We start from the raw sequence: 142438 nt of genomic DNA, 5'->3' as shown, positions 1-142438 counted from the left end.
CACAAAACATACAGAATAAAGCAAGAATATCGAGAGCTGCAAAGGAAAAAGGTCAAGTAACATATAAAGGTAAACCTATCAGAATTACACCTGACTTCTCAATGGAATCCATGAAAGCCAGAAGGTCTTGGATAGATGTGCTGCAGACACTAAGAGACCATGGATGCAAGCCCAGACTACTATTCCCAGCAAAGCTTTCTTTCACCATCAATGCAGAAAACAAGATATTCCACGATAAAAACAGATTTAAACAATACCACAAACCCAGTGTTATTCCTTTGCGGACCCTTTAAGGACTAACCACGCCCACTCCCAGCCACTTCTGACCTCCTGGTCGCCATCTTAACTCTCTCTCTTCTGTCCATCTCTTGGCGTGTGTACACGTGTCTCTGTCTCTCTCTCTATGTCTGTCTCCATGTCTCTCTGTCTCCCTCTTTTTAAGTAATAAATGTCTCCCTCTTCTTTAAGCAATAAATGTTTAGTTTTATGTATAGCCTTATGTCCATTTACTCTTCCGTCCACCGCCTCCAGCCACCTGACTCTGCCGCTTGCCCGGGGAACCTGCACTGCTCTGGCAGCCTCTGCCTGGCTCGCAGGTTGCTCGGGGCATCCCAACCTATTATCTTTTCAAAGAACAGTATTGGTGCTATGACTCCGATATCCTGAACCGGGTTCTGAAGGACCCCAACTCATTTTAGCCACAGTTATGTCATTTTGCAAAGGAGCTCAGTTCAGGGAAGGGCCCCCGGAATGCTGAGCAAAGCAGGATACCTGAGGTCAGAACAAGGACAGCCTTATCAGGCTGCAGGACAGGGGATTTATGGTCAAGACATTCTGGCCTGAGTGGAAACAAAGACTTTAAAAGACGACCATATGTGCTTGAGATAGCGTCTGGTCAGTTATTTGGTTTCTTTGATCCAGACCAAGGCCCACGAGACCTGCCCTCAAATTCACCCCTCGCCTCATTCAAACTGACCAATAAGATCCCTGTAGCCATGCATCTGCTTTTGTAACTTGCTTCTGCTTGTCCAAATCCTATATAAAGATGCCCCAAGACGCAGCTCGGGGTGCTCAGTTCTCCATGTGACTGCAGCACCCACAGGCCTGTGAACAATAAAGTTTGCCTCTTGTTCTTGCATCCAGTGGCTCTCGGACCTGGTTCTTGGGCACGGGTCTCCATGCGTATGAGACACACTCCGGGTGCTCTTTCAGGTTCTTTTTCCACTCCCACCACTGGCTTCCCGGACGGTTTCAATTGGTGAGTCGCTCCTCGTTCTGCTATAGACGGTTGTTTGCCTTTACCGGAATCGTGCTTGGACGACCCCGGGGGTTGGTCCGCCTGCGTTATCACGGCATACTTCCCTGCTGTGCATTCAACATTCGTCGGGGGACCGGGTCCTCAGTTTCTTTATCTTTTTTCATTTTCACTTCTTTTTTTTTCCCTCTTCTCTCCTCTCGTCGTACCGCCGCTATGGAGCGGCCACAGCCTTTGGTTTCTGAGTAACCTGCCCAGATCCAGTTAGGCCCATAACACCCCACCCGTGGATGGAGGACGCTTGTCCACGTGATCCTGAGCGTTAGTTTTGTTTGTGTGGGTTTTCACGATTCAGACTCTGGATAGCAACCGCCCATGGCAGGCAGCCCTAGGCTTTTAAAATTCCTGCAGCTTTTCCATTTCAACCGTGACATGGTACAGTTTTATCAGTTCCAGGCTTTTGACCCCCTCTGCGGCTTATGGTTCGGCATGGCGGCTCAACAACAGGGCAGATAACGCCTTCAAGTCCCTCTCTTTAAGCTTAAAATACTTACAGCTCAGAAATTGTAACTCCCCCCCCCCGCAACATGTGGCTGCCGCCATGTTCATTGGGGTCAGGTGACTTTATCGCTAGATTCACTGAGAGCCAGATCACGCGACCAAGCTCTCTCATTCTTATGTATGTCCTGCTTTCCCCTCCCCCTCCTCGGTGTTCAATGAAATCCTCTCGTTAACTCTGATTACAGGTGTTTTAAATACTGACATGCTTTTTGATAGGGCCCATCAGAAACATGCACTTTGCCTAATTCCTGTTCAATCTTTCTATGTATAATGATTGTTCATTACATCTCGTTTCAGACTACAAAATCATAAGTCTCATATTTTAAACTGGTATGTACTTTAACTCTCTTATATTTAATATTAAGTTATTCTCTACCATTGTCAATTCTGCCACTAATCTTAATGTTACAAACAGGTTTTTTTCTTTTCTTCTGTCTTTTTACAAATGTGGATCTTACCTGTTAAGAGTCAGTACAGTCAAACTCAAACCCAACCTTCCAGACAGATTCTATACTGCAGCTATACCTAATAATCAGCCCTCAACTGCTCAGAGATCTGGGGAATGTGATATTTAAGTATTTAATTACTAAATAACTTTTCATAACAAAAAGAGAAAGGTTGGCTCCTAGCAGCAAGCACTCTGTTTCCTCCAGGAAGAAGAAGACAAACGATCAAAGACCAGCGTCCATCTGCAGTTTGCTTCGACTGCCAAATTCTGACCATTGGGCAAAAAACTGCCTTTCACCTAAACTGGAGACCTCCAAACGTGGACAGAATCACTGGAATCGACAGTCTAGCTGCCCAGGTCAAGGTAGGCCTGTCTTCCTACAGATTTCTTAGCCCACAGGGTCTTCAAAAGCCTGACAGGCTCTGCACTAAACAGCAAAGGTCAAATACAACCTTCAGCGACCAGGTAGGACCCAAAAGAGTAGCTCTAGGTGCTGACCAAGTAAGTTCTCTGTCATTTTTTAATCAGTAACTCAAGTAAAATCTTATCCTTCTCAAAGATCTCTGACAGGTTGATAGCTAAGAGGTCTTGCCAGGTTGCTTCACCAAATAAAAAATACTTTTCATTATATGTCTAAAATTTCTGTTTTTAAAAACCCAAGGAGTTCTTGTGAGTTCCAGGGAGCCAAAATAAAAAACCCACCGTGAACAGGTCAGATACATAACCCCTCAATTCCCAGGTCCTAAAATTTTTTTCTTAATTTAACTTTGTCCTCTATTCTGCTAATACCCTAACCAGGTACAAGAGACACCAGACATTTCCATGCCACAGACACCTGTCGGGAGCAGAGACCAACTATGCCAGGATGTAAACAGCACCCAGCCTTCTCTCGGATCTCCCTCCACCCCCCAAAGATGACGGCCACATATCAGCCGGAAGCAGTCTTGAGAATTCGCCACCCCAATTCCTTCAAACTGTAATGTCTAACCTTCTACTTTTTATTATAAAAAGGATCCAGGAATGTTATTCCTTTGCGGTCCCTTTAAGGACTAACCATGCCCACTCCCAGCCACTTCTGACCTCCTTGTCGCCATCTTAACTCTCTCTTCTGTCCGTCTCCTGGCGTGTGTACACATGTCTCTGTCTCTCTCTCTCTATGTCTGTTTCCATGTCTCTCTGTCTCCCTCTTTTTAAGTAATAAATGTCTCCCTCTTCTTTAAGTAATAAATGTTTAGCTTTATGTATAGCCTTATGTCCATTTACTCTGCCGTCCACCGCATCCAGCCGCCTGACTCTGCCCCTTGCCTGGGGAACCTGCACTGCTCTGGCGCAAGCCTCTGCCTGGCTCGCAGGCCGCTCGGGGCATCCCAACCTATTATCTTTTCAAAGAACAATACCCAGCCTTACAGAATGTACTAGAAGAAAAACCTCAGCCCAAGGAAGCCAACAACACCCACAAAAGCACAGACATCTGACAACCCTCCATCAACACAACTCAAAGAAGGGAAACACACAACCACTGGTCATTAATATCGATTAAGATCAATGGACTCAATTTGTCTATAAAAAGACACAGGTTAAGAGAATGGATACAAAAACTGGATCCAACATTCTGCTGTTTACAAGAAACACACCTCAAACTCAAAGACAGACACTACCTCAGAGTAAAGGGTTGGGAAAAGGTTTTCCAAGCAAATGGACCTAAGAACAAACACGTGTGGCTTTCCTAATATCAACCAAAATTGATTTCAAACTAAAACCAGTCAGAAGAGATGGAGAAGGACAATTTATACTTATAACAGGAACAATTAATCAAGAAGAAGTCTCAATCCTGAATATCTATGACCCTAATATAAGAGTACCCACATATGTAAAAGAAACTGTACTAGAACTCAAATCACACATCAAACCCCACACACTAATAGTAGGAGATTTCAACACTCCTCTTTCACCAAAGAACAGGTCAACCCGACAGATATTTTCTTTATCCATTCATCTGTTGATGGCCATCTACACTGATTTGATTTCCTCAATAGTATGGATGTGCAACTGTCTGATAGGAGATGTGGCGACACACCCAGAAGTGATACAGGTGGGGTATACTAACTTCTTTTTTAGCTTTTGGAGAAATCTCCACACTGATTCCCATAGTGACTGCACCAGTTTTATACTTCCACTGACAGAAAGGATTCTTCTTTACCCACAACCTCACGAGAATTTGTCGATGGAGTTTCTTCATTATGGCCATTCTCGCTGTGATGAAAAGGAACTTCAAAGTAGTTTTAATTTGCCTTTCTCTGATGGTTATGTATGTTGAACACTTATAAGGTATTTATTCACCACAGTTTTTTTAGAACTGTTTGTGCAGTTTATTGGCCCATTATATTGATTGTCAATGTTGAAAATTAGATGTTTTGAAAATGGGAACAACATATTTGTGCACCACATCGCCCTACCCTAGGTCGGGAGAGATGGCTCAGAGGATGGAGAGCTTGCTGTGAGTTCAGATTCTCAGTACAGATGGAAAATCCAAAAACCATGGCATAAGTCTGTAACACCAGAGCTGCTGGGGGTACAGGTGAATACTGGGGGCTTACTGGCCAACTAACTTGGCCTAGCTAACAGGCTTCAGGTTTAGTGAGAGTCTGTCTCCAAAAAGGGGAGGAGCTGGAGAGATGGCTCAGCAGTGAAGAGCACTGCCTGCTTTTGCAGAAGCTGCAGGTTGTGGTTCCAGCACTCTCACAGTAGCTCGCAACCGTCGAAAACTCCAGTTCCAGAGATCCTACCCCGTCTTCTGACTTCCATGGGACCAGTCACCCATGTGGTGTATACATACATGTAGGCAAATGTTTATACATGTAAAATAAACAATTTGTTTCAAGACAGGGTTTCTCTATGTAGCCATGGCTGTCCTGGAACTCACTCTGTAGACCACGCTGGCCTCGAACTCACAGAGATCCACCTGCCTCTGCTCCCAGTGCTGGGACTAAAGGTGTGCCCCAACAATGCCCAGCAGAATATTTTTTAAAGCTGGAGAATGATAGAAGAAAACATTCAGCATTGCTCTCTGGACTCCATATGCACATACAAGCACACTCATGCAAACATAGACAGGTGAGAACACACACACACATGCATACAACACATAAAGGGGTAATAAACTCACACACATGCATGTACCATACAAACAGACCCACACAAACACCAAATACACACACAACACACACACAAACATACACACTTAAATACACACACAAACACACACACAAGCTGATGTAGAGCTGAAAAGAGTATGAAGTCTTACATCATTGAAAGAACAGGATTTGGAAACATCAGGTGTTCCAGGCTTTTGTGGAATTTCATTTTAAGGCGTTCGTGTGAACCAGACATTTAACATCTTGAATATTCTCTGCATCATAGAAGTACTCCACACCATCACCTGCAGAATTACTGGAAAAGTAAGTGAAGAAAACGAGATCAGGTCCAACGTCATCCCGACCTTAGACAAAGCCTCACATTTACTGTGTGTGTTGACCTTATGAGTATCAACCATGGGATTCCAGCCCTCTGGTGAGTGGAAGATGCTGACAAACAGTGTTCAAGTCAATGAGAAAGATCAGTGAGACAGGATATACATCAGGGTTCCAGACCATGACTGGACAATCACAAAGAGTCTGGAGATGACAATAATGGAGAGGAAAAGGAAACTGAAGAAATTCTGGGTTAGCATCTCCACCTTCGTGTAGTTAGGTAATTCACCTAGACATGACTATGAAAGGTCAGTAGCAGGAAATGAGCTACAGAACAGACATGAAGAACTGATGGACTTGCTTTTTACCAATTTAGCAGATACTTTGAACTATGTGCATCATCTATTCATCATGAGCATCTCATGTTTTTGACCTAAAGGCATATCTTTTAGGTAATAAAAACACAGCTGTTATTAATTCTAGGTTTTCTCCACACATCTTTATGTTTTCAAGACTGTTTCAGACCTGGGTAAGTTGAAATTTTTACTCACCATATTTTTAATTTGCAGAGAGAATTTATTTTATAGATTTTTATTTTTTTCTTTATATTTTTCTTTATTTTTTCTTTATTAATTAAAAACATCCACCTCCTTCCTGCCTCCCTTTCCCCTCCGCCTCCCCACCTCCCCTTCTCTTTCTAGTCCTAAGAGCAGTCAGGGTTCCCTGCCCCGTGGGAAGTCCAAGGTCCTCCCCCCTCCATCCAGGTCTATAAAGGTGAGCATCCAAACAAGCCAGGCTCCCACAAAGTCAGTCCATGCAGTAGAATCAAAACCCAGTGCCATTGTCCTTGGCTTCTCAGTCAGCCTTCATTGCCAGCCACTGAGTGTCCAGTTTGATCACATGCTCCATCACTCCCAGTCCAGCTGGCCTTGGTGAGCTCCCATTAGATCAGTCCCACCGTCTCAGTGGGTGGATGCACCCCTCGTGGTCCTGACTTCCTTGCTCATGTTCTCCCTCCTTCTGCTACTCATTTGGACCTTGGGAGCTAAGTCCGGTGAAAAGTGTCAAATGCATAAGTTCCTGAATGAGTAGTAGCAGAAGAAATTAGAACTCATTTATAACAGGTATTAAAGTTTCTGTTGGCTTTTTCAGTCCTCCCAGAAGAGCTGTTCAGATGCCACCTATTGCGGGTTTAGGGAAGCTTCCCTCCCCCACAATCATCTTAATGTCTCAGAGGGTAAATCTTTAAGATCCACTGGGATCCCAGTGCTGCCCCAGTGACTGGGCCATGCTCCTCCCTGCTGTGCAGTACACCATAGGCTATCATTCTCGGCAAGCTTGGGAACATTTCTTTGTTTTGTTTCCTCAAAAGAGCGCGAGAAGCTCTACCAGACATTCAGCTTTATGTTTGCTACTAGGAAAACATCCAATACCTAAATGACATTGATATCTGACTTTGCCCATGCAAGATCTTAGACTTGGGGTTCTCACCATCTGTCTGGCAATTCAAGGAGTGTCAGTGTCTTCTTTTATGGGTTACTTCATTGGGAAAGATGATCTGAATTACACGATCTACTGATTCTGAATGAAGAAGTCCAATTCAGAATTTTACTGTTGCCTTTTTTCTTAGATCCCATGGCTTGAGAATTGAACTAAAGCCAATACTTGATTTGCTGCAGGGGTTTGTGCATCTCCGCAAGGGTTCTCCCTCTAGCTACTCATTGATCTCCTTTTGTTCACATTGTCATTCTCCACTCAGGGCTGTGCAAGTCTCTCGGGGATTTCATGTCTGAGATACCATTTATGTTTTGTGACCTGTGCGTTGTTGTGTACCATGTAGTTTTAATCCACATAATTTGTTGCTACATATCTTGGTCTGTTTTATGCTCCTCGCTTTCACTAAATACACACTTTTAAGTCTTCGTCTATTTAGAAACCATGTGAAATTGATTTTGTCAGTTGGATGACAGGCAGGAATTATTAGCAGATTTACAGAAACTACAAAATATATCAGTATCACTGTGTGACACAAGAACAGTAGCATCTCGTCTCGCAAAGATAGTAGGGAGGTTTGGGGAGTTACTGTGCTCCTTATCCTTCAATCCTGATCTAGTTCTAAACTAGTCTAAAATAAGGATGTTTACTTTGATTGTAACTAATCACATAGCAATATTTGGCTCTGTACACTAATGTGCATTTCAACATACATGATTTTGACTTTACACTCTGCTAAACATTTCCAAAACCCTTTTGTTATTAAAATACTACTTTCCAAAGGCTCTGATCTGTCCTTCACCTTTACGGAAATACAGTGTTAACTGGATCTACTTTGAATAGTCTTCCTGGAAAAGGTGGGAAGCAGTGGGCTGCTGGGGCAGGCTCTCCTCATCATAACACTGAACTGCTAAATTTTCAGGCACTTGAGACCCATTCCTAAATACTGGCAATTGCTAGAAGCTCACCACATTCATTGTACTGTAAGTGGAGAAATACCATGTGCATCCAAATTCACTAATCTCTAATTATTGTTAATATCTCACTACTGACCATGTTCAAATGGTAATTTAAAGTACTAGTCTGAAAAAAATATCTCCACCTTGGGAGTTCACTGACATATTGGCACTGTGTATTCAGCAAAAGAGACAACATAGAGAATTCCCCTTAAACACCCCTCCCCCTAGAAAGCCTTGCTTGGCTTGTGTGAGAGTATATATTATTTTACATTAACACTTCTTGTTCAAATTGACCCACTCTAGAGATGCTCTGCAATGATGGATATGTGGAGACCTAAACAATAATGCCATATAACATATGAGAGTCAAAATATAGCAGAGGTGAGGCTTTTAGACTCTGAACTGTGACAGTACATGACAAAGGGCGACATACCAAAAAGCTTAACACTGAACATTTGCACAGATATCCAAGGAGAACTAAAATATGCCAGATAGAGACCCTTTAATTATAAAACACTGGTTGGGAGAGTGTCAGGTCTGAAAATCCTGAAAGAAAGGCAATAGGCCTCACAAAAATGAAAGGACCCAAACAATGAGTTTCTTTCCTTCCTCAAATGTGTATTGTATTTTTTCTGTTGTCTTCCCTCTCCTTGTGCCACATCCTTCAACAAAAACATATTTCCCCCTTTCCAAACTCAACTGTGGAACCAAGACAAGGCTTGGACCAAACCCCACTGCAGGACCATGGGGACACCGTCATCTGTCACTGGAGGATAATGAACTGGGGGATCATGGGAAGCAAGGGTTATGAGATGGGCTTCAGTGCAGATTAGTTCTCTGAATCCTCCTTGGTTTTACGTGTTTGTTCCTCCACCATCAGATGGAGACTATAAGAATCCTGACTCTTCAGAGCCTCCGAAGACAAAGGAATTGTGGAGATTAGATAGCATCATCATCACAAACGTGCCAATGAAAACAGAAGCAGGAAGCCAGGCATGGAGAAGGGTACTAGAATATTAACACTTGAGCGGCTGAGGCAGGAAAATCACCACGAGGTCTTTATAGGCAAATCTCAGGTATGCAGTGAATTCAAGGCCAGTCTGCACGGCACACTGAGACCCTGATTTTTTAAATGAGGCAGGGAAGGAAGGAAGGAAGGAAGGAAGGGAAGAATAAAGAGTCCAGCTCAAGTTACGTTCACTTAGCTAGTTGTCTGCCTGGTGAGGCCTGCAGTGCATGTGTTTGGAACATCAATCAAAGATTCAGAATATTCAGGCTTTAAACATGTTCCTATAATTCCCATCAATTGCCCAATGTGTTACCCTGGGTAACCAATTACTGTGGCCATTTTTGGGAAAGCCCATGTGACTGATGTCTGCTGCATCAAGTTTTGAACTTTTCACCCAATCATTAATTTAAAAAACTAAAGTATTTGTTCACTTTGTGCTTGGTGAAGGTAAACAATCCTCTGTGATATTGGTCTGATACTGCTTAAAAAGAGCTTGCATTTTCAGTGCCTACAATGTGTTTATTATGATTTGTTCACATACACATATGCTTAGGCACAGTGACAAACCTTTAGGATCCCACATGGATGATTACACACAGGAGCGTGCCAGTGCATATACAATCACAGCACAAATGAAAACACTGACATGCAAACCCACTCAGAATCCCATTGATCGATCACATTAGATCACAAAATACTGCTTTTCTAAGAATCATAAAAAACAATTATTCCAAAGAAATAATGGATACAGTGCAACATTGATCTTCAGTCAAGTAGACTCCCCACATCGTAAAAAGGGCCTGAAAGTTTATAAAACTCTATAATACTTAAAATGATATCTTTTAAAAGGCAGACATGGTGATACATGCCTGTAATCCCAGCACTTGGGAGGTGGAGGCAGAAGGACTGGGAGTTCAAAGTCATTGTCAACTATATACTGAATCCAAGGCCAGGCTGACTACATGAGAACCTGTTTCAAAAATAAAAAATTTACAAACATTGGTCATTTTAGACATGAAACAGGATACCACACAGGCAGTGCTCTAGAGAGGCCTCCTACTCCAGCCTTCAGGTCAAGTAGGACATGCACTCCGGATGTCCAGAAAGTGAGACAGAGCTGGCAGGCTTTGGTGGCAGGTGCGAACTAAGAGGCTGCGGTCCTCTCTCTCCATCATGGCCTGAAAAGAAAAGGAAAAGCCAGAGTCAGATTACATACATGTCTCCACTCAGCAAGCCCTCACACTTTGATGCCCCACCCAATCTATGATTGGTCACTGAAACCAGAAACAAGCACACAACCCCCTTAACTGTGGTCTTGGCTCTACCGTTTCTCAGTCAGGGTCACCAATATTGTTGTCAATCCTGAGGTCTACAGATATGATTCTCCCCATATCAGAGAAGTGTTGTCTCCTCACACCCCTCCCCCATGTTTTCTGGCCAAGCCTGCTTCACAGACTCTGTCAGACCTCTGTGAGAAGCTAGGTGTCCAGCTTCCTTCACTGTGCTTTGTTCTTGGATGTCCACCACCCAAAGTGGCTTCCCACTAACACACTTCATCAAGGTTTCTGTTTAGGTTTCTCATCGGGGCTCAGCCTTCCCGTCCAGCCTCCCCAACAATGCCGTTTTCCTCTGAGCAGTGACTGCATGGAGCAGTGAGCATGATGGGACACATCCCGACTGGAAAGCATCCATGCTCTGAATCTACAAGGGAAATGCCTTGAAGTCGTCAGCACGGTCTCATTCCTTTGCAGACCCTTATCCTCCGTGCATGTCCTCCCAGTCTTCCTCGGTCTCCAGTGGACTGAAGATATTGCCATGGGCTGCGAGTTATTACACCTAGTTCTAATCCTTCCCTTGACATGCCCTTGAACTCCATCCAATAAGACTTGGCCACCTTGGAAGGGGGCTCAGTCTACAGGGTTCTTTTGTTGTCCCCACAGTGGTGGTGGTTCTGTTTTTACTCCAGGTTCTGACCATTTACTGTTGAGCGAAAACACTTCAAAACTGGAGATTCACCTAGAAGCCCCCGATTACCATCTCTCACGTCGGAAATGTCTGACCCAAGAGGTCCAAAATCCAGGTTTCCACAGATTACCACAACCTGATCACCACAACCCTTCCAATTTCCCAGGTCCCCCTACATCATGCTCCATCTTGAAGACAGAAAGCTACCTGGCATGCTGCCACGATGTTGCAGAGGGGCAGAATCGCGAGGGTCCTGAGAAGAGTTTTTCAGGGCCAGCAGGGCCTCGGCAGCCTCCAGCTTCCTCTGCCACTCTGAGACAGCAACAACAGAAGCCTGCTTGGTGGCATTAGGGACCTGCAAAGGAAATGGAATCAGATAATGGCATCTGGGAAACCACACCTCCTCCCACTAACACAGGTACCCCCTTAAGTGCCCAGTTCCCTCCAGCACCCACCCCCACCCTAGGCTTTTAGCTCTTCCCATTCACTAAGCTCATTCCCTCCCAGGGACCTGGACCCCACTACTTTGCCAGGACCTGTGGCTGCAGAAGAAGAGGGCCAGGGGTAGCACTGGGTTGCAGGGTCACACTTGAAAATCTAGAAACAAGGAGAGAAGAGGCCAGGGGATGAAACCCTCTGGTGGAAACCTACTGCTGGAACACTTGGCAGACCAGGGGTTTTCAAACCAGGCTGGGGAAATCTGAACGACTCCAAAGTGTTTGTCCCTCTCAACTAGCCACCTTCTCGGCCTGCTTCCTTTTAAAACTTTGAGATTTTTCTTGACATGCTAATATCTGTCAGATCTTTCTTCCCTGTGCTGCAATGAACAGGAGAAAGAACCCAAAGAGACTATGCTCTAATCTGCTAAGCAGCAGGAAAGATGTGAGCCCCTCCTTTTTCCGGTACTGGCTCTTGCTTCCATTTTGCCCAGTCCCCTGTGGTTATGAAGTGCTGGGTCAGTCTCAGTTCAGATGGTGTCACTAAAAGACAGGGACCATGAAAAATGCTAGCACCTCCTGTGACTGTATGAGCATACCTGAGTCTCTGGAACGCTAGATGACTCATAATGGAGTCCCAGCTAACTGGAGACCCTCTAATTTGGCATCAAAGCCCAGGGCGATGCCTGCTTCCTGCCCTTTGTCTGCAGACACATTGCCTGGACATACTGTCCCTGTATACCCTCACATGATGTGGGTTGCATGCCATTTGGACTCATTGGACAGTAACTCAATATGACCTTAGCTGCTTGGGTAATGTATGCATATTTGCCAGTGAACATACACATCGAACCAGATCTGCACCTCCATGCTGGTCTCTGGAGGGAGTCTGTTTCCCAGGAAACTCTGTGACTCTGTCTCCCTCCCCTCTCCCCCACCGAGATGCAAATGAGAGGGGGAAATTCACAATGAAGGCCAAGACAGGCCCTTCTCTAGAAAGTCTCCTCTATAGCCTTTAGCATTCCTTTAGGCCTCTATGGCACTCCCCATCATGACCCCAAACTCCAACGGAACCTTCTCTCACAGAGAGAATCTGTTGTGATATGGAGCAACAGCCCAGGCTTATTGGGGGCTTACTATGTGGTAGACCTTCTTCTACTTCTCTCGTCAATGTCATAAACATAACCCGTTTTCCCAGAGTGGCTATCGAAAAACATAGACTTGGAAAGATGAAATCACTTATCGAAACCCTCAAGATTAGAAATTCTCAAGGCCAAGTGCCATCTCTTCACTCCTCCTTCTGAGGTGATGTTTCCTCCTCCTCCACACCTCCTCTTCTCCTATTACATTTCTTCTTCCTTCTCCTCTTTCTCCTTTGCCTACCTCCCATGGCACCCACCACAGTGCTTAGCATGGAGTAATATAGATACAGCTGGCTTTAGGACCATGTTCAACTCACCTTTTGGGCCTGACAGATGGACCACGAGGTTCCCGGGAAAAAGAAATCATTGGTTGCTGCTCCAAGGTCACTGGAACATTGGGCAGAATTGCCCATTCTCTCTGCCGGCTAGGCATATGAGTTCCCTGAGAACTTCCCTGCTGGAATAGAGACAATAATAGGAATTTGGGTACCCGTCCTACCATGAAAAGAGGAGAGATGAACATGTTGTTGGATGACAACGGAAACTCAGAATGTCACAACTTGAAGCCCTTGAAGATCATCGAAGCTTACCTTTAATTTTAATTTTCAGTTCACACTAAAATCCAGGAAGATGCAGTTAAACCCGAGCTCACATGGTAAATCACGGCAGATGTGTGGATGAAACACATGACATTAGGACACAGTACAAGGGACAGGGAGGGAGATTCTGGAAGCACTTCTCACAAGCAACAGAGTCTCCTTACCTCCTGTGGAACTTTGTGGTACCTGGCCTCACTCTTGTGCACAGCGCTCTTCTGCCCATCTGTAAAACACCAGGCACAGCTTACTTAAGCCTCGCCGACACCACCCTTCCAAATATTCTGGCCCCGTTTGGAGGCTTTGACATACTATGCATCTTTCCCAACTCTGGGGTTCCTTTCTTCTTCTGGTGAATGGTCACTGTGGAGCCTGATGCAGGAGGGGCAGGTGAACACTTTGGGCTAAGTAGCAAGACAGTGTCTCAAAGTAACAAACTGAGCACTCAGCAACAAATGTCTACCTACATAAAATATCAGCAATGGATGTGGACATTTCTCCAAAGCATTTAATTCCTAACATTGGTTTGATGAGTGCATACCAACAGTCTCACTGCAATTTTAAGACAGGGATGCTGACAGAATTACTCATGTTCCCTCCACCTAAATTCAGGTTCCTTCACTAACCAAAGACACTCACTGCGGCTTTCTGCCATACCAGCCAGCTTCTTGCCATGCTTGTAGAATTTAGGGGCAACAGCCATATTCTTTATCAGCCCTTGATCCAGGTGCCTCTTCAACCCGGTCCTCTGCTCTTTCTTTGAGGCGCTCACAGCAGGCAAGGGCCCATGCTGGTCCCTAAAGTGAAGGATTGAAGGACCAAGGTCAGCAATGCGGAAAAGGCCCGATCCTTACCTTGCCAGACATGACACTCACAAGAAGGCAGTGCCCTGTGACATTTGCGGGCCTGGAAGAGGCAGAAATGCTTTTTATCCCTGATTTGGGTAGTGATGCAGTGGTTGTAGAAGTTGTACGAGTGGCCTATAGGCCTTCTAAAGCCAAACTCGTTCCCCCGGAGAGCTCCAGTCTCTTGCCCACTGTTACATGTGGGGTCAGAAAAGCAGGGGTACAGCAGGTATGAATTTGTGTTCCATGGCTTTAGGGTCAGGAGTGGAGGTCAGAGTAGCTCCTGGATCCCCCATCCCCAGGTTACTTACTCTGTCCTTAGAACAACGAACCTTCAGTAACTGGGACTTTTCTCTCTATTGTTCTCACTGTTGAAGTAAACTTTCACTTCCTCATTTCCCTATGGCTTTCTCGATTTTCACCTAGGCCTTCTTTTATAGTCCCCTTCCCAAAGTCCCACATGTACGAAGCTCTTCACAGTCCCACAGCCGTTCAACCTGATAATGAGTTTTTCTGTTTATCTTCTCTCCCCACAACCCATTTTCAGCACAGACAGTCCTGCATCTTCAACAATCACTACACTCCATTCTGTTGCATCATTAATTGTCTTCCTCATGGCCTTCATTCATTCACTTCCAGCCTGGGATTTTATGTCCCATGCTCTTAGACAGTAGTCTCAAGAATGCCTTACTTCCCTTAACTTTTCATTAAGGTTATTTGCACACTTAACCTTAATCTTGATTACCACCTGGATTCCCCCTTTACACTGACTGTCCTCTTGCTTCTCATCCGGAATCACATTATGCTTCTGAATTAGAGGTGATGACGAAAACCTCTGATTCCAGTACTCAAGAGGAAGGAGGAAGTAGGAAGGAGGATCAGGAGTTTCAGACCATTCTGGGCTACCTAGGGAGACAGTATCTCAAAACAAAGAAAAAGGTATAATTCAACAGTACAAAACCTACATGAAATGTAAGCAAAGAACAGAAATAGACATTTCTTTAAAGCATACAAATGGCAAAGTGAAATAAGAGCAAAGAGGTCAAGACCATGATGGGGACACCCACTGAAACGGTTTACCTGAGATAATGGGAGCTCACCAACTTCAGACAGACAGGGAAGGAACCAGCATAGGACCAAACTAGACCCTCTGAATGTGGTTGACAGCTGTATGGCTGGGGATGACAGAGGGCCACTGGCAGTGGCACCAGGATTTATCCTACTGCTTGTACTGGCTTTTGGGGAACCCATTCTCTTTGGATGGATACCTTGCTCAGCCTAGTTGGAATGTTCTCGGACCTTCCCTCCGAGAAGTGGGGGGAGGTACAGTAAGTGGTAAGGTGGATGGAATGGAAGGGAGGGAGGGATGGGAACTGGGATTGGTATCTAAATGAAAAAGGATAGTTTGTTTCTGCAAAACAATACTACTAAAAAGACTAAGTGGTCATAAATATGAGCGAGAATAAAGTGGACATGAGAGGAGTTGGGGGTGAAGAGGGAGGGGTGAAAATGATGTAGCTAAACTACTTCATGTGTAATTCCCCTCTGTATACTGTGAATACTTTTGGTTAATAATGGAAATTGGCTTGGCCTGATGGGGCAGAGTAGAGTTAGGCTGGGAAAACTGAACTGAATGCTGGGAGAAAGAAGGCAGAGTCAGAGAGAAGCCAAGTAGCCCCGCCAGAGACAGATGCCAGACAGGACCTTGCCAGTAAGCCACAGGCACTTGGTGATACACAGATTAATAGAAATGTGTTAAATTAATATGTAAGAGCTAGCCAATAAGAAGCTAGAGTTAAGAGGCCAAACAGTATTGCAAATAATATGGTTTCTGTGTGATTATTTCAGGGCTGTGCAGCCAGGAACAAACAAGGAGCCTCCTGCAACAAGTAGGAAATTCTGCAGCAGAGGAGAGGGTGCCTGAACTGGCCCTGTCCCATAGCCACACTGATAAATATCTTGCATATCACCATGGAACCTTCATCTGCCAATGGATGGAGCTTGAGACAGAGACCCACATTGGAGCACTAGATTGAGCTCCCAAGGTCCAAATGAGGAGCAGAAGGAGGGAGAACATGAACAAGGAAGTCAGGACCATGAGGAGACAGTGGGACTGATCTAGTGGGAGCTCACCAAGGACAGCTGGACTGGGAGTGATGGAGCATGTGATCAAACCGGACTCTCTGAGTGTGGCTGGCAATGAAGGGTGACTGAGAGGCCAGGGACAATGGCACTGGGTTTTGGTTCTACTGCATGGATTGACTTTGACAGCCTGGTTTGTTTGGATGCTCATCTTTATGGACCTGGATTGAGGGAGGAAGACCTTGGACTTCCCACGGGGCAGGGAACCCTGAGTGCTCTTGGGACTGGAAAGGGAGGGGGAGGGGGAGGTAAAATGGAGGCGGGGAGGAGGTGGACAAAATTCTCAGAAATATAGAAAATTTAAATTTAAAAGAAAAGAAAAGCTGCTCAGAAGCAATCATTCCTGGGGAAAGGAATACCAAAAGCACAATGAAGAAACAATTCATTAACTAGGGTAGCAGCACTCTAAAAAAATGCTCACAATCCAGAGGAAAATAAGGGAAATCTGATCCTTTTGAGGACTGCTGTAGAGACTACAAACTGGTGCAACTGTGAGACTGTCTCAAACACAGTTTATTCACAGATTATAGATGGGCTGAGAAGGAAATCAGGGAAACATCACCCTTTACAATAGCCACAAAAACATGAAATATCTTGAAGTAACTCTAACCAAACAAGTGAAAGACATGTATGACAAGAAATTTACATCACTGAAGAAAGAAATTGAAGAAGACAGCAGAAAGTAGAAAGACCTCCCATGCTCTTGGGTAGATAGAATTAACATAGTAAGAATGGGAATATTTCCAAACGCAATCTATAGATTCAATGCAATGCCCAGCAAATTTTTGACAGACCTCAAAAGAATGATATTCAACTTATACATAAAAGCAAAAAAACCCAGGATAGCCAAACAATCCTATGCAATATAGGAACTTCTGGAAGAATCACAATTGCTGCCTTCAGACTCTATGACAGAACTACAGTATGTAAAAAGAAATCTTGTATTGGCATAAAAACAGAGAGGGGGATCAATGGAATCAAATCAAAGACCCACATATCAATCCACACACTTAAAAATACCTGATTTTTGACAAAGAAGGAAAAAATATAAAGTGGAAAAAAGAAAGCATACTCAACAAATGGTGCTTCCATAACTGGATATCTGTAACATGAGCGGCCAGCTTGTTGGGGTTTCTGTCCCACCCGGTACCCCACAGCCGGCAAGTCCCAAAGAAAGTTACAGAGTCTACAGTAGGTTATAAACTTATTGGCCCATTAGGTCAGGCTACTTATTAGCTCTTATAACTTATGCTACCCTATCTAGGTTAGGCATATAGCTTGGTACCCTTTTCAGCTGTCAGCTCACGTGTTGCTTCTTCGGTGATCTGGGCAGGAATGGTGGAATGTGCTTCCTCCTTCCTAGCCTTCTCCTGTTCTCATCGTCCTGCCTCTACTTCCTGTCTGTTTGATCTGCCTATACTTCCTGCCTGGCCAATCAGCGTTTTATTAAAATACATGATTGACAGATTACAGACAATTCTCCCACACCAGGTATCAACATGTAGAAGAATGAAAATAGATCATATCTATTACCATGGCACATAACTCAAGTCCAAATGGATCAAAGACCTCAACATAAAACCAACCACACTGATCCTCATAAAAGGGAAAGTGGGAAGTACACTTCAATGCATTGGCACAGGGAACCACTTCCTAAATATAAACCCAGTACCACAGACACTGAAAGGAACAATTAATAAATGGGACCTCCTTAAGCTGAGAAGTTTCTGTGATGCAAAGGAAATGGTCAACAAGACAAAACAGCAGCCTGCAGACTGGGAAAAGATCTTCATCAACCCCACATGGGACAGAGGTCTGATCTCCAAAATATACAAAGAACTCAAGAAATTGGTCAGCAAAGGAACAGATAATCCAATAAAAAAAAATAACAGGGTCCAGACCTAAACAGAGAACTCTCAACAGAGGAATCTAAAATGACTGAAAGACAATTAAGGAAATGTTCAGCATCCTTAGTCATCAGAGAAATGCAAACCAAAACAACTCTGAGATTCCATCTTACACCTGTAAGAATGACCAAGATCAAAAACACTGATGACAACTTATGCTGGAGAGGTTGTGGGGTAAAGGGAACACTTCTCCATTGCTGGTGGAAGTGCAAATTGATACAGCCACTTTGGATATTTGTATATTGGAAATTTCTCAGGAAAATAGGAAACAATGTACCTCAAGTCCCAGCAATAACACTTTTCAGTATATACCCAAAGGATGCTCAATCATACCAAAAGGACATGTGCTCAACTGTGTTTAGCAGCATTATTTGTCATAGCCAGAACCTGGAAACAACCTAAATGCCGCTCAACCAAAGAATGGATAAGGAAAATGTGATACATTTACACAATGGAGTACTACACAGAGGGGAAAATTAATGACATCTTGAAATTTTTGGGCAAATGGATGCATCTAGAAAACATCATATTAACTGAGGTAACCCAGACCAAGAAATACAAATACAATATGTAGTCACTCATAAGTGACTTTTACACATAAAGCAAAGAAAAGCCAGCCTACAATTCATAACCCCAGAGAACTTAGACAACAAAGAGGACCCTAAGAGAGACATGCATAGATCTAATCTACATGGGAAGTAGAAAAATATAAGATCCCCTGAGCAAATTGGCAGCATGGGGGTCATGTGAGAGGGTTGAAGGGGAAGAGTGAGTCAGGGAGGGGAGCAGAGAAAAATATAAAGCTCAATAAAAGGAAAGTGTTTTTCTCCCAACTCTCTACAAACCATTCAGTTATTATTGTCCCCACAAGCCTTCTTTCATTCCAAACAGTCTTCAGATGTTCAACACATTTTTTTTGTTGAATCCCTATGAAATAGTATTAGGCCTTGATAGACATAATAAACACCACTTAGTGGACTAACTTTTCTCTCCCTGACTAGCACACCCTCTTGACTGTCATTCAAATTTCCCACCCTTCCTCCCACTGATCCTTCAGACCGTTTCTCCATCCTTCAACAATTACACCCAGGCACAGCTGCTCCTGTACTGATCCCGCCTTGCTCTCCTCCCCAAACACCAGCAAAGATCTCCTCCTCCAGAAACGCGCTAATTTTGCTCTTCCCCAATTTAGCTCTGCCATGGGGATCCAGAGATGGGGCTCTCCAAAAAGGGATTCCCGAGTGGCAGAGACAGGAAGGGTCTCCAAAGTCAGTGGGATTTTCTTCCCTGGCACTTAAGTAGCAGAAACAGGGAAGGAACTGGCCATCTGGAAAGGACAGAGGGAAGGAAGAAAGAAGAGGCACAGAATATGAAGGTCATAGTCCTGATGTCAGCCTGTGGCTACCCCAAAAACCAAGTGTGAAGAGTTTTACATTGTGTATTTATTTTACCAAATAAGTGAAGGGTATCTATTCTGCTAAGGTAACACAGTCTCATTTTACTTCACTCTGCTTCCCTGGGAACCCGATATATGCACAGATTCAACATATCACTGAAGAACAGTTTATAGTTATTTGTCCTAGTCTATGGGTGACAACACAAAAGTAAACTTATATTTTCATATAACCAATAAAGGCTCTTAGCCAAACGTTTCAAAAGACTGACATTGTACAATGTGTTGTATGACCATGACAAAATTAACTGGCAACCTGGCAACAAACCTTATCCAGAATTCCAAAAATATTTGGAAGTTACCAGGAAATTTTAATAACCCATACGTCAAAGAAGAAATCAGATGGAAGGTAAACTATTTTCAACCGAATAAACATGAAATGATATTATTTATGAGATACCACTGAAATGGCTATTTACATTAAAATTTAGAATTAGTTAATTAAAAAGTAATTGAGAGTTGAAGAAATAGCTCAGCAATTTAGAGCACTAACTGCTCCTGCACAGGACCTGGGTTTAATTCCCAGCACCTACTTTTGGTTCACACCCATCCATAACTCCAGTTCCAAGGGATCTGATAGCTTTTTCTGGCCACCTACGGCACCAGCCACACACATGGTATAGATATAAAATTGCAGGTAAAATGTGCATACACATAACTGAAAATTTAAAAATTAATTAATTTATAAATTTCAAAATCACTGTATTATAAAACTTTTGACTCAATGGTCTGACAATCCATTTGAATAAACAGCCAAGTAGTAAATCAATAAAGGAGATGGTATATTCTAGGTGAATAGAAGGAAAAGACTAACAAAGAACAAAAATCATTCCAATAGAAAATGAAAAAACTATAATGAATACAGCTGAAAAAATGTTTCTCTAAAATAATTTAAATGATTTATTACAATCTATATAGATTAATAATATTTTAAAGTATGGATCTCAAAATAGTTTCTACAGACTTTAGCAGGAATGTAATAAAAATCAGGGTGACCTGTAGTTCCAGAAAATGAAGAAGCCGAGTCATGAAGTTGTCTTGAGCACAGGAGCTGGAGGACAGCCTAGGTAGGCAGTATAACAAGACCTCAAGGCTTACACACTTAGAGAGAATGTTAGCAATAAGAATAATTCAGTAGTTCCAGTATAGAAAAGTATGCGGAGAATCATCAGGAAAGGACACATTTTAAAACTGTCGTATGATTCATATTACTAGCTTGCCAGCAGGCTGCCCTGCTTGTCTCTCAGAGTTCAGACAGAAAATAGAAGCATTGTCTGGGTCCCACACTGGAAGTCATACAAAGCAGTAAAGAGTACCCAAGGCCAAGAAAATGCCATGTGACTGCTGACTGCCCTACACCTGAAAACAAGAGACCGAGGGCAGAATATCTGTCACCCAAGAAAACTCAGAGACTGTCAACAAACATCATTAAAAACTGGATAATTTTTAAATAACAAGACATTTGGTTAGCTGAATAATTCAGTGATAATTGTTTCTATACACCTCTTTAAAGTAAAAGGGGTCATACAATTTTTAAAAGGGCAGGAGAGATGGGCCTGGCTGTTAAGAATACTTGCTGCTCTTTCAGAGGTCACAGGTTCAATTCCAGCACCCACATGGTGGCTCACAACCCTGTGTTAACTCGTGTTCCAGGGGACCCAATGTCCTCTTCTGGCCTCCATGAGGACCACATGCACATGTTGCACAGATATACAAGCAGACAAAACATCTAGACACATAAATACAAGACAAATCATTTAAATGATTTAAGTTTTTAAAAATTCAGTTCAGAATTGAGAATGCAGTCACAATGCAAACCTCTCTCCTAATGCTTTTACTTGGGAATAATATCTGCTATTTCAAGAAAAATTTGAGCAATATCATGAGAACGTTCTCAGAAAATAAAACAGGGGTGCTTCTGCACAAAAGGAAGTCAACATTCGACTATGAAACAGGAAGGGGTTCATGAGCATCCACCGGTAACTGAGGTGTAATGGACAGTTGATGGCTTTTGGGGAAGGAAGAGTCAGGATTTCTTTTAAGGGTGTGGCTACTGGTAAGGTGACCAAGTTCAGGTAGAAGGCCCTATCCCCAGAAGTATGGGGAGGAAAGCACAAATTGGAGCCAATGGGGTACGAAAACAAACAAACAAAAAGATAGTACTAGAGAGATGGCTCAGCAGTTACGAGTGTGTACTGCTTTTGTAGAAGACTCAAGTTCAAATCCCAGCATTCACAACAGGAAAGTGCCCATAACTACTGAGCCATCACTCCAGTCCCTAGTTTACATTAATACACCACAAATAGTGCTAGCCTGTGGTGCATTCCTGTAATATTATTAGCACAAAGGAAGCTGTAAGAAGTGGAACATCATAGGTTGGAGGCCAGACTGGGCTACACTGCGAATTCGAGAACTCCGTCTTCTACAGAGTAAGACCGTATATCAAAAGAAAGGACAGGAAAAGAAATCCATGAATGAATTTCACTGTATTAGTCGGATAAGAGTAGTCACTAAGATGTGTGCCAGAAAGGGCATGTGATAATGTGAAAACTCCAGGGATAACAAAATCAAATGAGGAGGTATGTTAATTTAGGAACATAGCCGAATATTCTCAATCCGATAATATCTATCTGTAAAGAAACAAGAAGCAAAAAACAAAGTCTACAGGAAATGCTTCATGGTAAAATGCTAAATACTCTTCTATTAATTTTTATGATTTCACACGAAATAATGGACCTTATGACATTTTCACAATGGTTTACTCTACTTTGCTCACATTGACCCCCATTACCCTCTGCTGTTCCCTGTCCATTGGGTCCCCTTCATCCACATAAAAAGGATCCCTTGTACTTTCAGGTCCTACACACAGACTGTTGTAAACACCTACAGTGGAAGGTTGATTCCTCACAGGCAAAACATATGACACCTATCTTTATTTTTCCCTATTACCCTCTTTTCACAACCTTGGCATTCCCTTCTTCCCTCAAATGCTCTCAACTTCTACTTTGATATATGGTCTAGGCTATACTGTGACAGAAAACACATGATAACGGAAAGACAGAAATTTCCTGTCAATATTTTAGAAATGTGGCAGCATGTTGCTCCAGATCCTCAGCACATGCACACATTCTTTAAGCCATACCTGGTTCAGTCAGGCACAAAATGGAAACAGAGGCACATACATTGAAAACGAAAAAGGCAGAATCTTGAGGGAGGGGCAATCCGGGTGGAGAGAAGGATGGGAAAGAATGTGATAACTGTGTGAAATTTTCAAAGAATATTTTTAAAAAATATTTCCATACCCCAGGAAAAGTCATCACCTGGTTGTTAGAAATGGTTTTGCAAAGCTAGAAGATAAATTAGTACGAAAACACCAATAAACTACAAACAAATACACCAAAAAAGAATTTTAAGTATGACAATAACATTAAAATAAATAAAATATCTGTTAAGAATATTGGCACAAGTACTGGAACATTTGTTTGGAGAAAACTATTAAAATATTGCTAAGAGAAATTAAAATAAATATGCTGTGCTCACTGTTCAAAGCACTCAGAAGGTTTCCACTTTCTGTAATCATCAAGAAAAGTAAAGTTATGGCTCGGAGTTCTACAGTAGTGCTGACGACACAAAAGGACCAACGACATTCAGAAGAGGACAAAGATGGAGAATGTCTGAAGCCCGGAATTTCACTATCATGCTCCAACACGGAGGAAAGCACCACAGCACGGAGTAACCTAAGGACACACACACCAGTGAGATCAGAGGCAGGCCACAGACAGCACTACAAAGGCTCCACGATAATTCTTTTAGGAAATGGACAGGAAAAGTGGATGCCCAGAGGGGGGAAAAGGCAAACAAGAATCGATGGCTCCAACAGATTGCAAGACATAACCCAAAGTGAATCACGATTCTAAGAGTAAACTGCTAAACTTTAAAACCTACGACCTGACCACTGTCCTACACATTGGACACACTCTCCAGGCCCCCAAATACTTTCCATCATTCAGCAGACGCAGACACTCAGATATGTGGGTAACCTATGCAGAGCAAACGCGTCTGAAAGAAGTAGAATCCAGACCTTCTGGCCTCAGAGCGCCATGCCCAGACCTTGTTCTGGGATTTTTATATCGGTTTGGACAGTGAACTTAGACAGCGCCATGAGAAACCTCACAGACCTAACTAAACGGGGCTACCACAGACAGGCCTCGTGAGCACTTTTATCTGTGGAGACCCCACACACAGGGAACTCACTGTGTACCCGAAGACCTCTGCATTTTCAGTCCAGCCTGCAGAACTTGCATTCGGGCTGCTGAGTGGGCCAGAGTGAAGGGGAAATGCAGAGAAAGAAACAGAAAGTTCCGGGGGCGGGAGATAGGACACAGTCCATGCACCAGAAATGTATCTACTGGTTGAGCACAATGTACTGAACTGAAGCAGGGAGGAACCATGGGCAGGAGAAATGGGGCTTAGGGCCATGGAGGGGCAGAGATTAGGGCTATGCAGGGGGCAGGTCTCAGTTCCACAGCCAGCACAGTGGAGACCTCAGCACATCTGTGGAAAAATAGTCCTGAGTGGGTCGTCACTCTCTAGGAAGATGATATCCTTTCCCTTCTTTCCACCTCCTGGGCAGGTGAGGTTCACATTCATGTGCTCTGGGACATCCTCTAGGGGTACTGGGGTTTGGTCAGGCCAGGGCTCCCACTTCTCCATCCTCAACCAGTAGAGCAGATACACATCTCAGTACCCACATCGGGTAATGGACAGCAGTCATGAGGGACCGCAAACATGAGGTCTCTACTCCCTTTTTAAGACTGTGAGAAACCCACAACAATACTTCCAGGAAGGTGTTGTCTTTGTTCACACAATGGGGAACTCATCCAGTGGCCCAAGAGGAACCAGGAAGGATGCTCCTCCAAGAAGGCCCTGGAAGGGTCGGTTCCAGAGAGCCTTGGCACGTGTGTCCAAGTTCTTCAGGTGAGGGCTCTGAGCCAGCCTGCCTCCCACCACTCACAGCAAGCTGCAATGACTCCCATCCCTCTCTACCAGAGAGCACCCCAGCCCTCCCGTAAATTCCCACAGGGCTTCTGAGGGTCCACTTGTCTCTCTGATTTCTTCTCAGGATAGGCCGCAGGACAGAAAAAGGCTGAGTCTACCGGGGTCCGATAATGGAGCCACGGCATTCTGCTGCCCAGGCCCTTGCCCTCCTGAGAATCTTGTTCAGTGTGGTTGAAATAAATGCCTGCATGCTTTACAATGTTTTGCCTCCATTATATTTTATTCATATTCTGTGCTGACATCAACTTAAGATGTGCTGGGGATGATGTCTTGGTGATGGGGTGGGAGATCTTGGAGAGGAGAGCAAGTGTCTTTCTGAGTTCTCCAAGGACATCGAGTTCCCCTCTGAGGCAAAGATACTTGCTCCCGTCTTTGTTGCAAAGCAGTCTCACTCAAAACTACTGTTTCTTTCTCACAGCTGGCAGCTCTGACCCCCATACTTCCATACATCCAGGAGGAGCGGCTTGCAGGCCTCTCCCATTGTAGTCCACACAAACTTCTTAGCTGTGAAGTCTTGAGCAGAGATTATGGGAGAGGGACGCATACACGAAGAATCTGTGGAGCCTTTAAAAGGACTCTAGACTGTGCTCACAAACACCACCCAAGCACCCACAGCTCCTCAGGACAAGACAGGGGCCAAAAACAGACTTGCTTGTCTCTACTGCACAAGGACAACCTTTATGTGATGAGGGTTTCTTGTCTTCCTAGGGGGACCCTGAAAGGTACTGAAACATTTATGCCAGGGCAAGGCTGCAAGTGAGGATGAAATGCAACTCATCTTTTATCCTTAGGCAGTTTTTCTGACCTATAAAATGTATTTTCTCTACAGGAAAACATAAATAGGACACAGAAAAACACAAATAACCTTCCCCTTTCAAATGACAGTCTCCTGTATGCTTTAAACTAATGGAGCGAAAAAAAGTGCTTGACCAGGACCAGCTGTGAGAAAGCATTGTCCTTCCTTGCTGAGAAGGGGTGAGTCCTTCCTTGCTGAAAGAATGGGGGGGTCTTCTCTGAGGCCAGAAAGTGTACAGGAAGACAACAGAATTTCAAGCCTAAAGCCCTTCTTCTCTACTTCTGTAGGACAGCCAGGTCGGACCCACAGATAGAGAACAGTTGGAGTTTGTATTGGTTATGGTTTTTATTGCTTTCAAAAACAGCTCACAGATTAAAAGGGTCTAATCCAGGCTGTAAGTGGGGTGGGATGTGACAGAGTTCACAGTGGCAGGAGCAGGCAGGCGAGACTCCACAACTGGGAAAATACAGAATGCATGGAGAAGGGGACACTGGCAATTTCTTTTTCATTTTTATTCAGCCCTGGAACCCAGTCCATGTAACGATGCAGTCCAGACGGAACTGATTCTAAAAGATGTTTTGGGACTGACCATTCAGCCCAGTTCAAAATGTGCTATGATGGTGCAGGCCAATAAAAAAATGATGTTTTGAGGTTGGCTAATTCAGCCCAATATCTAGGCCGGTTGCAATGGCACAGGCCAATAGAATTTGCTCCTTGGAGACAGAGACCTACAGATCTCTATATGTCCAAGCCTGCTTGGTTGTAGTTTAGATCCTAAACTGCTAAGCACATCGCTCCCAGAGACCCACGAGGGGAGAAAATTTCAATGGCGCATGCAGGCAGGATTTGCCTCAGCTAGCGTCTGGCATGGTCCAGGTCATGCACTAATGTACATGGTCCAGACCGGGTTTTGATTTGGGGAAGAGGAGCGGTTTGTGTGTTTCCACAGGATGCAAAGCACCCCGTCCCTGAGCGATTGGTATGGACCGTGGATTCCTCTACTCAGAGACCTGAGGACGAGGCGAGATCAAGAGATCCCAAGGACATGGTGGCAGAGGCTGCAGCGGAGTTGGCAGATTCCTGAGAGATGATCCAGCGCCTGATTTTACCCCTTTCCCAGCTTTCTGTCTTGCTCTGTCTTGATCTGTCCATTTCAGCCAAGGCTGCTTGACCCCCTGAGGGGAAAGCAGCTACCTCCCCTGCCCTGTTTGCAGTGTTGGGTGCTCAAGGCTAAAACCTTGCCAGATAGACAGAATTACCATAACTATCAAGTAATTTAAATTCACAATTGGACGCTGTAGTTAATCTTTACAACTGGGTGTGGATTTTGACCTCTGCTGGTCGCAGGTTAAGATTTTGCTGCTTTTTCTCGGACCCCGGAATACAAAATTGCTAATTGACTCTAATTTAGTTTGACTAGTCATACCAGGGGTCCCATTTGCTGGTGCTGTAGCCCTACTCAAGGGGCTCTATTCTGAGCCAATGTTTCAGATATTGTGCAAGCACTGTCTCTTCCAGGAATGCTTATGTGTACGTACGCTGGAGCGTCTTCACCTGGCCAATGGCTTCAGGTCCGCCACCGCTTGGCCCTAGTTGGCGTTCGCCTTGGAGTATCTTACAACATAAATGTGGCTGGATTCAATGTATGACTAGTGAAGCAATGACCGGTTTATTGCACGGGGGGGGGGGCGGTCTCGCCTAAGACAAGGGGTGTGTTTGGACCTGAACACATTCCCGTAGACAGGTTTAGAGAACTGACCCAACGACCGACATGCCTAAGACAGCTGCTAGTCATCATATTTTATATATATTTAAAGGGAGACTTGTAGGTACCAAGGTCTTTTTCCCTTCTTCCTGGCGATTCGCAGGGCTGTGTGACCTCCGGCTCCCTGGAGATTCTGCACTAGCACTGGCTTGAGGGGATAGCTTAGGAAGAATTTGGCTCTCTTTGTTATGGTGATTCCACCTGTAATCAAGGTTCTAGCAGTGGGCCCATAGCCTGCCTCTCCCAGCTGATTCTGCCTGAGGCGCCAGGGCCTTTAATCTCCTTCTTCTGCTCCTGATGGGAGGAGGCCTTGCCCTTTTGATCCCCCTTGCCCACTGGTATAAATACCCGACATGAGTTTAATAAAGTGGCCATTTACTCTTGGTAAGTGAGCAAGGTCTCTTTTGTGTGTGTCTCTTTAAACCCCCAGGACAGTCGTCCATTCTCGTGGGCCCGAGTTCGGGAAAAGCGCTCGCCTGAATTGGGTGTGGGTATCCACAGAAGAGGTGGGGTCCTACACTCTAGGACGAGTACTTTTTACAGAGCCCGTAGGTTGAATGTCAGTCTTTGCACTTGGCAAGTAAACACTCTCTCAATAGGCTAAATTCCCAGTCCATTTTAAAACTGAAGGAAATGCAACTGTATCTCACTAATTTGCACAGCATTTATACTTAAGCTCATTCTGTAGCCCAGGCAAGTCATCAACTTATTATCCTTCTGGCACAGCCTTCCAAGTGCCTGTAATTGCAGGTTTTGCCCCCAGATCCAGCTATATTCTTGATGTATTTACCCACTAACAGACATTTAGATTATGTCCCTAGGACAGGTACTGTAGGTGATGCCTCAGTCAGTGTGGGAATTCAGATATTTTTGGAGAACAGACTTTAGGGCTTTTGGGATATAACCCCAGTACAGGTACAGTTAAAATGCATAGAAGTTCTAACGTTAATGTCTGGAGACACATGCACAGTGTTTTCAATAGCTGCTTTAACAATTCCCACTTTAACAGTCTTGTACAAGGGGTAACTCTGCTCGTTGTTGGCACTAATTCCCAACTCTGATGGTAAGCCCAGCACAAAAGGTGAGATGATCTCTCACTGAAAATTTGATTCCCATTCTCCAGATGATTATTGTCAAGGACCTTTGTCCCTATCTGTTGGCCATTTGTACATGTCCTTTTAACAATGTCTGCACAGGTCTTCAGTCAATTTTCACACAGGGACAGCTGTAGGTTTCCTTTGCTGTTGAGTTTCGTGCCTTTCTTATATTTTAGGATATTTATTGCTCCTTTATGCCTACATAAAGTCCTGATGTAATTCACAGTACCTAGAGGACAGAGAGGAGGAATGTGTGCTGGCTAAATGGTTTTTTGGGGATAGCACAGACTTTTCACCTCAGCTGAAATCACATTATTCTGCAGCCATCAACACTTGCTGCTGCACGGAAAACTTTAGTGAATCAGGCCTGTAGAGGCAGCTAAGTAACGGTCTAAGTAACAGTCACAGTCAGTGGCGAATCTGGCCCTGGCTCCCATATCTCTCAAGGATCATATAGCATTCTGTCCATCACACCTATTCTGGGGCCCCTTCTGTGATGCTCTCTCTCATGGGGTTTGCTGAGAGTCACTTGTGAGGATGTGGGGACAGTAGATTAGGCTGTTCCTAAGAGTGAGTTGGGAGTGGTAGTAATGCTTGGGGAGCTTCAGTTGCTTAGGTTTCCCTTGGTTGTCATGAGAATTGGGGGTGTTTTTTAAATACACTCTCACTATACCCAGCGCTGTGGCTATGACGTTGTGAATGACTATGACCTACATAGGATCATGTGTTTGAATACTTGGTTTCAGTTGGTGGGACCGTGTGGGAAGGATTAAGAGGTATGGCCTTGGTGAAGTAGCTGTTTACCTAGGAGTGGGCTGAGAGGTTCCAAAAGTCCACACCACACCATGGGGCCAGCTCTGGCTCTCTCACCATCCTGGTTGTTGTCTCAACATGTAAGTTTACATGTTGCTACTGCTCCAGCAGCATGGCCGCCTGTGTGCTATCTGCTCAGAACCATGTCTACCTGCCTGTGACCAGGATCCCTGCCATGATGCTGAGGACTTTACCTATGAAACTGAAAACAAACACCCAACAAAATGCTTCTTTCTCTCAAAAGTTGCTTTGGTCATGATGTCTCCTCAAACAATACAGAAGTGACTAAGATCTGAAACTCAGTATGTATCCCATGCTGTCTTCAAACTCACAACACTCCAGATCCAGTCTCCTGTAACAGGGTGGCAGGTATGTGCCCAAACACCAGTTTGTGTCAACCTATAATTCTGTGTGATTTCTTATGTCTACACCAGAGAGGAAGTAGGTGTGGAGCGGAGTTACGGATGGGGAACAGTCTGTCATGGCCCAAGGTACTGATATAGCATTAGGGCCAGCATACACACATTGAGATGCCTGTTAGAATCTGGAGGGGAAACCCCTGAAGTCTCATTGATGCTTTATTTCCAGCAGAACATCCAGGTAAATCTTGCCACACTCGTATGGTTATTATGAGTATGAAAGAAACAGCCACTATGCAAGTGAATGGAAATCATCTAAAGAATCAGAAGAAATAGATAGCAAACAGAAGAATGAGCCTGAGAGCAAGACAGTCTTCATTTCAACCATGCAGAAGAAACACATTGGAGCACACTGAGAACTCTGACGGCAAAAGTGGAAAAATGAACAAACAAATGAACAAAAAGGAATAAGCTACAATAAAAGAGAACACCAACAATTGGAGAATGGCAGATATAAACATGAAATGGCCATCTCAAAAGGAATAAGAGTACCATGTCATGAGTCAGAAGGAAACAGAATAGAAATCAGCTGCCTGTATCCTGTTGTAAACTGAGAAACGCTACAAACTGTAAGAATTCCAGCTGGTGACATACACTGCAGGTAGGTACAAGTTCAGACACTCTTGGAAACAGCAGCCAGCAAGGATACCTCTAACTTGAAATGTTTGCACATGGTACACCTTCAAATTCTTTCTCCTCCTACTGCAGATCAGAACCATACATTACATTGGTTGTGTTGGTGTATGCCTCTATCCCCAGCATAGGAAGGCTGAGACAGAAGGATTCTGAGTTCAAGGCCAGCCTGGGTTAGATAGGGTGGCACTCTTCACAAGAGTTACAGTAAAACTAAGAGTTGCTTCTGACAGACATCATTGTTCTGGATCTGAGATATCATGGTCTCAAGGCCAATCATGTTCTAGCACGCTTTTCTCCAGCTCTGCTACATACTAGGCTAGAGAATCCTCAAGATCAGGACCATGGAGAGATCCTCAGATATGCTGCCCTTTTTCAAGACTCAACAGCTAGGTAGTTCTCTTCTACCAGATGTGATTAGTGAAGATTATCCCCCATTCTGAACGCTATCTCTTCAGTGGATTAACTGCTCCCTTTGCTGCTGGCCTCATTTGCTAAACAAGCACAGGCCTTTTCAGGAAGTCCTTGGCTGTGATGCTATCTGCCTCTTTCATTATCAGGGTTTCAGGTCTTACAGTAAACCTAGTCGTTCACTTGCCATGGATTTCTCCACAGAGAAGTGGGGATATAGTCTTATTCTTCTGCATTTGGAGTGTAGCATTTTAAGTTAAGTAAGTCAGACAGATAAATCTTGCATGTTTTCTTACACTTGAGAATCCTAAACTTTATATATTCATAAAATCACGAATGTCTAAATGACATCAAAGAAGAAGTGAAATAGTCTAGAAGACATTGAGGCACTTGCCATAAGCAGGAGGAGAACAGAAGGGAGAGTAGGGGTTGTGGAGGCAAGCTTCCTCCTATACTTGAATGACACTGTCGGCACAAAACTCAGTTCTATGTACTACCAATAAACACCAGTTATGAAACAAAAGGTGTGGCAGCATGTTGAGTACATCAAAGAGAAAAAGATTTTCTGCTCCCGGCTTCAGGGTCTCGTGAGACGTTTTCTGCCTCTTTGCTTCCCTCTGGAGTCTCTTGGCTGCCACCAATTCATGGAAGAGAAACCTGGAGTCTGATCACAGATCCTTGGTGGACCTTGGGCTTTAGTCATGGAGAGCTTATGGGCCATTTAAGATACAGGAAGAGTCTCCCTGTCTGTTTGCAGAAATTGTCAACATGTGGATGGAGCTGGAATCTAGAAAGATGTGACTGACAAGTGACTGTGTTTTCCTTTTGGTAAATGTGATGTTAACAATCTGAAACTCCCCCTTATGCCAAGTCTTAAGCCTTATAATATCATTGCTAGAGGATTCTAAATGGTAGGGAAAACCTCTTTCAATAAGTCATTTCACCATTGGCCTTGGTGTAGTATGCTTGATTAGAATGGACTTGGGGGAGAAAGGAGGACAGGACAAGAAAAAGATATACAAGTGACTGAGGCATCCCAAGGTTCAAAGGAGGGAGGGAAGTGTATCAAGTGCTTGGCCAGCATGTACTCATCTGCAGAAGGGGCGGTGGGAAACTGGGACAGGGACACAGGGATGGAATTCATAGAAGGGACCGGATCTCAGCGTTCACAGACACAACAGGATTAAGGGGTTTGCACACCTCTGACACTAACTCCTTTCCTACACCAAATGCACAGCACACTTCTGGAAGAATCTGAATGTCTCTACCTGCTGTGGCTGAGACAGGACCTTCCTGTATGAGGAAAACTGTGGCTGGCTGGAGACCTTCTCCTACAGGGGAAAGCGTGGGGTCCTAGCTTGACAGTGAAGGTGGCTGGATCGCCCTTTCTTCCCCATGATAAGCAAACTCAAAAGCATGTGGAGTCTGTTTTCCCTTCAATGTGATTGATCACTGCCCACAAAAGGCTAGTGACCCAGGTCTCTGGATGTCACTGCTCTATGAAATGAATATAGATATGGGCTGGCTGGGATGGCCCATATCAGTAGGATATGTTGAAGTCACCGAGTCCTGGGGATCATGAATACAGCCCTGGACCCACTGTATCCACATAATCCTCCCAATCAGCACTTGGTAAAAGGCAGCAAATGTCAGAGCAGGCTTTGATAGCTTTCCTGAAGAGGACTGACTCTGCTTAAAACGTGGGATTTTCTATGATCCATTATAGTCTGCCTTTTCAGAGGAATCCCTTTCCTTTCCTTATCTTTGTTTCAAGACAAGGCCTTGAGCCCATGCTGGCATAGACATCACTATCATGTCCTTGAGTTTCTGAACCTCCACCACCACCTTCTGATTACAGATATTTGTGACCACAGTCTCTGCCTTTCTCATAGCAGCAAGTCTATCTGTCCCCATTTATGTCCCAAGAGAACCATAGCCCATGTGTCAATTCCTCAAGGTGTTCAAGGACCAACTTGTCCCTCTTTTCTCCTTCCCAACAGACACACTCAGAATCTCAAAGATCAGCGGTGACACAGACATGACTCTCTGATGATGACCAAGTTCTGTCTGCTGTTCCCAGTCCTTACTTTCCAAGTTGCCCAACTGCTAAGCACAGTTCTGTGATTTGGTTTATAATGTTTTTTTTTGTCCTCTTATCATCTCCTTGGTATACGGTTTATGTGTTTTACTGAAGGTGACAGTAAGTGACTCTGAGACATAAAGGATACCAAATATCAAATATTTTATAGAGAGTGATTGTCTCCATCAGTGACTGAGTGACTTCTCTAGTGCTGAACAAGAGGGCAGTGGGCTGAAGGCTGTGGAGCTGGGTCAGAAGGAACCATAATGTCCCAGAAATCAGAAACCACATTTAGGGCTTAGAGGAAAGTGATAACTTATATTCTGACAATAATGACCTTACCCAACAGACTTCCATCATTTATCACCTCGGGCTGTTTATGTCAAAATGTGTCACCCCATCTATTTCTTCTTTGGGGGAGAATTCAGTAAAATTACAACACAGCGTGATCTACCTCTGTGTCCGGATGATGAGAAAATTCACAGCATCAACACTACTGGCACAAAAACTGGTTGGATCTTGGCGAAGGCGCTGATTAGGGAATCTGGATCACTGGGTACTGGGAATCATGCCAAATGAATCTGTTGGGCTGAAGGGACTGCCATTAGTTCACCAAGGTCCTCACCATGATGCACCAGGCTCTATAATGAAACATGCAGTGGTCATGGAACCTCCACTTGGTCTTAGGGAACCACCTCAACTCCTCAAAAAGAAACACAGAAAATAACATGGGAACCCCACTGGTTACTTAAATCTGTGTTGCTATAAATGCTGTTGCTTTCCCTGGAATTGTCCCTTAAGTATTAGGAATGCATTCAGTGTTCTCAAATCTACATTTAATCCCTTCCTTCCTTGAACAAGTCCCCCTACAACCTTTCATTACTGCATACTCCAAATAGTGCAGAAACGTGTGGTAAGCACACTTCTAACACAGCCCGCAGTGACAACCTCCTTCCAGGCACTTGTGTCCTGATGAAATGGCCCAACCCAACGCCATGCTTGTAGCCAACAGCAGTTGGAAACTATAGTAGTAAGTCCTTGCTTCCCAAGGGCAGGCCGTCACAAGACTAAGCCTTCCCACTAGCAGGCAAACTTCCTCCCTCCAGTACGAACTGCACATGTCCCTGTGCAGATGAACAGCTTACAATGAGTTGGTGGCAGAAACACATCTAACAGACAGAAACAGACTGAGGCCCTCATGCTGCAGCCCATTAGGAACTGGATTCTGTCTCACCTTCAGTCAACCTATGAGATCACAGTCCTTGGGCATCTGACACTTTGATTACAAATAGGTGTCAGCAAGGGTGAAAAGTGGAAGACCTAGACAAGTCATGCAGAATCCCTGATCCAAGAAACTCTGGGAGAATAACGATTCTGTAATGCTGGTATATTTGGTGTGATTTACTAGATGTCAGTCACTAATACTGAAGATAACAGGACTACCTGAGAGCTGGCACTGTGGACAAGTGGCAGTGGGCCTGAGTCAGACTGGGAGAGTTTCATGTGGCTCAGAGGACACAGGATGTGCACACCTCTCAGTCAGACTTAGGGTCAAGTCCCAGGTTTGGTATGAGTCATCTTTATGACTTTGAACAGATCATGTGATGCCCCTGCACTGGGTCAGTTACTCCATGAACTTGACTGACACCACCTGGCAAGACTGGTTGTAATCCACACAATCTATCTATCTAAGGATGTATGTGGGATCCTCTTGGCACTTAGGAAATAGTAGGTTCCAATGTGAAGGCTGATGATCTGGTACCCACTGTCCACTCTCAGGTGATCTCCTACTGATTCAGGAGGCCTCTGGTGCATAATAAGTAACTGTAGGTAAATATATCTCCAGGAGGTAGCCCAAAAACCTTTGTTCTCCTGAAAGGGAAGCAGATCAAACAGGATACATCTCTCAACAATTCTGCTCTGAGGAAGAGACAGGGAGCCTTATCAGAACACAGAATGAGGCCCTGTGATTAGACAGAGGGCCAGACATGTTCCTTCGTTGTCCTCTAAGCCCCCTGCCTTTCCTGTATCATCCCTTTCATTCCCATTGAAATCTCCCTGCTCTCCTTGACTTCCTGTGTCAGGGACCTGACCCCATAATTCTGCTTCTTGCCGTGGTTTCCATATGAGGTGGGGACTCCATCCTTTTCTGTGGCCAGGCTGGTGATTGGATTAAATACTATCAATGTCATAATTATATGGCTCCTTCAGGCTCCCCCAGGCCACAGAGGACATGATCTGTGCTTTGCCACTTGGGCAGCCACTCGGGTATGCATTGCTTTAGCCTTTCTGTCATGACCTAGAGATGGTTCATTAGAAAGCCCAACATCTACATGGCTGGATATATTTCTAATCAGTCCGTGGAGGCTTCTCTATCCATCAGGCATTTCCAAATGAAGGGATTCTATAAGAGACTTTCCCTCTCAGTCCACACACCATCAATCCTTCCTTGAGATTCTACACAAGGATTTACTGCACATGCCCACTTACAATGTACTCTTTGTACAGCCATATCTGTTGCACACTAATGTGTGGCTTCTGTTAGGGACACTGCCATAATTGCCATACATAGACTCCAATGGGCAGAACTTTGTCTTGCTGATTTGGGAATGAGCAGTCCCTGTCTTAGGGCACCATGTACTGACCAACTGAGGTGGTAATTATGCATCCACTAAATTGTGTGGCTCCTAGATTCTGCTCTGGAACATTAATGCATATTCTCCCATTTACTGCCCCCAATTCAAAGCCCAGACACCCACAGAGTAGATGTTGGACACTGAGTTTGCAGGTGGAGAGCCAATTTCTATACGGATTTCGGGCATTCGAGGAATGTATCTGGGATAACCAAATGAACAAGGCTGAAGACAGTGAACACCACCCTGGGCTTACAGATTCACAACTCTTTCTTAGAGATACACTCACTAGAGGTTCTTTAAATGTATGCTTAGTGTGGCCTTCAAATTCCGTGTCCCTGTTTCTCCTCTAGAGAAACAGACTCTGGAATGAGGGTACTTAAGAATCATGTGAAAAGTTGAAAACTGTAAAGAGCCAGGTCAAGGTCCTTACATCTGGACACAAATAAGGCAGTACATTACATGTTACAAACACCATGTGATGGTGTTCCATGAGATGACATGGAAAATTACCTAGTCCTCAAGGAAAATGATAAAAACCAAATGTTTTGACACTCTGAAGTATGGGCCTATTTTTATGCCAAGAAAACAGAACCGTGTATATGCATGGGGACACATGGATGTATGTAAATGCATGTTTGCAGAATTCTTGAAGATACATACCTGCTCATAGTAAGAGGGCTGGTGACATGGCGGGACTATTCTTTGGTCTGACACTGCTCTTAGTCCTGGTGTTCGTAAGCAAGCAAGATTTAAAGCATTGCAATGTGTCCCAGGAACTGAATGTGTTACCCTGGCGATAAGCAAAGGGCATCCAACCTGTAAGAGGCTCAGGGAAGTTACTTGTGAGGCACAAGGCTGTAGTGGGATCCACCAGTGCACGTAGTACTTCCCACAAATAATTACCTATAATTTATCCAGGTGTGATTCAGGGCTGACAGGGTCCTACTGACCTCTCTTCTGTGTAACAGCACTCCAACTGAAAAGTTCAACATTCTCTCTGGTCCCTATTCCCTTGTTAATCTCTGCACCTGATAAAGCCAAGGCTGCCATGAAACCACCCTCTTCTCTTATGTAATGTTTCAATTAAGTGAAATTTCAGACAGACTGTAATCACTCACTGATATAAATCAATCCCCCAATGGGAGACTTCTTTTAACAGGAGAACCTCTTAAATCTTATACATTGTATCAAAATCTAAAAATCTTTAACATACGCATTAAACCCCATCATTTACATGGTATGACAAACTTTTCTCAGCGGTTACAAAAACCATTAGGTCAATATCATATTTCTCAGCATTATTGGTCAATATCAAATTTTACTAGTATCATCAGATCAGTACCATGCTTCGTCACATTATTGGTTAATCCAACTTTTCTCAACATCTTATAGGCATTTACAAACACTCTTCGGTATTCTGTATCCTTCAGAATGTCTCGCAGATACTTTCATGAAGCAGGAATCCTGAAAAATCATCTCACGATTAGGCGAGTTTTATCAGTCATTTCTCTGTGGATCCTGCATGTCCGGTTCATCTCACAAACTCCATAGGGAGCCTCTTTAATGCCCATCTTCCTCTTGAAGTAGACTGGTGCTGCTAGGAGCAGAAGTGTGTCGTTGTCATGAAAAGTCCTAAGTTCTTAACACACTTTAAATGCCATATTCTGAAAGATTTGAAGATTACCTATCTAATTGAAATATATCTCTATACATCTAAAAATTCTAACTAATGTGACTACAAGCTTGACTATTATAGATGGCTATCTAATAACCTATTTTTCTTAATTACACATTATATTTTTAAATGAAATACCCAATCACAAAACCTTAATCAAGAGCAGAAATGTTCCACCCAATTCTGAGAGCCCCTATTCCCCGATACGGGTGCACGCTTCCCGTATCGAACCACGAGCTTGGAACAATGTCCTAGGAGTTAAAAACAGACACACACACACACACACACAGAGACCTGGATCATTTGCCCAAAACATAAATGTCAACTTTATTCTGCGAAATTCCAGGTTTAAATACTTGGGGGCCGAAGCACGAGAACCCCCTTCCATCTGGAGTGAGATCAAGGTGTTGGGCGCCTGGTGCTGAGTGACAGGAGGAACCGGGGAGGGGTACTGAGCAAGCTGCAGTGACAGACGTGGCAGGCGCCGCTGCAAGAACCTTTCTTTGCAGGTGGAATTACCATGCCAATATAGGCTAAAGCTCTCTATGCTAATTCCCCTAGCCAGTGGAGCAAGCAGAGGAGATGGCAGGAAGCTTAGACTGGTTGGGTAAACAGTCCTGCATAGCACCTCGAGGAGCTAGGAAAGGCCTGGGATCCAACACAGAAATATACATATAACAAAATTGACCTTAAATTTCTATCAGTAAACCAAAATGCATGCTAATGCAATGTATCCAACTCTATAGCATATCTCCCTTTAAATGTAAATAAACATTTATACACAATATTTGGGAATATGGGCTTAGTATCTTCCATCCTGCCTCCAGCTGATTGGAGGCACTGTTAATCAGGTCTTCGATGGTGTATCCTGTGTGCTAGGTTCATCGCAGTCAGCAGCTGGGCGAAGTACTTATTGAGGGTGTTCACTACAACCTATCATGGGGGCGTGATCTATCAAACCATATTGATCTGGAAGCCATCCATAAATTCTCATTTTCTTAAAAACAAAAGAAGAACCTCATTTCTAAAACAACATATTCTTAGACTCAAGTTTGTAAGTCATGATACCTTTAAAATACACATGCTGGTTTAGCTTAGCAGCCCACACTATGAAATGTCTCTCTGTACTTAGTTCATAAATGGTCAACAAAATATAAAGATTGCACAATTATATACATAATCCAGACCCTCTGTTAATTTTCCATTTTTAAATGGCTTATTTTTCTTTACTCCTTATAACGTAAGACTGACTATCTGTCAGTCCAAGAACAAACAACTAGAGAAGCAAGGATGGAGGTTAGAGAGGGGGAACAGGAGAAGAAGCATAGCATCCAGAAATCATGGGCCTTTGGGGGCTTGTTTGTTTTGTGCCAGGAAAACATATTTTAGGTATAAGATACATAAGGTGTCAGATATTCCCAACTGAAAAAGATTTTATACAAAGAGGCCCAAGGGCATTTGGAGATCAGGAATCGAATTGTCAGCATTCCTTTTCTAAGTCCATCCCTAGACTTGGGACTCTATGTTTAGCACAGTGAATCCACAGTGATATACTTTGGGGCACAAAAACCAGATGGGTGTAAGAAATTCCTTAACAGGATGTATTTTGACAAAGGATCCCAGAAAGACAAGGGAGACCCTAATCCCTGGAAAAAGGCAGGTCCTTATTCTGGTCAGATTGGGACCCTGGAAAGAATGCATATTTCTAGGACAGCCTGAATTGTATGACTCGCTGGGCCTCTAAAGGCAAGAACTTGGAAATCGGAAGTTACCCAGACAAAGCCGATATTAGCCTGGCATGAGCGGGGGGGGTGGGGAGGTGTTTACCCAGGATGTGACCCTTGGCATGTGAGAAAAGCAAACCTGTCGGTGGGACCTCCAGATGTAAAATTTTTGCAGCCCAATAAAACTCACCACCAACACAATAATCCAAATCAAACCGAAAAACAAAGCAAAATAAAAAAAAAAAGAATTAGAAAAAGCTCAGGTTTAGTGGATACAAAAGCTCCCAGGGAGGCAGGGGAAGGAAGACCAGAGAAACATATATTTGTTCTCAGGGTTGCTGTTTCAATACAATGTGGGAGTGGTTTTGAGCATCTCTGAGGGATGTTCACTATTTGGTGGGCTTTTTCAGAGGTGGAGTCTGGACTGAGGCAATGTCCAAGGGAGGGGACATGGAAGCAAAATTTCACCTAAACATCAGATTTTTGGAATATAAGGATGCCAGGGGCTGGGGTGAAGCCTTAACCCAAAAAATCCAGAGGGTGCCAAGGCAAAATTACATGCTACAGCCACGCTCGGTAAGGTGTAAGAGTCTCTATTTGGGGTGGTACATGTTTTGAAGACATTAACAGGTGTGCAGAGTGACTAAGGCTTGGAACAAGTGGTAGGGTCAGAGTCCCAGAAGAGGGACCATTGGGGAAAGTGTAGCCAGTTACAGTGAAGACCTGAGTAGTGCTTCTCACCAATGTTTTATTGTTTATTTATTCACATACACAGGCCTAGACACAAACTGAAACATCTCATGTGTCCACAATGCAGGTATTAAGTACAGGAGTGCCCAGGCACATACACCATCACAAAACAAATGCAAACACTGGCAATACCAACCCATGCAGAATCCCACCAATGGGCAGGCCATATTATCATGTTACCTACACAACATACATTAAAATGTGCTAGCTTCCAAAGGAACAAGGGATGGAGGTACAAAACATAGTATGTAAGCCAAGGAACTGATGTACATTATGAAAAGAGTCTGAAAGCTTATGAAATGCCTGAAGGCTTATAAAGCACATGTAAGCATTCCAGACAGGAATTGTACAACTTATAAACTACTCAGTGCTCGAACAAACCTGCACCCCCTTCTCTGGGCCCTTAAGCTCAAGAGGCAGGTGCAGGCCGGATTCCCAGTAGGAAGCGAGAGGGAGCCAGCCAGTGGATCCCAGTCACAAGGAGGGGCTGGGAGGCTTCACTGCTCCAACTCATGCAAGACCTGAAGGGAGAAAGGATGAGATGAGGACCACCTAAGGATCACAAATCCCCGAATCCCTTTCCTGACTCGCTCCCCTTTCTTCTTTGTCTCCTGTAATTGAAGATTTGTCACTGACACATGTGGATTGACAGACATATTCCTGCCTGGATTCCCCACCTCCAGCCTCACATTCCCTCCTCATTCCTCCATCACCGACCACCAACCTATTCCAGTCAAGCTCATGGTCTCTAATATAGCCTTCCTGATGTCAGGAAAGCTCTTTGGATTTCCATGACCCAGGTCCCTGGCCTAGATGTGCATGCACAGACGTGTGTGTGTGTGAGTGTGTGTGTGTGTGTGTGTGTGTGTGTGTGTGTGTGTGTAAGAAAGAGAGAGAGAAGGAGACAGAGACCGAGAGAAGAGGGGGAACACACACTGGTGTTGTTTCAGAATAAGTGCTGGTATGGGAAAGTCAGAGTATGGCCTGGGGTATCAGTCTTTCCCTTCCTGTTTAAAGGTTGCTTTGAGACCTGTTTGAGGGCTCTAACAGAAACATGGTGGTTTAAATGAGGCAAACAAAAACCTCTAAATATTTTCCTTCTGTGGTTCCTCGCCATGTTTTAGGATGCTTGACTTTAAAACTGCTGTTTGAGGTGCTGACTTGAAGCTTGTGAAAAACTGTCAGATGAGTTTTGGCTTGGGATTTAGGCGGTACTCCTGACACTTGAGACGTGGCCCTAAACATACTTCTGCCATTTTTCACTCCATATCTCTGTGATGCAGCATCCTCGACACTGACGATAGATAATAAATTAAAAGTACCAATCCACTCGGAAAAATGTGGAAGATACTTTGTGCCCCACAGTGTCCAATTTTGGGTTAAGATTTAACTCTTTGGGCAAAATTAAACAAGCACGTCCATTTCCTTGGCATTCACATTTATCTTTAATAAATGGGAAATTACATGTACACCAAGGACTAGTATTGAATTAAATTTCTTTATAGTTTATTGTCTGTAAATGTTTTGCTTGTGTATGGGTCCTATAAACATTTCTTCAGTTGGAAAGGGGTTTCAAGGCAGGAAGCTTCGAGAAGCCCTGGCCTAGGATTCCTCTCCCACCCTTGCCAGAGCCCTGTGATCAGTCAGCCACCTCTCCAGCTTCATCGTGACCCTTCCATTCCAGCAGGTCTGTCCGGGGTGGCTGCCTCCTACACTCCCTAGGCCCCATTTGCCTCTGTGCTCGACAGTGTCCAGCCTTGCTTTCCAGACACCCTAGACGTTTAATTGGCTTCTCAGCTCATGAGGCCCTTGCCCTCTGGGTGGGCCATTAGAGATTTGGTGGCAAAATACACCTTGAGGAGGAACCCAGGCTGCGCATCTGGACTGAGATTCGCCCTGAGACCAGAGACTATATATATCTCCTTCCATGTATGTCTTCTACAGACCACTACGGTATGCAGTAGAATGGGGCCACGGGGCCTGGGTGAGGAAGCAGGATCCTGGCTTATTCTATTTCTTCCATGTAACATGCGGCCCGCCCTGGGGCAAGTGCCTGCAACCCCCAAGAGCCTCGGTCTCCTTCTCTCTCTGGACATCAGGACACCAGCCGGTTGCTGGTGAGCACAAAACTAGAGGAGCTGGGCATTCTCTGAGCAATCCTCAAGTGCCCTCTCTGAAGTCTGCTCCAGACGTCTGGGGTACCCTGCCCCAAGTCATTCAAGCTACCAACTTACCCCCTTGTGCCCAGCTATGACCAACTTGCCACAGAGCCTCCCATCTCCCACCCATCTCCACCCCATGGTCCTGTTGAAGAAGCCAGCTACCTGGTTAGCTGTGGGTCTGGCGCCAGGTCCAAGAAGAGTTCTTCAGAGTCATCAGGGCCGCGGCAGCCTCCAGTATCTCCTCACACTCGAAGGTGGCAGAAACCGAGGCCTGGTCAGGGGCAACGGGGCCCTGTAGAGAAACAGGTGTGAGGAGAACAGGAGCTGGGCACCCACCACCTCTTCTCAGAAGTACAAATGCCCTTTCAGTGCCCAGCTGCTCCCAAACCCCTGGGCGGTCTGCTCGACACATCCACTTAGCTCCTCCTGCCCAACATTCTGGAGCCCAAACTTCTCTGCAGGGACCTGTGGCTCTGGTGGATGATACTCCATGGAGGAACATGGCAGGGGGGTCAGATCCGTGCATCTGGAAACAAGAGGTGAGGGGATTAAACACTTGGATGGGTGGGCAGCACCGATACTTTGAGACTGACAAGGTTTCTGCAGTACCAGAAGGTAGGCGTCTGAAGGACTGTGGGAGACCTTAGACACCATGGCTTGGGCATGCCCTTTGTCCTGCACAGCCTGTTTTCCTTTCCACACCCCGTCTGACACGTTTTTTCCTGAGACATTAATTGTTACAAGCCCTTTTTAATTCTCTCCCAGATACACATTGAGGAAGACATCAGGGAACCACCAGTTTTTGCATTTTGATCTGCAAAGTCCCTGCAGAGATATGGTGGCCTTCTCTTTTCGGGGACTGGCTCTTGCCAGCATGACCCTAGGTTTCACCAGGACCTTCTGTCTCACCCATCTGTAGCCATGTAGAGAAGCAGTGCCCACGTGTTGAAGGCCCACTGTGTGGCAGGCCTTGCGCCGGTGCTTTCTTCAGTGGGAGAGGTATAGGAAGCTTTTGACAAAATGCCCACTAGGAAATGCATGCTTGGAAAATAAAGCCACATGTACCAAGTCTCTGGAGTGGGAACTGTCAAATCCGGAGAGGATCCTGTCCTTGCCCCCACGGCCTGACAAGTAGCCTTCTCCTTCCCACAATCATCCCCTTCCTGCTTCTCCTACTGCAGCAATCCCGGGGCTGGACACACACTGACAGGAGACACAGCCGGCTCCATGGTCCCTCTCTACTCACGGGTCGGACACGGCAAAAGCCTCATGGACCACCATGGAAGGCAAAGCAATCAACCGCTGGCCCAATGTCGTTGTCATGTAGGGCGCAGGTGAAAATGCTGGGGGCCAGCAGAGGAACGGAGGCCCTTGGGAGCTCTCCTGCAGAGACATGGACCACGGGGATTGGGTTCCGGGCCAGCCAGGAAGAGAAGGGCTGGGCAAATTTTAGGCTGAGGGCAGGTACCCAGGATGTCAGGGCTCTGAGGAGCCTGCAGAACCCCACTCCAATCTCAGCATGGTCTACCGGCACTGAGGAGACCGAGGCCCAAGGGGAAGTGACCTTTCCCAGGGCCACACACAAGGCTGTGTGCTGACCAAGTGTTAGAGGTGGAAGCCCTGACTTTAAGACACAGCTGAAAGGGACTTGACAGTGAAAGGCAGGAGCCGCCCACTCTAGCAACAGATTCTCCTTACCTCCTGGGGGCTTGTGAGGGGCAGGACTTCAGGCTGGCTTACAGTGTTCTCATTCTCAGCTGTAAAAAGACCACCAATTCCTTCCCGCTGGCTGCCTGCCAGCCTCTCCCGCAGATACTCACCACCATTCTGAGAACTCCTCACAATGGACCTGCGCAAAGAGCCCACCCCAAATCTCTGCTTCCTGAAAACTAGTGCTGCTATCATTGATACCATGTCTTCTACCTGGGGCACTGAGGTCCAGGGTGTACTCGCTCAGGGTCACACTGCAGTTCTCAGACAGACAGGGCTGGCTACATAGTTACTCACGCTGCACTTCCCTCCAATCAAACCCAGCCTCCCTCCCCAGCCAAGGACACTCACTGTGACCTCTTGCTTTGGCAGAGGACTTCTTGCCCTGACAGAGGGGTTTGCCGGCTACAGCCCTAGTCGTCCTTAGTAGTCGAACCTGTCTTCTCTTTAGCAGTGCACCATGCACCTTCCTCTCAGAACCCAGAGCAGGCAGGGCCTCGCTGTGCTCCCTACAGTAGGGGTATGGAGGACTCCTGTTAATTTTGTGCAAAGGGGGCCCGACCGCCTCCCCAACTCACACAGGATACCCAAAAGGAGGCAGCACACCTGAGACACTCAAAGACCTGAGAGTGTGAGGAATGCAATTCTCACCTGGCTTGGGTCCTGGTGGCACAACAGTGGCCTCTGCCGGGGTGGTTGGCATGTCCTCTGAGGCCAGATTCGATTCCCAGTGGGGCTCCAGTCTCGTTCCCCATGTTACATTCCAAGTTGGGGGGCGAGAAGCAGACATTCACTTGGTTGCTTTGATCCACGGTTCTGGGGTGAAGAGCAGAAATGCCACTGTACTCCCACGGCCACTGCACCTCCATGAGCATCCCGCATGCTGCTGTATCCCCATGTGCAGAGGGAGCCTGACCCTCTGAGCCCCAGTCTAGACACCATACTCACGAGGCGGCGGGTTACTCACCTGGTCTGGGCCCTGGTACCACAGGTGGCACCTCTGCCTCGGCGGCTTGCACGTCCTCTGAGGCCAGGACCAATGACCAGTGGGGCTCCAGTCTCGTTCCCCATGTTACATTCCAAGTTGGAGGGCCAGAAGTGGACACCCACTTTGCTTTTTGGTTCCATGGTTCTGGGGTGGAGAGCAGAAACCCCACTATACCTCCATGGCCCCTGTATCCCCATGAGTATCCCCCATGCCATGTATCCCCAAGTGCAGAGGGAACCTGACCCTCTCCCCAGCCTAGACACCACACTCACGAGGAGGCGGCTCACTCACCTGGCCTGGGTCCTGGTGGCACATCTGTGGCCTCTGCCACGGTGGCTTGCAGGCCCTCTGAGGCCAGGACCGACGACCAGTGGGGCTCCAGTCTCGTTCTCCATGCTGCATTCCGTGTTGTGGGGCCAGAAGCACACATCCACTTTGTCTTTTTGTTCCATAGGTCTGGGGTGGAGAGCCGAAATGCCACTGTACCGCCAACGCCACTGCATTGGCCCGTGTATTCCCCAGACCAGTGTATCTCCACTTGCAAAGCAAGCCGTACCCCCTCCCCTACCTAGACACCATAGGCACAAGAAGGCGGGTTTCTCACCTGGCCTGGGTTCTGGTGGTAGAACTGCGGCCTCTGCCACAGCGGCTTGCACGTCCTCTGAGGCCAGGACAAAAGACCAGTGGGGCTCCAGTCTCGTTCCCCATGTTACATTCCGAGTCGGAGGGCACACTGACAACATCCACTTCGTCTTGCTGTTCCATGGTTCTGGGGTGGAGAGCAGAAATACCACTGGATCCCCATGGCCTAGGAGTAGCTGCTTTTTCCAATGAAAATGGGAACATTATGATGTTAGGGAGAAACCTGGTGCCAGGAAAACTTCCAGGAATCCACAAGGATCACCCTAGCTAAGACTCCTAGCAATAGTGGAGAGGGTGCCTGATCTGGCCTCCCCTCAGAACCAGATTGATAGCCGTCCTAATTGTCATCATAGAAACTTCATCCAGTAACTGATGGAAGCAGATGCAGAGATCCACAGCCAAGCCCTGGGCTGAGCTCTGGGAGTCCAGAGGAGGAGGGGATTATATGAGCAAGGTGTGTGTGAGGGGTCAAGATCATGATGGGAAAACCCATAGAGACTGTGATCCTAGCTTGTGGGAGTCCGCAGTCACCAGACCAACAGCTAGGGGGCCGGCACGGGGCCGACCTAGTCCCTCTGCATGTGGGGGACAGTTGTGTAGCTTGGTCTGCACGTAGGACCCCTAGCCGTGGGACCAGGATCTGTCACTAGCACATAAGCTGGCTCTTTGGAAACTATTCGCTATAATGGGCTACCTCACTCAGCCTTGATGCAAGGCAGAGGGACTTGTTCCTGCCTCAACTTGTTGGGCCACGTTTTGTTGACTCCCATGGGAGGATTTACACTTTCTGAGGAGTGAATTGGGGTGGGTAGAAAGAGGTGATGGTAGGGAGTGGGAGGAGAGGAGGAAGGGGAGACTATGGTTGGTATGCAAAATAAATTTTAAAATGTAGTAAAAATTTTGGAAAGAAAAAGAGTAACTGCTCTTATCTCAGCAAAAAGAAAATAAGACAAAGCAAAGCAAACGAATAAACAAACAAAAATAACCCCTCTCCGGTGGCTAGAATCTTCTCCAACAGGCTCCCCAATAGTACTACTACTACTACCAATTTGTCCTGCCATGGTTTCCCTTGGCCTTTGTCTCCCTTTTGTGCTTACAGAGTCTCCACCCTCACCAGGATGTCCTCTCACCCACCACCTCCCCTCACCATCACCCCCAAGAATGTCTTGGCATTGGCTCCTTTACAGGGTAGATCGCCTCAGACTCACAATGCACTCACACAGGAAGAATGCACAGGAAGCCTCAGGACTCCCTCGGCGATCACACCAAAGCCCAGAAGCTGACAGCTGTCTTCCCAGGTGCCCTCCATCCCTTCACTCCCCACATGGGAAAACATTCACCAGGCACTCAGTAGTCTCATGGACGCCCTGCGTTCAATTTCCTTTCATTCTCCCTTCAAGTTTCCCTCACAGCACACTTTAATCTTTATTACCACCTTGCTCTCCCTTTCAACCGATTATCCTTTTGTCCCGCAGACCACTCCCACACCTGCCCATGAAATCAAACTGTCTTTCTGAAGGCAGCAGACACGGGAGTCATACCTACCCATCAACCTGGGGTAGCGGGGCTATCACGACTGAGGGCAACTCGAGCTAACTAGTGAGATGCTGGGTTTCACACAAACAGTAGTCTCGCGAATTCCATCCAGATCTCTCTCAGTTACATTCTTTTACCCTTTCTTTTTTTCCGAGCATTCTACACGGGACAGACGTTTTCTGAAGCCCATGCAGAGAACCGGTCCCTGACCTAGCCCAAAGACAAACTATGCGGCAGACTCAGCCTTCTGTCGGCTCCACACAGGCCCTCTTCTTTCGCCAAACCCACATTCTCTCCCCAGTTGTACACCAGTCTTGCAGACGCGCCTCAACACTTCGAAGGTTGGGACCCAGTTATGGCTCCTTCTCTTCCCTCACACCCTCTCCCTGCCTCAACGGTTCTGCGGCGATTGCCAGACTGCCAGGCGACCTGGAGATAGGTGCTCTCTGACGGTGTCGGGCCAAGGCCCGTGGGGCCTGGGCACAGCCTGTGTGGGTAGAGGGGCCTGGTTGAGGTGAGGAGCCGTCGTCCAGGATGTCGCCATCTCCAGCAGGCTTCGCGCCTAAAGAGGCCTAGAGCTGAGGGAAATAGGCACCTTAGCGTGAGGGAGAGAAAAAGAAAAAGGCACAGAAGAATAGGAAGGTCATACTTAGAGAAACTCGCCAGCCCTTCAGAAAAAGGGGCTTGAGCCCCCGAGAGAAACGGCAGCTCTGTTCTTCGATCCTCTCTCCTCAGTCCTCGGTGGCGACTGGGCGGTATTTGGCTCCACCCACCGCCTTGCCACAGAGGCCAATGAGCTTCCAGCACGTCCCTTGAAACCCGCCCCCTGGTTGCTGCTCTGTGAACCACTTCCGCCAACAGGGCAGGTGGGGCCTGTAGGCTCTAGTGGTTAGGAGTGCTCACTTAGCTGGCCCTGCCTTTAGCCCGGGAGGAACAAATTAAGGTTTGCACTCTCTAGTGGTGGTTCTAAACAAATCGCTTCCATTTGGTGATGGGTGTCTCTGCATGTGCCTGCCTGAGGTGTGCATGCAGTTTCAGTAGTAGGTCTCCTCGCTAAACTGTAATTTGCCCTTTCAAAGTCCAGCGTGCAAGCTTGTCGTGGACGGCCATCCGTCCTCACATCTTGTTTTCTCTTTCAGCAGTAGCCATCGTAAAACCCTCAGAGAACACTTGCACGTCTGGGAACGCTCTTCCCTCTGCCTTGTTTGAGACTGTCTCTGAGCTCTCTTTCCTGTTCCAGGGATAAATCCCACGGTTTCTCTGCTAGTTCTACACTGACAAAGGTTTTTGCTTCTTTGTTTGCTTGCTCCTTTGTTTGCTTGTCAGTCCATTGCAGGACACGATGTCTGCTAGGAAACATTCCTAATTCTTGTTCCACAGACCCAAATGTAACTTGCCTCTTCCTTTTCTTTTGTTCTCCCATGTGTATGTGAGTTCTCGAACGTCAGTTCCCCAGTACACTCTCGGCAGTGAAGACTTCAGACTGCATTTCCTTTGATTCTGGGGACGAATTAAGAGGGAGCAGGTTATCCACAGACTACCTGGCCTTCCTATTCATCGGGTCAGGACGCCTCTCCCTGTGGCTCTGTCATATTTTGAATGCCCCACTTTATGTTTTTAGTTTTCTCTTTTGTACATTCTATCTGGTACACCTTGTGTCGTTCTTATCCCAGAACACATTAGAGTAGCGTCCCTCTCCTGTCTGATATCTGCTTGGCAGGAAAAACTTCACTTGATTTTAACTGACAGTCATACACTGGATCTTTCCAACTGGTGCACCGTTCCAAAAGTCAGCCACCACATTGAATCCATTATATTACAGCACACACACACACACACACACACACACACACACACACACTCACTCACTCACTCAAGTTCTGAGTCTTTTCTGTGCCTCTCACTCAATTAAAAGCAGATACGTTTTGTGGCTTTTGTTGTTGCTGTTTTCAGGGTTATCGTGGCTCCACAGAAGGCAGTCTAATAAGGTTTAAGGATGGGGATAGAGGGCCTTGTTTGAGTTGTTGCCGCTGTTAGTAAGATGTTACCAACATTCTCAGATGAAAAAACTTTTTTTCCAGCTCTCCCTTTCTGTAGTCACTTTCAAAGCCTCTCCTTCATCCGTGCACCTCCGAGTAGCCCTACTTCCTTTCCTGTCCATCTCCCTCTCTTCTTTGCTTACTACACTCGTTCATTCCTTCCTTTCTTGCTTTTTCCTTGCCCGTTTCTTTAAAAGATTGATGAACATCCCTCGAGCAGGTCACAAAGATCTGTTAAAAAATCCATTAATGCACTGTGCCCGCCTGGAATCACTTGTGACTCTACTTGCTCTTTTGTGAACACAGCATATGAATCTACAAATAAGAATTTGTAGATTCTTCCCAATATTGCCAGCTAAGCTTACTTTTAATTGAAAAGAAGTGTGTACCACCGGGGTTAGCATATGCTTTGGTATATTCTAAAATTACGCACACACTGCTATTTACACTCTAGAACAAGCAACTGCATGAGTTAGCAGCACACACCTCCTTTTCAAGTCCCCTTCCATCCCCAGAAGTCTCATCTGAACTGAGCTTTGTTCTCCTGGCCAAGAACTTTTAAGAATGCAATAGAATCGAACAGCTATGGGAGATTACCTTCTATATACCAGGAATTTTTGTCTGATCCACGCTTGCCTAGCATGTCAGTTTATTTCCTTCCTGGGGGACACTGCCATGATGTTTCTTTCCCCTACACTTACTTCCACAGACTTAAAGGACTGAACTCAAAAGTCTCTGCTACTCATGGACAGCTTCAACTTTTGGAAACTGTGCTTCAGTTCATCAGTCACTTTGAGGTCCTCTATTGTGTGTGGCAGGAGGCTAAGGCAGTGAGGACAGCAATACTGACCAGATGCCTTCATAGACCCCGCGGTCTAGGCACAAGTTACCCTTGAGGGATGAGCCAACAATGCTTAAGTCCCCATGAGTTTCCTAACACTGTGTCATTGTGCCTGACATCATGCAGGTCCTAGAAAATGTGTCAGTTAAATTGTGGAGTGAGATATCATTATGTTTCCATTTACTGATGAGAAATTTGAAGACTGGGCATCAAATATTACTTGCATATTGCTGCACGGTATACACATGGGCACCAAAATCTTTGAACCATGCCTGTCCATAATGTTCCTCTCATTGACATTTTTCACCATTATGGATTTTTTTTTGCCTAACTGCTGTGGGAAGTCCTTCCATATATGTGTTGCTTTTATTACTTAATGAATAAAGAAACTGGCAATCGGGCATATGACAGGGTAGAATAGAACTTGACAGGAAAAGTAAACTGAATGCTGGGAGAAATAAGGCAGAGTCGGAGAGGAGCCATGGAGCTGCTGCCACAGGCAGATACACCAGAACCTTGCTGGTAAGCCACAGTCATGTGGCGATACACAAAATGATGGAAATGGGTTAATTTAAGATGTAAGAGCTAGACAATAAGAAGCCAGAACTAATAACCCAAGCAGTGATTTAATAGGTCCTGTGTGGTTATTTCAAATCTAGGCAGCCAGGAAGGAACGAGCCAAGGCCAACAGCAAATTGGCAATGGGTTCTCTTTGCTGGAGGTGAGTGAAAGCGCTGAGGCTCCTTTAAGAGAGGTCTTCCTGATTTAGCAGCAGCAACAGCAAGAAAAAAAGAGCAGTATTTGAAATGGCAGCTTCTTCCTTCCTGCTGCCAGCGGGAACTATGGCTCTTTCAGGAGGTCGAGCACTTGAATGGGGTTTGTGGGCAGCATTTCCAAGTTACATGGTGGCAGCACGGGCCAACTGGTTACCAGAGTTGAGGTGGTAAGGACGGCTCCCATCTGACAGTCTCAGAGGCAGTGAACAGACCTCTACCATGTGAGACTTGGCAGAGCCAAAAGGCAAAGCAACTTTAGTCCCAGCCAAACCACTTAGCATTTTAAGAAGCGGTCTTGGTCAGAAAAGAATTACAGATGCCCAACAAGACAGTTTTAGACATAAACGACCTCTAACTGAGACACAGCACAGTTTAAAAATGTACTTTGGTTTGAAAAAAGAGTAAAAAGTGTATGGAGAGTTATAAAGGGAAGTAAATGGTTTCAAAAAATAAAACAAAGTCTTTAAACAGACAGAACACAGGCACTCCTGGATTAATGGAGTAAAGAAACATAAGCCACATAAAGATGGAAAATACACAGAGAGTCTGGATTATGTATATTATTGTGTTTACTTTGAATTTTTCACTGAGAATTAGCTAAGTACAGAGAGACATTTCATTGTCTGTGCTGCCAAGGTAAACCACCATATATATTTTACAAGTATCTTGACTTCAAAATTTGGGTCTAAGGATTCTTTGATTTGTAAAAGAGGTTCCCCTTTTGTTTCCACAGAAGATGAGAACCTGTGGATTCCTTGTAGAGTAATGTAGTTTGATGGACCAAGACACCCCCAAACATTGCTGTGAACACCCCCTACCGTTACTTTGTCCAACAAAGAGCAGGAAGCGGTTTGAGGAGAATGGCACCCAAACTCCCAAATAGTGTTTATAAATGTTTGCTTACATTTAAAGGGGATGATATAGAGAGCAATACTTTACGCTGAAATATTCCCAGTAAACCACAGCCACATGGTGATACACAAAATAATGAAAATGGGTTATTTTAAGATGTAAGAGCTAGCTAATAAGAAGCTGGAGCTAATAGGGCAAGCAGTGATTTAATTAATATCGTTTCTGTGTGGTTATTTCGAATGTGGGTGGCTGGGAACAAACAAGATGACTCCAAAAACTCCTAATGCCACAAACAACAAAAATATAGGAGTAGGGAGTAGGGCTGTGAACTCAACAGGAAAGCCAATGTCCTGAATAACATAACAAAGTTCGTGTACTATATGAGGCAGGGTAAGAACTTGTTGTGGTTTGAAAGAAAATGGCCCCCAAAGGGAGTCCACCATTAGGAACTCCTATGGTCTTGTTGGAGGAAAAGTGTCACTGTGGTGGGTGGCCTTTGAGGTCTCATTTGGTGTAGCATCCCTCAGTGTGACAAACAGTCGACTTCCTAGTGTCTCTCAGTCAAGGTGTAAGCACTCTCAGCTCCAGCAACATGTCTGCCTGAATGCTGCCATGCGCCCTGTCATGATGCTAATGGACTGAACCTCTGAAGTGTAAGCAAGCCACCTCAACTAAATGTTTCCTTTTTAAAAGTTGTGGTGCTCGTGATATCCTTCACAGCAATAGGAAACTAACTAAGACAAGGTTCAACAGTATAAAGTGTTGACTTAGAAGACCAAAGACCCAAGTTTACACCCCAGTATCCACAATATGGAAGGAAGGAACCAATAGTGACAAGGTTTTCCCTGACCTTCACACTGGCATACTTGGGAACACATGCAGGCATGTATACAGACATGCACACCCACATGCACACACACAACACCCACCCCCCTACAAACTCAGAGAAGAGAGCAAGGAATGTAGATAAAGGTAAATAAATGTAAATAAACTCAAAATTACTTTGCTTACATTATTTTATAACAGTCAAATAGGAATAGTAAAATATTGACTTGAAATGGCATTGGTCACAAATACTCCCAGAACTACTTTGGAGACAGAATCAGAAAGAAGCCTACCAAGGACAGGGACACCCATCTCTAGAGAAAACCAAGCAAGATGAACAACAACAACAAAAGCACAGGATCTCTAAGATGTCATGAAAGAAAGGAAAAAAGAAAAGAAGGAAGGAAGGATGAAAAGAAAAAGAAAAGTTGACTAGAAACAAGCTAGGGTAAGGCTAGCATTTGTGAGTAATCATAAGCCTCTGTGTGTTGTAGGAGGCTGCTTATTTGTTCCCAGCTGTCCATGTTCGTCTCGGCGGTCCGGTCTCCAGAAATAATCACTCAGAACCCATATTAGTTTCAATACTTTCTGGCCAACAGGTGTGATTTATTTGGGATCTGGATGGTGAGCACCCAAAAGAAAAAAGAGAAAAGATTAAAACAATACATTTTGGCACACAACGTGGAGCTAGAATCTAAGAAAAGGCAACAACCCTAAGCTATAAGCTACAACATATATGCCAGAGGACCCACTGCAGACCCATGTTGGCCCGGTGCCTGCTGCTTCAGTCTCTGTATGCTTAGATGCAAGGCACTTAGTTGATTCAGAGGGCCTCATCTTTCAGATATCCTTCATCCATTCCTTCTGACTCTGAGCTCTGAGGGGAGGGATATGATGGAGACCTCCCATTTAGACTCCCTCCCTCCATGTAATGTCTGGCTGTGGGTCTCTGCATCTGTTCCCATCTGCTGCCTGAGAAAGCCTCTCTGATGATCAGACACTGGTCCTTGAGTACAGCAGAATATCTTTAGGAGTCATTTTACTCATACATTTTATGAGTCATTTTACTCATACATTTTATGAGTCATTTTACTCATACATTTTATGAGTGTTAGGTTTTACCCTCAGAGGTTTATTAGGCTAGTGACCCTGGATCAAATTCCTGTAGGTTTACATTTTCAAAAGTTCTTTAAAACGCTGGCAGATTTCAAAGAGTATTTACACTTTAAGTATGCTTTGATGGTCAAGTAAGCTGTTCTGTACAATTAAGAGTGGTCAGTTGAATATCTCAGGAAGGATGTTAGTGGTGGCACTTAATATAGAGGGATGCATATTTCATGTTCTACAAACCAACTTTTTGGTGTATGTAACATGAGGGGCTGTTTGTTGGGGTTTCTGTCCTGCCAGGTTCTCACAGCCAGTAAGTCCCAAAGAAAGTCACACAGAGAGTCTACATTAGAGATAAACTGATTGGCCCATTAGCTCAGGCTTCATATAAGCTCTTATAACTTTTATTAACCCATTATTCTTATCTGTGTTAGCCACATGGCTCATTACCTTTTACAGCAGGACAGGTCACATCCTGCTTCTTTGGTGTCTGGACAGGTCTGAGGAGGAATGGGCTTTCTCCTTCCCAGAATTCTCCTCTAATCCTTGCCCCACCTCTACTTCCTGTCTTGTTGTCTGGCCTATACTTCCTGCTTGGCTACTGGCCAATCAGTGTTTATTTAAAACATAATTGACAGAATACAGAGTTCTCCAACACCAGGTGTAGACATGAGGAAGACGTATGTGGTCACCATCTCTTTCTGAAAGGCCCAAATCCACTTTTGGCAAGATCAATCTTCCAAGTTGCAACCAAAGCAAAATACTTTCCGTTAAAGTCAAACCCACAAGATACTTTGTCCAGAATTAGACAATTCCCTTGACAAATCCCACACTGGGCAGTCTCCTAGTAAGTGAAGGCCTTTTTATCTTGACTCAAGCTTTCCTCATTTCTCTGGGTTTGGAGCAATATCTTGCCAAATGCCAAAGACATATTTATCCTTGAGAACACGTACTCTAATTATGTTTACTCGGGGTTGTCATTTTGTCCCAGGTATTTGTCACCTCTTCTATACAGCTGTCCCCTTCTGTATTTTTTAGTCCATTCCTATCCAAGTCCTCCCATTCCCACACTCAATACTGTTTAAAGTTTCAAAAATTGAAATAGTCTTATTATTTTTAAAGAAAAATGCTCAACATCTTTTATTAATGTCTAGAATCCACTAATGAGTGAGTACATACCATATTCCTCTTTTTGGGTCTGGGTTACCTCACTCAGGAGAGTGTTTTCTATTTCCATCCATTTGCATGCAAAATTCAAGATGTCATTGTTTTTTACCGCTCAGTAGTACTTTAATGCGTATATATTCCACACTTTCTTTATCCATTCTTCCATTGAGGGACATCTAGGTTGTTTCCAGGTTCTGGCTATTACAAATAATGCTGCTATGAACATAGTTGAACATATGCTTTTTTAGTATGATAGGGTATCTCTTGTGTATATTCCCAGGAGTGGTATTGCTGGATCCTGGGGTAGATTGATCCCGAATTTCCTGAGAAACCGCCACACTGACTTCCAAAGTGGTTGCACAAGCTTGCATTCCCACCAGCAATGGATGAGTGTTCCCCTTACTCCGCATCCTCTCCAGCAAAGGCTATCATTGGTGTTTTTGATTTTATCCATTCTGACAGGTGTAAGATGGTATCTCAAATTTGTTTTGATTTGCATTTCTCTGATCGCTAAGGAGGTTGAGCATGACCTTAAGTGTCTTTTGGCCATTTGAACTTCTTCAGTTGAGAATTCGCTGTTCAGTTCAGAGCCCCATTTTTTAATTGGGTTAATTAGCATTTTAAACTCTAGTTTCTTGAGTTCTTTATATATTTTGGAGATCAGACTTTTGTATGTTGCAGGGTTGGTGAAGATCTTCTCCTGATCAGTAGGTTGCCTTTTTCTCTTGATGACAGTGTCCTTTGCTTTACAGAAGCTTCTCAGTTTTAGGAGGTCCCATTTACTCAATGTTGCCCTTATTGCCTGTGCTACTGGGGTTATACATATTAAGTGGTCTCCTGTGCTCATGTGTTGTAGACTACTTCCCACTTTCTCTTCTTTCAGGTTCAGTGTGTTCAGATTGATATTGAAGTCTTTAATCCATTTGGACTTGAGTTTTGTGCATGGTGATAGATATGGATCCATTTTCATTCTTCTACAGATTGACATCCAGTTCTGCCAACACCATTTGTTGAAGATGCTTTCTTACTTCCATTGTATACTTTCAGCTCCTTTGTCAAAAATCAGGTGTTCATAGGTTTGTAGGTTAATATCTGGGTCTTCTATTTGATTCCATTGGTCAACTTCTCTGTTTTTATGCCAGTACCAAGCTGTTTTCATTACTGTAGCTCTGTACTAGAGTTTGAAGTCAGGGATGGTGATGCCTCCAGAAGTTCCTTTATTGTATAAGATTGTTTTGGCTGTCCTGGTTTTTTTGTTTTTCCAAATGAAGTTGATTATTGTTCTCTCAAGGTCTGAGAAGAATTTTGTTGGGATTTTAATGGGGATTACGTTGAATCTATAGATAGCCTATGGTAGAATTGCCATTTTTAGTGTGTTAATCCTACCCATCCAAGAGTATGGGAGGTCTTTCCATTTTCTAGTGTCCTCTTCAATTTCTTTCTTCAATGCCTTAAAGTTCTTGTCAAATAGATCTTTCACTTCCTTGGTTAGAGTAACCCCAAGATACTTTATGCTATTTGTGGCTATTTTGTGATCCTAGAGTAGCTAAATAGGAAGGTGAATCCAAAGAAAAACATGTAGTCATCCTCCTGGATATTGGATGTAGACAAGATTGCTAGGCAAAAATTGAGAGCTTGGGAGTGGGGTGGGGTGGGGGTTAGGGGAGATGGGGAGAGAGAAAAGGGAGAAAGTGAGGACTGAGGAGAGCTTGGGGGAATGGGATGGTTGGAATGGAGGAAGGGTGGATATGGGAGCAGGGAAGTAGATATCTTAATTAAGGGAGCCATTTTAGCGTTGGCAAGAAACTAGACTCTAGAGGGGTTTGCAGGTGCTGAAGGAGATGTCCCCAGCTTGTTCCTTTAGCAGCTAAAGAGAAGGCTTCTGAACTGGTCATATCCTATAGCCACACTGACCAATACCTTGCATATCACCATAGAACCCTCATCTGGTGATAAATAGAGATAGAGACAGAGACCCACATTGAAACACTGGACTGAGCTACCAAGGTCTTTATGAGGAGCAGAAGGAGGGAGAACATGAGCAAGGAAGTCAGGATCACGAGGGGTGCGCCCAACCACTGTGATGGTGGGTCTGATCTAATGGGAACTCACCAAGGCCGGCTGGACTGGGACTGATGGAGCATGTGATCAAACCGGACTCTCGGAATGTGGCTGACAAGGAGGGTTGACTGAGAAGCCAAGGACAATGGCACTGGGTTTTGATTCTACTGCATGTACTGGCTTTGTGAGAACCTAGTCTGTTTGGATGCTCACCTTCCTAGAACTGGATGGAGTGGGGAGGACCTTGGACTTCCCACATGGCAGGGAACCCTGACTACTCTTTGGAGGTTGGGGGGAATAGTGGGAGGGTGAATAGGGTGAGGAGGAGGGAAGTGGGAGGAGGGGAGGAGGTGAAAAATTTTAATAATAATAATAATGATTATTATTATATTTAAAAAATATTTAAAAAAATACTTAACTTACCTCTATGAAAATTGGTCAAAAGTGGACAGATTCTCACACACCAAGAAATAGGACACTCCCAGGTCCCTAGTAGCTCCTCAAACCATTCCCATCAGAAAAAAACCACTATGAATGTCAATGGATTCTATGTTTCTCCCTTGGTATCTGATAGGTTTTGCTCCAAGATGTCCTGTGAGCATCAAGATCAACAGATGAGCGAATCCCTTGCACAGAATAGGCTGACATTGATCCACCTCCCTTCTACTGGGATAAATGCAACAGTGTACATGCAGTATTAAAAAGAGTTAGACGATTGTGAAGGTCATATGTCCCAAACATCTGTACATGTTCAGTGCTGATACAGTTTACCTCAGAATACTTTACATGTGTGGATATTTGAAGTTACAGAGGTGCCACTGCACATTTGCATGAACTGTTTGTACATTCGTGCACATGAAGGAGCTGGAACTTCACTGTCTAGCTTATAGGGAAGTTTACTAAAAAGGGATTAGCCTCCCAAACATAAAGCAACAAAAGTAAAACTAGGAAAAGGGGATTAGGGACTAGTAGTTCTACTGTTAGAAGCAGGTGCTGCCATACCCTGTTTGGCCAAAGAGCTCTAGGGTTCACACTTATATCCTTCTGCTAGTTTATCAAACCCTTAAGCTACAGAGCCCCCTCTCCAGAGCTGATGGGATCCCCTGAATTTGAGGAGCCATCTCTAAGTCAATTTACGTGTTCTCAAGGAAAAGTATGTCTTTGGCATTTGGCAAGATATTGCTCCAAACCCAGAGAAATGAGGAAAGCTTGAGTCAAGATAAAAAGGCCTTCACTTATTAGGAGACTGCCCAGTGTGGGATTTGTCAAGGGAATTGTCTAGTTCTGGACAAAGTATCTTGTGGGTTTGACTTTAACGGAAAATATTTTGCTTTGGTTGCAACTTGGAAGATGGATCTTGCCAAAAGTGGATTTGGGCCTTTCAGAAAGAGATGGTGACCACATACGTCTTCCTCATGTCTACACCTGGTGTTGGAGAATTCTGTATTCTGTCAATTATGTTTTAAATAAACACTGATTGGCCAGTAGCCAAGCAGGAAGTATAGGCCGGACAACAAGACAGGAAGTAGAGGTGGGGCAAGGATTAGAGGAGAATTCTGGGAAGGAGAAAGCCCATTCCTCCTCAGACCTGTCCAGACACCAAAGAAGCAGGATGTGACCTGTCCTGCTGTAAAAGGTAATGAGCCATGTGGCTAACACAGATAAGAATAATGGGTTAATAAAAGTTATAAGAGCTTATATGAAGCCTGAGCTAATGGGCCAATCAGTTTATCTCTAATGTAGACTCTCTGTGTGACTTTCTTTGGGACTTACTGGCTGTGAAACCTGGCAGGACAGAAACCCCAACAAACAGCCCCTCATGTTACATACACCAAAAAGTTGGTTTGTAGAACATGAAATATGCATCCCTCTATATTAAGTGCCACCACTAACATCCTTCCTGAGATATTCAACTGACCACTCTTAATTGTACAGAACAGCTTACTTGACCATCAAAGCATACTTAAAGTGTAAATACTCTTTGAAATCTGCCAGCGTTTTAAAGAACTTTTGAAAATGTAAACCTACAGGAATTTGATCCAGGGTCACTAGCCTAATAAACCTCTGAGGGTAAAACCTAACACTCATAAAATGTATGAGTAAAATGACTCATAAAATGTATGAGTAAAATGACTCATAAAATGTATGAGTAAAATGACTCCTAAAGATATTCTGCTGTACTCAAGGACCAGTGTCTGATCATCAGAGAGGCTTTCTCAGGCAGCAGATGGGAACAGATGCAGAGACCCACAGCCAGACATTACATGGAGGGAGGGAGTCTAAATGGGAGGTCTCCATCATATCCCTCCCCTCAGAGCTCAGAGTCAGAAGGAATGGATGAAGGATATCTGAAAGATGAGGCCCTCTGAATCAACTAAGTGCCTTGCATCTAAGCATACAGAGACTGAAGCAGCAGGCACCGGGCCAACATGGGTCTGCAGTGGGTCCTCTGGCATATATGTTGTAGCTTATAGCTTAGGGTTGTTGCCTTTTCTTAGATTCTAGCTCCACGTTGTGTGCCAAAATGTATTGTTTTAATCTTTTCTCTTTTTTCTTTTGGGTGCTCACCATCCAGATCCCAAATAAATCACACCTGTTGGCCAGAAAGTATTGAAACTAATATGGGTTCTGAGTGATTATTTCTGGAGACCGGACCGCCGAGACGAACATGGACAGCTGGGAACAAATAAGCAGCCTCCTACAACACACAGAGGCTTATGATTACTCACAAATGCTAGCCTTACCCTAGCTTGTTTCTAGTCAACTTTTCTTTTTCTTTTCATCCTTCCTTCCTTCTTTTCTTTTTTCCTTTCTTTCATGACATCTTAGAGATCCTGTGCTTTTGTTGTTGTTGTTCATCTTGCTTGGTTTTCTCTAGAGATGGGTGTCCCTGTCCTTGGTAGGCTTCTTTCTGATTCTGTCTCCAAAGTAGTTCTGGGAGTATTTGTGACCAATGCCATTTCAAGTCAATATTTTACTATTCCTATTTGACTGTTATAAAATAATGTAAGCAAAGTAATTTTGAGTTTATTTACATTTATTTACCTTTATCTACATTCCTTGCTCTCTTCTCTGAGTTTGTAGGGGGGTGGGTGTTGTGTGTGTGCATGTGGGTGTGCATGTCTGTATACATGCCTGCATGTGTTCCCAAGTATGCCAGTGTGAAGGTCAGGGAAAACCTTGTCACTATTGGTTCCTTCCTTCCATATTGTGGATACTGGGGTGTAAACTTGGGTCTTTGGTCTTCTAAGTCAACACTTTATACTGTTGAACCTTGTCTTAGTTAGTTTCCTATTGCTGTGAAGGATATCACGAGCACCACAACTTTTAAAAAGGAAACATTTAGTTGAGGTGGCTTGCTTACACTTCAGAGGTTCAGTCCATTAGCATCATGACAGGGCGCATGGCAGCATTCAGGCAGACATGTTGCTGGAGCTGAGAGTGCTTACACCTTGACTGAGAGACACTAGGAAGTCGACTGTTTGTCACACTGAGGGATGCTACACCAAATGAGACCTCAAAGGCCACCCACCACAGTGACACTTTTCCTCCAACAAGACCATAGGAGTTCCTAATGGTGGACTCCCTTTGGGGGCCATTTTCTTTCAAACCACAACAAGTTCTTACCCTGCCTCATATAGTACACGAACTTTGTTATGTTATTCAGGACATTGGCTTTCCTGTTGAGTTCACAGCCCTACTCCCTACTCCTATATTTTTGTTGTTTGTGGCATTAGGAGTTTTTGGAGTCATCTTGTTTGTTCCCAGCCACCCACATTCGAAATAACCACACAGAAACGATATTAATTAAATCACTGCTTGCCCTATTAGCTCCAGCTTCTTATTAGCTAGCTCTTACATCTTAAAATAACCCATTTTCATTATTTTGTGTATCACCATGTGGCTGTGGTTTACTGGGAATATTTCAGCGTAAAGTATTGCTCTCTATATCATCCCCTTTAAATGTAAGCAAACATTTATAAACACTATTTGGGAGTTTGGGTGCCATTCTCCTCAAACCGCTTCCTGCTCTTTGTTGGACAAAGTAACGGTAGGGGGTGTTCACAGCAATGTTTGGGGGTGTCTTGGTCCATCAAACTACATTACTCTACAAGGAATCCACAGGTTCTCATCTTCTGTGGAAACAAAAGGGGAACCTCTTTTACAAATCAAAGAATCCTTAGACCCAAATTTTGAAGTCAAGATACTTGTAAAATATATATGGTGGTTTACCTTGGCAGCACAGACAATGAAATGTCTCTCTGTACTTAGCTAATTCTCAGTGAAAAATTCAAAGTAAACACAATAATATACATAATCCAGACTCTCTGTGTATTTTCCATCTTTATGTGGCTTATGTTTCTTTACTCCATTAATCCAGGAGTGCCTGTGTTCTGTCTGTTTAAAGACTTTGTTTTATTTTTTGAAACCATTTACTTCCCTTTATAACTCTCCATACACTTTTTACTCTTTTTTCAAACCAAAGTACATTTTTAAACTGTGCTGTGTCTCAGTTAGAGGTCGTTTATGTCTAAAACTGTCTTGTTGGGCATCTGTAATTCTTTTCTGACCAAGACCGCTTCTTAAAATGCTAAGTGGTTTGGCTGGGACTAAAGTTGCTTTGCCTTTTGGCTCTGCCAAGTCTCACATGGTAGAGGTCTGTTCACTGCCTCTGAGACTGTCAGATGGGAGCCGTCCTTACCACCTCAACTCTGGTAACCAGTTGGCCCGTGCTGCCACCATGTAACTTGGAAATGCTGCCCACAAACCCCATTCAAGTGCTCGACCTCCTGAAAGAGCCATAGTTCCCGCTGGCAGCAGGAAGGAAGAAGCTGCCATTTCAAATACTGCTCTTTTTTTCTTGCTGTTGCTGCTGCTAAATCAGGAAGACCTCTCTTAAAGGAGCCTCAGCGCTTTCACTCACCTCCAGCAAAGAGAACCCATTGCCAATTTGCTGTTGGCCTTGGCTCGTTCCTTCCTGGCTGCCTAGATTTGAAATAACCACACAGGACCTATTAAATCACTGCTTGGGTTATTAGTTCTGGCTTCTTATTGTCTAGCTCTTACATCTTAAATTAACCCATTTCCATCATTTTGTGTATCGCCACATGACTGTGGCTTACCAGCAAGGTTCTGGTGTATCTGCCTGTGGCAGCAGCTCCATGGCTCCTCTCCGACTCTGCCTTATTTCTCCCAGCATTCAGTTTACTTTTCCTGTCAAGTTCTATTCTACCCTGTCATATGCCCGATTGCCAGTTTCTTTATTCATTAAGTAATAAAAGCAACACATATATGGAAGGACTTCCCACAGCAGTTAGGCAAAAAAAAATCCATAATGGTGAAAAATGTCAATGAGAGGAACATTATGGACAGGCATGGTTCAAAGATTTTGGTGCCCATGTGTATACCGTGCAGCAATATGCAAGTAATATTTGATGCCCAGTCTTCAAATTTCTCATCAGTAAATGGAAACATAATGATATCTCACTCCACAATTTAACTGACACATTTTCTAGGACCTGCATGATGTCAGGCACAATGACACAGTGTTAGGAAACTCATGGGGACTTAAGCATTGTTGGCTCATCCCTCAAGGGTAACTTGTGCCTAGACCGCGGGGTCTATGAAGGCATCTGGTCAGTATTGCTGTCCTCACTGCCTTAGCCTCCTGCCACACACAATAGAGGACCTCAAAGTGACTGATGAACTGAAGCACAGTTTCCAAAAGTTGAAGCTGTCCATGAGTAGCAGAGACTTTTGAGTTCAGTCCTTTAAGTCTGTGGAAGTAAGTGTAGGGGAAAGAAACATCATGGCAGTGTCCCCCAGGAAGGAAATAAACTGACATGCTAGGCAAGCGTGGATCAGACAAAAATTCCTGGTATATAGAAGGTAATCTCCCATAGCTGTTCGATTCTATTGCATTCTTAAAAGTTCTTGGCCAGGAGAACAAAGCTCAGTTCAGATGAGACTTCTGGGGATGGAAGGGGACTTGAAAAGGAGGTGTGTGCTGCTAACTCATGCAGTTGCTTGTTCTAGAGTGTAAATAGCAGTGTGTGCGTAATTTTAGAATATACCAAAGCATATGCTAACCCCGGTGGTACACACTTCTTTTCAATTAAAAGTAAGCTTAGCTGGCAATATTGGGAAGAATCTACAAATTCTTATTTGTAGATTCATATGCTGTGTTCACAAAAGAGCAAGTAGAGTCACAAGTGATTCCAGGCGGGCACAGTGCATTAATGGATTTTTTAACAGATCTTTGTGACCTGCTCGAGGGATGTTCATCAATCTTTTAAAGAAACGGGCAAGGAAAAAGCAAGAAAGGAAGGAATGAACGAGTGTAGTAAGCAAAGAAGAGAGGGAGATGGACAGGAAAGGAAGTAGGGCTACTCGGAGGTGCACGGATGAAGGAGAGGCTTTGAAAGTGACTACAGAAAGGGAGAGCTGGAAAAAAAGTTTTTTCATCTGAGAATGTTGGTAACATCTTACTAACAGCGGCAACAACTCAAACAAGGCCCTCTATCCCCATCCTTAAACCTTATTAGACTGCCTTCTGTGGAGCCACGATAACCCTGAAAACAGCAACAACAAAAGCCACAAAACGTATCTGCTTTTAATTGAGTGAGAGGCACAGAAAAGACTCAGAACTTGAGTGAGTGAGTGAGTGTGTGTGTGTGTGTGTGTGTGTGTGTGTGTGTGTGTGTGCTGTAATATAATGGATTCAATGTGGTGGCTGACTTTTGGAACGGTGCACCAGTTGGAAAGATCCAGTGTATGACTGTCAGTTAAAATCAAGTGAAGTTTTTCCTGCCAAGCAGATATCAGACAGGAGAGGGACGCTACTCTAATGTGTTCTGGGATAAGAACGACACAAGGTGTACCAGATAGAATGTACAAAAGAGAAAACTAAAAACATAAAGTGGGGCATTCAAAATATGACAGAGCCACAGGGAGAGGCGTCCTGACCCGATGAATAGGAAGGCCAGGTAGTCTGTGGATAACCTGCTCCCTCTTAATTCGTCCCCAGAATCAAAGGAAATGCAGTCTGAAGTCTTCACTGCCGAGAGTGTACTGGGGAACTGACGTTCGAGAACTCACATACACATGGGAGAACAAAAGAAAAGGAAGAGGCAAGTTACATTTGGGTCTGTGGAACAAGAATTAGGAATGTTTCCTAGCAGACATCGTGTCCTGCAATGGACTGACAAGCAAACAAAGGAGCAAGCAAACAAAGAAGCAAAAACCTTTGTCAGTGTAGAACTAGCAGAGAAACCGTGGGATTTATCCCTGGAACAGGAAAGAGAGCTCAGAGACAGTCTCAAACAAGGCAGAGGGAAGAGCGTTCCCAGACGTGCAAGTGTTCTCTGAGGGTTTTACGATGGCTACTGCTGAAAGAGAAAACAAGATGTGAGGACGGATGGCCGTCCACGACAAGCTTGCACGCTGGACTTTGAAAGGGCAAATTACAGTTTAGCGAGGAGACCTACTACTGAAACTGCATGCACACCTCAGGCAGGCACATGCAGAGACACCCATCACCAAATGGAAGCGATTTGTTTAGAACCACCACTAGAGAGTGCAAACCTTAATTTGTTCCTCCCGGGCTAAAGGCAGGGCCAGCTAAGTGAGCACTCCTAACCACTAGAGCCTACAGGCCCCACCTGCCCTGTTGGCGGAAGTGGTTCACAGAGCAGCAACCAGGGGGCGGGTTTCAAGGGACGTGCTGGAAGCTCATTGGCCTCTGTGGCAAGGCGGTGGGTGGAGCCAAATACCGCCCAGTCGCCACCGAGGACTGAGGAGAGAGGATCGAAGAACAGAGCTGCCGTTTCTCTCGGGGGCTCAAGCCCCTTTTTCTGAAGGGCTGGCGAGTTTCTCTAAGTATGACCTTCCTATTCTTCTGTGCCTTTTTCTTTTTCTCTCCCTCACGCTAAGGTGCCTATTTCCCTCAGCTCTAGGCCTCTTTAGGCGCGAAGCCTGCTGGAGATGGCGACATCCTGGACGACGGCTCCTCACCTCAACCAGGCCCCTCTACCCACACAGGCTGTGCCCAGGCCCCACGGGCCTTGGCCCGACACCGTCAGAGAGCACCTATCTCCAGGTCGCCTGGCAGTCTGGCAATCGCCGCAGAACCGTTGAGGCAGGGAGAGGGTGTGAGGGAAGAGAAGGAGCCATAACTGGGTCCCAACCTTCGAAGTGTTGAGGCGCGTCTGCAAGACTGGTGTACAACTGGGGAGAGAATGTGGGTTTGGCGAAAGAAGAGGGCCTGTGTGGAGCCGACAGAAGGCTGAGTCTGCCGCATAGTTTGTCTTTGGGCTAGGTCAGGGACCGGTTCTCTGCATGGGCTTCAGAAAACGTCTGTCCCGTGTAGAATGCTCGGAAAAAAAGAAAGGGTAAAAGAATGTAACTGAGAGAGATCTGGATGGAATTCGCGAGACTACTGTTTGTGTGAAACCCAGCATCTCACTAGTTAGCTCGAGTTGCCCTCAGTCGTGATAGCCCCGCTACCCCAGGTTGATGGGTAGGTATGACTCCCGTGTCTGCTGCCTTCAGAAAGACAGTTTGATTTCATGGGCAGGTGTGGGAGTGGTCTGCGGGACAAAAGGATAATCGGTTGAAAGGGAGAGCAAGGTGGTAATAAAGATTAAAGTGTGCTGTGAGGGAAACTTGAAGGGAGAATGAAAGGAAATTGAACGCAGGGCGTCCATGAGACTACTGAGTGCCTGGTGAATGTTTTCCCATGTGGGGAGTGAAGGGATGGAGGGCACCTGGGAAGACAGCTGTCAGCTTCTGGGCTTTGGTGTGATCGCCGAGGGAGTCCTGAGGCTTCCTGTGCATTCTTCCTGTGTGAGTGCATTGTGAGTCTGAGGCGATCTACCCTGTAAAGGAGCCAATGCCAAGACATTCTTGGGGGTGATGGTGAGGGGAGGTGGTGGGTGAGAGGACATCCTGGTGAGGGTGGAGACTCTGTAAGCACAAAAGGGAGACAAAGGCCAAGGGAAACCATGGCAGGACAAATTGGTAGTAGTAGTAGTACTATTGGGGAGCCTGTTGGAGAAGATTCTAGCCACCGGAGAGGGGTTATTTTTGTTTGTTTATTCGTTTGCTTTGCTTTGTCTTATTTTCTTTTTGCTGAGATAAGAGCAGTTACTCTTTTTCTTTCCAAAATTTTTACTACATTTTAAAATTTATTTTGCATACCAACCATAGTCTCCCCTTCCTCCTCTCCTCCCACTCCCTACCATCACCTCTTTCTACCCACCCCAATTCACTCCTCAGAAAGTGTAAATCCTCCCATGGGAGTCAACAAAACGTGGCCCAACAAGTTGAGGCAGGAACAAGTCCCTCTGCCTTGCATCAAGGCTGAGTGAGGTAGCCCATTATAGCGAATAGTTTCCAAAGAGCCAGCTTATGTGCTAGTGACAGATCCTGGTCCCACGGCTAGGGGTCCTACGTGCAGACCAAGCTACACAACTGTCCCCCACATGCAGAGGGACTAGGTCGGCCCCGTGCCGGCCCCCTAGCTGTTGGTCTGGTGACTGCGGACTCCCACAAGCTAGGATCACAGTCTCTATGGGTTTTCCCATCATGATCTTGACCCCTCACACACACCTTGCTCATATAATCCCCTCCTCCTCTGGACTCCCAGAGCTCAGCCCAGGGCTTGGCTGTGGATCTCTGCATCTGCTTCCATCAGTTACTGGATGAAGTTTCTATGATGACAATTAGGACGGCTATCAATCTGGTTCTGAGGGGAGGCCAGATCAGGCACCCTCTCCACTATTGCTAGGAGTCTTAGCTAGGGTGATCCTTGTGGATTCCTGGAAGTTTTCCTGGCACCAGGTTTCTCCCTAACATCATAATGTTCCCATTTTCATTGGAAAAAGCAGCTACTCCTAGGCCATGGGGATCCAGTGGTATTTCTGCTCTCCACCCCAGAACCATGGAACAGCAAGACGAAGTGGATGTTGTCAGTGTGCCCTCCGACTCGGAATGTAACATGGGGAACGAGACTGGAGCCCCACTGGTCTTTTGTCCTGGCCTCAGAGGACGTGCAAGCCGCTGTGGCAGAGGCCGCAGTTCTACCACCAGAACCCAGGCCAGGTGAGAAACCCGCCTTCTTGTGCCTATGGTGTCTAGGTAGGGGAGGGGGTACGGCTTGCTTTGCAAGTGGAGATACACTGGTCTGGGGAATACACGGGCCAATGCAGTGGCGTTGGCGGTACAGTGGCATTTCGGCTCTCCACCCCAGACCTATGGAACAAAAAGACAAAGTGGATGTGTGCTTCTGGCCCCACAACACGGAATGCAGCATGGAGAACGAGACTGGAGCCCCACTGGTCGTCGGTCCTGGCCTCAGAGGGCCTGCAAGCCACCGTGGCAGAGGCCACAGATGTGCCACCAGGACCCAGGCCAGGTGAGTGAGCCGCCTCCTCGTGAGTGTGGTGTCTAGGCTGGGGAGAGGGTCAGGTTCCCTCTGCACTTGGGGATACATGGCATGGGGGATACTCATGGGGATACAGGGGCCATGGAGGTATAGTGGGGTTTCTGCTCTCCACCCCAGAACCATGGAACCAAAAAGCAAAGTGGGTGTCCACTTCTGGCCCTCCAACTTGGAATGTAACATGGGGAACGAGACTGGAGCCCCACTGGTCATTGGTCCTGGCCTCAGAGGACGTGCAAGCCGCCGAGGCAGAGGTGCCACCTGTGGTACCAGGGCCCAGACCAGGTGAGTAACCCGCCGCCTCGTGAGTATGGTGTCTAGACTGGGGCTCAGAGGGTCAGGCTCCCTCTGCACATGGGGATACAGCAGCATGCGGGATGCTCATGGAGGTGCAGTGGCCGTGGGAGTACAGTGGCATTTCTGCTCTTCACCCCAGAACCGTGGATCAAAGCAACCAAGTGAATGTCTGCTTCTCGCCCCCCAACTTGGAATGTAACATGGGGAACGAGACTGGAGCCCCACTGGGAATCGAATCTGGCCTCAGAGGACATGCCAACCACCCCGGCAGAGGCCACTGTTGTGCCACCAGGACCCAAGCCAGGTGAGAATTGCATTCCTCACACTCTCAGGTCTTTGAGTGTCTCAGGTGTGCTGCCTCCTTTTGGGTATCCTGTGTGAGTTGGGGAGGCGGTCGGGCCCCCTTTGCACAAAATTAACAGGAGTCCTCCATACCCCTACTGTAGGGAGCACAGCGAGGCCCTGCCTGCTCTGGGTTCTGAGAGGAAGGTGCATGGTGCACTGCTAAAGAGAAGACAGGTTCGACTACTAAGGACGACTAGGGCTGTAGCCGGCAAACCCCTCTGTCAGGGCAAGAAGTCCTCTGCCAAAGCAAGAGGTCACAGTGAGTGTCCTTGGCTGGGGAGGGAGGCTGGGTTTGATTGGAGGGAAGTGCAGCGTGAGTAACTATGTAGCCAGCCCTGTCTGTCTGAGAACTGCAGTGTGACCCTGAGCGAGTACACCCTGGACCTCAGTGCCCCAGGTAGAAGACATGGTATCAATGATAGCAGCACTAGTTTTCAGGAAGCAGAGATTTGGGGTGGGCTCTTTGCACAGGTCCATTGTGAGGAGTTCTCAGAATGGTGGTGAGTATCTGCGGGAGAGGCTGGCAGGCAGCCAGCGGGAAGGAATTGGTGGTCTTTTTACAGCTGAGAATGAGAACACTGTAAGCCAGCCTGAAGTCCTGCCCCTCACAAGCCCCCAGGAGGTAAGGAGAATCTGTTGCTAGAGTGGGCGGCTCCTGCCTTTCACTGTCAAGTCCCTTTCAGCTGTGTCTTAAAGTCAGGGCTTCCACCTCTAACACTTGGTCAGCACACAGCCTTGTGTGTGGCCCTGGGAAAGGTCACTTCCCCTTGGGCCTCGGTCTCCTCAGTGCCGGTAGACCATGCTGAGATTGGAGTGGGGTTCTGCAGGCTCCTCAGAGCCCTGACATCCTGGGTACCTGCCCTCAGCCTAAAATTTGCCCAGCCCTTCTCTTCCTGGCTGGCCCGGAACCCAATCCCCGTGGTCCATGTCTCTGCAGGAGAGCTCCCAAGGGCCTCCGTTCCTCTGCTGGCCCCCAGCATTTTCACCTGCGCCCTACATGACAACGACATTGGGCCAGCGGTTGATTGCTTTGCCTTCCATGGTGGTCCATGAGGCTTTTGCCGTGTCCGACCCGTGAGTAGAGAGGGACCATGGAGCCGGCTGTGTCTCCTGTCAGTGTGTGTCCAGCCCCGGGATTGCTGCAGTAGGAGAAGCAGGAAGGGGATGATTGTGGGAAGGAGAAGGCTACTTGTCAGGCCGTGGGGGCAAGGACAGGATCCTCTCCGGATTTGACAGTTCCCACTCCAGAGACTTGGTACATGTGGCTTTATTTTCCAAGCATGCATTTCCTAGTGGGCATTTTGTCAAAAGCTTCCTATACCTCTCCCACTGAAGAAAGCACCGGCGCAAGGCCTGCCACACAGTGGGCCTTCAACACGTGGGCACTGCTTCTCTACATGGCTACAGATGGGTGAGACAGAAGGTCCTGGTGAAACCTAGGGTCATGCTGGCAAGAGCCAGTCCCCGAAAAGAGAAGGCCACCATATCTCTGCAGGGACTTTGCAGATCAAAATGCAAAAACTGGTGGTTCCCTGATGTCTTCCTCAATGTGTATCTGGGAGAGAATTAAAAAGGGCTTGTAACAATTAATGTCTCAGGAAAAAACGTGTCAGACGGGGTGTGGAAAGGAAAACAGGCTGTGCAGGACAAAGGGCATGCCCAAGCCATGGTGTCTAAGGTCTCCCACAGTCCTTCAGACGCCTACCTTCTGGTACTGCAGAAACCTTGTCAGTCTCAAAGTATCGGTGCTGCCCACCCATCCAAGTGTTTAATCCCCTCACCTCTTGTTTCCAGATGCACGGATCTGACCCCCCTGCCATGTTCCTCCATGGAGTATCATCCACCAGAGCCACAGGTCCCTGCAGAGAAGTTTGGGCTCCAGAATGTTGGGCAGGAGGAGCTAAGTGGATGTGTCGAGCAGACCGCCCAGGGGTTTGGGAGCAGCTGGGCACTGAAAGGGCATTTGTACTTCTGAGAAGAGGTGGTGGGTGCCCAGCTCCTGTTCTCCTCACACCTGTTTCTCTACAGGGCCCCGTTGCCCCTGACCAGGCCTCGGTTTCTGCCACCTTCGAGTGTGAGGAGATACTGGAGGCTGCCGCGGCCCTGATGACTCTGAAGAACTCTTCTTGGACCTGGCGCCAGACCCACAGCTAACCAGGTAGCTGGCTTCTTCAACAGGACCATGGGGTGGAGATGGGTGGGAGATGGGAGGCTCTGTGGCAAGTTGGTCATAGCTGGGCACAAGGGGGTAAGTTGGTAGCTTGAATGACTTGGGGCAGGGTACCCCAGACGTCTGGAGCAGACTTCAGAGAGGGCACTTGAGGATTGCTCAGAGAATGCCCAGCTCCTCTAGTTTTGTGCTCACCAGCAACCGGCTGGTGTCCTGATGTCCAGAGAGAGAAGGAGACCGAGGCTCTTGGGGGTTGCAGGCACTTGCCCCAGGGCGGGCCGCATGTTACATGGAAGAAATAGAATAAGCCAGGATCCTGCTTCCTCACCCAGGCCCCGTGGCCCCATTCTACTGCATACCGTAGTGGTCTGTAGAAGACATACATGGAAGGAGATATATATAGTCTCTGGTCTCAGGGCGAATCTCAGTCCAGATGCGCAGCCTGGGTTCCTCCTCAAGGTGTATTTTGCCACCAAATCTCTAATGGCCCACCCAGAGGGCAAGGGCCTCATGAGCTGAGAAGCCAATTAAACGTCTAGGGTGTCTGGAAAGCAAGGCTGGACACTGTCGAGCACAGAGGCAAATGGGGCCTAGGGAGTGTAGGAGGCAGCCACCCCGGACAGACCTGCTGGAATGGAAGGGTCACGATGAAGCTGGAGAGGTGGCTGACTGATCACAGGGCTCTGGCAAGGGTGGGAGAGGAATCCTAGGCCAGGGCTTCTCGAAGCTTCCTGCCTTGAAACCCCTTTCCAACTGAAGAAATGTTTATAGGACCCATACACAAGCAAAACATTTACAGACAATAAACTATAAAGAAATTTAATTCAATACTAGTCCTTGGTGTACATGTAATTTCCCATTTATTAAAGATAAATGTGAATGCCAAGGAAATGGACGTGCTTGTTTAATTTTGCCCAAAGAGTTAAATCTTAACCCAAAATTGGACACTGTGGGGCACAAAGTATCTTCCACATTTTTCCGAGTGGATTGGTACTTTTAATTTATTATCTATCGTCAGTGTCGAGGATGCTGCATCACAGAGATATGGAGTGAAAAATGGCAGAAGTATGTTTAGGGCCACGTCTCAAGTGTCAGGAGTACCGCCTAAATCCCAAGCCAAAACTCATCTGACAGTTTTTCACAAGCTTCAAGTCAGCACCTCAAACAGCAGTTTTAAAGTCAAGCATCCTAAAACATGGCGAGGAACCACAGAAGGAAAATATTTAGAGGTTTTTGTTTGCCTCATTTAAACCACCATGTTTCTGTTAGAGCCCTCAAACAGGTCTCAAAGCAACCTTTAAACAGGAAGGGAAAGACTGATACCCCAGGCCATACTCTGACTTTCCCATACCAGCACTTATTCTGAAACAACACCAGTGTGTGTTCCCCCTCTTCTCTCGGTCTCTGTCTCCTTCTCTCTCTCTTTCTTACACACACACACACACACACACACACACACACACACACACTCACACACACACACGTCTGTGCATGCACATCTAGGCCAGGGACCTGGGTCATGGAAATCCAAAGAGCTTTCCTGACATCAGGAAGGCTATATTAGAGACCATGAGCTTGACTGGAATAGGTTGGTGGTCGGTGATGGAGGAATGAGGAGGGAATGTGAGGCTGGAGGTGGGGAATCCAGGCAGGAATATGTCTGTCAATCCACATGTGTCAGTGACAAATCTTCAATTACAGGAGACAAAGAAGAAAGGGGAGCGAGTCAGGAAAGGGATTCGGGGATTTGTGATCCTTAGGTGGTCCTCATCTCATCCTTTCTCCCTTCAGGTCTTGCATGAGTTGGAGCAGTGAAGCCTCCCAGCCCCTCCTTGTGACTGGGATCCACTGGCTGGCTCCCTCTCGCTTCCTACTGGGAATCCGGCCTGCACCTGCCTCTTGAGCTTAAGGGCCCAGAGAAGGGGGTGCAGGTTTGTTCGAGCACTGAGTAGTTTATAAGTTGTACAATTCCTGTCTGGAATGCTTACATGTGCTTTATAAGCCTTCAGGCATTTCATAAGCTTTCAGACTCTTTTCATAATGTACATCAGTTCCTTGGCTTACATACTATGTTTTGTACCTCCATCCCTTGTTCCTTTGGAAGCTAGCACATTTTAATGTATGTTGTGTAGGTAACATGATAATATGGCCTGCCCATTGGTGGGATTCTGCATGGGTTGGTATTGCCAGTGTTTGCATTTGTTTTGTGATGGTGTATGTGCCTGGGCACTCCTGTACTTAATACCTGCATTGTGGACACATGAGATGTTTCAGTTTGTGTCTAGGCCTGTGTATGTGAATAAATAAACAATAAAACATTGGTGAGAAGCACTACTCAGGTCTTCACTGTAACTGGCTACACTTTCCCCAATGGTCCCTCTTCTGGGACTCTGACCCTACCACTTGTTCCAAGCCTTAGTCACTCTGCACACCTGTTAATGTCTTCAAAACATGTACCACCCCAAATAGAGACTCTTACACCTTACCGAGCGTGGCTGTAGCATGTAATTTTGCCTTGGCACCCTCTGGATTTTTTGGGTTAAGGCTTCACCCCAGCCCCTGGCATCCTTATATTCCAAAAATCTGATGTTTAGGTGAAATTTTGCTTCCATGTCCCCTCCCTTGGACATTGCCTCAGTCCAGACTCCACCTCTGAAAAAGCCCACCAAATAGTGAACATCCCTCAGAGATGCTCAAAACCACTCCCACATTGTATTGAAACAGCAACCCTGAGAACAAATATATGTTTCTCTGGTCTTCCTTCCCCTGCCTCCCTGGGAGCTTTTGTATCCACTAAACCTGAGCTTTTTCTAATTCTTTTTTTTTTTATTTTGCTTTGTTTTTCGGTTTGATTTGGATTATTGTGTTGGTGGTGAGTTTTATTGGGCTGCAAAAATTTTACATCTGGAGGTCCCACCGACAGGTTTGCTTTTCTCACATGCCAAGGGTCACATCCTGGGTAAACACCTCCCCACCCCCCCCGCTCATGCCAGGCTAATATCGGCTTTGTCTGGGTAACTTCCGATTTCCAAGTTCTTGCCTTTAGAGGCCCAGCGAGTCATACAATTCAGGCTGTCCTAGAAATATGCATTCTTTCCAGGGTCCCAATCTGACCAGAATAAGGACCTGCCTTTTTCCAGGGATTAGGGTCTCCCTTGTCTTTCTGGGATCCTTTGTCAAAATACATCCTGTTAAGGAATTTCTTACACCCATCTGGTTTTTGTGCCCCAAAGTATATCACTGTGGATTCACTGTGCTAAACATAGAGTCCCAAGTCTAGGGATGGACTTAGAAAAGGAATGCTGACAATTCGATTCCTGATCTCCAAATGCCCTTGGGCCTCTTTGTATAAAATCTTTTTCAGTTGGGAATATCTGACACCTTATGTATCTTATACCTAAAATATGTTTTCCTGGCACAAAACAAACAAGCCCCCAAAGGCCCATGATTTCTGGATGCTATGCTTCTTCTCCTGTTCCCCCTCTCTAACCTCCATCCTTGCTTCTCTAGTTGTTTGTTCTTGGACTGACAGATAGTCAGTCTTACGTTATAAGGAGTAAAGAAAAATAAGCCATTTAAAAATGGAAAATTAACAGAGGGTCTGGATTATGTATATAATTGTGCAATCTTTATATTTTGTTGACCATTTATGAACTAAGTACAGAGAGACATTTCATAGTGTGGGCTGCTAAGCTAAACCAGCATGTGTATTTTAAAGGTATCATGACTTACAAACTTGAGTCTAAGAATATGTTGTTTTAGAAATGAGGTTCTTCTTTTGTTTTTAAGAAAATGAGAATTTATGGATGGCTTCCAGATCAATATGGTTTGATAGATCACGCCCCCATGATAGGTTGTAGTGAACACCCTCAATAAGTACTTCGCCCAGCTGCTGACTGCGATGAACCTAGCACACAGGATACACCATCGAAGACCTGATTAACAGTGCCTCCAATCAGCTGGAGGCAGGATGGAAGATACTAAGCCCATATTCCCAAATATTGTGTATAAATGTTTATTTACATTTAAAGGGAGATATGCTATAGAGTTGGATACATTGCATTAGCATGCATTTTGGTTTACTGATAGAAATTTAAGGTCAATTTTGTTATATGTATATTTCTGTGTTGGATCCCAGGCCTTTCCTAGCTCCTCGAGGTGCTATGCAGGACTGTTTACCCAACCAGTCTAAGCTTCCTGCCATCTCCTCTGCTTGCTCCACTGGCTAGGGGAATTAGCATAGAGAGCTTTAGCCTATATTGGCATGGTAATTCCACCTGCAAAGAAAGGTTCTTGCAGCGGCGCCTGCCACGTCTGTCACTGCAGCTTGCTCAGTACCCCTCCCCGGTTCCTCCTGTCACTCAGCACCAGGCGCCCAACACCTTGATCTCACTCCAGATGGAAGGGGGTTCTCGTGCTTCGGCCCCCAAGTATTTAAACCTGGAATTTCGCAGAATAAAGTTGACATTTATGTTTTGGGCAAATGATCCAGGTCTCTGTGTGTGTGTGTGTGTGTGTGTGTCTGTTTTTAACTCCTAGGACATTGTTCCAAGCTCGTGGTTCGATACGGGAAGCGTGCACCCGTATCGGGGAATAGGGGCTCTCAGAATTGGGTGGAACATTTCTGCTCTTGATTAAGGTTTTGTGATTGGGTATTTCATTTAAAAATATAATGTGTAATTAAGAAAAATAGGTTATTAGATAGCCATCTATAATAGTCAAGCTTGTAGTCACATTAGTTAGAATTTTTAGATGTATAGAGATATATTTCAATTAGATAGGTAATCTTCAAATCTTTCAGAATATGGCATTTAAAGTGTGTTAAGAACTTAGGACTTTTCATGACAACGACACACTTCTGCTCCTAGCAGCACCAGTCTACTTCAAGAGGAAGATGGGCATTAAAGAGGCTCCCTATGGAGTTTGTGAGATGAACCGGACATGCAGGATCCACAGAGAAATGACTGATAAAACTCGCCTAATCGTGAGATGATTTTTCAGGATTCCTGCTTCATGAAAGTATCTGCGAGACATTCTGAAGGATACAGAATACCGAAGAGTGTTTGTAAATGCCTATAAGATGTTGAGAAAAGTTGGATTAACCAATAATGTGACGAAGCATGGTACTGATCTGATGATACTAGTAAAATTTGATATTGACCAATAATGCTGAGAAATATGATATTGACCTAATGGTTTTTGTAACCGCTGAGAAAAGTTTGTCATACCATGTAAATGATGGGGTTTAATGCGTATGTTAAAGATTTTTAGATTTTGATACAATGTATAAGATTTAAGAGGTTCTCCTGTTAAAAGAAGTCTCCCATTGGGGGATTGATTTATATCAGTGAGTGATTACAGTCTGTCTGAAATTTCACTTAATTGAAACATTACATAAGAGAAGAGGGTGGTTTCATGGCAGCCTTGGCTTTATCAGGTGCAGAGATTAACAAGGGAATAGGGACCAGAGAGAATGTTGAACTTTTCAGTTGGAGTGCTGTTACACAGAAGAGAGGTCAGTAGGACCCTGTCAGCCCTGAATCACACCTGGATAAATTATAGGTAATTATTTGTGGGAAGTACTACGTGCACTGGTGGATCCCACTACAGCCTTGTGCCTCACAAGTAACTTCCCTGAGCCTCTTACAGGTTGGATGCCCTTTGCTTATCGCCAGGGTAACACATTCAGTTCCTGGGACACATTGCAATGCTTTAAATCTTGCTTGCTTACGTACACCAGGACTAAGAGCAGTGTCAGACCAAAGAATAGTCCCGCCATGTCACCAGCCCTCTTACTATGAGCAGGTATGTATCTTCAAGAATTCTGCAAACATGCATTTACATACATCCATGTGTCCCCATGCATATACACGGTTCTGTTTTCTTGGCATAAAAATAGGCCCATACTTCAGAGTGTCAAAACATTTGGTTTTTATCATTTTCCTTGAGGACTAGGTAATTTTCCATGTCATCTCATGGAACACCATCACATGGTGTTTGTAACATGTAATGTACTGCCTTATTTGTGTCCAGATGTAAGGACCTTGACCTGGCTCTTTACAGTTTTCAACTTTTCACATGATTCTTAAGTACCCTCATTCCAGAGTCTGTTTCTCTAGAGGAGAAACAGGGACACGGAATTTGAAGGCCACACTAAGCATACATTTAAAGAACCTCTAGTGAGTGTATCTCTAAGAAAGAGTTGTGAATCTGTAAGCCCAGGGTGGTGTTCACTGTCTTCAGCCTTGTTCATTTGGTTATCCCAGATACATTCCTCGAATGCCCGAAATCCGTATAGAAATTGGCTCTCCACCTGCAAACTCAGTGTCCAACATCTACTCTGTGGGTGTCTGGGCTTTGAATTGGGGGCAGTAAATGGGAGAATATGCATTAATGTTCCAGAGCAGAATCTAGGAGCCACACAATTTAGTGGATGCATAATTACCACCTCAGTTGGTCAGTACATGGTGCCCTAAGACAGGGACTGCTCATTCCCAAATCAGCAAGACAAAGTTCTGCCCATTGGAGTCTATGTATGGCAATTATGGCAGTGTCCCTAACAGAAGCCACACATTAGTGTGCAACAGATATGGCTGTACAAAGAGTACATTGTAAGTGGGCATGTGCAGTAAATCCTTGTGTAGAATCTCAAGGAAGGATTGATGGTGTGTGGACTGAGAGGGAAAGTCTCTTATAGAATCCCTTCATTTGGAAATGCCTGATGGATAGAGAAGCCTCCACGGACTGATTAGAAATATATCCAGCCATGTAGATGTTGGGCTTTCTAATGAACCATCTCTAGGTCATGACAGAAAGGCTAAAGCAATGCATACCCGAGTGGCTGCCCAAGTGGCAAAGCACAGATCATGTCCTCTGTGGCCTGGGGGAGCCTGAAGGAGCCATATAATTATGACATTGATAGTATTTAATCCAATCACCAGCCTGGCCACAGAAAAGGATGGAGTCCCCACCTCATATGGAAACCACGGCAAGAAGCAGAATTATGGGGTCAGGTCCCTGACACAGGAAGTCAAGGAGAGCAGGGAGATTTCAATGGGAATGAAAGGGATGATACAGGAAAGGCAGGGGGCTTAGAGGACAACGAAGGAACATGTCTGGCCCTCTGTCTAATCACAGGGCCTCATTCTGTGTTCTGATAAGGCTCCCTGTCTCTTCCTCAGAGCAGAATTGTTGAGAGATGTATCCTGTTTGATCTGCTTCCCTTTCAGGAGAACAAAGGTTTTTGGGCTACCTCCTGGAGATATATTTACCTACAGTTACTTATTATGCACCAGAGGCCTCCTGAATCAGTAGGAGATCACCTGAGAGTGGACAGTGGGTACCAGATCATCAGCCTTCACATTGGAACCTACTATTTCCTAAGTGCCAAGAGGATCCCACATACATCCTTAGATAGATAGATTGTGTGGATTACAACCAGTCTTGCCAGGTGGTGTCAGTCAAGTTCATGGAGTAACTGACCCAGTGCAGGGGCATCACATGATCTGTTCAAAGTCATAAAGATGACTCATACCAAACCTGGGACTTGACCCTAAGTCTGACTGAGAGGTGTGCACATCCTGTGTCCTCTGAGCCACATGAAACTCTCCCAGTCTGACTCAGGCCCACTGCCACTTGTCCACAGTGCCAGCTCTCAGGTAGTCCTGTTATCTTCAGTATTAGTGACTGACATCTAGTAAATCACACCAAATATACCAGCATTACAGAATCGTTATTCTCCCAGAGTTTCTTGGATCAGGGATTCTGCATGACTTGTCTAGGTCTTCCACTTTTCACCCTTGCTGACACCTATTTGTAATCAAAGTGTCAGATGCCCAAGGACTGTGATCTCATAGGTTGACTGAAGGTGAGACAGAATCCAGTTCCTAATGGGCTGCAGCATGAGGGCCTCAGTCTGTTTCTGTCTGTTAGATGTGTTTCTGCCACCAACTCATTGTAAGCTGTTCATCTGCACAGGGACATGTGCAGTTCGTACTGGAGGGAGGAAGTTTGCCTGCTAGTGGGAAGGCTTAGTCTTGTGACGGCCTGCCCTTGGGAAGCAAGGACTTACTACTATAGTTTCCAACTGCTGTTGGCTACAAGCATGGCGTTGGGTTGGGCCATTTCATCAGGACACAAGTGCCTGGAAGGAGGTTGTCACTGCGGGCTGTGTTAGAAGTGTGCTTACCACACGTTTCTGCACTATTTGGAGTATGCAGTAATGAAAGGTTGTAGGGGGACTTGTTCAAGGAAGGAAGGGATTAAATGTAGATTTGAGAACACTGAATGCATTCCTAATACTTAAGGGACAATTCCAGGGAAAGCAACAGCATTTATAGCAACACAGATTTAAGTAACCAGTGGGGTTCCCATGTTATTTTCTGTGTTTCTTTTTGAGGAGTTGAGGTGGTTCCCTAAGACCAAGTGGAGGTTCCATGACCACTGCATGTTTCATTATAGAGCCTGGTGCATCATGGTGAGGACCTTGGTGAACTAATGGCAGTCCCTTCAGCCCAACAGATTCATTTGGCATGATTCCCAGTACCCAGTGATCCAGATTCCCTAATCAGCGCCTTCGCCAAGATCCAACCAGTTTTTGTGCCAGTAGTGTTGATGCTGTGAATTTTCTCATCATCCGGACACAGAGGTAGATCACGCTGTGTTGTAATTTTACTGAATTCTCCCCCAAAGAAGAAATAGATGGGGTGACACATTTTGACATAAACAGCCCGAGGTGATAAATGATGGAAGTCTGTTGGGTAAGGTCATTATTGTCAGAATATAAGTTATCACTTTCCTCTAAGCCCTAAATGTGGTTTCTGATTTCTGGGACATTATGGTTCCTTCTGACCCAGCTCCACAGCCTTCAGCCCACTGCCCTCTTGTTCAGCACTAGAGAAGTCACTCAGTCACTGATGGAGACAATCACTCTCTATAAAATATTTGATATTTGGTATCCTTTATGTCTCAGAGTCACTTACTGTCACCTTCAGTAAAACACATAAACCGTATACCAAGGAGATGATAAGAGGACAAAAAAAAACATTATAAACCAAATCACAGAACTGTGCTTAGCAGTTGGGCAACTTGGAAAGTAAGGACTGGGAACAGCAGACAGAACTTGGTCATCATCAGAGAGTCATGTCTGTGTCACCGCTGATCTTTGAGATTCTGAGTGTGTCTGTTGGGAAGGAGAAAAGAGGGACAAGTTGGTCCTTGAACACCTTGAGGAATTGACACATGGGCTATGGTTCTCTTGGGACATAAATGGGGACAGATAGACTTGCTGCTATGAGAAAGGCAGAGACTGTGGTCACAAATATCTGTAATCAGAAGGTGGTGGTGGAGGTTCAGAAACTCAAGGACATGATAGTGATGTCTATGCCAGCATGGGCTCAAGGCCTTGTCTTGAAACAAAGATAAGGAAAGGAAAGGGATTCCTCTGAAAAGGCAGACTATAATGGATCATAGAAAATCCCACGTTTTAAGCAGAGTCAGTCCTCTTCAGGAAAGCTATCAAAGCCTGCTCTGACATTTGCTGCCTTTTACCAAGTGCTGATTGGGAGGATTATGTGGATACAGTGGGTCCAGGGCTGTATTCATGATCCCCAGGACTCGGTGACTTCAACATATCCTACTGATATGGGCCATCCCAGCCAGCCCATATCTATATTCATTTCATAGAGCAGTGACATCCAGAGACCTGGGTCACTAGCCTTTTGTGGGCAGTGATCAATCACATTGAAGGGAAAACAGACTCCACATGCTTTTGAGTTTGCTTATCATGGGGAAGAAAGGGCGATCCAGCCACCTTCACTGTCAAGCTAGGACCCCACGCTTTCCCCTGTAGGAGAAGGTCTCCAGCCAGCCACAGTTTTCCTCATACAGGAAGGTCCTGTCTCAGCCACAGCAGGTAGAGACATTCAGATTCTTCCAGAAGTGTGCTGTGCATTTGGTGTAGGAAAGGAGTTAGTGTCAGAGGTGTGCAAACCCCTTAATCCTGTTGTGTCTGTGAACGCTGAGATCCGGTCCCTTCTATGAATTCCATCCCTGTGTCCCTGTCCCAGTTTCCCACCGCCCCTTCTGCAGATGAGTACATGCTGGCCAAGCACTTGATACACTTCCCTCCCTCCTTTGAACCTTGGGATGCCTCAGTCACTTGTATATCTTTTTCTTGTCCTGTCCTCCTTTCTCCCCCAAGTCCATTCTAATCAAGCATACTACACCAAGGCCAATGGTGAAATGACTTATTGAAAGAGGTTTTCCCTACCATTTAGAATCCTCTAGCAATGATATTATAAGGCTTAAGACTTGGCATAAGGGGGAGTTTCAGATTGTTAACATCACATTTACCAAAAGGAAAACACAGTCACTTGTCAGTCACATCTTTCTAGATTCCAGCTCCATCCACATGTTGACAATTTCTGCAAACAGACAGGGAGACTCTTCCTGTATCTTAAATGGCCCATAAGCTCTCCATGACTAAAGCCCAAGGTCCACCAAGGATCTGTGATCAGACTCCAGGTTTCTCTTCCATGAATTGGTGGCAGCCAAGAGACTCCAGAGGGAAGCAAAGAGGCAGAAAACGTCTCACGAGACCCTGAAGCCGGGAGCAGAAAATCTTTTTCTCTTTGATGTACTCAACATGCTGCCACACCTTTTGTTTCATAACTGGTGTTTATTGGTAGTACATAGAACTGAGTTTTGTGCCGACAGTGTCATTCAAGTATAGGAGGAAGCTTGCCTCCACAACCCCTACTCTCCCTTCTGTTCTCCTCCTGCTTATGGCAAGTGCCTCAATGTCTTCTAGACTATTTCACTTCTTCTTTGATGTCATTTAGACATTCGTGATTTTATGAATATATAAAGTTTAGGATTCTCAAGTGTAAGAAAACATGCAAGATTTATCTGTCTGACTTACTTAACTTAAAATGCTACACTCCAAATGCAGAAGAATAAGACTATATCCCCACTTCTCTGTGGAGAAATCCATGGCAAGTGAACGACTAGGTTTACTGTAAGACCTGAAACCCTGATAATGAAAGAGGCAGATAGCATCACAGCCAAGGACTTCCTGAAAAGGCCTGTGCTTGTTTAGCAAATGAGGCCAGCAGCAAAGGGAGCAGTTAATCCACTGAAGAGATAGCGTCAGAATGGGGGATAATCTTCACTAATCACATCTGGTAGAAGAGAACTACCTAGCTGTTGAGTCTTGAAAAAGGGCAGCATATCTGAGGATCTCTCCATGGTCCTGATCTTGAGGATTCTCTAGCCTAGTATGTAGCAGAGCTGGAGAAAAGCGTGCTAGAACATGATTGGCCTTGAGACCCATGATATCTCAGATCCAGAACAATGATGTCTGTCAGAAGCAACTCTTAGTTTTACTGGTAACTCTTGTGAAGAGTGCCACCCTATCTAACCCAGGCTGGCCTTGAACTCAGAATCCTTCTGTCTCAGCCTTCCTATGCTGGGGATAGAGGCATACACCAACACAACCAATGTAATGTATGGTTCTGATCTGCAGTAGGAGGAGAAAGAATTTGAAGGTGTACCATGTGCAAACATTTCAAGTTAGAGGTATCCTTGCTGGCTGCTGTTTCCAAGAGTGTCTGAACTTGTACCTACCTGCAGTGTATGTCACCAGCTGGAATTCTTACAGTTTGTAGCGTTTCTCAGTTTACAACAGGATACAGGCAGCTGATTTCTATTCTGTTTCCTTCTGACTCATGACATGGTACTCTTATTCCTTTTGAGATGGCCATTTCATGTTTATATCTGCCATTCTCCAATTGTTGGTGTTCTCTTTTATTGTAGCTTATTCCTTTTTGTTCATTTGTTTGTTCATTTTTCCACTTTTGCCGTCAGAGTTCTCAGTGTGCTCCAATGTGTTTCTTCTGCATGGTTGAAATGAAGACTGTCTTGCTCTCAGGCTCATTCTTCTGTTTGCTATCTATTTCTTCTGATTCTTTAGATGATTTCCATTCACTTGCATAGTGGCTGTTTCTTTCATACTCATAATAACCATACGAGTGTGGCAAGATTTACCTGGATGTTCTGCTGGAAATAAAGCATCAATGAGACTTCAGGGGTTTCCCCTCCAGATTCTAACAGGCATCTCAATGTGTGTATGCTGGCCCTAATGCTATATCAGTACCTTGGGCCATGACAGACTGTTCCCCATCCGTAACTCCGCTCCACACCTACTTCCTCTCTGGTGTAGACATAAGAAATCACACAGAATTATAGGTTGACACAAACTGGTGTTTGGGCACATACCTGCCACCCTGTTACAGGAGACTGGATCTGGAGTGTTGTGAGTTTGAAGACAGCATGGGATACATACTGAGTTTCAGATCTTAGTCACTTCTGTATTGTTTGAGGAGACATCATGACCAAAGCAACTTTTGAGAGAAAGAAGCATTTTGTTGGGTGTTTGTTTTCAGTTTCATAGGTAAAGTCCTCAGCATCATGGCAGGGATCCTGGTCACAGGCAGGTAGACATGGTTCTGAGCAGATAGCACACAGGCGGCCATGCTGCTGGAGCAGTAGCAACATGTAAACTTACATGTTGAGACAACAACCAGGATGGTGAGAGAGCCAGAGCTGGCCCCATGGTGTGGTGTGGACTTTTGGAACCTCTCAGCCCACTCCTAGGTAAACAGCTACTTCACCAAGGCCATACCTCTTAATCCTTCCCACACGGCCCCACCAACTGAAACCAAGTATTCAAACACATGATCCTATGTAGGTCATAGTCATTCACAACGTCATAGCCACAGCGCTGGGTATAGTGAGAGTGTATTTAAAAAACACCCCCAATTCTCATGACAACCAAGGGAAACCTAAGCAACTGAAGCTCCCCAAGCATTACTACCACTCCCAACTCACTCTTAGGAACAGCCTAATCTACTGTCCCCACATCCTCACAAGTGACTCTCAGCAAACCCCATGAGAGAGAGCATCACAGAAGGGGCCCCAGAATAGGTGTGATGGACAGAATGCTATATGATCCTTGAGAGATATGGGAGCCAGGGCCAGATTCGCCACTGACTGTGACTGTTACTTAGACCGTTACTTAGCTGCCTCTACAGGCCTGATTCACTAAAGTTTTCCGTGCAGCAGCAAGTGTTGATGGCTGCAGAATAATGTGATTTCAGCTGAGGTGAAAAGTCTGTGCTATCCCCAAAAAACCATTTAGCCAGCACACATTCCTCCTCTCTGTCCTCTAGGTACTGTGAATTACATCAGGACTTTATGTAGGCATAAAGGAGCAATAAATATCCTAAAATATAAGAAAGGCACGAAACTCAACAGCAAAGGAAACCTACAGCTGTCCCTGTGTGAAAATTGACTGAAGACCTGTGCAGACATTGTTAAAAGGACATGTACAAATGGCCAACAGATAGGGACAAAGGTCCTTGACAATAATCATCTGGAGAATGGGAATCAAATTTTCAGTGAGAGATCATCTCACCTTTTGTGCTGGGCTTACCATCAGAGTTGGGAATTAGTGCCAACAACGAGCAGAGTTACCCCTTGTACAAGACTGTTAAAGTGGGAATTGTTAAAGCAGCTATTGAAAACACTGTGCATGTGTCTCCAGACATTAACGTTAGAACTTCTATGCATTTTAACTGTACCTGTACTGGGGTTATATCCCAAAAGCCCTAAAGTCTGTTCTCCAAAAATATCTGAATTCCCACACTGACTGAGGCATCACCTACAGTACCTGTCCTAGGGACATAATCTAAATGTCTGTTAGTGGGTAAATACATCAAGAATATAGCTGGATCTGGGGGCAAAACCTGCAATTACAGGCACTTGGAAGGCTGTGCCAGAAGGATAATAAGTTGATGACTTGCCTGGGCTACAGAATGAGCTTAAGTATAAATGCTGTGCAAATTAGTGAGATACAGTTGCATTTCCTTCAGTTTTAAAATGGACTGGGAATTTAGCCTATTGAGAGAGTGTTTACTTGCCAAGTGCAAAGACTGACATTCAACCTACGGGCTCTGTAAAAAGTACTCGTCCTAGAGTGTAGGACCCCACCTCTTCTGTGGATACCCACACCCAATTCAGGCGAGCGCTTTTCCCGAACTCGGGCCCACGAGAATGGACGACTGTCCTGGGGGTTTAAAGAGACACACACAAAAGAGACCTTGCTCACTTACCAAGAGTAAATGGCCACTTTATTAAACTCATGTCGGGTATTTATACCAGTGGGCAAGGGGGATCAAAAGGGCAAGGCCTCCTCCCATCAGGAGCAGAAGAAGGAGATTAAAGGCCCTGGCGCCTCAGGCAGAATCAGCTGGGAGAGGCAGGCTATGGGCCCACTGCTAGAACCTTGATTACAGGTGGAATCACCATAACAAAGAGAGCCAAATTCTTCCTAAGCTATCCCCTCAAGCCAGTGCTAGTGCAGAATCTCCAGGGAGCCGGAGGTCACACAGCCCTGCGAATCGCCAGGAAGAAGGGAAAAAGACCTTGGTACCTACAAGTCTCCCTTTAAATATATATAAAATATGATGACTAGCAGCTGTCTTAGGCATGTCGGTCGTTGGGTCAGTTCTCTAAACCTGTCTACGGGAATGTGTTCAGGTCCAAACACACCCCTTGTCTTAGGCGAGACCGCCCCCCCCCCCGTGCAATAAACCGGTCATTGCTTCACTAGTCATACATTGAATCCAGCCACATTTATGTTGTAAGATACTCCAAGGCGAACGCCAACTAGGGCCAAGCGGTGGCGGACCTGAAGCCATTGGCCAGGTGAAGACGCTCCAGCGTACGTACACATAAGCATTCCTGGAAGAGACAGTGCTTGCACAATATCTGAAACATTGGCTCAGAATAGAGCCCCTTGAGTAGGGCTACAGCACCAGCAAATGGGACCCCTGGTATGACTAGTCAAACTAAATTAGAGTCAATTAGCAATTTTGTATTCCGGGGTCCGAGAAAAAGCAGCAAAATCTTAACCTGCGACCAGCAGAGGTCAAAATCCACACCCAGTTGTAAAGATTAACTACAGCGTCCAATTGTGAATTTAAATTACTTGATAGTTATGGTAATTCTGTCTATCTGGCAAGGTTTTAGCCTTGAGCACCCAACACTGCAAACAGGGCAGGGGAGGTAGCTGCTTTCCCCTCAGGGGGTCAAGCAGCCTTGGCTGAAATGGACAGATCAAGACAGAGCAAGACAGAAAGCTGGGAAAGGGGTAAAATCAGGCGCTGGATCATCTCTCAGGAATCTGCCAACTCCGCTGCAGCCTCTGCCACCATGTCCTTGGGATCTCTTGATCTCGCCTCGTCCTCAGGTCTCTGAGTAGAGGAATCCACGGTCCATACCAATCGCTCAGGGACGGGGTGCTTTGCATCCTGTGGAAACACACAAACCGCTCCTCTTCCCCAAATCAAAACCCGGTCTGGACCATGTACATTAGTGCATGACCTGGACCATGCCAGACGCTAGCTGAGGCAAATCCTGCCTGCATGCGCCATTGAAATTTTCTCCCCTCGTGGGTCTCTGGGAGCGATGTGCTTAGCAGTTTAGGATCTAAACTACAACCAAGCAGGCTTGGACATATAGAGATCTGTAGGTCTCTGTCTCCAAGGAGCAAATTCTATTGGCCTGTGCCATTGCAACCGGCCTAGATATTGGGCTGAATTAGCCAACCTCAAAACATCATTTTTTTATTGGCCTGCACCATCATAGCACATTTTGAACTGGGCTGAATGGTCAGTCCCAAAACATCTTTTAGAATCAGTTCCGTCTGGACTGCATCGTTACATGGACTGGGTTCCAGGGCTGAATAAAAATGAAAAAGAAATTGCCAGTGTCCCCTTCTCCATGCATTCTGTATTTTCCCAGTTGTGGAGTCTCGCCTGCCTGCTCCTGCCACTGTGAACTCTGTCACATCCCACCCCACTTACAGCCTGGATTAGACCCTTTTAATCTGTGAGCTGTTTTTGAAAGCAATAAAAACCATAACCAATACAAACTCCAACTGTTCTCTATCTGTGGGTCCGACCTGGCTGTCCTACAGAAGTAGAGAAGAAGGGCTTTAGGCTTGAAATTCTGTTGTCTTCCTGTACACTTTCTGGCCTCAGAGAAGACCCCCCCATTCTTTCAGCAAGGAAGGACTCACCCCTTCTCAGCAAGGAAGGACAATGCTTTCTCACAGCTGGTCCTGGTCAAGCACTTTTTTTCGCTCCATTAGTTTAAAGCATACAGGAGACTGTCATTTGAAAGGGGAAGGTTATTTGTGTTTTTCTGTGTCCTATTTATGTTTTCCTGTAGAGAAAATACATTTTATAGGTCAGAAAAACTGCCTAAGGATAAAAGATGAGTTGCATTTCATCCTCACTTGCAGCCTTGCCCTGGCATAAATGTTTCAGTACCTTTCAGGGTCCCCCTAGGAAGACAAGAAACCCTCATCACATAAAGGTTGTCCTTGTGCAGTAGAGACAAGCAAGTCTGTTTTTGGCCCCTGTCTTGTCCTGAGGAGCTGTGGGTGCTTGGGTGGTGTTTGTGAGCACAGTCTAGAGTCCTTTTAAAGGCTCCACAGATTCTTCGTGTATGCGTCCCTCTCCCATAATCTCTGCTCAAGACTTCACAGCTAAGAAGTTTGTGTGGACTACAATGGGAGAGGCCTGCAAGCCGCTCCTCCTGGATGTATGGAAGTATGGGGGTCAGAGCTGCCAGCTGTGAGAAAGAAACAGTAGTTTTGAGTGAGACTGCTTTGCAACAAAGACGGGAGCAAGTATCTTTGCCTCAGAGGGGAACTCGATGTCCTTGGAGAACTCAGAAAGACACTTGCTCTCCTCTCCAAGATCTCCCACCCCATCACCAAGACATCATCCCCAGCACATCTTAAGTTGATGTCAGCACAGAATATGAATAAAATATAATGGAGGCAAAACATTGTAAAGCATGCAGGCATTTATTTCAACCACACTGAACAAGATTCTCAGGAGGGCAAGGGCCTGGGCAGCAGAATGCCGTGGCTCCATTATCGGACCCCGGTAGACTCAGCCTTTTTCTGTCCTGCGGCCTATCCTGAGAAGAAATCAGAGAGACAAGTGGACCCTCAGAAGCCCTGTGGGAATTTACGGGAGGGCTGGGGTGCTCTCTGGTAGAGAGGGATGGGAGTCATTGCAGCTTGCTGTGAGTGGTGGGAGGCAGGCTGGCTCAGAGCCCTCACCTGAAGAACTTGGACACACGTGCCAAGGCTCTCTGGAACCGACCCTTCCAGGGCCTTCTTGGAGGAGCATCCTTCCTGGTTCCTCTTGGGCCACTGGATGAGTTCCCCATTGTGTGAACAAAGACAACACCTTCCTGGAAGTATTGTTGTGGGTTTCTCACAGTCTTAAAAAGGGAGTAGAGACCTCATGTTTGCGGTCCCTCATGACTGCTGTCCATTACCCGATGTGGGTACTGAGATGTGTATCTGCTCTACTGGTTGAGGATGGAGAAGTGGGAGCCCTGGCCTGACCAAACCCCAGTACCCCTAGAGGATGTCCCAGAGCACATGAATGTGAACCTCACCTGCCCAGGAGGTGGAAAGAAGGGAAAGGATATCATCTTCCTAGAGAGTGACGACCCACTCAGGACTATTTTTCCACAGATGTGCTGAGGTCTCCACTGTGCTGGCTGTGGAACTGAGACCTGCCCCCTGCATAGCCCTAATCTCTGCCCCTCCATGGCCCTAAGCCCCATTTCTCCTGCCCATGGTTCCTCCCTGCTTCAGTTCAGTACATTGTGCTCAACCAGTAGATACATTTCTGGTGCATGGACTGTGTCCTATCTCCCGCCCCCGGAACTTTCTGTTTCTTTCTCTGCATTTCCCCTTCACTCTGGCCCACTCAGCAGCCCGGAATGCAAGTTCTGCAGGCTGGACTGAAAATGCAGAGGTCTTCGGGTACACAGTGAGTTCCCTGTGTGTGGGGTCTCCACAGATAAAAGTGCTCACGAGGCCTGTCTGTGGTAGCCCCGTTTAGTTAGGTCTGTGAGGTTTCTCATGGCGCTGTCTAAGTTCACTGTCCAAACCGATATAAAAATCCCAGAACAAGGTCTGGGCATGGCGCTCTGAGGCCAGAAGGTCTGGATTCTACTTCTTTCAGACGCGTTTGCTCTGCATAGGTTACCCACATATCTGAGTGTCTGCGTCTGCTGAATGATGGAAAGTATTTGGGGGCCTGGAGAGTGTGTCCAATGTGTAGGACAGTGGTCAGGTCGTAGGTTTTAAAGTTTAGCAGTTTACTCTTAGAATCGTGATTCACTTTGGGTTATGTCTTGCAATCTGTTGGAGCCATCGATTCTTGTTTGCCTTTTCCCCCCTCTGGGCATCCACTTTTCCTGTCCATTTCCTAAAAGAATTATCGTGGAGCCTTTGTAGTGCTGTCTGTGGCCTGCCTCTGATCTCACTGGTGTGTGTGTCCTTAGGTTACTCCGTGCTGTGGTGCTTTCCTCCGTGTTGGAGCATGATAGTGAAATTCCGGGCTTCAGACATTCTCCATCTTTGTCCTCTTCTGAATGTCGTTGGTCCTTTTGTGTCGTCAGCACTACTGTAGAACTCCGAGCCATAACTTTACTTTTCTTGATGATTACAGAAAGTGGAAACCTTCTGAGTGCTTTGAACAGTGAGCACAGCATATTTATTTTAATTTCTCTTAGCAATATTTTAATAGTTTTCTCCAAACAAATGTTCCAGTACTTGTGCCAATATTCTTAACAGATATTTTATTTATTTTAATGTTATTGTCATACTTAAAATTCTTTTTTGGTGTATTTGTTTGTAGTTTATTGGTGTTTTCGTACTAATTTATCTTCTAGCTTTGCAAAACCATTTCTAACAACCAGGTGATGACTTTTCCTGGGGTATGGAAATATTTTTTAAAAATATTCTTTGAAAATTTCACACAGTTATCACATTCTTTCCCATCCTTCTCTCCACCCGGATTGCCCCTCCCTCAAGATTCTGCCTTTTTCGTTTTCAATGTATGTGCCTCTGTTTCCATTTTGTGCCTGACTGAACCAGGTATGGCTTAAAGAATGTGTGCATGTGCTGAGGATCTGGAGCAACATGCTGCCACATTTCTAAAATATTGACAGGAAATTTCTGTCTTTCCGTTATCATGTGTTTTCTGTCACAGTATAGCCTAGACCATATATCAAAGTAGAAGTTGAGAGCATTTGAGGGAAGAAGGGAATGCCAAGGTTGTGAAAAGAGGGTAATAGGGAAAAATAAAGATAGGTGTCATATGTTTTGCCTGTGAGGAATCAACCTTCCACTGTAGGTGTTTACAACAGTCTGTGTGTAGGACCTGAAAGTACAAGGGATCCTTTTTATGTGGATGAAGGGGACCCAATGGACAGGGAACAGCAGAGGGTAATGGGGGTCAATGTGAGCAAAGTAGAGTAAACCATTGTGAAAATGTCATAAGGTCCATTATTTCGTGTGAAATCATAAAAATTAATAGAAGAGTATTTAGCATTTTACCATGAAGCATTTCCTGTAGACTTTGTTTTTTGCTTCTTGTTTCTTTACAGATAGATATTATCGGATTGAGAATATTCGGCTATGTTCCTAAATTAACATACCTCCTCATTTGATTTTGTTATCCCTGGAGTTTTCACATTATCACATGCCCTTTCTGGCACACATCTTAGTGACTACTCTTATCCGACTAATACAGTGAAATTCATTCATGGATTTCTTTTCCTGTCCTTTCTTTTGATATACGGTCTTACTCTGTAGAAGACGGAGTTCTCGAATTCGCAGTGTAGCCCAGTCTGGCCTCCAACCTATGATGTTCCACTTCTTACAGCTTCCTTTGTGCTAATAATATTACAGGAATGCACCACAGGCTAGCACTATTTGTGGTGTATTAATGTAAACTAGGGACTGGAGTGATGGCTCAGTAGTTATGGGCACTTTCCTGTTGTGAATGCTGGGATTTGAACTTGAGTCTTCTACAAAAGCAGTACACACTCGTAACTGCTGAGCCATCTCTCTAGTACTATCTTTTTGTTTGTTTGTTTTCGTACCCCATTGGCTCCAATTTGTGCTTTCCTCCCCATACTTCTGGGGATAGGGCCTTCTACCTGAACTTGGTCACCTTACCAGTAGCCACACCCTTAAAAGAAATCCTGACTCTTCCTTCCCCAAAAGCCATCAACTGTCCATTACACCTCAGTTACCGGTGGATGCTCATGAACCCCTTCCTGTTTCATAGTCGAATGTTGACTTCCTTTTGTGCAGAAGCACCCCTGTTTTATTTTCTGAGAACGTTCTCATGATATTGCTCAAATTTTTCTTGAAATAGCAGATATTATTCCCAAGTAAAAGCATTAGGAGAGAGGTTTGCATTGTGACTGCATTCTCAATTCTGAACTGAATTTTTAAAAACTTAAATCATTTAAATGATTTGTCTTGTATTTATGTGTCTAGATGTTTTGTCTGCTTGTATATCTGTGCAACATGTGCATGTGGTCCTCATGGAGGCCAGAAGAGGACATTGGGTCCCCTGGAACACGAGTTAACACAGGGTTGTGAGCCACCATGTGGGTGCTGGAATTGAACCTGTGACCTCTGAAAGAGCAGCAAGTATTCTTAACAGCCAGGCCCATCTCTCCTGCCCTTTTAAAAATTGTATGACCCCTTTTACTTTAAAGAGGTGTATAGAAACAATTATCACTGAATTATTCAGCTAACCAAATGTCTTGTTATTTAAAAATTATCCAGTTTTTAATGATGTTTGTTGACAGTCTCTGAGTTTTCTTGGGTGACAGATATTCTGCCCTCGGTCTCTTGTTTTCAGGTGTAGGGCAGTCAGCAGTCACATGGCATTTTCTTGGCCTTGGGTACTCTTTACTGCTTTGTATGACTTCCAGTGTGGGACCCAGACAATGCTTCTATTTTCTGTCTGAACTCTGAGAGACAAGCAGGGCAGCCTGCTGGCAAGCTAGTAATATGAATCATACGACAGTTTTAAAATGTGTCCTTTCCTGATGATTCTCCGCATACTTTTCTATACTGGAACTACTGAATTATTCTTATTGCTAACATTCTCTCTAAGTGTGTAAGCCTTGAGGTCTTGTTATACTGCCTACCTAGGCTGTCCTCCAGCTCCTGTGCTCAAGACAACTTCATGACTCGGCTTCTTCATTTTCTGGAACTACAGGTCACCCTGATTTTTATTACATTCCTGCTAAAGTCTGTAGAAACTATTTTGAGATCCATACTTTAAAATATTATTAATCTATATAGATTGTAATAAATCATTTAAATTATTTTAGAGAAACATTTTTTCAGCTGTATTCATTATAGTTTTTTCATTTTCTATTGGAATGATTTTTGTTCTTTGTTAGTCTTTTCCTTCTATTCACCTAGAATATACCATCTCCTTTATTGATTTACTACTTGGCTGTTTATTCAAATGGATTGTCAGACCATTGAGTCAAAAGTTTTATAATACAGTGATTTTGAAATTTATAAATTAATTAATTTTTAAATTTTCAGTTATGTGTATGCACATTTTACCTGCAATTTTATATCTATACCATGTGTGTGGCTGGTGCCGTAGGTGGCCAGAAAAAGCTATCAGATCCCTTGGAACTGGAGTTATGGATGGGTGTGAACCAAAAGTAGGTGCTGGGAATTAAACCCAGGTCCTGTGCAGGAGCAGTTAGTGCTCTAAATTGCTGAGCTATTTCTTCAACTCTCAATTACTTTTTAATTAACTAATTCTAAATTTTAATGTAAATAGCCATTTCAGTGGTATCTCATAAATAATATCATTTCATGTTTATTCGGTTGAAAATAGTTTACCTTCCATCTGATTTCTTCTTTGACGTATGGGTTATTAAAATTTCCTGGTAACTTCCAAATATTTTTGGAATTCTGGATAAGGTTTGTTGCCAGGTTGCCAGTTAATTTTGTCATGGTCATACAACACATTGTACAATGTCAGTCTTTTGAAACGTTTGGCTAAGAGCCTTTATTGGTTATATGAAAATATAAGTTTACTTTTGTGTTGTCACCCATAGACTAGGACAAATAACTATAAACTGTTCTTCAGTGATATGTTGAATCTGTGCATATATCGGGTTCCCAGGGAAGCAGAGTGAAGTAAAATGAGACTGTGTTACCTTAGCAGAATAGATACCCTTCACTTATTTGGTAAAATAAATACACAATGTAAAACTCTTCACACTTGGTTTTTGGGGTAGCCACAGGCTGACATCAGGACTATGACCTTCATATTCTGTGCCTCTTCTTTCTTCCTTCCCTCTGTCCTTTCCAGATGGCCAGTTCCTTCCCTGTTTCTGCTACTTAAGTGCCAGGGAAGAAAATCCCACTGACTTTGGAGACCCTTCCTGTCTCTGCCACTCGGGAATCCCTTTTTGGAGAGCCCCATCTCTGGATCCCCATGGCAGAGCTAAATTGGGGAAGAGCAAAATTAGCGCGTTTCTGGAGGAGGAGATCTTTGCTGGTGTTTGGGGAGGAGAGCAAGGCGGGATCAGTACAGGAGCAGCTGTGCCTGGGTGTAATTGTTGAAGGATGGAGAAACGGTCTGAAGGATCAGTGGGAGGAAGGGTGGGAAATTTGAATGACAGTCAAGAGGGTGTGCTAGTCAGGGAGAGAAAAGTTAGTCCACTAAGTGGTGTTTATTATGTCTATCAAGGCCTAATACTATTTCATAGGGATTCAACAAAAAAAATGTGTTGAACATCTGAAGACTGTTTGGAATGAAAGAAGGCTTGTGGGGACAATAATAACTGAATGGTTTGTAGAGAGTTGGGAGAAAAACACTTTCCTTTTATTGAGCTTTATATTTTTCTCTGCTCCCCTCCCTGACTCACTCTTCCCCTTCAACCCTCTCACATGACCCCCATGCTGCCAATTTGCTCAGGGGATCTTATATTTTTCTACTTCCCATGTAGATTAGATCTATGCATGTCTCTCTTAGGGTCCTCTTTGTTGTCTAAGTTCTCTGGGGTTATGAATTGTAGGCTGGCTTTTCTTTGCTTTATGTGTAAAAGTCACTTATGAGTGACTACATATTGTATTTGTATTTCTTGGTCTGGGTTACCTCAGTTAATATGATGTTTTCTAGATGCATCCATTTGCCCAAAAATTTCAAGATGTCATTAATTTTCCCCTCTGTGTAGTACTCCATTGTGTAAATGTATCACATTTTCCTTATCCATTCTTTGGTTGAGCGGCATTTAGGTTGTTTCCAGGTTCTGGCTATGACAAATAATGCTGCTAAACACAGTTGAGCACATGTCCTTTTGGTATGATTGAGCATCCTTTGGGTATATACTGAAAAGTGTTATTGCTGGGACTTGAGGTACATTGTTTCCTATTTTCCTGAGAAATTTCCAATATACAAATATCCAAAGTGGCTGTATCAATTTGCACTTCCACCAGCAATGGAGAAGTGTTCCCTTTACCCCACAACCTCTCCAGCATAAGTTGTCATCAGTGTTTTTGATCTTGGTCATTCTTACAGGTGTAAGATGGAATCTCAGAGTTGTTTTGGTTTGCATTTCTCTGATGACTAAGGATGCTGAACATTTCCTTAATTGTCTTTCAGTCATTTTAGATTCCTCTGTTGAGAGTTCTCTGTTTAGGTCTGGACCCTGTTATTTTTTTTTATTGGATTATCTGTTCCTTTGCTGACCAATTTCTTGAGTTCTTTGTATATTTTGGAGATCAGACCTCTGTCCCATGTGGGGTTGATGAAGATCTTTTCCCAGTCTGCAGGCTGCTGTTTTGTCTTGTTGACCATTTCCTTTGCATCACAGAAACTTCTCAGCTTAAGGAGGTCCCATTTATTAATTGTTCCTTTCAGTGTCTGTGGTACTGGGTTTATATTTAGGAAGTGGTTCCCTGTGCCAATGCATTGAAGTGTACTTCCCACTTTCCCTTTTATGAGGATCAGTGTGGTTGGTTTTATGTTGAGGTCTTTGATCCATTTGGACTTGAGTTATGTGCCATGGTAATAGATATGATCTATTTTCATTCTTCTACATGTTGATACCTGGTGTGGGAGAATTGTCTGTAATCTGTCAATCATGTATTTTAATAAAACGCTGATTGGCCAGGCAGGAAGTATAGGCAGATCAAACAGACAGGAAGTAGAGGCAGGACGATGAGAACAGGAGAAGGCTAGGAAGGAGGAAGCACATTCCACCATTCCTGCCCAGATCACCGAAGAAGCAACACGTGAGCTGACAGCTGAAAAGGGTACCAAGCTATATGCCTAACCTAGATAGGGTAGCATAAGTTATAAGAGCTAATAAGTAGCCTGACCTAATGGGCCAATAAGTTTATAACCTACTGTAGACTCTGTAACTTTCTTTGGGACTTGCCGGCTGTGGGGTACCGGGTGGGACAGAAACCCCAACAAGCTGGCCGCTCATGTTACAGATATCCAGTTATGGAAGCACCATTTGTTGAGTATGCTTTCTTTTTTCCACTTTATATTTTTTCCTTCTTTGTCAAAAATCAGGTATTTTTAAGTGTGTGGATTGATATGTGGGTCTTTGATTTGATTCCATTGATCCCCCTCTCTGTTTTTATGCCAATACAAGATTTCTTTTTACATACTGTAGTTCTGTCATAGAGTCTGAAGGCAGCAATTGTGATTCTTCCAGAAGTTCCTATATTGCATAGGATTGTTTGGCTATCCTGGGTTTTTTTGCTTTTATGTATAAGTTGAATATCATTCTTTTGAGGTCTGTCAAAAATTTGCTGGGCATTGCATTGAATCTATAGATTGCGTTTGGAAATATTCCCATTCTTACTATGTTAATTCTATCTACCCAAGAGCATGGGAGGTCTTTCTACTTTCTGCTGTCTTCTTCAATTTCTTTCTTCAGTGATGTAAATTTCTTGTCATACATGTCTTTCACTTGTTTGGTTAGAGTTACTTCAAGATATTTCATGTTTTTGTGGCTATTGTAAAGGGTGATGTTTCCCTGATTTCCTTCTCAGCCCATCTATAATCTGTGAATAAACTGTGTTTGAGACAGTCTCACAGTTGCACCAGTTTGTAGTCTCTACAGCAGTCCTCAAAAGGATCAGATTTCCCTTATTTTCCTCTGGATTGTGAGCATTTTTTTAGAGTGCTGCTACCCTAGTTAATGAATTGTTTCTTCATTGTGCTTTTGGTATTCCTTTCCCCAGGAATGATTGCTTCTGAGCAGCTTTTCTTTTCTTTTAAATTTAAATTTTCTATATTTCTGAGAATTTTGTCCACCTCCTCCCCGCCTCCATTTTACCTCCCCCTCCCCCTCCCTTTCCAGTCCCAAGAGCACTCAGGGTTCCCTGCCCCGTGGGAAGTCCAAGGTCTTCCTCCCTCAATCCAGGTCCATAAAGATGAGCATCCAAACAAACCAGGCTGTCAAAGTCAATCCATGCAGTAGAACCAAAACCCAGTGCCATTGTCCCTGGCCTCTCAGTCACCCTTCATTGCCAGCCACACTCAGAGAGTCCGGTTTGATCACATGCTCCATCACTCCCAGTCCAGCTGTCCTTGGTGAGCTCCCACTAGATCAGTCCCACTGTCTCCTCATGGTCCTGACTTCCTTGTTCATGTTCTCCCTCCTTCTGCTCCTCATTTGGACCTTGGGAGCTCAATCTAGTGCTCCAATGTGGGTCTCTGTCTCAAGCTCCATCCATTGGCAGATGAAGGTTCCATGGTGATATGCAAGATATTTATCAGTGTGGCTATGGGACAGGGCCAGTTCAGGCACCCTCTCCTCTGCTGCAGAATTTCCTACTTGTTGCAGGAGGCTCCTTGTTTGTTCCTGGCTGCACAGCCCTGAAATAATCACACAGAAACCATATTATTTGCAATACTGTTTGGCCTCTTAACTCTAGCTTCTTATTGGCTAGCTCTTACATATTAATTTAACACATTTCTATTAATCTGTGTATCACCAAGTGCCTGTGGCTTACTGGCAAGGTCCTGTCTGGCATCTGTCTCTGGCGGGGCTACTTGGCTTCTCTCTGACTCTGCCTTCTTTCTCCCAGCATTCAGTTCAGTTTTCCCAGCCTAACTCTACTCTGCCCCATCAGGCCAAGCCAATTTCCATTATTAACCAAAAGTATTCACAGTATACAGAGGGGAATTACACATGAAGTAGTTTAGCTACATCATTTTCACCCCTCCCTCTTCACCCCCAACTCCTCTCATGTCCACTTTATTCTCGCTCATATTTATGACCACTTAGTCTTTTTAGTAGTATTGTTTTGCAGAAACAAACTATCCTTTTTCATTTAGATACCAATCCCAGTTCCCATCCCTCCCTCCCTTCCATTCCATCCACCTTACCACTTACTGTACCTCCCCCCACTTCTCGGAGGGAAGGTCCGAGAACATTCCAACTAGGCTGAGCAAGGTATCCATCCAAAGAGAATGGGTTCCCCAAAAGCCAGTACAAGCAGTAGGATAAATCCTGGTGCCACTGCCAGTGGCCCTCTGTCATCCCCAGCCATACAGCTGTCAACCACATTCAGAGGGTCTAGTTTGGTCCTATGCTGGTTCCTTCCCTGTCTGTCTGAAGTTGGTGAGCTCCCATTATCTCAGGTAAACCGTTTCAGTGGGTGTCCCCATCATGGTCTTGACCTCTTTGCTCTTATTTCACTTTGCCATTTGTATGCTTTAAAGAAATGTCTATTTCTGTTCTTTGCTTACATTTCATGTAGGTTTTGTACTGTTGAATTATACCTTTTTCTTTGTTTTGAGATACTGTCTCCCTAGGTAGCCCAGAATGGTCTGAAACTCCTGATCCTCCTTCCTACTTCCTCCTTCCTCTTGAGTACTGGAATCAGAGGTTTTCGTCATCACCTCTAATTCAGAAGCATAATGTGATTCCGGATGAGAAGCAAGAGGACAGTCAGTGTAAAGGGGGAATCCAGGTGGTAATCAAGATTAAGGTTAAGTGTGCAAATAACCTTAATGAAAAGTTAAGGGAAGTAAGGCATTCTTGAGACTACTGTCTAAGAGCATGGGACATAAAATCCCAGGCTGGAAGTGAATGAATGAAGGCCATGAGGAAGACAATTAATGATGCAACAGAATGGAGTGTAGTGATTGTTGAAGATGCAGGACTGTCTGTGCTGAAAATGGGTTGTGGGGAGAGAAGATAAACAGAAAAACTCATTATCAGGTTGAACGGCTGTGGGACTGTGAAGAGCTTCGTACATGTGGGACTTTGGGAAGGGGACTATAAAAGAAGGCCTAGGTGAAAATCGAGAAAGCCATAGGGAAATGAGGAAGTGAAAGTTTACTTCAACAGTGAGAACAATAGAGAGAAAAGTCCCAGTTACTGAAGGTTCGTTGTTCTAAGGACAGAGTAAGTAACCTGGGGATGGGGGATCCAGGAGCTACTCTGACCTCCACTCCTGACCCTAAAGCCATGGAACACAAATTCATACCTGCTGTACCCCTGCTTTTCTGACCCCACATGTAACAGTGGGCAAGAGACTGGAGCTCTCCGGGGGAACGAGTTTGGCTTTAGAAGGCCTATAGGCCACTCGTACAACTTCTACAACCACTGCATCACTACCCAAATCAGGGATAAAAAGCATTTCTGCCTCTTCCAGGCCCGCAAATGTCACAGGGCACTGCCTTCTTGTGAGTGTCATGTCTGGCAAGGTAAGGATCGGGCCTTTTCCGCATTGCTGACCTTGGTCCTTCAATCCTTCACTTTAGGGACCAGCATGGGCCCTTGCCTGCTGTGAGCGCCTCAAAGAAAGAGCAGAGGACCGGGTTGAAGAGGCACCTGGATCAAGGGCTGATAAAGAATATGGCTGTTGCCCCTAAATTCTACAAGCATGGCAAGAAGCTGGCTGGTATGGCAGAAAGCCGCAGTGAGTGTCTTTGGTTAGTGAAGGAACCTGAATTTAGGTGGAGGGAACATGAGTAATTCTGTCAGCATCCCTGTCTTAAAATTGCAGTGAGACTGTTGGTATGCACTCATCAAACCAATGTTAGGAATTAAATGCTTTGGAGAAATGTCCACATCCATTGCTGATATTTTATGTAGGTAGACATTTGTTGCTGAGTGCTCAGTTTGTTACTTTGAGACACTGTCTTGCTACTTAGCCCAAAGTGTTCACCTGCCCCTCCTGCATCAGGCTCCAGAGTGACCATTCACCAGAAGAAGAAAGGAACCCCAGAGTTGGGAAAGATGCATAGTATGTCAAAGCCTCCAAACGGGGCCAGAATATTTGGAAGGGTGGTGTCGGCGAGGCTTAAGTAAGCTGTGCCTGGTGTTTTACAGATGGGCAGAAGAGCGCTGTGCACAAGAGTGAGGCCAGGTACCACAAAGTTCCACAGGAGGTAAGGAGACTCTGTTGCTTGTGAGAAGTGCTTCCAGAATCTCCCTCCCTGTCCCTTGTACTGTGTCCTAATGTCATGTGTTTCATCCACACATCTGCCGTGATTTACCATGTGAGCTCGGGTTTAACTGCATCTTCCTGGATTTTAGTGTGAACTGAAAATTAAAATTAAAGGTAAGCTTCGATGATCTTCAAGGGCTTCAAGTTGTGACATTCTGAGTTTCCGTTGTCATCCAACAACATGTTCATCTCTCCTCTTTTCATGGTAGGACGGGTACCCAAATTCCTATTATTGTCTCTATTCCAGCAGGGAAGTTCTCAGGGAACTCATATGCCTAGCCGGCAGAGAGAATGGGCAATTCTGCCCAATGTTCCAGTGACCTTGGAGCAGCAACCAATGATTTCTTTTTCCCGGGAACCTCGTGGTCCATCTGTCAGGCCCAAAAGGTGAGTTGAACATGGTCCTAAAGCCAGCTGTATCTATATTACTCCATGCTAAGCACTGTGGTGGGTGCCATGGGAGGTAGGCAAAGGAGAAAGAGGAGAAGGAAGAAGAAATGTAATAGGAGAAGAGGAGGTGTGGAGGAGGAGGAAACATCACCTCAGAAGGAGGAGTGAAGAGATGGCACTTGGCCTTGAGAATTTCTAATCTTGAGGGTTTCGATAAGTGATTTCATCTTTCCAAGTCTATGTTTTTCGATAGCCACTCTGGGAAAACGGGTTATGTTTATGACATTGACGAGAGAAGTAGAAGAAGGTCTACCACATAGTAAGCCCCCAATAAGCCTGGGCTGTTGCTCCATATCACAACAGATTCTCTCTGTGAGAGAAGGTTCCGTTGGAGTTTGGGGTCATGATGGGGAGTGCCATAGAGGCCTAAAGGAATGCTAAAGGCTATAGAGGAGACTTTCTAGAGAAGGGCCTGTCTTGGCCTTCATTGTGAATTTCCCCCTCTCATTTGCATCTCGGTGGGGGAGAGGGGAGGGAGACAGAGTCACAGAGTTTCCTGGGAAACAGACTCCCTCCAGAGACCAGCATGGAGGTGCAGATCTGGTTCGATGTGTATGTTCACTGGCAAATATGCATACATTACCCAAGCAGCTAAGGTCATATTGAGTTACTGTCCAATGAGTCCAAATGGCATGCAACCCACATCATGTGAGGGTATACAGGGACAGTATGTCCAGGCAATGTGTCTGCAGACAAAGGGCAGGAAGCAGGCATCGCCCTGGGCTTTGATGCCAAATTAGAGGGTCTCCAGTTAGCTGGGACTCCATTATGAGTCATCTAGCGTTCCAGAGACTCAGGTATGCTCATACAGTCACAGGAGGTGCTAGCATTTTTCATGGTCCCTGTCTTTTAGTGACACCATCTGAACTGAGACTGACCCAGCACTTCATAACCACAGGGGACTGGGCAAAATGGAAGCAAGAGCCAGTACCGGAAAAAGGAGGGGCTCACATCTTTCCTGCTGCTTAGCAGATTAGAGCATAGTCTCTTTGGGTTCTTTCTCCTGTTCATTGCAGCACAGGGAAGAAAGATCTGACAGATATTAGCATGTCAAGAAAAATCTCAAAGTTTTAAAAGGAAGCAGGCCGAGAAGGTGGCTAGTTGAGAGGGACAAACACTTTGGAGTCGTTCAGATTTCCCCAGCCTGGTTTGAAAACCCCTGGTCTGCCAAGTGTTCCAGTAGTAGGTTTCCACCAGAGGGTTTCATCCCCTGGCCTCTTCTCTCCTTGTTTCTAGATTTTCAAGTGTGACCCTGCAACCCAGTGCTACCCCTGGTCCTCTTCTTCTGCAGCCACAGGTCCTGGCAAAGTAGTGGGGTCCAGGTCCCTGGGAGGGAATGAGCTTAGTGAATGGGAAGAGCTAAAAGCCTAGGGTGGGGGTGGGTGCTGGAGGGAACTGGGCACTTAAGGGGGTACCTGTGTTAGTGGGAGGAGGTGTGGTTTCCCAGATGCCATTATCTGATTCCATTTCCTTTGCAGGTCCCTAATGCCACCAAGCAGGCTTCTGTTGTTGCTGTCTCAGAGTGGCAGAGGAAGCTGGAGGCTGCCGAGGCCCTGCTGGCCCTGAAAAACTCTTCTCAGGACCCTCGCGATTCTGCCCCTCTGCAACATCGTGGCAGCATGCCAGGTAGCTTTCTGTCTTCAAGATGGAGCATGATGTAGGGGGACCTGGGAAATTGGAAGGGTTGTGGTGATCAGGTTGTGGTAATCTGTGGAAACCTGGATTTTGGACCTCTTGGGTCAGACATTTCCGACATGAGAGATGGTAATCGGGGCTTCTAGGTGAATCTCCAGTTTTGAAGTGTTTTCGCTCAACAGTAAATGGTCAGAACCTGGAGTAAAAACAGAACCACCACCACTGTGGCAACAACAAAAGAACCCTGTAGACTGAGCCCCCTTCCAAGGTGGCCAAGTCTTATTGGATGGAGTTCAAGGGCATGTCAAGGGAAGGAATAGAACTAGGTGTAATAACTCGCAGCCCATGGCAATATCTTCAGTCCACTGGAGACCGAGGAAGACTGGGAGGACATGCACGGAGGATAAGGGTCTGCAAAGGAATGAGACCGTGCTGACGACTTCAAGGCATTTCCCTTGTAGATTCAGAGCATGGATGCTTTCCAGTCGGGATGTGTCCCATCATGCTCACTGCTCCATGCAGTCACTGCTCAGAGGAAAACGGCATTGTTGGGGAGGCTGGACGGGAAGGCTGAGCCCCGATGAGAAACCTAAACAGAAACCTTGATGAAGTGTGTTAGTGGGAAGCCACTTTGGGTGGTGGACATCCAAGAACAAAGCACAGTGAAGGAAGCTGGACACCTAGCTTCTCACAGAGGTCTGACAGAGTCTGTGAAGCAGGCTTGGCCAGAAAACATGGGGGAGGGGTGTGAGGAGACAACACTTCTCTGATATGGGGAGAATCATATCTGTAGACCTCAGGATTGACAACAATACTGGTGACCCTGACTGAGAAACGGTAGAGCCAAGACCACAGTTAAGGGGGTTGTGTGCTTGTTTCTGGTTTCAGTGACCAATCATAGATTGGGTGGGGCATCAAAGTGTGAGGGCTTGCTGAGTGGAGACATGTATGTAATCTGACTCTGGCTTTTCCTTTTCTTTTCAGGCCATGATGGAGAGAGAGGACCGCAGCCTCTTAGTTCGCACCTGCCACCAAAGCCTGCCAGCTCTGTCTCACTTTCTGGACATCCGGAGTGCATGTCCTACTTGACCTGAAGGCTGGAGTAGGAGGCCTCTCTAGAGCACTGCCTGTGTGGTATCCTGTTTCATGTCTAAAATGACCAATGTTTGTAAATTTTTTATTTTTGAAACAGGTTCTCATGTAGTCAGCCTGGCCTTGGATTCAGTATATAGTTGACAATGACTTTGAACTCCCAGTCCTTCTGCCTCCACCTCCCAAGTGCTGGGATTACAGGCATGTATCACCATGCCTGCCTTTTAAAAGATATCATTTGAAGTATTATAGAGTTTTATAAACTTTCAGGCCCTTTTTACGATGTGGGGAGTCTACTTGACTGAAGATCAATGTTGCACTGTATCCATTATTTCTTTGGAATAATTGTTTTTTATGATTCTTAGAAGAGCAGTATTTTGTGATCTAATGTGATCGATCAATGGGATTCTGAGTGGGTTTGCATGTCAGTGTTTTCATTTGTGCTGTGATTGTATATGCACTGGCACGCTCCTGTGTGTAATCATCCATGTGGGATCCTGAAGGTTTGTCACTGTGCCTAGGCATATGTGTATGTGAACAAATCATAATAAACGCGTTGTAGGCACTGAAAATACAAGCTCTTTTTAAGCAGTATCAGACCAATATCACAGAGGATTGTTTACCTTCACCAAGCACAAAGTGAACAAATACTTTAGTTTTTTAAATTAATGATTGGGTGAAAAGTTCAAAACTTGATGCAGCAGACATCAGTCACATGGGCTTTCCCAAAAATGGCCACAGTAATTGGTTACCCAGGGTAACACATTGGGCAATTGATGGGAATTATAGGAACATGTTTAAAGCCTGAATATTCTGAATCTTTGATTGATGTTCCAAACACATGCACTGCAGGCCTCACCAGGCAGACAACTAGCTAAGTGAACGTAACTTGAGCTGGACTCTTTATTCTTCCCTTCCTTCCTTCCTTCCTTCCTTCCTTCCTTCCTTCCTTCCTTCCTTCCTTCCTTCCTTCCCTGCCTCATTTAAAAAATCAGGGTCTCAGTGTGCCGTGCAGACTGGCCTTGAATTCACTGCATACCTGAGATTTGCCTATAAAGACCTCGTGGTGATTTTCCTGCCTCAGCCGCTCAAGTGTTAATATTCTAGTACCCTTCTCCACGCCTGGCTTCCTGCTTCTGTTTTCAATGGCACGTTTGTGATGATGATGCTATCTAATCTCCACAATTCCTTTGTCTTCGGAGGCTCTGAAGAGTCAGGATTCTTATAGTCTCCATCTGATGGTGGAGGAACAAACACGTAAAACCAAGGAGGATTCAGAGAACTAATCTGCACTGAAGCCCATCTCATAACCCTTGCTTCCCATGATCCCCCAGTTCATTATCCTCCAGTGACAGATGACGGTGTCCCCATGGTCCTGCAGTGGGGTTTGGTCCAAGCCTTGTCTTGGTTCCACAGTTGAGTTTGGAAAGGGGGAAATATGTTTTTGTTGAAGGATGTGGCACAAGGAGAGGGAAGACAACAGAAAAAATACAATACACATTTGAGGAAGGAAAGAAACTCATTGTTTGGGTCCTTTCATTTTTGTGAGGCCTATTGCCTTTCTTTCAGGATTTTCAGACCTGACACTCTCCCAACCAGTGTTTTATAATTAAAGGGTCTCTATCTGGCATATTTTAGTTCTCCTTGGATATCTGTGCAAATGTTCAGTGTTAAGTTTTTTGGTATGTCGCCCTTTGTCATGTACTGTCACAGTTCAGAGTCTAAAAGCCTCACCTCTGCTATATTTTGACTCTCATATGTTATATGGCATTATTGTTTAGGTCTCCACATATCCATCATTGCAGAGCATCTCTAGAGTGGGTCAATTTGAACAAGAAGTGTTAATGTAAAATAATATATGCTCTCACACAAGCCAAGCAAGGCTTTCTAGGGGGAGGGGTGTTTAAGGGGAATTCTCTATGTTGTCTCTTTTGCTGAATACACAGTGCCAATATGTCAGTGAACTCCCAAGGTGGAGATATTTTTTTCAGACTAGTACTTTAAATTACCATTTGAACATGGTCAGTAGTGAGATATTAACAATAATTAGAGATTAGTGAATTTGGATGCACATGGTATTTCTCCACTTACAGTACAATGAATGTGGTGAGCTTCTAGCAATTGCCAGTATTTAGGAATGGGTCTCAAGTGCCTGAAAATTTAGCAGTTCAGTGTTATGATGAGGAGAGCCTGCCCCAGCAGCCCACTGCTTCCCACCTTTTCCAGGAAGACTATTCAAAGTAGATCCAGTTAACACTGTATTTCCGTAAAGGTGAAGGACAGATCAGAGCCTTTGGAAAGTAGTATTTTAATAACAAAAGGGTTTTGGAAATGTTTAGCAGAGTGTAAAGTCAAAATCATGTATGTTGAAATGCACATTAGTGTACAGAGCCAAATATTGCTATGTGATTAGTTACAATCAAAGTAAACATCCTTATTTTAGACTAGTTTAGAACTAGATCAGGATTGAAGGATAAGGAGCACAGTAACTCCCCAAACCTCCCTACTATCTTTGCGAGACGAGATGCTACTGTTCTTGTGTCACACAGTGATACTGATATATTTTGTAGTTTCTGTAAATCTGCTAATAATTCCTGCCTGTCATCCAACTGACAAAATCAATTTCACATGGTTTCTAAATAGACGAAGACTTAAAAGTGTGTATTTAGTGAAAGCGAGGAGCATAAAACAGACCAAGATATGTAGCAACAAATTATGTGGATTAAAACTACATGGTACACAACAACGCACAGGTCACAAAACATAAATGGTATCTCAGACATGAAATCCCCGAGAGACTTGCACAGCCCTGAGTGGAGAATGACAATGTGAACAAAAGGAGATCAATGAGTAGCTAGAGGGAGAACCCTTGCGGAGATGCACAAACCACTGCAGCAAATCAAGTATTGGCTTTAGTTCAATTCTCAAGCCATGTTATCTAAGAAAAAAGGCAACAGTAAAATTCTGAATTGGACTTCTTCATTCAGAATCAGTAGATCGTGTAATTCAGATCATCTTTCCCAATGAAGTAACCCATAAAAGAAGACACTGACATTCCTTGAATTGCCAGACAGATGGTGAGAACCCCAAGTCTAAGATCTTGCATGGGCAAAGTCAGATATCAATGTCATTTAGGTATTGGATGTTTTCCTAGTAGCAAACATAAAGCTGAATGTCTGGTAGAACTTCTCGCGCTCTTTTGAGGAAACAAAACAAAGAAATGTTCCCAAGCCTGCCGAGAATGATAGCCTATGGTGTACTGCACAGCAGGGAGGAGCATGGCCCAGTCACTGGGGCAGCACTGGGATCCCAGTGGATCTTAAAGATTTACCCTCTGAGACATTAAGATGATTGTGGGGGAGGGAAGCTTCCCTAAACCCGCAATAGGTGGCATCTGAACAGCTCTTCTGGGAGGACTGAAAAAGCCAACAGAAACTTTAATACCTGTTATAAATGAGTTCTAATTTCTTCTGCTACTACTCATTCAGGAACTTATGCATTTGACACTTTTCACCGGACTGAGCTCCCAAGGTCCAAATGAGTAGCAGAAGGAGGGAGAACATGAGCAAGGAAGTCAGGACCACGAGGGGTGCATCCACCCACTGAGACGGTGGGACTGATCTAAAGGGAGCTCACCAAAGCCAGCTGGACTGGGAGTGATGGAGCATGTGATCAAACTGGACACTCAGTGGCTGGCAATGAAGGCTGACTGAGAAGCCAAGGACAATGGCACTGGGTTTTGATTCTACTGCATGGACTGACTTTGTGGGAGCCTGGCTTGTTTGGATGCTCACCTTTATAGACCTGGATGGAGGGGGGAGGACCTTGGACTTCCCACGGGGCAGGGAACCCTGACTGCTCTTAGGACTAGAAAGAGAAGGGGAGGAGGGGAGGGGGAGGGGAAAGGGAGGCAGGAAGGAGGTGGATGTTTTTAATTAATAAAGAAAAAATAAAGAAAAATATAAAGAAAAAATAAAAATCTATAAAATAAATTCTCTCTGCAAATTAAAAATATGGTGAGTAAAAATTTCAACTTACCCAGGTCTGAAACAGTCTTGAAAACATAAAGATGTGTGGAGAAAACCTAGAATTAATAACAGCTGTGTTTTTATTACCTAAAAGATATGCCTTTAGGTCAAAAACATGAGATGCTCATGATGAATAGATGATGCACATAGTTCAAAGTATCTGCTAAATTGGTAAAAAGCAAGTCCATCAGTTCTTCATGTCTGTTCTGTAGCTCATTTCCTGCTACTGACCTTTCATAGTCATGTCTAGGTGAATTACCTAACTACACGAAGGTGGAGATGCTAACCCAGAATTTCTTCAGTTTCCTTTTCCTCTCCATTATTGTCATCTCCAGACTCTTTGTGATTGTCCAGTCATGGTCTGGAACCCTGATGTATATCCTGTCTCACTGATCTTTCTCATTGACTTGAACACTGTTTGTCAGCATCTTCCACTCACCAGAGGGCTGGAATCCCATGGTTGATACTCATAAGGTCAACACACACAGTAAATGTGAGGCTTTGTCTAAGGTCGGGATGACGTTGGACCTGATCTCGTTTTCTTCACTTACTTTTCCAGTAATTCTGCAGGTGATAGTGTGGAGTACTTCTATGATGCAGAGAATATTCAAGATGTTAAATGTCTGGTTCACACGAACGCCTTAAAATGAAATTCCACAAAAGCCTGGAACACCTGATGTTTCCAAATCCTGTTCTTTCAATGATGTAAGACTTCATACTCTTTTCAGCTCTACATCAGCTTGTGTGTGTGTTTGTGTGTGTATTTAAGTGTGTATGTTTGTGTGTGTGTTGTGTGTGTATTTGGTGTTTGTGTGGGTCTGTTTGTATGGTACATGCATGTGTGTGAGTTTATTACCCCTTTATGTGTTGTATGCATGTGTGTGTGTGTGTGTTCTCACCTGTCTATGTTTGCATGAGTGTGCTTGTATGTGCATATGGAGTCCAGAGAGCAATGCTGAATGTTTTCTTCTATCATTCTCCAGCTTTAAAAAATATTCTGCTGGGCATTGGTGGTGCACACCTTTAGTCCCAGCACTGGGAGCAGAGGCAGGTGGATCTCTGTGAGTTCGAGGCCAGCGTGGTCTACAGAGTGAGTTCCAGGACAGCCATGGCTACATAGAGAAACCCTGTCTTGAAACAAATTGTTTATTTTACATGTATAAACATTTGCCTACATGTATGTATACACCACATGGGTGACTGGTCCCATGGAAGTCAGAAGAGGGGGTAGGATCTCTGGAACTGGAGTTTTCGACGGTTGCGAGCTACTGTGAGAGTGCTGGAACCACAACCTGCAGCTTCTGCAAAAGCAGGCAGTGCTCTTCACTGCTGAGCCATCTCTCCAGCTCCTCCCCTTTTTGGAGACAGACTCTCACTAAACCTGAAGCCTGCCAGCTAGGCCAAGTTAGTTGACCAGTAAGCCCCCAGTATTCACCTGTACCCCCAGCAGCTCTGGTGTTACACACTTATGCCATGGTTTTTGGATTTTCCATCTGTACTGAGAATCTGAACTCACAGCAAGCTCTCCATCCTCTGAGCCATCTCTCCCGACCTAGGGTAGGGCGATGTGGTGCACAAATATGTTGTTCCCATTTTCAAAACATCTAATTTTCAACATTGACAATCAATATAATGGGCCAATAAACTGCACAAACAGTTCTAAAAAAAAACTGTGGTGAATAAATACCTTATAAGTGTTCAACATACATAACCATCAGAGAAAGGCAAATTAAAACTACTTTGAAGTTCCTTTTCATCACAGCGAGAATGGCCATAATGAAGAAACTCCATCGACAAATTCTCGTGAGGTTGTGGGTAAAGGAGAATCCTTTCTGTCAGTGGAAGTATAAAACTGGTGCAGTCACTATGGGAATCAGTGTGGAGATTTCTCCAAAAGCTAAAAAAGAAGTTAGTATACCCCACCTGTATCACTTCTGGGTGTGTCGCCACATCTCCTATCAGACAATTGCACATCCATACTATTGAGGAAATCAAATCAGTGTAGATGGCCATCAACAGATGAATGGATAAAGAAAATATCTGTCTGATTGACCTGATCTTTGGTAAGAGAGGAGTGTTGAAATCTCCTACTATTAGTGTGTGGGGTTTGATGTGTGATTTGAGTTCTAGTACAGTTTCTTTTACATATGTGGGTACTCTTATATTAGGGTCATAGATATTCAGGATTGAGACTTCTTCTTGATTAATTGTTCCTGTTATAAGTATAAATTGTCCTTCTCCATCTCTTCTGACTGGTTTTAGTTTGAAATCAATTTTGGTTGATATTAGGAAAGCCACACGTGTTTGTTCTTAGGTCCATTTGCTTGGAAAACCTTTTCCCAACCCTTTACTCTGAGGTAGTGTCTGTCTTTGAGTTTGAGGTGTGTTTCTTGTAAACAGCAGAATGTTGGATCCAGTTTTTGTATCCATTCTCTTAACCTGTGTCTTTTTATAGATAAATTGAGTCCATTGATCTTAATCGATATTAATGACCAGTGGTTGTGTGTTTCCCTTCTTTGAGTTGTGTTGATGGAGGGTTGTCAGATGTCTGTGCTGTTGTGGGTGTTGTTGGCTTCCTTGGGCTGAGGTTTTTCTTCTAGTACTTTCTGTAAGGCTGGGTATTGTTCTTTGAAAAGATAATAGGTTGGGATGCCCCGAGCGGCCTGCGAGCCAGGCAGAGGCTGCCGCCAGAGCAGTGCAGGTTCCCCAGGCAAGGGGCAGAGTCAGGCGGCTGGATGCGGTGGACGGCAGAGTAAATGGACATAAGGCTATACATAAAGCTAAACATTTATTACTTAAAGAAGAGGGAGACATTTATTACTTAAAAAGAGGGAGACAGAGAGACATGGAAACAGACATAGAGAGAGAGAGACAGAGACATGTGTACACACGCCAGGAGACGGACAGAAGAGAGAGTTAAGATGGCGACAAGGAGGTCAGAAGTGGCTGGGAGTGGGCATGGTTAGTCCTTAAAGGGACCGCAAAGGAATAACATTCCTGGATCCTTTTTATAATAAAAAGTAGAAGGTTAGACATTACAGTTTGAAGGAATTGGGGTGGCGAATTCTCAAGACTGCTTCCGGCTGATATGTGGCCGTCATCTTTGGGGGGTGGAGGGAGATCCGAGAGAAGGCTGGGTGCTGTTTACATCCTGGCATAGTTGGTCTCTGCTCCCGACAGGTGTCTGTGGCATGGAAATGTCTGGTGTCTCTTGTACCTGGTTAGGGTATTAGCAGAACAGAGGACAAAGTTAAATTAAGAAAAAAATTTTAGGACCTGGGAATTGAGGGGTTATGTATCTGACCTGTTCACGGTGGGTTTTTATTTTGGCTCCCTGGAACTCACAAGAACTCCTTGGGTTTTTAAAAACAGAAATTTTAGACATATAATGAAAAGTATTTTTTATTTGGTGAAGCAACCTGGCAAGACCTCTTAGCTTTCAACCTGTCAGAGATCTTTGAGAAGGATAAGATTTTACTTGAGTTACTGATTAAAAAATGACAGAGAACTTACTTGCTTGGCACCTAGAGCTACTCTTTTGGGTCCTCCCTGGTCGCTGAAGGTTGTATTTTACCTTTGCTATTTAGTGCAGAGCCTGTCAGGCTTTTGAAGACCCTGTGGGCTAAGAAATCTGTAGGAAGACAGGCCTACCTTACCCTGGGCAGCTAGGCTGTCGATTCCAGTGATCCTGTTCACGTTTGGAGGTCTCCAGTTTAGGTGAAAGGCAGTTTTTTGCCCAATGGTCAGCATTTGGCAGTCGAAGCAAACTGCAGATGGACGCTGGTCTTTGATCGTTTGTCTTCTTCTTCCTGGAGGAAACAGAGTGCTTGCTGCTAGGAGCCAACCTTTCTCTTTTTGTTATGAAAAGTTATTTAGTAATTAAATATTTAAATATTATTTTCCCCAGATCTCTGAGCAGTTGAGGACTGATTACTAGGTATAGCTGCAGTATAGAATCTGTCTGGAAGGTTGGGTTTGAGTTTGACTGTACTGACTCTTAACAGGTAAGATCCACATTTGTAAAAAGACAGAAGAAAAGAAAAAAACCTGTTTGTAACATTAAGATTAGTGGCAGAATTGACAATGGTAGAGAATAACTTAATATTAAATATAAGAGAGTTAAAGTACATACCAGTTTAAAATATGAGACTTATGATTTTGTAGTCTGAAACGAGATGTAATGAACAATCATTAAACATAGAAAGATTGAACAGGAATTAGGCAAAGTGCGTGTTTCTGATGGGCCCTATCAAAAAGCATGTCAGTATTTAAAACACCTGTAATCAGAGTTAAGGAGAGGATTTCAGTGAACACCGAGGAGGAGGAGGGGAAAGCAGGACATACATAAGAATGAGAGAGCTTGGTCGCATGATCTGGCTCTCAGTGAATCTAGCGAAAAGTCACCTGACCCCGATGAACATGGCGGCAGCCACATGTTAGGGGGGGAAAAGTTACAATTTCTGAGCTATAAGGATTTTAAGCTTAAAGAGAGGGACTTGAAGGCGTTATCTGCCCTGTTGTTGAGCTGCCATGCCGAACCATAAGCCACAGAGGGGGGCAAAAGGCTGGAACTGAAAAAACTGTACCATGTCACGGTTGAAATGGAAAAGCCACAAGAATTTTAAAAGCCTAGGGCTGCCTGCCGTGGGCGGCTGCTATCCAGAGTCTGAATCGTGAAAACCTGCGCAAGCAAAACTAACGCCCAGGATCACGTGGACGAGCGTCCTCGATCCACGGGTGGGGTGTTATGGGCCTAGCTGGATTTGGGCAGGTTACTCAGAAACCAAAGGCTGTGGCTGCTCCGTAGCGGCGGTACGACAAGTGGAGAGAAGAGGGAAAAAAAAGAAGTGAAAATGAAAAAAGATAAAGAAACTGAGGACCTGGTCCCCTGACAAATGTTGAATGCACAGCAGGGAAGTATGCCGTGCTAACACAGGTGGACCAACCCCCGGGGTCGTCCAAGCACGATTCCGGTAAAGGAAAACAACCGTCTGTAGCAGAACGAGGAGCGACTCACCAATTGAAACCGTCCGGGAAGCCAGTGGTGGGAGTGGAAAAGGAACCTGAAAGAGCACCCGGAGTGTGTCTCATATGCGTGGAGACCCGTGCCCAACAACCAGGTCCGAGAGCCACTGGATGCAAGAACAAGAGGCAAACTTTATTGTTCACAGGCCTGTGGGTGCTGCAGTCACATGGAGAACTGAGCACCCCGAGCTGCGTCTTGGGGCATCTTTATATAGGATTTGGACAAGCAGAAGCAAGTTACAAAAGCAGATGCGTGGTTACAGGGATCTTATTGGTCAGTTTGAATGAGGCGAGGGGTGAATTTGAGGGCAGGTCTCGTGGTCCTTGGTCTGGATCAAAGAAACCAGGTAACTGACCAGACCCTATCTCAAGCACATATGGTAGTCTTTTGAAGTCTTTGTTTCCACTCAGGCCAGAATGTCTTGACCATAAATCCCCTGTCCTGCAGCCTGATAAGGCTGTCCTTGTTCTGACCTCAGGTATCCTGCTTTGCTCAGCATTCCGGGGGCCCTTCCCTGAACTGAGCTCCTTTGCAAAATGACATAACTGTGGCTAAAATGAGTTGGGGTCCTTCAGAACCCGGTTCAGGATATCGGAGTCACAGCACCAATACTGTTCTTTGAAAAGATAATAGGTTGGGATGCCCCGAGCAACCTGCGAACCAGGCAGAGGCTGCCAGAGCAGTGCAGGTTCCCCGGGCAAGCGGCAGAGTCAGGTGGCTGGAGGCGGTGGACGGAAGAGTAAATGGACATAAGGCTATACATAAAGCTAAACATTTATTGCTTAAAGAAGAGGGAGACATTTATTACTTAAAAAGAGGGAGACAGAGAGACATGGAGACAGACATAGAGAGAGAGACAGAGACACGTGTACACACGCCAAGAGACGAACAGAAGAGAGAGAGTTAAGATGGCGACCAGGAGGTCAGAAGTGGCTGGGAGTGGGCTTGGTTAGTCCTTAAAGGGACCGTAAAGGAATAACACTGGGTTTGTGGTATTGTTTAAATCTGTTTTTATCGTGGAATATCTTGCTTTCTCCATTGATGGTGAAAGAAAGCTTTGCTGGGAATAGTAGTCTAGGCTTGCATCCATGGTCTCTTAGTGTCTGCAGCACATCTATCCAAGACCTTCTGGCTTTCATGGATTCCATTGAGAAGTCAGGTGTAATTCTGATAGGTTTACCTTTATATGTTACTTGACCTTTTTCCTTTGCAGCTCTCGATATTCTTGCTTTATTCTGTATGTTTTGTGTTTTGATTATTATATGGCGAGGGTATTTTTTTTTTGAGCCAGTCTATTTGGTGTTCTGTAAGTTTCTTGTACCTTCATAGGAATATCCTTCTTTAGGTTGGGAAAGTTTTCTTCTACAATTTTGTTGAATATGTTTTCTGGGCCTTTGAGCTGGTATTCTTCTCCTTCTACCTCTATAATTCTTAGGTTTGGTCTTTTCATGGTTTCCCAGATTTCCTGGATGTTTTGTGTTAAGACTTTGTTGGATTTGCTGTTTTCTTTGATCAATGGGTCCTTTTCCACTAGTGTATCCTTATCACCCGAGATCCTTTCTTCTATTTCTTCTGTTTGTTGGTTATACTTGTCTCTGTAGTTCCTGTTTGTTTACCCAGATTTTCCATATCCAGCCATCTTTCATTTTGTGTTTTCTATATTACCTCCATTTCGGTGTTCCAGTCTTGAACTGTCTCCTTTCCCATCTCTTCCTGCAAATGAGGCCAGCAAGTTTTGGCATCTTGGTCCAATCCTTGCTGTGGCTGACTGTGTATTTGGGGGTTTTTCTTGGTCTGCCCTCTCTTAGGTCCTCTCAGCATTGAAGCTGGCTGTCAGATCTCCCCTGCCCTGAAGCAGGCTGAGTTGGGGGATCCAAGGACACCACAGATGAAAAGGAGTGCTTGAGGGCAGGGTGGAATGTGATAAAGAAAGCCAGCAGCCATGAAATACCCTGCTGTCTGGTTCCACTCAGCATAAGAGCAGGGTCTCTTCCCAGGCTCAAGGACCTTGCAGACAAAAAAGGCAGGCTTGGAATGCAGGGCAGGGTGGTACAAAAAAGCCCCAGCAGTAGGGACACTCCTGCTGGCTCCTCAACCTCTCAGCCCTGGAGCAGGCTGAGTTGGGGGATCCAAGGACCTAGCAGATGAAAAGGGGTGCTTGGGGGGCAGGCTGGAATGTGCTAAAGAAAGCCAGCAGCTGGGAAACACCTCACTGGGTGGCCAGAAAAGCTTAGGTAGTTGGAGGGGGCCTGTACTCAGTTCCCTGGGACCATCCGGGTGTGCAGCCACTCACTCACCTGTCTGGATCCTCTCGTCTCAATGTGTTCCACATAATAGAAATAGAAGAGTCATTGCCAAACTCTTTTTATGAAGCTACAGCTACCCTGATACCAAAGCCACACAAAGACTCAACCAAGAAGGAGAATTACAGACCAATCTCACTCATGAACATCGATGCAAAAATTCTCAATAAAATTCTGGCAAACCAAATTCAAGAACACATCAAAAAAATCATCCATTATGATCAAGTAAGCTTCATCCCAGAGACGCAGGGCTGGTTCAACATACGAAAATCTAACCATGTAATCCATTATATAAATAAACTGAAAAAAAAATTTGATCATTTCATTAGATGCTGAAAAAACATTTGACAAAATTCAACACCCTTTTATGATAAAGGTCTTGGAGAGATTAGGGATACAAGGATCATATCTAAATATAATAAAAACAATATACAGCTAACATCAAATTAAATGGAGAGAAACCCAAAGCCATTCCATTAAAATCAGGAACAAGACAAGGTTGTCCACTCTCTCTATATCTCTTCAATCTAGTGCTTGAGCAATAAGACAACATAAGGAGATCAAGGGGATTCGAATTGGAAAGGAAGAGGTCAAGCTTTCATTATTCGTGGATGAGGGGAGGAAGTGAAAAATTTGATTCCTCTTATTTATAAGGTAATAAAAAAACTATCAGAAAAAAGAAAAAAGGCTTTAATGAATGACATTACTTCTGTGACAGAAATTATACTGACTCTTTTCGTCTGGGAAGAGCCGTACGCTTCTGTGTTCTGGATGAATTTCAGTTCTGGTGTATTTCAATCTTGGACAGCTCATGTTAAATCGACTGGCCAGAATATGATGTTCAGATACTTCTAATATTTATGGACAGAGAATTCCAGGTTTGGAATATATGAGTGTTTATAGAATGGGGAGTGCAAACATCAAGATGTTGGATGTAGCTTGTGCAGAACTATGCTTTGAGATCCCATCAATTGTGTGTTGAGTTGGGAAGTGATAACAAAGCACTCATGGAAGATACATTTCACAGTGTTCTGTGTAAGAAATAAGACCATGGGCTGGAGAGATGGCTTAGCAGGTACAATGTTTACTGTTCTTCCAAAGGAGGCAAGTTTGGTTATTCCACTCACATCAGGAGGCATATAAGTTCCTCTAACTCTGACTCCAGAAGGACTAATACTTTCTTTTAGCCTCCACAGGCACCTGAACACAATTACTAAATGTGCCCATAGACACCCACAAGCACACACAATCTACAGGTTCTCTTTCATCTGTTGTTGTGACACATCTGGTATAGCAGCTGCATTGTTGATTGAGACACTACAAAGGATCCGACTGGGCAATGGATAGATGAAGCAATAGATCATGGGAAGGTGTACTTACCAATTGCTCATATTGAACAAATAAGTGTTAACACAACACAGTTCTTTGAAGAAGCATGCCAAAGTAATTTATGGGAAGGTTTGAAAGGCTGAAATGGCAAGGTAAAGCTTCAATCCCTACAAAAACCTGGTGGAACAAGCTATATGAGTGTATGGTTTAGATAAAAGAGTGTGCATTGTATTGGTCTCCAGCTGGGTCTTCTCAAACTAAAAATGGTGAGGGAAATGGATTGTTCCCCCAATTGTAGAGCTGCATGTGAACATTTTTAATGATATTCACTTAAAGATCATCTGGGAAATAGGGAGGGCAGAAGGCATACATGAAAGGAGATTTGCATTGAGTTCTTAAGGGTGTCAGTGAAGAAGGGTAACTGCTGTCTTCTTCCTGCATGATTCTCAAAGGTTGTCTCCACCCCAAAACACTACCACCATCAGCAGAAGGAACAGAAATGTTGCCCAAGAACAAACCCTGCTTTCCACACGTGGTGCTCTAATCTGACCCAACAAATACGGTGCTCAACACAGTGTGTTAATGAACCACTGTGAGCACACCAAGGGCTCCTGACTATAGTCCCAGAACTCAAGGCTGAGGCGAGTGAGAGGACAGCCTGGGCTACACAGGAAGTAAAAGGCCAGCCTGAGCTACATAGCAGGATCATTTTTCAATGGAATTTTTAGGAGCTGGAGAAATGGGTGGGCAGTTCTAGAGATTGAGGTTTGATTCCCAGAACCCATATCGGAAGCTCACAACCATCTACAACAAAATTTGGTCCCAGAGGGTCCACAAGGTCTTTCACCTTCTGAGAGCACTGTACCCATCTGGTGCCCAGACATGCATGCATGCAAGTCATGCACATAGAATATGACCGTAAATCTTTAAATAAATTTTAAAACAGAGAAAAAAAAAACAAAACAAAACAAAAAAAAAAAAACAAAGAAGCAACAAGCATCATGATGTTAAGTAATATTCCAGGGTCGCTATTCTAAAGTAATGAAGCTTCTGGTTCTAAATAGGGCCTGAGTACAAATAATTCCTATTTACCTGAAATTAAGCAAAACACGGTTTGAATGTGGGTTATGTATCTGTGTGTGGCTGCATACTCCACTGTTTATGTGTGTGTGTTGGCACCAGAGGTGGACTTTGGGTGTCTTGCTCAATCCCTCTTCACCTTCTTTCTGTTCTTTTTTTTTTTCAAGATATCGTTGTCTTTTTAAACTTATTTATTTATTTATTAAAATTTCCACCTCTTCCCTTCTTCCCATTTTCCTCCTTCTCCCCCTTCCCCTGCTCCCCTTCCCCTTCCTTCTCCGGGCCTAAGAGCACTCAGGATTCTCTGCCCTGTGGGAAGTCCAAGGTCCTCCCCACTCCATCCAAGTCTAGGAAGGTGAGCATCCAAACAGACTAGGCTCCCACAAAGCCAGTTCATGCAGTAGAATTAAAACCCAGTGCCATTGTCCTTGGCTTCTCGGTAAGCCCTCATTGTCAGCCATATTCCGAGAGTCCGGTTTGATCACATGCTCCAGCAGTCTCAGTCCAGCTGGCCTTGGTGAGCTCCCATTAGCTACCATCTCAGTGGGTAGATGCACCCCTCACTGTCCTGACTTCCTTGCTCATGTTCTCCCTCCTTCTGCTCCTCATTTGGACCTTGGGAGTTCACTCCAGTGCTCCAATGTGGGTCTCTGTCTCAAGCTCCATCCATCGCCAGATGAAGGTTTTATGGTGATATGCAAGATATTGATCAGTGTGGCTATAGGATAAGGCCAGGTCAGCACCCTCTCCTCTACTGCCCAAGGACCTAGCTGGGGACATCTCCTCGGACACCTGGGAACCCTTCTAGAGTCAAGTCTTTTGCCAACCCTAAAATGGCTCCCTTAATTAAGATATCTACTTCCCTGCTCCCATATCCACCCTTCCTCCATCCCAACCATCCCATTCCCCCAAGCTCTCCTCAGTCCTCACCTTCTCCCTTTTCTCTCTCCCCATCTTCCCTAACCCCCACCGCCTTGTGCTCCCAACTTTTGCCTGGCAATCTTGTCTACTTCCAATATCCAGGAGGATAACTTAGAGTTTTTCTTTGGGTTAGCCTTCTTACTTAGCTTCTCTAGGATCACGAATTATAGACCCAATGTTCTTTATTTATGACTAAAATCCACTTATCATATTCATCTTTTTGGGTCTGGGTTATCTCACTCAGGATAGTGTTTCCTATTTTCATCCATTTGCATGCAAAATTCAAGATGTCATTGTTTTTTACTACTGAATAAAACTCTAAAGTGTCTATGTGCCACACCTTCTTTATCCATTCTTCTATTGAGTGGCGGCTAGGTTGTTTCCAGGTTTTGGCTATTACAAATAGTGCTGCTATGAACATAGTGGAACTAATGTTTTTGTAGTGTGATTGGGCATCTAAATCAGTATGGCGGTTTCTCAGGAAACTGGGAGTCAACCTACCTCGGGACCCAGCAATTGCACTCTTGGGAATATACCCAAGAGATACTCAATCACACCTTCTTTCTTGAGACACTGTATTTCACTGAACCTGGATCTCACTGATTTGCATGAACAGGTAAGCAAGTCCCAGGGTTCCTCTTGTCTCTGCCTCTCCAGTGCTGGGATTGCAAGATCCTTCCTCCACAGTTGGCATTTTTATATGTGTTCTGGGGTTCAAACTCGGGTCCTCATGGTTGCTATGTACAGACTGAGCTGTCACTCCAGCCCCACATGATGACTAATTTCATTTGGTTTTTCGAGACAGGGTTTCTCTGTGCAACCTTGGCTGTCCTAGAATTCACTCTGTAGGCCACCCTGGCCACGAACTCAGAGAGATCTGCCAAGCTCTGCCTCTCGAGTGCTGGGATTAAAGACATGTGACATGACAGACACCCAGCTTTAGACCCCACGTACTGGACTTTGAAAAGGTGAACAAGAGCTTTGCAAGGAGATATGCTGAAATTGCTGATACCTCGCAATTCCCATGAAAAAGGAGGCAACCCGGGTAAAGACCACTAGGGAGCAGAAGTCTCACTTCTCTCCCCAGAGATGCTGGGGGCTAACATGGATCACTAGAAGTCAATGTGGGTCACACAGCAACCATAAGATGGCAACAAAGTCAGTGTGAGGGGAGTAAATCTGAAAGCTCATTGGTCCAGGGGCTGAGGAGAGAGAAAGGGGGACTGGCAGCTCATTGGTTGGAAACTGAGTTGCTCGAGGAAGGACCTGCATCTTCCCTCAGAACCCAGCTCCTTGTTTCTGATCCACTGGACACTGGGGTAACCACAGGGTGGCATCAAAAATAAGATCTGCCCATTCCTTGTCCTGTTCTCCTCCCTCCACCATCTTTGGGAACCAAAGTTCTTTAGCTCATTGTCTCCTTATACAACTGAAAGGGAGAGACTGAAGAGGTGACATCACCTACCCTGCCCACTCATGAGCACAGGTTGCCAGGGTTCCCAGCTTCGGGATCCTGAAGGAGGCTCCTGCTCCTTTTGACTCAGGTGGGGCAGAAATGGGTGGCTGGGTTTCCTGAGGGGGAACCTGTGCTCTTTGAACTGCTGAACGATGGCAGACAGACACAGGGAGGGATCGCAAAGGAGGAGAAGAAATGTGTGCTCATGTGTCACTGGTGAAATGTGGAGAAGCATCTAGAAGATTGGGCAGAGGCTATGGCAGAAGGCATGGGTTTTCTGGACAGCAGAGGGAGTATGTCCTGAGAAAAACATCCTGCTGAGGAACTATCTCCTGGCTTGAGCGTGGCGTAGCATTTAGCCCTGAGCCAAAAATATTAAAAAATATTTGTTTCAGTTGCAGAAGAATGTAGGGAAAAAGGAAGATGGAGGAGTATAAATGTAAGATTTCCAAGATTCTAGAGGATGGTGATATTTATTATTGTTATTATTACTATTATCTTTACTGTGGTTATTATCAGAGACAAGTTAACCTGGTGTTATGAGTTGTCATCAAACTCACCATTCTCCTGCCTCATCTTCCTGTGTAGTGGGATTTCAGGCAGGAGTGAGCCAAGTTGGCTTGGGAAGAACATGATTTCATAAGGAGCATGTGTTCAGTCACTTCCAAGGGGATCAAAGGAATTATTAAGATTAAAGTGGGGCTTGAGGATAAACTATAATCCAGGGAGAAGGGAATATATAATATCCCTTGAGCTAATGACTATGTCTATTCGCTTCATGCTGGTGGTCAGAAGTCAAGCTAATGTGAGGACTTTAGAGAGACAATTAAACCAGGGATGCCAGTTGTCTTTGTCAGGGCACAGGATGAAGCAACAGAACAGAGAGTTGTGATTGCTGATGAAGATGTAGGAGCACCTGCCTGTGCCTCAAAGTGTATGTGTGACTGTGTGAGTGTGTCTGTGTGTATTTGCATGTGTGTGCTTGTGTGTCTGACTGTGTGTGTGTCTGTGTGTGTGCATGTGTGTGTGCGTGTATGTGTCTGTGTGTGTGCATGTGTGTGTACATGGGTGTGTATGTGTGTGTGCCTGCGTGTCTGTGTGTGAGAGTGTCTCTGTGTGTGCATGTGTATGTGTGTCTGTGCATGTGTGTGAATTTGTGTGTGTGTGTGTGTGTGTGTGTGACTGTCTTAGGGGCTGTGATGAGCAGGGAAAGTCATGATTAGGCTTCCATGGGGCTTGAGAAAAGAGGTTGTTAGGAGAAGGTGAAGTGTGAAAGAGACTTTGATGAAGATTCTGAGTGACCAGGTAAAATGAAGGGAAAAACAAAACCCATGGTAAAAAGAAGGGAGGGAAAATTGGTCCCAGTCATCAGGAGGATGAAGGACAGGAAGAGTCCAGGCACCAGAGACAGAGTTATCTGGTGGTAGTGTAAGTGCACTGGAGGGTAAAATTCCGGCAGCCATTTTGGTGACCTCCCCTAAGTCTAGAACCACAGAACATGGAACTTGATGAATGTTCTGTTTCCTACTGGACTCCTGAGTAACTTAACGCTGGGGCAGATCACCAAAGAGGGGGTAAAACTTGGTCCCAGAGACCTGTAGTTTGCTCTGACCGTGTCTTGCCATAGGATCAGAAGAAACTGGGGGTATAACAGGTCTCTGTCTCTTACAGATGTGTAAATACACTGTCTCAGCAGTGTACTACCTCTAGGGGAGAGGTCAGGCCTCCTCCTGAATGTGTGACTAACTTGACTCTTTCAATCTCCTACTTCAGGGACTCTATGGGGCCTTGTCTGCTGTGAGTTCTGTGAAGAACATAGAATACATAGAAAAAGTGGAATTTCACTTGAGGCCTGAGGAAGGCTATGGCTGCTAACCGCAACACTCACGTGAATGTTAAGCAGCGTCTCACCAAGCCAGGAACCATGGGTGAGTGTCTCTGGCCATGCAGAGGATCTCAGGTGGCAGCAGTAAACCTAAATGCTTCTGTCAGCAGTCATGCCACAGAACTGTCACTCGACCTTCTACAAACCCTCCCTCCCCAGACCTTAACCTGTTCAGGTATCCTATCTGTGCCAAGTATCACGTTTTTACAGAAAGGAGAGATGTTGTGGGTGGGATATTCAAAAGATTGATGGTGACCCAAGTCGTCAGATTGGGGAGGGGGTGGAGTTAGCTACTTTGAAGAGAATATGGTGGGAAGGAAGGCTCAGTCAAGCTCTGCATGGTCTTTTCCAGATGGGCAGCGGGGTATCGTTCAGCAGCCTGAAGCCCTGCCTCACACAGTTATGCAGCAGGTAAGGAAAGTCATTGGCTACAGGGAGAGGCTCCATGCCAGGAGTCACTGTCCAGACAATCTCGAGTGTGTGCTAAACTCTGAAATTCCAGCATCATTCCTCGGTGCATTGCGACTTAGGGAAAGTAACTTCTCTTTGGTTCTCAGTGTCCTCCAGTAGAGGAATAACCAAAAAGGTGAGTCCGTGTGGCTGGTCACCAAGGTCTTGAGAGCTTTGCCATTCTCCATGGTCATCACCAAGGTCTTGAGAGCTCTGCCATTGTCCATGGCTGTCACCATTTTAATACACTTCTATCCCCTGAGTCTTGGTGTTCAGACCTGACCTTCAACATGAATGTGTTTCTTTGCAGGACATCTCCCAGGTGCCTTTGCTGCTACACTGGCCCACAGTAATTGTACCTCTGAACTATGTTCCAGCAAATTTGAATCCTCAAATGACAATTTCTTTCTCATGGAATCCCGATCAGCCCGTGACTATACCTTGCGCGTGAGTACAACACAGACCGTGGAGGCCACTGTGGCTAATGGTACTGTCTCCAAACTCGAGCTGGGTGCTGCAGGGGAAGAAGCAGCAAGGAGGAGGAACAGGAGAGGAAGGAAAACATGGAGCAAGAGGAGAGGAAAGAAAGGAAGGAGGATGAGAGGGAGGGAGGGATAGAGGGACCTGAGGGAGGGAGGAAGGAAATGAAAGAAGGGAAGGAAGGAAGGAAGGAAGGAAGGAAGGAAGGAAGGAAGGAAGGAAGGAAGGAAGGAAGGAAGGAGGGACCAAAAGATGTAGGGGAATGACAGAGCTACATTTCAGCCTAACTTGCAAGAGAGGATCCTCCCAGATTTAGTATTTCCTGAACAACATGCTAGGGAAGCATCCTCCTAAGTCACTCACTCCCTGTGGGCATGCTTGGAAAATATCGTACACAGGAGCATTAAAGAGGACAAGCATATTGCATACAGCAGGCAGTGGCCTACAAAATGTTGATACTATCCATCCACACTGAGATGAATGAACATGGGAGAAGGTTCTGCTGAAATCTGGAGACGTAGTCCGAAGGGCCAGAGAGACCCAGAAAAATGTTGCTGGCCCGCAGAGAATGTCTGCTAGATGGGCTTGGCTTATCCTTCATGACCGGTGGGGAGTGGGCAAACTGCAGGAAAGACCTAGTCTCTGCAGAGAACCATACTTACATCCTTCCTGGTGCTGGGCAGATCAGAACAGCTGTTGGTCATCTTCAGTGTGCCCGGGAAGGAGAGGGTTCACAAAAAGTAGTGTCTCCAGAGGGATCTACAGAGAGACGTTGGAGGGAAAGCAGGTCAAGTAGGGGGAGGATCCATCCGAGGCCCAGTGGACTAGTGTCATTTGTCCTAGTGTCCACACTCAATCACAATCCCCCAGCCTGATCGTGCAGAGCCCCGACCTCCATATGCATTCGTGGTGGCTGTCATCCAGAGTGTTTAACCTCCTGGCTTCTCCCCTGCTTGTCCTCAGGATCTCTAACATGATCTTGGAGCCCTGCATCTGCAGTATCCCGCTTGTAGTGCCGTCACGCGTCATGGTAAATGAGTGGGGTCGAGGTCCGTGGGAGGGGTGGGCTTTGTGGATGAGAGGAGGAGAAGCTCACAGAGATGGCTGTTTGTGGAAAGGAGTGGAGGCTGAAGGGCCCACTGTGGTCGGGGAGGTGTCTTGTCAGAATTCACTCTCTCGTATCTCTTCCATTGCATCTGTGTCCAGGGACCTGACAATGCCGACCAGACCAAAGATGTCATCTCCACCCAGACCAGTGATGTCGCCAACCAGGATCTTGAAGTCAACACCCAGCTCCCTGGGACTTCCAACCAGGGTCTTGACACCCACACCCAGCTGCCAGACGTTTCCAACCACGGTGCACTCTCTGCTGAGGTGAATAGGCAGAAGGTACTGGATGCTGCAGAGGCACTCCTGATTCTTCATAACTCCCCTCGGGCCTGGCAGGAGACTTCCAGCATACCAGGTAGATGGCTGCTTGAACGAGGAACTGGGGGTGTATAGGGTGCGGAACATGGAGGGCTCCTGACGAGATGCTGGTATCTAGAGTGGGTTCATTCATCAACTCAGAGGCCAGAGGCTTGAGCTCTGCAGTCTGATTGAGAACTGGCACCCAGGGTCTACTCAGTACATCTTCGCTTTCAAGTGTTTTGCTCAACAGCAGAGGGCCAGTACCCTGAAGTCAAGAAAAGTAGGAGGCCTTCAAGGCGGCAAGTTCTTTCTGGAGGGCAGGCCGCAAACAAAGTGGAAGGAATAGGGCCTGGTGGATTGAATCCCAGCCCACACTGGTGTCCCAGTCTGTGCCTGCCTGAGAAGGCCTGGGAAGAGATGCACAGGGGTAAGGGCCTGGAATGGAGGGAGATGGTCATGTGGACTCAGGACACGTTCCATGTAGACATGGAAGGAGGAAGCCTGCCCAAGCTGACTTTAGCCAGCACATCTCAAGTCCACGAAGGAAGGAATCTGTGAGTTCAGGAGAATTTCCCAGTCAGCGAGGCTGAAAGGAAGGCTGCTGAGTAAAACTGATCAATGAAGAGCACTGTGTGAGTGGGAAGCCACTCTGGGTGGATGTCCTGGAACAGGGGATGTTCAACGAAGCTAGAGAGCTTGCTTCTCCAAGAGGTCTCCCTGGGTTGGTGAATGTAAGCTGTGCCAGAAGCTCTGGGACCACGGGTGAAAGATGCAGGCTTCTTGTCAGAGCCAGGATCTTATTCAGAGACCTTGGCCTTGACCAGAAGGGACCTATGGCTGGGAGTGATGGTGGCACGAGTACTGGAGAGAAGGAATTCAGGTAGAAACAGTTCTGGTCATTGGTCCCAGTGCAAATCTAAGACCGTTTGATACACAGAGTGATGACAAGGGGAGCCAGGCCTGACATATTTGTGATGCGACTTTGCCTTTGCATTTCTTTCTTCAGGTCCTGATGGGGAGTGAATACTACAGCTGTCCTGCCTCCAGATGTCACCTCAGCCTACGCACAATCACGCAATGTCACCTGAACATCTTGATAGCACCCCACTCTGGCCCTTAGTGAGATACACAGCTGGGCTGCCACGGACTCCCTGGCGAAGTCTGATTTTGCAACATGGTTCCTGTCCAAACTCATTATTTCTTTTTCTTAGGCCTTTAGGCAATTTGTGGGCTTTCAAACGATTATCTTGAGATAGGAAAATGATTTATCTGTGGTTGTGTGCTCTGGACCTGGCATCTTTTTTTTTTAGTTGTTTGTTTTATTTGAAACCCCTGAATCTTCCAGTGTGTCATAAAATCTGCACAGTGCTAGGCATTATCAGCTGCCAGCTGCCTGTTCACAAGATTCAGAGTCCTTAACTTGGCAGCCCTTTTTGTGTCTTCATTGTTTGCATATGTGAATGATTCTCATGTAGACATGTCTTTGGATACGTCAAGGTTCTTCAGCTGGTTCTAGTAACCTGTGTGCGAACATGAATAAAGTTTAATTGTTGTAAAGCTCTGAGAAGTATAGACTGACTCTTTAAAAAACATACGCCAGATATTTGGGATCCCTGCCTTCTTTGCTCAGCTCGCTGAGAGTTTATTACTTGTTTTATTAAGGCACCAAGATCACCAGGCCTTGGGTAGAAGGCTTTGTCAAATTGCGCCCCCCTTATTGACTTACCAGCTTGAGTCTGTGTGGTAAAAGCTCTGAAGAGGACTATTACCTGTCCCATGGCATATCAGTCTTTACCATCTGAGCGGAGTGAATTGGGATTTGGGCAGAAAGCACATTGTTCCACCTCATAGCTCCTAGTTTACAAGTAATGCATTGTCAAAGCTGTTCATGCCATATTGTACAGAGAGACTCCTCTTTCCTTTCCTGGCTGCCCAGATCCAAATAATCACACAGAAACTACATTAATGACAATATTGTTTGAACAATAGCTTAGGCATATTTCTAGCTAACTCTTACATCTCAAATTAATCAATTTTATTAATCTGTGAATCATCACGAAGCTGTGGCCTACTGGTAAGGCCCTGGCTGGTGTCTGGCTGGCATCATTCTTCTTTGGCAGCTACATGGTGTCCCTTTAACTCTGCCCACTTTCTCTGTGTATCTCTGTGACGACTTGACACCCGTCTTGACTCTACTAAGCCACTGGCCGGAACAGCTTCTTTAATAACCAATGGTAATAAGACATTTGCATATCATAAAGAGGGGAACCCCATATCACCATGTGTCAGGTTTATTTCAAGCGTTCCAACCCCATCCTCCCTTGGCTTCCAGGATCTAGCCCTCTGGGACACTAATCATGTGATGTCAAGAATCACCTTTTAGGAATTAAGCTGCACATATTGTTGTGCTTTTAACTTTCACGCTGATTATGGTTTTAGAAGTCCCTGATCCACAGTACCCAACTCGAAAGCATTTCAGATTTGAGGTGAAAATCATACACCTTTTGACCATGATTGAGAAGTAATTTGCCACTGTGGTTTTACATTCTTATCTTTACACTCAATACAACCTAGTTTTTAACCGTTTTTAACAGGAAACGTGTATTTTGTGCACAAAGGGAGTCAAAACAAAAAGTTGATGTTCGAGGAAACTCCTGTAAAAAGCTAACCCTTACACATATCATCTTACACTAAAATCTTTATGTCTAGATTTGCCTTGAATTGAAGGAAATGAACAGCAAGATTGATTCCTGATGACACATAGAACCTGTTTCGTGGTCCTTGATATGTTTACCGAGAACTAAAAGCAAAGATCACATTATATAAGGCATGATATGGAAATGCAGTGTAGACTCGACTGCACGAGCTTTCCTAGATCATGGCCAGAAATGTCTCAAATCTGCAGAATTCTCTGTTAGCCAGTAAAATTGTAAGTCTATGCATAGAGAAAGGATCTCTGGCAACATCATTTCTGCAATTGAAGAGGGTGACTCTTGTTCATTGCTACTTCTTGAGATCCTTTCTGCACATGTTCAGTGGCTTTTTGAGAGGAATCCATTGACACAGGAAGGCCTCTTGCTCAAAACATCTTGTGTAAATAAAGCAAGGTGTCTCTCATCCAGGTAAAATTTGAGAAAATTCCTGGTCTCCACTGAGCTTTTTTCTTTATATATTTGCTCATTTATTCATTCATTTATTAAATCTTCTCTCATATATGACTCTGGCTGCAGTTTTCCCTCCCTACTCTCCTCCCTGTGATTCTCCCCATCACTCCTCTTCCACAGATCCACTCTTCTTCTGTTCCCTTTCAGAATTAAAGCAGGTCTCCCAGGGATATCAACCAAATATGGCATATCAAGTTACAGTAAGAGTACAGACCTACCCTCCTATCAAGGCTGAAGAAGACAGCCCCAGAGGAGGAAAGGGGTCCCGGGAGCAGGCCAAAGAGTCAGAGACTGCCCCCATCCCCACTGTTAGGAGTCCCACAAGAACACCAAACTACACAGCCATAACATTTATGCAGAGGACCTAAGTCAGACTCACACAGGCTCCCAGATTGTCAACGTCAGTCTCTGTGATCCCCTTTGAACCGTAATGAGTTGATTCTGTGGATTGTGTTCCTGTGGCTCCTACAATCCCCTCTGGCTCCTATAATCCTTCCTTCCCTTTTCCCCGAGTTCCGCCTAAGATTTGGCTGTGAGTCTCTGTCTTAGTTAGGTTTTCCATTGCTGAGAAGTGTCACAGCAACACAGAAACTCTTATAATGGAAAACATTTAATTGTGGTGGCTTACTTACAGTCCAGAGGTTCAGTCCATTACATCGTGATGGAACAAAGTAACATACAGGAGAACATGGTGCTTGAGAGGTAGTTGAGAGTTCTATATCGTGTGCAGGCTATAGAAATTGATCTGATACACTGGGTGTGGTTTGAGTCTATCTGAGACCTAATAGCCTGCCTCCACAGTGACACAGTTCCTCCAACAAGGCCAAACCTACACCAACAAAGCCCACACCTATAAGAGTCGTTCCTTTGGGGGTCATTTTCTTTCAACCACCACATTCCACACCCTGGTCTCCAAAATCTTGTGCCATATTATTTTGAAAAAATGCATTCAGTCCAAATTCAAAAGGCCCATAGTCTGTCCCTGTTTCAACAATGTTTAAAAGTCCAAAGTCTCTTCTGAGACTCAAATCAGTCTGACAACTATAATCCCCTTGTAAAATCAAAATCAAAAGCATATCACATGCTTCCATCATATAGTGACACAGTATCCCTAAAGAAAGAACTAAGTGGTTGAAACTCCCCAGTTCTGCAGCTTGCTGGGGCTGAAACATATACCCTTCAATTAATTTCATCTTCATCAACTTTCTGTTTTTGATGAGTTCATTCACTGCTTAAGCTTGGCTGTCCTGGAACTTCCTCTGTAGACCAGGCTGGCCTAGAATCAGAGACCTGCCAGCTTCTGCCCTTGGAGTTCTGGGATTAATGTCTTGCATCAACACAACAGGCTCTAAGCGTGTCTTTAATTGCTTTTCCCAAGTTGGAAATTTGTCTGTGGGGATCTTGCCCCAAAGTCACCACTCCTTCCATTCTGTTTCTTAATATGTTTATCTCTTTGAACACAGCATTTAGCTCTATTCCATTTCCTGGTTTTCTCCATTTCTTCACAAATTTTACGTTTTTCAATTTACCTGGCTCAACTTTCTCCTTTGTGTTATAAATATTCATCATATATACCACAAAGAATGAAAACACAGAAGCAGATATTGGGGTTCAACGTGAAGATCATAAAAGCAAAGCACACAATCCTCTAGAGAATTCTTACCTCTGTGAAATCTTCAGACTGAAGGAGCAAGTTCCTGTCTCATCCCACCTTATATTCCTCTTCAGTGCTGAGATTAAAGTCAAGTCTCACCACCGCTGGCCTCTGTGACTAACAAGTGTGCCTGCTGGAATTAAAGGTGTATGCCAGCACTGCCCAAACTGTATGAATTTAGTTTTCTCTGTAACAGCTGTCCTAAAGCCTGCAGTTTCTCTATTGATAAAGATCATTGCTTAACCCATACAGATTTGTCTGTCTACTATTTTAAAAGTAGGGCTGTTGGTGCTTTTAGAAGAGCAGCAACTGTTTTTCCCTGTTCTTTTACTACCTGAATAGTCAGTGACTGTTCTCTATAATATCTTGCAATATATTTTCATAAACATGTTAATTTATGGTTCATTTCTAAGATTGGAGTAATGTTAATCTGAGTATTCCATTGCGGTAACAAATCACATCCCCACAAATTCATTTCTATGTTATAAACATTTGGTTTCAATTTCCTCTCTCTTCTCCTGACTCTAGATAGTCAACACATCTTGTGCTCTGCCTTGCCTGAGATGAAGTTCTCATCTCGAAAAACTGAATATTTACATACTGAAGAGGCCAATTTGGGTGCCAAAATTCTGACAAAATAATTGTTACATTCTCACCTGAGTCTACGAGATGTTCAACGACAATGGAATGTGCTTGTTTTTTTAGTTTAGGTCTTCATTCATTCATAGAAGTTTCCCAAAATACTCATTTTATAGTTTATCTCGAATTTATTTCTCTTCTACAACTGTTCTACTATCCAGAGCAGTGGGGCTTCTCACACTAGGCATTAGGACCTTTATTTGCTCTGGGAAAGATTTTCTTCTATAACAGCAGGAAATGACTAAACTGGATTTGGAATAGGGTCCTGTGAGAGGCCTCTCACAGAGTTTCCCAGTAGCAAAGGTTTACCTTGAATATTCTTCATTTGTGTACAGTCACTAGTCCAAGGCCTGCATTCGCAAAACTTTCCACATAATCCAGAAGGGAGGGACATTCTGAATGGATTGTTCATAGAAAAAGCATTTTTGTAGCAAAGTCCTGTCCACAGTCCCTTTTAAGATGACCTTGTTTGCCATAATGATCACACTTGATGTTTGGATTTTTCTTCAAAACTCTGGAAATTAGCTCTCTTATATGTATGATACATATATGTATCATCAAGTTCATGAGATTCTATATTAATTGTGCCTTGAATCCATTCCTCCAAATGGGCTGACCTTGCCTCTAATGGACTAATTATGCTTTTTCATAGAGAACTGGCATCTTCAAAAGCCAGAGTTTCAATTATCAGTCATCTACTTCCAATTTTGGTACCATTCTATTTACTGCTGAAGTCAACCTTTGTAAGTGCTGGGAAAAGGCTTCCTTTGGGCCCTTTATGACTTGAGTAACTGACCCAATCACTGTTCCTACTTCTTCCCTTCTGTCCCAGGCATTCAAAACTGCTGTGTGGCATAAATTCATGGTGTGGTCATCATATACAGCTTTCTCTGTTAGTATAATCTCTGTCCCCAAGAATTTGATTTCTTCCTCTAGCTCTACTCCATTGTTCAATAATCTTAGCCTCTTCTCTGAATCAGGTACTCCATTGCAATTGTGGACCATGCTCTAAAGCAGCTTTAACCAACCAATTCTATCCAGTCTTTAGGGATAATTCTCTTACACACTGACCTCGAGATTAACATTTGCTTCACAGAGGGCAATTGCATGCCATATGAGACTATTGCTTCCTTCAATCTCCTTTAATCTCGCATTGGCACAGGGGTACAATTAGCTGTAACAGAGCCTCTGTCATTTGACAACTCTTGTAAGGTTATTGGATATATTAAGGTTGGTTGTTGGAAAATCTTACGCTGTTCCTCTCTATTTTTATAATACTACACTGAAATCGGTTCTCCATTAAATTCCTCTGTGTGGTTTTGAATATCTTGTGATATGTTTTATTAGGTCTTTCTAAGGCCTGTATTGCAGCACTGAGATGAACCAAAATTTTAGTGATAAGACAAAAAATGATGAAGCCGATAATGTTTACAATTGACATTACACAAATCCCATCTAAATTAGATATCCTCTTATTTAATTGTTCTAGTTTCAATTATCAAACAGAAACACAAATCCTTCCATTGCAACGGTTTTTCCATATTTTGTTGTAAGAAAAAAAACTCTCTCTTTTAGCCAATTCCTCCTTTAAATATTCCCAATTGTCTTACCAAATCTACCGACAATGTTGATGAAGATGTGAGGCTTAATGCCTGAGTGGATTTCAAGGCAGCTACCTAGCTTGGAAGCAGCCGTGAAGGGGATTCAGAGAGAGCCTGCAACCAAGGCTGGAAAGAGAGAGAGAGAGAGAGAAGAAGAAGAAGAAGAAGAAGAAGAAGAAGAAGAAGAAGAAGAAGAAGAAGAAGAAGAAGAAGAAGAAGAAGAAGAAGAAGAGAGAGAGAGAGAGAGAGAGAGAGAGAGAGAGAGAGAGAGAGAGAGAGGTCTGAAAAATGCACAGGGGATTGTTTGGGAAAGCACACGTGGTTGGAGCTGCCTGAAGGCAGGACCAGTTAGTTGGTCTAGAGTAAATGAGTCCTGTGGCGTTTGGACCCCAGGTTCTTCTGGGGTTTGCATGGAGGCTGAAGACTCTTTCTGAGAAGTTCCAATATGAAAATCCCAAACATGCTCAGAGGCTTGGGGAAAAAAGTAAAGAAAGCCTGGCTGAGTGGGGCTGGCTCTCAACGTGTAGCTCTGGTGGGAGCCCCATGTGCAGCTCCAGCCTGAGCCAGTGACTAAAAATCCAAAGGCAAATGGCTTTTTCATGAATTTGTATCCCAAACATTGGGTGCCAAATTTAACATGAATAATTAAACCCTGAGGCAAATACTGGGGATCAACCTGAAATCAGAAAAGCAAAGCAGACAAGTCATTAAAGAATTCTTACCACTATGAAATCTTCAGCCTAAAAGGGGGCCTGTTCCTGTCTCATTCCAACTTATATTCTTCTCTAGTACCAGGATTAAAGGTGTGCGCCACCGCCACCTGGCATCTATGGCTACCTAGTATGGTTGCTCAGATTAAGAGTGTGTGCCACCACTGCCTGGCCAGTATGGCTGACTAGTGTGGCTGTTTTGCGTTTTGGTCTTCAGGCAAGTTTTATTTATTAAAATACAAATAAAATATCACTACAATTAGAGTTACCACTAATAACCCCTTGACAGAGTCTATACGAGGCTGTTTAGAGATTTACTCTGACAAAGGAATTAATCCAAGACTTTAGCCTCAGGCAACCTCTCTGGAAAAGGGCAAAAGGTAGCCACATTCTTCACCACTATCTCAGAAAACAATACATAGGCCACATATTAATATTTGTCTCTGATACTTCTGGAGACACGCCCCAACATATCAAATCACTCTTAGCAACACTGTCTTCCATGTTTCTACTTGGATGGCCCTTTATGCATTTCACTGAATCCCCAACTCAAAATTTCAAAATTAAAATTATTCTATAGAAAAACATGGTTCAGTCTATCACACCAATACCCCAGCCCTGGCAACAACCTCTGTCTTTGTTATGGTTTCTCTTGCTGTGAAGAGATACAATGACCACAGCAAGTCTTATAAAGGAAAACATATAATTGTGGTAGCTCCCTTAGAGTTCAGAGGTTCAGTCAATTACCATCATGATGGGACATAGTGAGATTCGGGAGGTCATGGTGCTAGAGAGGAAGCTGTGAGTTCCCCTTCTTGTGCAGGCTACAGGAATTTGCCTGATACACTGGGTGTGGCATGAGTAGTGGTCCAAACAAGCCTGTGGTATCAGCTGCCAGAGGCACCCATGCCAAACTCCTGGCACAGTGGCCATAGGGAAGAAGGGTGAACCAGCCATCAGGATGGGGGTGGGGAGGCGTGAGTGCTGTGGGGGAATGCCTTCAGTTGGCCTGCCTGGCAGCTGTACCTCCTGAGATACTTCCCTAAGATGACAGGCCCTGGCCCGTCCAAGGATGCTCTTTCGACCCTGGAGAGAAGTCACTGAGCAGCAATCAGATTCTCACCTGCGTGCATTCTTCAGTCCTTTTCTGACATTCGGAAGAAATGCAGAGCCAGTGGTGCCCTCCGTGCAGAACGCAAGGTTGCCTGGATGCTCCTGAGCTGAGGTTTATTTCCCTCTTACTGCCTGCCTCTTGTGTTTTGGCACTTGTGGTTTACAGCGTTGGCATCAAATCCCGCTTTTCTTTTTGTTTCTGAGCCTCTGAGCCTCTTGTATCATCACCCTGGTGGAAGAGAAAGAAATCGGGAAATTTATCAAGAGTGGGTTTGCTATGAGGTGTGGCTTTGTGCGTTCTGCCTGTACCCACTTGTGCTTGCAACTTTAACTGTGCTGAAAGCACCACCAGCCGCCACTAGAGGCCTCCATCCAAGCTCTGTAGCCCCGGGCTCCTGTACACAATCCCTAATAAATGTCTTTAGGTCACAAAGGACCCATTTCAGGCATTCTCAGAAAACGCACAAGGGTAGTAACTGACAGGTGACATTGTTGTCTCAACAATGTTTGAAAACACAGGCGTGGCTTTGGATACTATTGATGGTTAGAGGCCGGCAGAGTTTTTGTTTGTACCTGCAAGCCCTGTACCACTGTGAGTAAAGGAATAACCAAGCAGATGTCCTGAAAACGTCCTGACTAGAAGGGAATCTATCCACACCTTGTTTACCAGAAGGGATTCTATCCACACTGTGTAGACTAGAAGGGAATCTATCCACACCGTGTAGACTAGAAGGGCATCTATCCACATTGTGTAGACCAGAAGGGAATATTTCCATACTGTTTATTCTATAAGAGATAATATCAAAACATGTGTGTGTGTCTATGGGAACACCGTAATAATAAATAAACCCAAAGCGAAAATTGAAAAAGTCCTGAATATATGTGTGGTATGTATTGGGTATGTATGTGTGTATGTATATGTGCATATGAATATGTTTATGTTTGTTATAGCAATGAGCAATGGGCATACAAAGAGAACTTCAACATCACAAAAAATATTAGGTGGGTTTCCAAGGGGGTAAGGAACTAGAACTTTTATTTGTGTGTGTTTCTGTTTGTGTGTGGGTGTGTGTGCAGCAAAATAGATTCATTAGCCTGCCTGGAACTTAGCATCTGCTCAACCAGCTGCCCCTATCTGCTTCTGAAAGCTGGGAAATTTTTTTTTGAGGGCTCCTGATAATCAGAACCTATTGATAGGCTGGTGGCTGTTGAGAAGCTTCCACCGCTCACTGAAGGTGGGGCTCTGTGGGACAAGCCTAGAGGTACCCAGGAAAGGAGAAAACCTTGGCCAAGGTCCACTGAAGGCTTTCCTCGAACCAGACAACAAGAATGTACCACACGTCAGGTCTATAACATGAGGAATAGTTGGCCTATTTAGAATTAATTTTCTCATTTTTTTCTTTGTAAAATTAATGTAGTGCTAAGGATTTGAAGCAAACAGGAAAGAGAGGTTTTGTACTGGTTTTATTTTCAGGGATATTCAGGGGTGGTCAGGTGGATATGTCCTGGGTTCAGATACAACTCTCTCTCTCTAATTCTCTCTCTCATGTCATCTCAGTGTGTGTGAGTGTATGTGTGTGTGTGTGTGTGTGTGTGTGTGTGTGTGTGTGTACATATGAAGGACAAAGGTCACAACTGGGTGTCAATCCTCAGACTGTATCCATTGGCAGACTAAGTCTCTGTGACATGGCTCCCTTACTGGCCATGAACTGTCCAGGTTGACCAGGCTGGCTACTCTGGGAATACCATGGATTCACCTCTCTGTCTCCCAGCTCTGGGATTACAAGTGCACATTATCATGAGTTGTTTTTAACATAGGGTCTAGGGAATGAACTCATTTTCTCATGTATGTAAGTCAAACTCCCTCTTCAGGCTTGCTCCCTCCCTCCCACACCCACCTTCTCTCTCTCTCTCTCTCTCTCTCTCTCTCTCTCTCTCTCTCTCTCTTTCGTTTTGAATCTCATAAGATTTGTAGCATGTGTTTTAGAATAAAACTTAGCATACAAGATATCATATGATACAAGGTATCATTATGGCATTTTGAACAAATTCTACTTTAGTAGATGTGTTTCCTTCTTACCCCTCCCATATCTGCCAGCTACCCATGACCCCCCTGTAACCTCACCATTTCAGTCTCTTTTTATAGACATTTGCTTTTGTCAGATGGACACAAGGACTAACGCAAGCCTAATTTCAGCCTAATAACCAGAGGCTGGTGGCCAAGACTCATTCTCAGAGCTGCATACTGCCTGAAGTCCACCAGAAGACTTTGTAATCAAACAAACACCTCTCAGTGCTGCTTCTTGTTTGTTGTTCACCATAACTGATAACCAATACCCACTTTCATGTCTCCACCCAGAGCTCCTGAATCATGCTGAAGGGAATCTCTCTCCCTCCCCCATCTCTCTCTAACAGTACTCTAATTATGTTTACTCGGGGTTGTCATTTTGTCCCAGGTATTTGTCACCTCTTCTACACAGCTGTCCCCTTCTGTATTTTTTAGTCCATTCCTATCCAAGTCCTCCCATTCCCACACTCAATACTGTTTAAAGTTTCAAAAATTGAAATAGTCTTATTTTTTTTAAAGAAAAATGCTCAATGTCTTTTATTAATGTCTAGAAATCCACTAATGAGTGAGTACATACCATATTCCTCTTTTTGGGTCTGGGTTACCTCACTCAGGAGAGTGTTTTCTATTTCCATCCATTTGCATGCAAAATTCAAGATGTCATTGTTTTTTACCGCTCAGTAGTACTCTAATGCGTATATATTCCACACTTTCTTTATCCATTCTTCCATTGAGGGACATCTAGGTTGTTTCCAGGTTCTGGCTATTACAAATAATGCTGCTATGAACATAGTTGAACATATGCTTTTTTAGTATGATAGGGTATCTCTTGGGTATATTCCCAGGAGTGGTATTGCTGGATCCTGGGGTAGATTGATCCCGAATTTCCTGAGAAACCGCCACACTGACTTCCAAAGTGGTTGCACAAGCTTGCATTCCCACCAGCAATGGATGAGTGTTCCCCTTACTCCGCATCCTCTCCAGCAAAGGCTATCATTGGTGTTTTTGATTTTATCCATTCTGACAGGTGTAAGATGGTATCTCAAATTTGTTTTGATTTGCATTTCTCTGATCGCTAAGGAGGTTGAGCATGACCTTAAGTGTCTTTTGGCCATTTGAACTTCTTCAGTTGAGAATTCGCTGTTCAGTTCAGAGCCCCATTTTTTAATTGGGTTAATTAGCATTTTAAACTCTAGTTTCTTGAGTTCTTTCTATATTTTGGAATTCAGACTTTTGTATGTTGCAGGGTTGGTGAAGATCTTCTCCCGATCAGTAGGCTGCCTTTTTCTCTTGATGACAGTGTCCTTTGCTTTACAGAAGCTTCTCAGTTTTAGGAGGTCCCATTTACTCAATGTTGCCCTTATTGCCTGTGCTACTGGGGTTATACATATTAAGTGGTCTCCTGTGCTCATGTGTTGTAGACTACTTCCCACTTTCTCTTCTTTCAGGTTCAGTGTGTTCAGATTGATATTGAAGTCTTTAATCCATTTGGACTTGAGTTTTGTGCATGGTGATAGATATGGATCCATTTTCATTCTTCTACAGATTGACATCCAGTTCTGCCAACACCATTTGTTGAAGATGCTTTCTTACTTCCATTGTATACTTTCAGCTCCTTTGTCAAAAATCAGGTGTTCATAGGTTTGTAGGTTAATATCTGGGTCTTCTATTTGATTCCATTGGTCAACTTCTCTGTTTTTATGCCAGTACCAAGCTGTTTTCATTACTGTAGCTCTGTACTAGAGTTTGAAGTCAGGGATGGTGATGCCTCCAGAAGTTCCTTTATTGTATAAGATTGTTTTGGCTGTCCTGGTTTTTTTGTTTTTCCAAATGAAGTTGATTATTGTTCTCTCAAGGTCTGAGAAGAATTTTGTTGGGATTTTAATGGGGATTACGTTGAATCTATAGATAGCCTATGGTAGAATTGCCATTTTTAGTGTGTTAATCCTACCCATCCAAGAGTATGGGAGGTCTTTCCATTTTCTAGTGTCCTCTTCAATTTCTTTCTTCAATGCCTTAAAGTTCTTGTCAAATAGATCTTTCACTTCCTTGGTTAGAGTAACCCCAAGATACTTTATGCTATTTGTGGCTATTTTGTGATCCTAGAGTAGCTAAATAGGAAGGTGAATCCAAAGAAAAACATGTAGTTATCCTCCTGGATATTGGATGTAGACAAGATTGCTAGGCAAAAATTGAGAGCTTGGGAGTGGGGTGGGGTGGGGGTTAGGGGAGATGGGGAGAGAGAAAAGGGAGAAAGTGAGGACTGAGGAGAGCTTGGGGGAATGGGATGGTTGGAATGGAGGAAGGGTGGATATGGGAGCAGGGAAGTAGATATCTTAATTAAGGGAGCCATTTTAGCGTTGGCAAGAAACTAGACTCTAGAGGGGTTTGCAGGTGCTGAAGGAGATGTCCCCAGCTTGTTCCTTTAGCAGCTAAAGAGAAGGCTTCTGAACTGGTCATATCCTATAGCCACACTGACCAATACCTTGCATATCACCATAGAACCCTCATCTGGTGATAAATAGAGATAGAGACAGAGACCCACATTGAAACACTGGACTGAGCTACCAAGGTCTTTATGAGGAGCAGAAGGAGGGAGAACATGAGCGAGGAAGTCAGGATCACGAGGGGTGCGCCCAACCACTGTGATGGTGGGTCTGATCTAATGGGAACTCACCAAGGCCGGCTGGACTGGGACTGATGGAGCATGTGATCAAACCGGACTCTCGGAATGTGGCTGACAAGGAGGGTTGACTGAGAAGCCAAGGACAATGGCACTGGGTTTTGATTCTACTGCATGTACTGGCTTTGTGAGAACCTAGTCTGTTTGGATGCTCACCTTCCTAGAACTGGATGGAGTGGGGAGGACCTTGGACTTCCCACATGGCAGGGAACCCTGACTACTCTTTGGAGGTTGGGGGGAATAGTGGGAGGGTGAATAGGGTGAGGAGGAGGGAAGTGGGAGGAGGGGAGGAGGTGAAAAATTTTAATAATAATAATAATGATTATTATTATATTTAAAAAATATTTAAAAAAATACTTAACTTACCTCTATGAAAATTGGTCAAAAGTGGACAGATTCTCACACACCAAGAAATAGGACACTCCCAGGTCCCTAGTAGCTCCTCAAACCATTCCCATCAGAAAAAAACCACTATGAATGTCAATGGATTCTATGTTTCTCCCTTGGTATCTGATAGGTTTTGCTCCAAGATGTCCTGTGAGCATCAAGATCAACAGATGAGCGAATCCCTTGCACAGAATAGGCTGACATTGATCCACCTCCCTTCTACTGGGATAAATGCAACAGTGTACATGCAGTATTAAAAAGAGTTAGACGATTGTGAAGGTCATATGTCCCAAACATCTGTACATGTTCAGTGCTGATACAGTTTACCTCAGAATACTTTACATGTGTGGATATTTGAAGTTACAGAGGTGCCACTGCACATTTGCATGAACTGTTTGTACATTCGTGCACATGAAGGAGCTGGAACTTCACTGTCTAGCTTATAGGGAAGTTTACTAAAAAGGGATTAGCCTCCCAAACATAAAGCAACAAAAGTAAAACTAGGAAAAGGGGATTAGGGACTAGTAGTTCTACTGTTAGAAGCAGGTGCTGCCATACCCTGTTTGGCCAAAGAGCTCTAGGGTTCACACTTATATCCTTCTGCTAGTTTATCAAACCCTTAAGCTACAGAGCCCCCTCTCCAGAGCTGATGGGATCCCCTGAATTTGAGGAGCCATCTCTAAGTCAATTTACGTGTTCTCAAGGAAAAGTATGTCTTTGGCATTTGGCAAGATATTGCTCCAAACCCAGAGAAATGAGGAAAGCTTGAGTCAAGATAAAAAGGCCTTCACTTATTAGGAGACTGCCCAGTGTGGGATTTGTCAAGGGAATTGTCTAGTTCTGGACAAAGTATCTTGTGGGTTTGACTTTAACGGAAAATATTTTGCTTTGGTTGCAACTTGGAAGATGGATCTTGCCAAAAGTGGATTTGGGCCTTTCAGAAAGAGATGGTGACCACATACGTCTTCCTCATGTCTACACCTGGTGTTGGAGAATTCTGTATTCTGTCAATTATGTTTTAAATAAACACTGATTGGCCAGTAGCCAAGCAGGAAGTATAGGCCGGACAACAAGACAGGAAGTAGAGGTGGGGCAAGGATTAGAGGAGAATTCTGGGAAGGAGAAAGCCCATTCCTCCTCAGACCTGTCCAGACACCAAAGAAGCAGGATGTGACCTGTCCTGCTGTAAAAGGTAATGAGCCATGTGGCTAACACAGATAAGAATAATGGGTTAATAAAAGTTATAAGAGCTTATATGAAGCCTGAGCTAATGGGCCAATCAGTTTATCTCTAATGTAGACTCTCTGTGTGACTTTCTTTGGGACTTACTGGCTGTGAAACCTGGCAGGACAGAAACCCCAACAAACAGCCCCTCATGTTACATACACCAAAAAGTTGGTTTGTAGAACATGAAATATGCATCCCTCTATATTAAGTGCCACCACTAACATCCTTCCTGAGATATTCAACTGACCACTCTTAATTGTACAGAACAGCTTACTTGACCATCAAAGCATACTTAAAGTGTAAATACTCTTTGAAATCTGCCAGCGTTTTAAAGAACTTTTGAAAATGTAAACCTACAGGAATTTGATCCAGGGTCACTAGCCTAATAAACCTCTGAGGGTAAAACATAACACTCATAAAATGTATGAGTAAAATGACTCCTAAAGATATTCTGCTGTACTCAAAGACCAGTGTCTGATCATCAGAGAGGCTTTCTCAGGCAGCAGATGGGAACAGATGCAGAGACCCACAGCCAGACATTACATGGAGGGAGGGAGTCTAAATGGGAGGTCTCCATCATATCCCTCCCCTCAGAGCTCAGAGTCAGAAGGAATGGATGGAGGATCTCTGAAAGATGAGGCCCTCTGAATCAACTAAGTGCCTTGCATCTAAGCATACAGAGACCGAAGCAGCAGGCACCGGGCCAACATGGGTCTGCAGTGGGTCCTCTGGCATATATGTTGTAGCTTATAGCTTAGGGTTGTTGCCTTTTCTTAGATTCTAGCTCCACGTTGTGTGCCAAAATGCATTATTTTAATCTTTTCTCTTTTTTCTTTTGGGTGCTCACCATCCAGATCCCAAATAAATCACACCTGTTGGCCAGAAAGTATTGAAACTAATATGGGTTCTGAGTGATTATTTCTGGAGACCGGACCGCTGAGACGAACATGGACAGCTGGGAACAAATAAGCAGCCTCCTACAACACACAGAGGCTTATAATTACTCACAAATGCTAGCCTTACCCTAGCTTGTTTCTAGTCAACTTTTCTTTTTCTTTTATCCTTCCTTCCTTCTTTTCTTTTTTCCTTTCTTTCATGACATCTTAGAGATCCTGTGCTTTTGTTGTTGTTGTTCATCTTGCTTGGTTTTCTCTAGAGATGGGTGTCCCTGTCCTTGGTAGGCTTCTTTCTGATTCTGTCTCCAAAGTAGTTCTGGGAGTATTTGTGACCAATGCCATTTCAAGTCAATATTTTACTATTCCTATTTGACTGTTATAAAATAATGGAAGCAAAGTAATTTTGAGTTTATTTACATTTATTTACCTTTATCTACATTCCTTGCTCTCTTCTCTGAGTTTGTAGGGGGGTGGGTGTTGTGTGTGTGCATGTGGGTGTGCATGTCTGTATACATGCCTGCATGTGTTCCCAAGTATGCCAGTGTGAAGGTCAGGGAAAACCTTGTCACTATTGGTTCCTTCCTTCCATATTGTGGATACTGGGGTGTAAACTTGGGTCTTTGGTCTTCTAAGTCAACACTTTATACTGTTGAACCTTGTCTTAGTTAGTTTCCTATTGCTGTGAAGGATATCACGAGCACCACAACTTTTAAAAAGGAAACATTTAGTTGAGGTGGCTTGCTTACACTTCAGAGGTTCAGTCCATTAGCATCATGACAGGGCGCATGGCAGCATTCAGGCAGACATGTTGCTGGAGCTGAGAGTGCTTACACCTTGACTGAGAGACACTAGGAAGTCGACTGTTTGTCACACTGAGGGATGCTACACCAAATGAGACCTCAAAGGCCACCCACCACAGTGACACTTTTCCTCCAACAAGACCATAGGAGTTCCTAATGGTGGACTCCCTTTGGGGGCCATTTTCTTTCAAACCACAACAAGTTCTTACCCTGCCTCATATAGTACACGAACTTTGTTATGTTATTCAGGACATTGGCTTTCCTGTTGAGTTCACAGCCCTACTCCCTACTCCTATATTTTTGTTGTTTGTGGCATTAGGAGTTTTTGGAGTCATCTTGTTTGTTCCCAGCCACCCACATTCGAAATAACCACACAGAAACGATATTAATTAAATCACTGCTTGCCCTATTAGCTCCAGCTTCTTATTAGCTAGCTCTTACATCTTAAAATAACCCATTTTCATTATTTTGTGTATCACCATGTGGCTGTGGTTTACTGGGAATATTTCAGCGTAAAGTATTGCTCTCTATATCATCCCCTTTAAATGTAAGCAAACATTTATAAACACTATTTGGGAGTTTGGGTGCCATTCTCCTCAAACCGCTTCCTGCTCTTTGTTGGACAAAGTAACGGTAGGGGGTGTTCACAGCAATGTTTGGGGGTGTCTTGGTCCATCAAACTACATTACTCTACAAGGAATCCACAGGTTCTCATCTTCTGTGGAAACAAAAGGAGAACCTCTTTTACAAATCAAAGAATCCTTAGACCCAAATTTTGAAGTCAAGATACTTGTAAAATATATATGGTGGTTTACCTTGGCAGCACAGACAATGAAATGTCTCTCTGTACTTAGCTAATTCTCAGTGAAAAATTCAAAGTAAACACAATAATATACATAATCCAGACTCTCTGTGTATTTTCCATCTTTATGTGGCTTATGTTTCTTTACTCCATTAATCCAGGAGTGCCTGTGTTCTGTCTGTTTAAAGACTTTGTTTTATTTTTTGAAACCATTTACTTCCCTTTATAACTCTCCATACACTTTTTACTCTTTTTTCAAACCAAAGTACATTTTTAAACTGTGCTGTGTCTCAGTTAGAGGTCGTTTATGTCTAAAACTGTCTTGTTGGGCATCTGTAATTCTTTTCTGACCAAGACCGCTTCTTAAAATGCTAAGTGGTTTGGCTGGGACTAAAGTTGCTTTGCCTTTTGGCTCTGCCAAGTCTCACATGGTAGAGGTCTGTTCACTGCCTCTGAGACTGTCAGATGGGAGCCGTCCTTACCACCTCAACTCTGGTAACCAGTTGGCCCGTGCTGCCACCATGTAACTTGGAAATGCTGCCCACAAACCCCATTCAAGTGCTCGACCTCCTGAAAGAGCCATAGTTCCCGCTGGCAGCAGGAAGGAAGAAGCTGCCATTTCAAATACTGCTCTTTTTTTCTTGCTGTTGCTGCTGCTAAATCAGGAAGACCTCTCTTAAAGGAGCCTCAGCGCTTTCACTCACCTCCAGCAAAGAGAACCCATTGCCAATTTGCTATTGGCCTTGGCTCGTTCCTTCCTGGCTGCCTAGATTTGAAATAACCACACAGGACCTATTAAATCACTGCTTGGGTTATTAGTTCTGGCTTCTTATTGTCTAGCTCTTACATCTTAAATTAACCCATTTCCATCATTTTGTGTATCGCCACATGACTGTGGCTTACCAGCAAGGTTCTGGTGTATCTGCCTGTGGCAGCAGCTCCATGGCTCCTCTCCGACTCTGCCTTATTTCTCCCAGCATTCAGTTTACTTTTCCTGTCAAGTTCTATTCTACCCTGTCATATGCCCGATTGCCAGTTTCTTTATTCATTAAGTAATAAAAGCAACACATATATGGAAGGACTTCCCACAGCAGTTAGGCAAAAAAAAAATCCATAATGGTGAAAAATGTCAATGAGAGGAACATTATGGACAGGCATGGTTCAAAGATTTTGGTGCCCATGTGTATACCGTGCAGCAATATGCAAGTAATATTTGATGCCCAGTCTTCAAATTTCTCATCAGTAAATGGAAACATAATGATATCTCACTCCACAATTTAACTGACACATTTTCTAGGACCTGCATGATGTCAGGCACAATGACACAGTGTTAGGAAACTCATGGGGACTTAAGCATTGTTGGCTCATCCCTCAAGGGTAACTTGTGCCTAGACCGCGGGGTCTATGAAGGCATCTGGTCAGTATTGCTGTCCTCACTGCCTTAGCCTCCTGCCACACACAATAGAGGACCTCAAAGTGACTGATGAACTGAAGCACAGTTTCCAAAAGTTGAAGCTGTCCATGAGTAGCAGAGACTTTTGAGTTCAGTCCTTTAAGTCTGTGGAAGTAAGTGTAGGGGAAAGAAACATCATGGCAGTGTCCCCCAGGAAGGAAATAAACTGACATGCTAGGCAAGCGTGGATCAGACAAAAATTCCTGGTATATAGAAGGTAATCTCCCATAGCTGTTCGATTCTATTGCATTCTTAAAAGTTCTTGGCCAGGAGAACAAAGCTCAGTTCAGATGAGACTTCTGGGGATGGAAGGGGACTTGAGAAGGAGGTGTGTGCTGCTAACTCATGCAGTTGCTTGTTCTAGAGTGTAAATAGCAGTGTGTGCGTAATTTTAGAATATACCAAAGCATATGCTAACCCCGGTGGTACACACTTCTTTTCAATTAAAAGTAAGCTTAGCTGGCAATATTGGGAAGAATCTACAAATTCTTATTTGTAGATTCATATGCTGTGTCATATGCTGTGTTCACAAAAGAGCAAGTAGAGTCACAAGTGCTCCCAGGCGGGCACAGTGCATTAATGGATTTTTTAACAGATCTTTGTGACCTGCTCGAGGGATGTTCATCAATCTTTTAAAGAAACGGGCAAGGAAAAAGCAAGAAAGGAAGGAATGAACGAGTGTAGTAAGCAAAGAAGAGAGGGAGATGGACAGGAAAGGAAGTAGGGCTACTCGGAGGTGCACGGATGAAGGAGAGGCTTTGAAAGTGACTACAGAAAGGGAGAGCTGGAAAAAAAGTTTTTTCATCTGAGAATGTTGGTAACATCTTACTAACAGCGGCAACAACTCAAACAAGGCCCTCTATCCCCATCCTTAAACCTTATTAGACTGCCTTCTGTGGAGCCACGATAACCCTGAAAACAGCAACAACAAAAGCCACAAAACGTATCTGCTTTTAATTGAGTGAGAGGCACAGAAAAGACTCAGAACTTGAGTGAGTGAGTGAGTGTGTGTGTGTGTGTGTGTGTGTGTGTGTGTGTGCTGTAATATAATGGATTCAATGTGGTGGCTGACTTTTGGAACGGTGCACCAGTTGGAAAGATCCAGTGTATGACTGTCAGTTAAAATCAAGTGAAGTTTTTCCTGCCAAGCAGATATCAGACAGGAGAGGGACGCTACTCTAATGTGTTCTGGGATAAGAACGACACAAGGTGTACCAGATAGAATGTACAAAAGAGAAAACTAAAAACATAAAGTGGGGCATTCAAAATATGACAGAGCCACAGGGAGAGGCGTCCTGACCCGATGAATAGGAAGGCCAGGTAGTCTGTGGATAACCTGCTCCCTCTTAATTCGTCCCCAGAATCAAAGGAAATGCAGTCTGAAGTCTTCACTGCCGAGAGTGTACTGGGGAACTGACGTTCGAGAACTCACATACACATGGGAGAACAAAAGAAAAGGAAGAGGCAAGTTACATTTGGGTCTGTGGAACAAGAATTAGGAATGTTTCCTAGCAGACATCGTGTCCTGCAATGGACTGACAAGCAAACAAAGGAGCAAGCAAACAAAGAAGCAAAAACCTTTGTCAGTGTAGAACTAGAAGAGAAACCGTGGGATTTATCCCTGGAACAGGAAAGAGAGCTCAGAGACAGTCTCAAACAAGGCAGAGGGAAGAGCGTTCCCAGACGTGCAAGTGTTCTCTGAGGGTTTTACGATGGCTACTGCTGAAAGAGAAAACAAGATGTGAGGACGGATGGCCGTCCACGACAAGCTTGCACGCTGGAC

General features: G+C 44.7%; 5 protein-coding genes and 2 long non-coding RNA genes across 7 annotated transcripts; 4 read left to right on the top strand and 3 right to left on the bottom strand.

The window, feature by feature from the left end:
- Positions 1–9694: 9694 nt before the first annotated feature.
- Positions 9695–24018, bottom strand: LOC148117388 (doublesex- and mab-3-related transcription factor C1-like). The gene is made up of 7 exons (XM_087902942.1): positions 23938–24018; positions 13976–14133; positions 13504–13562; positions 13058–13194; positions 11698–11758; positions 11369–11516; positions 9695–10374 (listed from the first exon to the last, which is right to left on the bottom strand). The coding sequence occupies exons 1-7, from the start codon at positions 23985–23987 to the stop codon at positions 10265–10267; spliced, it is 723 nt and encodes a 240-aa protein (XP_087759068.1). The 5' UTR covers positions 23988–24018; the 3' UTR covers positions 9695–10264.
- Positions 24019–39518: 15500 nt separating this feature from the next.
- LOC125415367 (doublesex- and mab-3-related transcription factor C1-like) lies at positions 39519–44493 on the bottom strand. The gene is made up of 8 exons (XM_087902643.1): positions 44380–44493; positions 44064–44228; positions 43764–43921; positions 43401–43459; positions 42949–43085; positions 42168–42228; positions 41865–41994; positions 39519–40061 (listed from the first exon to the last, which is right to left on the bottom strand). Exons 1-7 carry the CDS (start codon positions 44481–44483, stop codon positions 41869–41871), a joined length of 810 nt encoding a protein of 269 aa, XP_087758769.1. The 5' UTR covers positions 44484–44493; the 3' UTR covers positions 39519–40061; positions 41865–41868.
- A 229-nt stretch (positions 44494–44722) lies between these two features.
- LOC148117387 (uncharacterized) lies at positions 44723–47342 on the bottom strand. Its single transcript, XR_015736905.1, has 3 exons — positions 47228–47342; positions 45005–45169; positions 44723–44856 (listed from the first exon to the last, which is right to left on the bottom strand). It is a non-coding gene; the product is annotated as an uncharacterized LOC148117387 (long non-coding RNA).
- A 16667-nt stretch (positions 47343–64009) lies between these two features.
- Positions 64010–66629, top strand: LOC148117386 (uncharacterized). The gene is made up of 3 exons (XR_015737080.1): positions 64010–64124; positions 66183–66347; positions 66496–66629. It is a non-coding gene; the product is annotated as an uncharacterized LOC148117386 (long non-coding RNA).
- Positions 66630–66858: 229 nt separating this feature from the next.
- LOC148117385 (doublesex- and mab-3-related transcription factor C1-like) lies at positions 66859–71833 on the top strand. The gene is made up of 8 exons (XM_087903169.1): positions 66859–66972; positions 67124–67288; positions 67431–67588; positions 67893–67951; positions 68267–68403; positions 69124–69184; positions 69358–69487; positions 71291–71833. Exons 1-7 carry the CDS (start codon positions 66869–66871, stop codon positions 69481–69483), a joined length of 810 nt encoding a protein of 269 aa, XP_087759295.1. The 5' UTR covers positions 66859–66868; the 3' UTR covers positions 69484–69487; positions 71291–71833.
- Positions 71834–87370: 15537 nt separating this feature from the next.
- On the top strand, positions 87371–99675 carry LOC146889145 (doublesex- and mab-3-related transcription factor C1-like). Its single transcript, XM_087902560.1, has 5 exons — positions 87371–87420; positions 97225–97382; positions 97796–97854; positions 98161–98300; positions 99600–99675. Exons 1-5 carry the CDS (start codon positions 87371–87373, stop codon positions 99673–99675), a joined length of 483 nt encoding a protein of 160 aa, XP_087758686.1.
- A 19097-nt stretch (positions 99676–118772) lies between these two features.
- Positions 118773–123025, top strand: LOC148117384 (doublesex- and mab-3-related transcription factor C1-like). The gene is made up of 7 exons (XM_087903170.1): positions 118773–118887; positions 119007–119161; positions 119471–119529; positions 119879–120015; positions 121012–121078; positions 121255–121513; positions 122465–123025. Exons 2-7 carry the CDS (start codon positions 119098–119100, stop codon positions 122479–122481), a joined length of 603 nt encoding a protein of 200 aa, XP_087759296.1. The 5' UTR covers positions 118773–118887; positions 119007–119097; the 3' UTR covers positions 122482–123025.
- The last annotated feature ends 19413 nt before the right edge of the window (positions 123026–142438 follow it).

The sequence above is a fragment of the Myodes glareolus genome, chromosome X (genome assembly GCF_982192425.1).
Source record: "Myodes glareolus chromosome X, mMyoGla1.1, whole genome shotgun sequence".
Lineage (NCBI taxonomy): Eukaryota > Metazoa > Chordata > Mammalia > Rodentia > Cricetidae > Myodes > Myodes glareolus.
The sequence above is the reverse complement of the archived record's forward strand: the minus strand, read 5'-3'. Positions and strand labels throughout refer to the sequence as shown.

What these genes read in the sequence shown, in the direction of transcription:
- LOC148117388 (XM_087902942.1), bottom strand. Translation starts at nt 23,987, where the DNA reads ATGCAAGTTCTGCAGGCTGGACTGAAAATGCAGAGGTCTTCGGGTACA. An exon ending in CAGAGGTCTTCGGGTACACA is followed by an intron (nt 14,134 to 23,937) that starts GTGAGTTCCCTG and finishes CCTTCACTTTAG; the next exon opens with GGACCAGCATGGGCCCTTGC. An exon ending in CCATCTGTCAGGCCCAAAAG is followed by an intron (nt 11,759 to 13,057) that starts GTGAGTTGAACA and finishes CCTTGTTTCTAG; the next exon opens with ATTTTCAAGTGTGACCCTGC.
- LOC125415367 (XM_087902643.1), bottom strand. Translation starts at nt 44,483, where the DNA reads ATGGGGAACGAGACTGGAGCCCCACTGGTCATTGGTCCTGGCCTCAGA. An exon ending in TGCCAAAGCAAGAGGTCACA is followed by an intron (nt 43,460 to 43,763) that starts GTGAGTGTCCTT and finishes GTCTTTTTACAG; the next exon opens with CTGAGAATGAGAACACTGTA. An exon ending in ATCATCCACCAGAGCCACAG is followed by an intron (nt 41,995 to 42,167) that starts GTCCCTGCAGAG and finishes GTTTCTCTACAG; the next exon opens with GGCCCCGTTGCCCCTGACCA.
- LOC148117385 (XM_087903169.1), top strand. Translation starts at nt 66,869, where the DNA reads ATGGGGAACGAGACTGGAGCCCCACTGGTCATTGGTCCTGGCCTCAGA. An exon ending in GCCACCAGGACCCAAGCCAG is followed by an intron (nt 67,289 to 67,430) that starts GTGAGAATTGCA and finishes CCCCTACTGTAG; the next exon opens with GGAGCACAGCGAGGCCCTGC. An exon ending in TGCCAAAGCAAGAGGTCACA is followed by an intron (nt 67,589 to 67,892) that starts GTGAGTGTCCTT and finishes GTCTTTTTACAG; the next exon opens with CTGAGAATGAGAACACTGTA.
- LOC146889145 (XM_087902560.1), top strand. Translation starts at nt 87,371, where the DNA reads ATGCAAGTTCTGCAGGCTGGACTGAAAATGCAGAGGTCTTCGGGTACA. An exon ending in CAGAGGTCTTCGGGTACACA is followed by an intron (nt 87,421 to 97,224) that starts GTGAGTTCCCTG and finishes CCTTCACTTTAG; the next exon opens with GGACCAGCATGGGCCCTTGC. An exon ending in CCATCTGTCAGGCCCAAAAG is followed by an intron (nt 98,301 to 99,599) that starts GTGAGTTGAACA and finishes CCTTGTTTCTAG; the next exon opens with ATTTTCAAGTGTGACCCTGC.
- LOC148117384 (XM_087903170.1), top strand. Translation starts at nt 119,098, where the DNA reads ATGGCTGCTAACCGCAACACTCACGTGAATGTTAAGCAGCGTCTCACC. An exon ending in CTCACACAGTTATGCAGCAG is followed by an intron (nt 119,530 to 119,878) that starts GTAAGGAAAGTC and finishes GTTTCTTTGCAG; the next exon opens with GACATCTCCCAGGTGCCTTT. An exon ending in TAGTGCCGTCACGCGTCATG is followed by an intron (nt 121,079 to 121,254) that starts GTAAATGAGTGG and finishes ATCTGTGTCCAG; the next exon opens with GGACCTGACAATGCCGACCA.